Source organism: Drosophila albomicans, chromosome X (genome assembly GCF_009650485.2).
Source record: "Drosophila albomicans strain 15112-1751.03 chromosome X, ASM965048v2, whole genome shotgun sequence".
NCBI classification, from domain to species: Eukaryota; Metazoa; Arthropoda; class Insecta; order Diptera; family Drosophilidae; genus Drosophila; species Drosophila albomicans.
In genome coordinates this window covers 15,132,018-15,276,196 of record NC_047627.2, presented here as the reverse complement: position 1 = coordinate 15,276,196, position 144,179 = coordinate 15,132,018, and the positions used below count along the sequence as shown (strand labels likewise).

Sequence of the window (144,179 nt, the reverse complement as noted above, 5' to 3'; positions counted from 1 at the left end):
GCCCGCCCGCCATCATCGCTTCGCAATTATAATTAAGTTTAATTGAGTGATTGACGTTTTTAGAGAGTGCGCGGTCACCCACAAATCTACAACAACGAGCGGCCAGCAGCGAACAAACGAACGAACGAGCGAGCGAACGAACGAAACGAAGTAAATGGCAACGGAAGAGATTATGAAATCAACGAACGAGCGGACGACGTTGACGATGATGACGGCGGCCCGCCATAATCACAACAAGTCAAAAAAATGTTGAAAGACAACAGCAACAACAGCAACAACAACAACAGCAACAATGACTGTGCTTTTGTCCCCTTCTTGCAACGAAACCCGCTCGAAAATTGTTTTTCATACGCCCCGTTGTCGGCGTGGGTGGGCAACCGCCTCCATCAGCATCTCGAGTCTCGGCAAGCCAAAAACAAAGCAGAAAAGACAGCAAACAAAAAAAACACTACATTGCCGTTTTCCAGCTTCATCTCAATTGTCTTCGTCTTGGTCGCCACAGTTGAACAGTTTGGTAGTTTTGCTTGCCTCATGCCGCCACTGGACATTGCAACAACAACAGCAATAACAACAACAACATTCGTCGCTCGGGTCAACAACAGTTGCCAATGTTGACAATGTGTTGAGCGAGCTTCAGTTCGATTCATAATCTGAACAGCAGTTTTTTTCGGTTTTTCTTTTTTTTTTGGGTGGTCCTCATCATAGTTAATATATGCATACATTATCGTGTTTCTATTTCCATTCTCCTGGGCATTAGCGATGACTTTCTATCGCATAACGAAACTAATGGTAGCTTAACCTAAAGCATAGACTTTATATAAAAAAAAAGAAAAATAACACATACTTTAGCAATTGAAATTTAGAAAACAAACTTAACCGATAGTATTTATCAATATAAGAAGTACTATCGATAGTAAGAAGAGTATTTTATCCAAATGAATCAAGAAATCACTAATCAGTAATTAATAGCCTCGCCAATAAAAATTACTAAAGTCCCAAAGTTTCTTTTATAAACACCAATTATTAAAGATAAGCAAGTCGTTAAAGTTTGGTAATTAATCTACCAAGCAATCAGTACTATCGATATACTGGAGACAACAAATAATTCAAATTGATATCCTCGAAAGTAGCAAAGTTTTTTTTATAAACCTCAAGTAAGTAACCTTAAAGGAAAGACGCTAAAATTAAATTAATTTACTAAAGAAAAACTTTGCCTTAATGAACAGTAGAAATACAATCGATAGTAGATAGTAGACTACTTGAATCAAAGGAATCAACAAACCTCCAAAAAGATTCGCTTATAAAAACTTCTTATTAAGAGAAGGCAAGCCACTAAAGTTAGATTAATTCCCAAATAAACGATAGTATTTCAATACTATCGATATATTGTAGACTTCAATTAAATAATGTGTATTTCTCAATCTATTGATTTTCACCTCTGTTGATAGCACAAATACAAATAAACTGAGCACTATCGATAGTATTAGTAACACCTCATACAATCGCATTCAATCTATATGCAAATCTCAAAGTAATCCAACTCTCTACTTAAGACCACGACCCACAATTATGTATGGTAATTCTCCAAATTCTCTCTCTCTCTCTTTCTCTCGAAACCTGTGCCAAATTGTTGGTCCAATCAATGAATATCGATTAACAGAATCGAGACATGCAACAGCAGCAGCAGTTTATGTTAATTATAATGTTTCAAATAAAAGATTATACAAATCAACCGTTAGGTGTTACAAATGACCAAACACGCAACCGATTTCAAAGAGACAGAGACAGGCAGTGGGGAGGGGAAGCTACTAGAATGAGGGGAAAAACGACCTACACGACAGCGAAACAGACCGCGTAATGTTGCCCATTTTGGAGGGCTTTCAACGCGATGTCCGAATGTCCCGAATGATCGTTGATTTTGATTAGATGATGATGACCAAAAAAACAGAAACAAAAAAAGAAAAACGATGAACGGATGCTGCACCTTTAGCCTCAAGTCTCAATTTTCATTCATGCCCGTCTCCCTATGTATTTTGTGTGTGGTGTCGACGATGCGTGCGTGCATTTTATTACGCGCGGATGTGATGAGTCTATCGAGACGCAGAGCACCAGAGCACCAGAGCACCGGAGCGTTAGACAGCAACGAGAACTGGAACTTGACGAGCCAAAATGAATGAGATTTTTATGGCCCAAAGATTTTTTTTAAGTGCGACGTCGTCGTTGGCCAAAAAGAAAACAAGAGAAGAGATGATCGCTTTGATTATCGGACATGCCACACAGCCAGTTAGCTAGTTAAATACTCATGCTAGCCGTTTGATTTTTTGTGATTCCTTTTATGATACTGAAAGGAAACCATTAAATCGACATCAAGTTGGGGCAGTGTTAAATAAGTCGCCCAAGGCGAGAGTATTGATTGAAGACAGCTTGGAACATATATTGCTAAGGATCAGTAATTGATCGTTAAAAGACGTAAATGTCTAACATGGTAAATGACAAGCTACCGAAAGCATTACAAACTTTATATATTTTGCTAATCCAAGAGAGAGTTCTATCGACAACAGATTTGCATATTAAATAAAAAGGTGGATTGGATGCTTGTTGCAAATCTCACACTTGACTTGTCACTTTTAATAGCACAAGTGTGTGTGTGTGTGTGTTGTAATTGTAGTTGTAGTTGTGTTGTGTGAGGTGTGAGATTGTCGTTGCAATTACCCGGCGGGTCTTTCGATGATTTGCGTAGGCGTCAAAGTTGCAAATATTTGTTGACAGCCATATATCAGTTGCAGGTGCAATGTTTAATCAGTTATGCAACCCAGGCGATTAGCAAAATATACAAACATACATACGTATCGATTTGTATGTGTGCATTTCATATTTGCAATCTTAAACAGAGAAATATTCTACTATACACTAAAGCTAACACCACAGCCAGAGAGAGTATTCGATTTTTCAGTCAAATTATTTTATAATTTCAAAAATACTTATTCAAACATTTGAAGTGTTAAATGTAGAATAACATCGTTACCGTCTGTAATTCTATACTTTATGTTAACCAATGAAAACTTTATCGAAATAGCGATTAAATATTAAGCGTCACTGTAAAAGTGAAACACAAATTGACTCTCGCACTAAAAATATAAGAGAGGAGATTGTATTTTAATGGTCTTCACATAAAGTAACGATGTTTAATTATTGAACTTTAGTTTGTGATATATTGATTTAAGATTTGTTTCATAATTTTTGTAATGAAAATGTTGTTCTCTTTAATTCTAAATTCTCAAAGAACATTAATTTAGCAACAAAGCATCGTAAACTAAATGGCTTCATCTATATTTTAACTATTCATTCTTTCGCTTCTCTTCTACTTCCGATTTACTCCAACTTTTCACAAAATATATCTACCTAATTTTCACAGTCAGAGATTTACTTAACACTTCTTAATCTCAATTAATCGATATAGTTTCTTATTTACTTGAATTAACCATCTATTGCCCTCATGCTTTTTTATAGTATATTTTGAATGAAGTACTATATTAAATATACTAAATATAGACTTCGGTATGTTTTAGTATTTTTGCAGTACTTGTTTATCATATTCGTAACTAATTCTCTTACTCATTATTTATTTTTTTTTAACACTTCCTTAATCTTATGTGTTACTTCATTATCAACTCATTGACAACTGATTTTTCTTTACTTTATTTAACACACTTTTATTTTCATTTAATCACTCATTTAATATAAATATTTTCTATTTCCAAACTACAATATTCTAACTTGTTTTTAAAACCACTTTTTTAATCTCATGCCTTACATTTTATCATATTGATAACTAATTTTTTTTTAAGCTTCAATTAACACTCTTTATAGATATATTTTATAGTTATATTTTTTTTCAATTCTATAATTTTCTATTCTATTTAATAGATATATTTTCTTTTCCAATTCTATAATATTCTAACTTGTTCTTATTAGCTCTTAAACTGATGCCTTACTTTTTATTATATTGATGACTAATTCTTCTAAACTTTATTTATTTTATTATTTTTGTATTCTATAATTTCTTAATTTATTTTTGTTAACGCTTTTTTAATCTATATTTTTCTTGTTCCACATTTCTTGAACTCTCTTTTTAAAATCTATATTTCTCACCAGCTTCTTGCTCAGCTAAGGCTTGTTTTTCCATTTGACTTTTACTTCTGATCAGTGTGAGAAATGGAAAATTGTGCAAGCGACAAAAGCTGCGAGATCTCAATCGAGATCACGATGTTATCGATGCAGTGTGTCTATCGATCAGTTTAATTACGAGTTGCAGTTACAGTTGCACGATTTTGTGACTCATTCGCTGTTGTTTGGACTTTCTTTCGCAAGGGTTTTTTTTGCCGCTGTCGTCAGTTTACAGTTTGAGCAGCATTGTGTGCACTGTGGCCACCGCGTCGATTGCTCTGACCATATCATAATAAACCTGTTCGTTTAAGCTTGTTAAGGCGCGGCCTCAGTCCCATCTCCAGCTCCAGCTCCATCATCACCATCATTATGATGACGATGAGCCTCCTCTCGTCATAATCAAAGCAAAAAAAAAAAAAAAAACGATCCAAAGGGAAAAAAAAACACAAAAAAACGTACTTCAGTCATAAGCGGGCGGACGCAAAGCCTCAACTTTGTTTGACTGCCCCTTACCCCTCTCCCTCTTTCTTTCCCCCTTCCCCCTTCCCACCCTGCACTGTCCAGCAGCCAAAAACAGACCCTGCAGCATGTTGTGTGGCTCCAACTGTGCGCTGAGCAGAGGCGGTACACCAACAATATTTAGGAGCCAAGAGATGAAGATGGAGGAGGAGGAGGAGGAGGAGGTCTTGATCTTGTTGCTGTTGTTGTTGTGGTTATTATTGCTGTGTGTGCTTGTCGTTAAAGTCGTTATTATTATTTGTGGCTCTTTAAGTGGCTCATTCGCTAACTGCACGACGACGTTGGCGATATTCGTGTGCCTGCGCACAGTGGCGCAAAAGCAATTTTAATTGAGTGATCGCAAACTTAATTATTTCTTGAAAAGATTATATATTATTAAAACTTTATTTTTTTATTCTTAAAGTTTGTCTTCTAGCAAATTGACAAATAAAACAATGTGTTAACAAAGCAAAATATTACAAATTGAAACATAGCAAAATTAGCAGCACTTTTAACTGATCTTTAATGATGCATAAGTTCAAATGAATAAATAAAGTGAAAGATCATAAATATAGCAAAGTTCCTCTAAACTTTAGAACAATCCAAGTCATAAGAAATTAAGCGAATCGATTAGAATATGATATTAAAACTTATTAAACTAACTATTTAAAGCAAAGAGAACGCAAAGATTACAACTCTTGATTATAATCCATTTTTATATATATATAACATGCTTATGCGAATACTTGATTTTTTTAGAATAAGAAATCATTAATGTTGCTAGCAAGCAAATATTATATATTTTTATTACTACAAATAATTAATAATAATTTAACTATAAAAAATAATACCAAATATTAAAATTTAAATTAAAATTAATAAAATTTTCTAAAATAATTGAAGAGTAAAGTGATGACTAAAATCAGAATATATATTTATTAACAAACACTTTAATTTTGTTCAGTTATTTTAATTTCTTAAATTGTTTTTAAGTTTAACTTTTATTGTTGTTTCAAATTGAATTTTGAACTATTTTTCTTTGCCAACAATATTTGTTTATTCTTCATTAGCTGGTTAATATGATGAAAAATGAATTAAGGTACTTGCTTTGGTTTCCCCAAATACATTTTTAAAACACTTGAATCTTTTGCTTTTACTTTTTTTTCTAATATTTATATTTTTAACTAATTTTTTTTGCAAATATCTTTGTTTTAAATTGTATTGCTTTAGTTTTCTTAAATTTATTGTTGAAATATTTGTATTTTGCGCAGAGGATTGCGTAGTTTGGTGTCACTGTGCGCTTGGCCATATTCGTGTGCCTGCGCGCCTTCCGACACTGGCGTCGACGTTGACGCAGCTTCCAACGCTGGCAGCGACTGCGACGGTGGTCCACTTGGCGCTCTCGTGAATTGATTCATAAAATATTATATCATTTTTTTCTCCTCTCCTTTTGTTGTTGTTGTTGTGGAGCTGCTGCTGTTGTTCTTGTTGTATTTTTTTTTTTTTTTTTGGTGGATCGTTTGAGGCTTTGTAATTAGCGTGCATGTTTACCCGAATAATTTCACTTCATGGCGCTCGTTGAAGAAGTTATTATCAAGCCACTCGTTGTCTGTTGTCTCCTCTGGATACATTTTTTGGGGCACGAACCGAACGCGACGACGTCCGCCAATTAGCGGGCTCCACAAACATATATACGCTGAGTATTTATCTGCATTGTTTTTTTGGTTTTTTTTTGTTTTGGGCAACTGTAACAACGGAAGGAAGTGACCCCGTCACCCGCTTGAAAATCTCTTCAAAAAAAAAACACAAAAAAGAAAAAAACCATCGACGCCAAAAGTCTTCACTACGATTCCGATTTTTGGAGAGTCCGCTCTCGCTGTAGCCGCTGGCAAATTGCATAAATCAACGTGCCTGGGTCCCGGGTCTTGGGTCTTGGATCTCGGATCTCTTCGTGGTCTCCCTTAATTGACATACTCGTATATAGACCACCGTGCTGACATTTTCCGACGAACTGTCGCCAATTTATGGAGGGCAGCCAAAGGGTCACGTCATGCGTTCGCGCTTGACAGCAGCTCGTAACTTCTTCTTGAGTTGAGTTGATCAACTCAGAAGCTCAGCTCAGCTCAGCTCAACTCAGTTGACCAGCAGCATTAGAGTCGACAGTCTGAGAGCTCAATCAGTGCACTCGGTTAGAAAGAATCGCAGCCGAATGGCAGACAGCTAAAAACGCGGCTTTGTTCTCCATAATTGGGCATCAAGTTGAGCTCACAAACAACATTTACATTTTAATCAAAACTATTTGAAATTATATATTATGCACACTTTACTATAATCTGTGTCTTCTCGACACTCAAACACTCAAAATGTTTAGAACTTCCTCAATAGCAGATCGTCGAGAGAAGAAGATGAAAGGCAGAATTTAAAAGGCTTTACTTTGTACATTGCTATATTATCTCTCTTTTCATTAATTCTGCGTGTGGCGAAGTGAGGCGCATAAAAAATATTAATTCATCAAAATATAAATCATATGTCAAAGCTTTATGTGTAAAGTTTGGTCACATTATTATATTTTCTCTCATTTTTCTGCTTTCTGAGGGTGGAGAAGTTTTGCGGTTGAAAATAATAATATATCAAAATATAAATCATATTTCTAATCAAATGTCAAATTAATGAAGTTTACAATCGAATTTAACAACACTTTGTTTTTTAGCTTAGACAAAATTACATTTTTTCTTTCTAAAAATTGAGCTGATAATGAACATCACATCTACACATATACTAAATATTTAGTCTACCCAATTACACATTAAATTCTGCGATTCATGTCTAAATGTCTAACTAATAAACTTTTCAATTGAGGTTTACAAAAACCTTTTGGTTTTTACATATAATTTGATCTATAATAAAATAAATTTTTTCCTTTCTTAAAATTTACTTTATAATGAATATCTTATCTAAATATAATATATAATATAAATATTCTAAATATAATAATAAATAATAATATCTAAATATTTCGTTTGCCAAATTACCTATTAACATTCTCCCATTAACAACTACTCAATGCGCTTTCGAAGTTTGCTGCATACAAAGCTTAAATGCAAAGCTTTGTTCAAAGCAGCTTTTAACCTAGCTACCTAGCTTTAATCTAATATTGTTTATGAGCTGTTTAGCTTTATTCTTATAACGTATAATAAGCTTTAATAATAATAATGCGAAATACGTAATTATAAACTGTTTCATCAAGCTCAATCAACTTTTAATGAATGAGTTCATCGATTAATTAAGCTCTAAGCTTCACCTACTGATCATTAGCTAAAAAAAGCAAAACGACAAAAAAAACTAATCCAAAAAAAGAGCTGAAACGTCGGCGCTTTGACTCCGCTCCAGTTGAACGACCCGCAGCGACTTGAAGCTGGAGATGAAGCTGAAGCTGAAGACGATGTCTCTGTGTCTCTGTGTGTGTTTGTTATCGAGTTATCCTGCCGAATAAGCCTTGGCTGCTTCTTGTACTGTACAATATGTATATCCTTTCAGTTGGATCAAATTACAAATGCCGAGTTCGCTTCTTCTCGCTTCTCTCGGTCGCGTTTCTCTGATCTTTTCGTTCTGCTTCTTCTTGTTGATTGTTGTTTCTTAGGCTGTTGTTGTTGTTGTTGTTATTATTGTTGTTGTTGTTGTCGTTGTCAATGTTCTTAAGGCAGTTGCCATTGCCATCCACCCCGTCTAAAATGTGGATCAAAAGTGCCGCATATCCTGTGCTTGAATTTCATTCATTCACTAAGCAAGTCGCTCCCCCCTCTCTCTCACTCCCCCTCTCTCTCTCACTCTTTCACTTCTTGTGCTCAGCTCAAGCTTTAATGGGAGTTTAGTGGGCAGATCCTTTGCTTTCAGCTGATGCTAATAGATGCTTAATTAAATCATTGTTGCTGTTGTTCCTGTTGTTGTCGACAGCTGCTGTTGCGTGCCTAGATTTAAGGCACAAGGTGTGATGCCTCTTGCCTCTTGCCTTGGCTGCCAGCTGCCAAATCAATTCATTAAATAGCATTGCGCTACTCGAGCTACTTTTACTCTTTGAATACCCTGAACAATGAGCCACATAAATAATACAAATGATCTCTAAATGTAATAAAGGAGTTTAAAACACAATTAGTACACATTAAGTACTCAATTTAGTTAACCACTCATTTAGAACACAATTAGTACAACTTCAGTACTTTATTTAGTTCACCACTCATTTAGAGCACAATTAGTACACATATTGTACACATTTAGTACTCTATTTAGTTCAACACTCATTTAGAACATAATTAGCACATCTTTAGTACTCATTTAGAACACAATTAGTACACCTTAAGTACTCTATTTAGTTCACCACTCTTTTAGAACATAATTAGTACACCTTTAGTACTAAATTTAGTTCACCACTCAGAATTATTAAAATGCATTTTAAAGTCTTCAAAGCGCAAGCCATTATAAATACTAATACTACTACAAATTAATAGTAAAAATGTTGAGCAATTTAAAGAGAGTTACTCGCAGAAGTTGCTAGCAAACTATCCTAAAAAATATACTAATAATATATAAAAAATATAACCATCTAAAAATGCATAGCAAATAGTTGAAGACATTATTTAAGAACGGAATTTGAATATTTTACAATCTAAAATAACATATTATTTAGTTATGTATTAAACATTTAATGAACGTTCAATCAAAATTAGTCATACTTCTTATTTAGTGAAAAGCAAGCTTTTATATTCTCTATATTAAAAGTAAATGAAACTCTCATTTTGAATTCAAAAACATTACCTCGAACAAGTGAAGAAAAAACTTAAATATTGTGAGTATTAAATCAAATTTCTTAATAAATATCAATAAAGAAAGAGTCAATTAAATTCATTATTTGAATTGAAGTATGAACGAATAATAGTTGTTGAACAAAATTGAAAAAATCAAATACATTACGAGTTTAAGCTGATGTCAATGATTTAGAATTTGGGATTAAAAATCAAGAAAAATCTTAGATGTTAAATACAATTTCTGCCATCGTAAAGGTAAAATAAAGGAATATTTTGAATCAACACAAAGTCGATGACATTATAATTACAATTTATGCAGTGCTGATTAAAAGTTAAAAACAAGACCAAACTTTGAATTGAAATTTCAGCAAAAGTAAATAAAATGTATGGTATTATTATTATTATTATTATTCTACAGATATTTTAAAGTAAAACACCAACAAATTTTGAAATAAAATTTCAGTTAAAGAAATTCAATTCTTACGGGTCAACATAAAGACAAATTTGGAAATAAAAGTGTCGCAAAAGTAAATTCTTTTTTTTGCAGCAATTCAAATTCAAATAAAATATAAACTTTGAAATTAAATTTCTGTAAAAGTAAATTCGATTTTTGCTGTAATTAAAAGTGAAATAAAGGACAATTTTTGAAATGAAATTTTTGTAAGAGTAAATTCTATTTTTGGAGTAATTCAAATTCAAATTAAAGACAAATTTTGAATAGAAATTTCAGCTAAAGCATTTTCATTTTCTGCAGTAATTTAAAGACAAATAAAAAACAAATTTGGAAATAAAATTGTAGCAAAGTAGCTTCTTTTCCTGCAGCAATTAAAATTTAAATTAAAGATACATTTTGAAATGAAATTTACGCAAAAGTAAACTTCAGTTTTTTGTTAATTCAAATTCAAATAAAAGACAATTTTTGAATTAAAATTTATGAAAAGTAAATTCTATTTCTGCAGCAATTCAATTTCGAGTTAAAGACAATATTTAACATTAATGCCATACTTAATACCTGAAAGCATTAACAAGAATCTAACTATTGGAACTGCATGACAAACTGTGTCATAAAATATGCAGTAATTGTAATTACAGTCGTCGAAAGTGAAGCCAATGAACTGCGATGGCAAGAATGCAAAGTTTGCAAAATTGCAAAATTGTGGAAAATGTTGAAATTGGAAAATGTTGTGCATGCTGCAGAGCTTAAAGTTGGCAATAGACGCGACTTGGTTCTTCTCTTTGCTTCTTGCACTTTTGACACCCTCCAGCGGGTGAATGTTCAACGTGCAACGTGTGGGCAACAACGTCTTGTTTGCTGTCAAGTGTGGCGCAGCCAATGCATTGACCTCCTTCACACAGCTGCAAAGCACACACACACATGGCAAACAACACACACTTACATGGCACTAGGCAATAATGGTTGCTCGACTTCCCGATTGTGTTTTATTCGTAGACAATATACAAGTTTTCTTCCAGTCCCGTCATGTGTAGACACAAGATGCGAAAAGACTTGCTCACTTCGTTTTGCCGTATATGCGGAACTGATTATCTACAAGACTCGTCGAGTATAAATTCTTGCCAAAGGGAAATTTAAATTTCCCTCGGCTGCGCTGGCAGAATTTGTACTCGACGTTTCTTGTAGAAAATATGCGGTGCAGCTCTTGCCGAAAATCTGTGCTTAGATTCTAGTGCGTAGTTCGGAATATGCAAAATAAAAATACGCTCAAAAATATATGCAGTAAATAAAATGTTTATTATACTTGAAATTAAATTTATTAAAACTAATACAATGAGTACTTAAATTTATATATAATATTATCTAAACAGTTTTACTTATAACTAAATAATATAATAGCTAAAAGAAAAAATTAATTTATTTCGCCGTTTTCAATATTCTTCGCCCTGAACAATGCCTTGTAGTTTCTATTTTTGTCATCCAACGTAGCTCTTTCGTGGTCCTCAAAACTGTAAATATAAATACAAATACAAATATATTTTTTAATTTAAATCAGATTAGAATAGTAGTTTAATAATATTAACAACTTACCTCTTATTGTTTTATAAAAGACGCGCAGGAAAAAATCAACTTTCTTGTACAACACTCACAAAACAAATGACAAATGATACACAAAATTGCACATGTTCGAGAAAAGTAGGCGTTAGGGAAATTACGCGTTGCGCTAAGAGGGCGCGTACACCAGACTCAATGCAAGAAGCATTCTACAAGACGAGTCATCTAACGATCTACAGAAAATTCTTGCAGTCTCGGTCTTGGCATGACACGAAACACAATTGGGTTGCTGCACAAGGAGTGGGAGGGGGCAGGGGCAAGAGGAAAGTTTAACAACAACCCCCTTTTTCTCTGTTTTTTTTTTTTTTTTTTTTTTGTTGAGGCGCAGCCCTCAGTGAACGGAGGCCCGCCTTTTTTGCATTCTTGTGATTTCCTGTAAAAAGTGCTCACAACCGGAGACGATGTGGCGAGGGAGGAGGAGAAGGGGGAAGAGCGGCAGGCGAAGGCGAAGGCGGGTGGACGTACTCGGGCTCTAAGTGGCCTAATTAGCAACCGTGCGGCGATCAACACCACTCGGGGCACCACCGTCGACAACGTCGAGCGTCGAGCGTCGAGTATTTGCTTCTTTTTGGAGTGGCTAATGCAGCATTAGCAGTCTCTCTCTTTCGCTCTCTCTGAACGTTGCTGTTGCTCTCTGTCGTGTGCAAGTATTTTGCATATTATTTCACGCCATTGTAACGCTTTCAACGCGAGCAACGTTGCCACACAGAGGCAACAAAAAAAAAAAAAAAAAACTAGCAACAATGAGGCGGTTGAGTGGCATAAAAAGCTGTCGCCCAGACTGAGACGTCGACTACGACTACGACAACGACAACGACACCACCTCCAACTTGCCACACATGCCACATGCTGCATGCCACATGCCGCACTGCCGCACTGCGTCCACTCTCTTGGCTTTGGTCTTTGGCGTCGCTGCCAGCACTTTGGGCGGTAAAGTTCGCTCAACACACATCAGCAATGGCGTCGCCCATAGTTTACAGTTTTTTGATTGCCACACAGCGAGAAAAATGGCGAACTCTCAACTGCAACAAAAACACTTATAGGGAGAGAGAGAGAGAGAGAAGGAGTATTGCAAACATTTGCAAACAACTAAATTTTCGAGGGTAATCAAATACTCATTGAAATAATTCTTATTCTGCAATTCTTTAAACAATAGTTTTTTTATTTTTTAACTTAGCATTGAACCTGTTTACACTTCTTCATTTCATAGTTCAGCATTGAAATTGTATACAAAATACTTCTGCACTTGATAATTCAGAAATTAATAAATAATTATAATAAAATCGAAATATACAACTAAAAAGTAAGAAACCTACAGTCGAGTGTTCTCGATTGTGAGAGACCCGCTACCCATATATTAAAAATATACCGAAATTATACCACAAAAATACTGAAATGTACCGAATTCTCTATTTAGTATATTGATATTGTAATAACATTGTTGTTATATGTGGTATAATTTTGGTATAAACCGAAATCAATGTTCGGTATATTACAATATCGATATACCAAATATAGCATGCGGTATATTTTAGTATAATTTTGTTATATTTGTAACATTGGTATATACCGAAAGCTATGTTCGGTATATTACAATATCGATATACCAAATATAGCCTTCGGTATATTTTAGTATTTTTGAGGTATAATTTTGATATATTTGTAATATTGGTATATAGCGAAGGCTATGTTCGGTATATTACAATATCGACATACCAAATATAGCATTCAGTATACTGTACATTCTACATTCAAAATATACCAAAGAATTCAAAATATATCACTAGCACAAAATCTAACATAACGTACCAAATATGCCGTAGAGTACAAAATATACCTATTGAAATAAATAACTTGTACAATTTTGATCTGCTCGCAAACAAAACACTTAAGGTATTTTCAATTAATGCAAATATTTATAAAAACTAATGTTTACGATGAAAAAAATGTCTTTGGATTTCTTTAAACAACATTGAAGAGCTCTTTAAGAAATCATATTTTTTAGTTGGTTAAAATATTCTTTTAGAAATCAATACAAAATTAAGTAAAACAACCTAAAATATTCAAACGAATTAGCAATCCAAAATGAGTCGCTAATTATCGAGAATTCAACAAAATTAATTTTATTTATACTACAATATAATAAAATAATCTTAAAAACAAGGAACAAATCAGCAAGATAAACTTTCGACCATAGCAACATTTTAGTAAGAAAGCTACAGTTTGAGTAGGAGCAAGACAATGCGGTATTATTCTTAAAATATACCAAATTAATGTAGGCAGCAAAATACACTTAAGGCTATATTTGGTAGATCACATTTTGTATTATGAATATGTTTCCTAAGTTCATAGTTTGTTAGTGTTTTCTGCCTGTGGAAGCGTCTTCTTCTTGTTCACTCCCCATTCCACTTTCCCCGCTCTCTCTCTCTCTCTGTCCACCGCTTTTTCTCTTGGTCTTTCCCACTCCCTTTCACTGTTTGGCTTTGGCATGGCTTCCGATATGCTGACGTTGCCCGCGCCATGATTTGTTGCAGTTGCCTTTGCCTTTGCCCCCCAAAAGCCTCCCATCCCCACCTTCCCCTCCCCCCGCTTCACCCTTTTCACCTGCTTTGCTTTGCTTCGCTTTGGTTTGGTTTTTTTTGTATGCTGCCACAAGGTGCCAGGCCACACAGTGGATCATTTAGACGTCGTGCCACATTCGTATTCTATTTGCATGCACCTGTCACAGCCAATTCCTCACTTATTCCCCCCGTCTCCTTCTCCCTTCTCTCTGCTTCTTCAGCACAACAAAATAAAAAAGAAAGAAAAACAAACAGCCAATCCCAAAGCGCATAATTTACCGCCTGCCTCGCCAAAAAGCCACCTCAGGCACTTGCCACAATGTTGTTGCCGTTGTTGTTGTTGTTGTCTCGTTGTCAGTTGAGTCCGTTGCCGCCTCTCCTCAGCTGTCTGTCTGTCTATCTGTCTGTCTGATGTGCCACACACTCACTTGCAACTCAATCAAATGTTATCCATTGCTTTTCATGCTTTAATTGAGTGACGCTGCGTTTAAGTGCTACGCGCCTTTCCCTCGCGCCCCATTTCTAATCATTCTCAAATACAAAATATGCAAGTTGCAAACTTGCCTTGATTAAATTTAATCAATCTCAATAAAGCGCAACAACGTTGATTGCTTGTAATTTATAGTTAGGTTCTTTCTGCCTTTCCTTCAGTCGTTGTTCTATTCTTAAATATGTTCTACTTCTTTTTTGAAGAATATTTGTGAGATAGCGAAGCATTAGACTTACTTTAAATGTGTTGGAGAAGCTGCATTACATCTGCAAAACATAAAAAAATAAACACTTCTTTTAGTTATTGATGTTTATAATAATACTTGTAATATTTCTAAAATGTGTGAGGAGAAAAAAAGACCAATTTATAAAATCCAAGAACATGCGTAAATATTTCACAAATTGAGTGAAAAAAAAAGATAATAATGTAACATTTTTTTATCTTATTTTAAGATTATTGGTCTTAAAACCATACGATTTTTTCTTCTGGGAGCTTATTTCAAATTCTCTTAAAATCAAGATGTATTTTCTAACATACAAGAATTCATGTTTTGATTAAAACTTTTACAACTAAAACCAAAACTAGATTTTAGAACATTTTTTCAGTGTACTTATAAATAATATGTATTCAAATTTGTATTATTTTTAATTAGATATTAGTAAAGCTTGCAGTGAACTTAACGATTTCATAACTTTAATTTCTAATGTAAATAAATATTTCACCAGAAATATTATTGGAAAACTTATATAGTACTATATTCATAATATACCATAGAGTACAAAAAAAAATAAGTTAAAGACTATATTTGGTATATTACTGCATTTATTGGCATATTATAAATGTACAGTACCAAATATACTAGATTCTCAGCCAAAGTAAAAAGTTTTTTGCCATATTCCTTAAATATCTTTTTCAATTTCTATCGAATCGTCACCAAACATTCAGGAATCAGAGGAACTGTAGTTTTGATTGTTAGTGTCAAAAATAAAAATATTGACGAGTTTCTTCTAAATCTATATAAAGAAATGTATTTAAAAAAATAATGAAAAGACAAAAATATTGAATTTATCGCTTCATATGAAAATTGTACGAGTTTCTCTCTTCATATTATATTCTATTATTTTAGTTAGTTCAACAATAACTGGAGTACATCAACATAAACAAAGAAATCTAATATAATGTGAATAATCAATTCATTTCGAATCAATGGCTAGATGCATAAATATAGGTCGATATAGGTCTGGAGAGAGTTGGTTGAAGGCAGCAACCAGCTGCAAAGGATGTCATCTGGTGTGAGTGAGATGCGATTGCAGTTGTTGTTGCTGTTGTTGCTGCTGGTTGAAGTGCGCAATAGCTGTTGCAGTTGGTTGCCTCAATTAGTGGCACGCCTCTGTGTGGCACAGTGGCAGCGAGTAGACACAACGTTCTTGTCGCCCGCTGTCACTTGTCGTCCACGTTGTCGTCGTCGTTGTTGTTGTCGTTGTTGTTGTCGTTGTTGTTGTTGTCGAGAGCTGCAGCGAGGGCGAATCAAAGCAAAGTGTGCAAGTGTATGCCATTTTAGCTCAGAGCCACACACTTTGTGTGTGAATGACATGGCACAGCCAGCAGCAGCAGCAGCAACAGCAGCAGCAGCAGCAGCTAGCTGCAACATCAACTGCATCAGCAAAAGTCGCAGCTGGAAGACAACGTCGACATGTGCACAAAAGCAGCAACAACAACAACAACGACAACACGTTGCTGATGACAACAGCGATGAAGGCGGCTTTGTCAACTGTCTTGCTCACTCTCTCTTGCTCTCTCTTTCTGTGTGTTTGCCCCATCGTGCACTTACTCGAAGGTTCAAACGTGGAGTGAGCTTGAGCTTGGGTGCTGAGGAAGGGGGGCTAGAGTGCAACAGCAACTGTTGCAACTGCGACTGCAACTGGCATGCAAATTACTGTCGAGCATGCTCATCTAAATTAGCAGAACGACGAACAGCAGCGCGCTCGCAGTGTGGCATGCAACGGCGTGGCATATGCATAATTATTTTTATTATTATTTTCTATGTGCGCTTCGCCCTCGACATCGTCGTCTGAGGACTACGCCTTTAGCCCCCGCTCTTGAACGCTCCTGCGACGCAATGTGCCGTAAAAATAATTATGGCTGCAAACTGCACAATTTCTGTGCCCAAACCTCAAACCTCAGACCTCGAGGCAGCCACAGAAGGGGCATGGAGGGGCAGCTAGGGTTCCGTGTAATTCCACACCCGCTTGCAACGCTTTCTGCGCAACACACACACACACACACTCAGAGTAGGGAAGCCGCCTCCTACACAAACACACACACACACACAACTCTGCTTTGGTCACAAGAATCTAATGTGCAATTTTGTTGCCTGCCACGCCCCCTCCACCTGCCCCTACGCTAGACAGGGCCAGAATCTCTCTACTCTTGGCATGCTCATTGACTTTGTGCGGCAACTGTACCGAGTTGTCAAGGGTTAAGCACAACCCAAAAACTCAAAGCTCTGAGGCGACAACAACACAGACATCATTAGCATATCTGGCAGCAAGGTGAAGAGAAACACTCGATTCGATTATGAATATTTTGATGATGAGAGAGCAACTGAATTACTTACGAGTATAGCAAGCAGAAGAATATTTTTTTTATTTTATTTTATTATATTAAATCTAGAGAGTACTGGCTGCTGGGCCTTCGACTCAGAAGAATATTAACGTAGATACAAAATATTATATAAAGAAAAGCTGAAAACTTCAATTTGTAAGAGTAATACGAAAATATTAAATACAAATATAATATAAAGATAAATAAATTATATGAAGACTAAGAACTTAAATATTTTGAGAATAATACGAAAGTATTAAATACAAATATAATATGAAGATAAATAAATTATATAAGAACTAAAAAGTTAAATATTTTGAGAGTAATACGAAAATATTAAATACAAATATAATATGAAGATAAATAAATTATATAAGAACTTCAATTTTTTTAAAGAAAATTAGATACAAATGTTTTATATATATAAAATATACAAATTTAACCAAACTGTGCAATACTTACGAATTTTTATATCCGCTACCCATAGGGTAGAAGGATATTATAACTTTGTGCCGACAGGAAATGTATGTAACAGGTAGAGGCAGGAGGCATCTCCGACCCTATAAAGTATATATATTCTTGATCAGCATCAACAGCCGAGACGATGTAGCCATGCCCGTCTGTCCGTCTGTGTGTCTGTCCGTCTGTCCGTATGAACACCTAGATCTCAGAGACTATAAGAGCTCTTTCGACAGCATTTGTTATGTTTGCACGCAGATCAAGTTTGTTTCAAATATTTGCCACGCCCACCTCCGCCTCCGCAAATAAATTCGAATAACAAGCGTGTGCACAATAATATCTATAGTATTTATGATTTCTAAAAATTCGATTGCGAACAGATAAAAATTGTGGAAGTTATTAAAGAAATACTTTTGTATGGTCAAAAACGCTATGTTCCATTTTAGAAAAATAATATACCAGGTATCAACTAACAAATAGGAATATGCAAAAAAAATCCGTTATTTAGTTTTTCTTCTGATGCACTGCTATTTCAAAGTTCACAGCTGTATTTCATTCACAATATATTTGTTGAAAACTTAAGAAATATTTATACAAAGACACATATACAAACTGTATTTACTTTCAAGTTCCTTTTCCATATTTCATATTAGGAAAAATCTAATAATTTTGAAGCTAGACACAAATTTTGGTATAGACAAACATAACTATAACATTAATGAATCCTCAGAATTTGATTGCGATGGGAAATTGTAAAAGTTATTTAAGAAATACTTCGGTATGGCAAATTACGCCTAGTGTTCTAGGGTTTTAGGTTCTTTGGCTGACAATCTGGTTTATTTTGTAGTTAATGGTATATTAGGAATATAGAAATTAAAAAATATACCAAATATTTTATTCATAATGTTTTATTATATTTGCGTCATATTATTTTGTATATTTTAACAATAAGTGCGGTATTATTGTTAAAAAATAAAAGATTTTGTTTGGCTATTATTTTCATATTTCACAGTCTAACACACTTGACTGTAACTTTCATACTTATTTTTAGTTTGTCGATCTTCAAATAAGATAAGACAATAGTTTGATTTACTAACATTCGAATTTTGCAATACTTTTCAATATATTCTAAACAAATTTATTGCATAATTATATTGAATACCTCGACACAACTTTAAAGCTTAGTTTCTCGCAATCTGCAACTATTTTTTTATATTTGATAGCTTAATAAGCATAAAATATACAATAATCATATGTGGTTTAATATTTTGAAAGCAGACAAATTATTATAATCTTTTTTTATGTGAAACGAAGTTAATTTTAAAAGTTAAGTAAATAAATAAAGCAGAAAAGTTAATTCAAAAGTTGCAAAGTTGGCTTACTTTGATAACGAATTAAATAATATAACAAACCTTTGATTTTATTATTTATAAATTCACAATGATTATGAAAATTAAAGTTAGTTTACAGAGTGATTAAAAAATAACGAAACTGCCAATGCGAATGAAGTGATATAATATGTAAATTTATTGTAAACTTGTTCCTCAATTGCCGATCAAACTTTTGCACAACATGCTTAAGTCTTTCCATTTCATTCCTTACAAATCTGCAGCTGTTTTTAAACGGTTTTAAACTCTCCCCAATGACCAAAAGTATCTATCCATCTACCATAAATAGCTACTGACATCAATGGAGTTGTGCTGACTTTATGAGTCGCTGTTTTAAAGAAGGTTTCTGGCTAAGCAGCCAAACACCGTGTGTGTTTATTCCCAGTGCAGCACTTGGCTGACTCGACTGACTTTAGAGACCGATGCTTTTTTCTGGGTGGTTAAAAGGCTTTGCATTAACACCACCAGCAAAGCCTTGAGCTCAGTACAGAGCACAGAATAATCACAGCAGCAGCTCGAGGAGCCAGCAAACACCCTAAAACGAAGGCAACATCGGCAAACGAGAGAAACAACGTCGATGCAGCCAACCAAACGTCAAATGAGCTTGTTTTTTGCTTTTTTGTTGTAATGGGATTTACCTAAATGAGAGCTAATAATGCCAGGCACAAGGCCAAAAGTGAGCAAAGAGCGAAGAGTAGAGGAGGCTGGGCTCAGGGACTGGCAATGAGTGGAAAATATTTCCGGGTGACGCGACGCGACGTCGGTTTTCAGCTGAAATATGCAAAATTTAACATGCCATTTGATGTCGAGAGGGGGGTAGAGATAGAGAAAGGGAGTAGAGGAGGGTGGGTGTGGGGGGGGGGGGGGGCAGACTGCCATGATTATTATTAGCACATTAGACGACGGCTCACAGGAACCCAAGAGCAGGCAAACCGAAGAAGAAGCTGAAGAAGGAGGCGCAAAGTGCAGAAGGCCACTCAAGCAACACACTCGACACTCGACGCGACGCAAAGGGTCCCAAAAGGACCAGCAAGAGCAACAGCAACAGCAGCAGCAGCTGACCTGGTTGACATTTTTGTTTTTGGGGGTGTAGAGGTTGGGGGTGGGAGTTGAGAGTTGAGAGTATTCAAAAGGAAACGGAACTTGCATATGTAAGCAAGCAAAATACCCCAAACTGCGAAGCAACCCCAGAAAATCGTTCAGCCTCCCTTAACCCTACCAGGCGCCCAGAAACTCAGCCTCAGCCTTACATTTACACTCCACGCCCACGCAAATGTCCGACAAATTGTCGCTTCCAGTGGCACTTGGACTAAAATGCATTTCACTTGTGCCCTCTCATAAGATTGACATGGTTTATGGTTTGGTAAGGTCGAGAAGGTAGCACCCCAAAATTATGAAATTGAGCCTGGTAAGGTCGAGAAGTTAGCACCCCAAAATGTCGAAATTGATCACACGCTTAATAGAACAGAATCATAGCAAAGAAAGCGACAAAATGTCGCTTGCAGAGGCTTAATAATATTTCACTGGTCTGGTAAGGTCAAGAAGGCAGCACCCTAAAATGATGAAATTATACGACACGATCACACTGCCTAAATAACAGAATCATAGCAAAGAAAGCGACAAAATGTCGCTTGCAAAGGCTGAATAATATTTCACTGGTCTGGTAAGGGCAAGAAGGTAGCACCCCAAAATAATGAAATTATACGACAAGTCACACGCTCAGTAGCAGAATCATAACAAATTGGCATTTGGACTAAATTGCACACACACAAGATTAACATAAGATTGGGTCTGGTCTGGTAAGGTCGAGAAGGTAGCACCCCAAAATGATAAAATTGAGGCTTAACACTATCACACATTCAATATCATGATCATAGCATACAAAGCGACAAAGCTTTCTGTGGCACTTGGACTAAATTGCATTTGAAAATTAGGTAAGGTCGAGAAGGTAGCACCCCAAAATGATGAAATTGAGCCATGACATGATCACACGCTCAATAGCAGAATCATAGCAAAGAAAAGCAAAAGAAGGGGAGAGGTAGCGTTGGGTTTTTTTGTGCGACTGACGTGACCCAGGTCAAAACAGCTCAACGCGCATCTCATAATTATCTCCGCGCTTCGTTGCCGTTCTGAAGACCTCACGGAGACAGTTTAATAATCATAAAAATAGCCAAAACGCCAGACTGAGGCACTGTCCGCTTGTTGCATGTTGCATGTGCAGCGTGTGGTATGCAACACACACAAACACACACACGCTACACTCATTTTCGACTGCATGTGTCAGCTGTGTTCAACCATTCGGTCATTCAGCAGCAGCAGCTCAGCAAAAGATCTTAATTCCGAAATTGCTTGAGAAGCCTTAAAGAGAGAAGTTGAAAAGAAGTCAAGACAAGAACAAGACAGTTTAGAATGCTTAAAGTTGCAAATGAACTCCTAATTAATTGAATTTATTATTTTATAATAACCTTTTTAGTATATATCAATTTCATAAATTTATTTAATTTGTTGAAATTGAATAGTTTATTATTTTATTAAACTCTTAAGTTTTAACCAAATTTCATAAATTTATTATTTAAGAATTTATAATTTCATTTCAAAATTTATTCCAATTTTATCAAACTTTTTTATTAGACAATCATGAGACATGAATTTCAAAAAAAATTATTTAAACAAAGTTTCGAATTTATGATAGGTTTGTTTGTTGAATTAAAATAAATAAATCAATTACAATAAAAATATAGCTTAAGGATTCAATAAAATTAAAGAATCACTAATAACTTATGGAAATTTGTCATGTTAGTTTCCCATTTCGTTCTAGATAGTTTCATATTTTTTTGCTTCCTAATAATAAATTAAGTTCAAAGAGAAAACCTAAAATCTAGTTCATAAAGAGGCGCTAAAAACATAATTTTCTGAAGTTATTTATTTATTTCGTTCCAGTCAATTTGAAATTTAATTATTTTTAATAAATATAAAGTTCAAGAAATAAAAAAACAAAAACGAAATTTGTTGTTTTTATTTTCTTATTTTGTTCTAATTCTATTCAAATTGTTTTTCGTAAATATAAAGTTTATGGCTTAAATAAAATGCAAAATAATTTTATTAAGAAACTCTGAAATCTCTAATTAACCTTTTATGGTACATCTTTCATTGTTTTTCAAAATCAATTAAGCTCAAAGAAAATAAACAAAAAAATATTTCATAAAGAAGCGCTAAAAAAACTTATATTTGTGGTTATTGTTTTCCCATTTTGTTCTATTCAATCAACATTAAGTATTCTTAATAAATATAATGTTCATGCACTAAAAGAAAAGTCAAATTATTTAATTAAGAATCGCTAAAAACATGTATTACAATTTTTGATATTTATATTCATCTTTATTTCCTCTTCAATTGTTTTTCTAGAAGCTAGAAGACATAGCTGAAAGGTTTGATTCACATTTGTAGGGTGCTTAAAGGTGCGACTCGACTTTGTTAACTTTGAAGTTGCATTTGCTTTGGTTTTGGTTTTTGGTTTTCGACTGCGTCAATGGCAATTGCGAAAACAAAAGCACAACAAAATGATTTCAATTCATAACTGAAAATGAAACGTTGTGTTGTTGTTGCTAGTCGTCGATTATTGTTGTAATTGTTGTTGTTGTTGTTGTTGCTGGTTTGCTGTTGTTTCATGCAACTTTTACCATAATTGCAGGCCAGCAACAGCAACAGCAGCAGCAGACGATGATGAGGAGGACGACAAACACCGACATTATGACATCGGGAAGCGACAAGCGAAACGCAACCGTAGCCCATAATTACAACAATTTGTTGCCTAGTGTTTGGCCAACAGAAGCAGCAGCAGCAACTGGCAAACTGGCAACTGGCAACTGCCAGCAAATAGTCTTTATTGTCATGCATGAATGATGCAACTGGAAAAGACCAAAACGTCGACAGAGGGCGGCCAAAGAGAGAGAGATTGTCACGCACATTCACAATTGTCAAGGTGGGAAAAAACATTGCTCCTCCAACTCGGAGTGGAGTGCAGAGAGGAGAGGAGAGAGAGGATGAGAGTACAGTTGTGTGGAAAAACGCCGAGAAGGGGGAAATGAAAGAAACAGTTGCAAGATGGATGCTCGTCACACTTCATTTGGACGCTTCTCAACGCTTGTTGCGTCTCCAAAATTAATTGCCGCCGCCTGCTGCAAGCGCCCCAAAATTTAATGCAAAGTTTAGCAAATACAACAACGGCGCCCCAAAACTTCATTCTCTCTCCCTTTCTCTCTGTCTCCTCTCTGTTGATTTCCTGACTCCCCAAACTAATTAGCAGAGCTGAGAGCGCAGGCGCCAGAGTTGGTTTCGGTTTCGGTTTCGCTTGGCACTTTTTTTTTTGTTGAGTTTCGAGTTTTGAGTTTTGTTTTTGGTGGCACGTAGGATATGCGCGCCACATGCCTCATTATCAACAATTGCATATTGTGGCACATTTTACAGTTAATTTTCTGCTCGTTCTTTTCGTTTTTTTTTTGTTTGTTGTGCAGCATTTCTTCTCATTTTTTGTTATTTTAGGTCTGCAGCAGCTGCAAAACTTGCCGCCATTTTGTGGCATTGGCATGTTCAGCAGTTGTTGTTGTTGTTGTTGATGCTACGCACATTCAACCTCCCGGAGTGGCATGTCTTTAACTTCGTAGAAGTTGCACTCTTGCGTTGCAGCAACAACATTATTTTCATTCAAGTGAGAAGTCACATGTATTTTCAATTTCTACTTTTCTTCATGTTCTTCACTTTTTCAAACATTTAAATGTTCGTTAATCAACATTTCATTCGAGTCTCATTCATTCGTTTTCTAAAATAAATTACAAAACGTTTATTTTATTCATGTATCTTTACTGTCTATGACAATAAATCAGTGAGTAAACTTTTAAGCAAAGCAAACTAATGTAATCAATGACTAATTTTAAAAAAATTCTTACCCAAGAAATTGAGTTCAACTCAAAATACAAGTTGAAAAGTTTGTATTAATTCAACTTAATCCAAAGAAAGTCAATTCAATTCTTTAAGAAAAAAATAAAAATTTTAGTAAGATGAAAATTTACAAAAAATAATGTAATAAAAGTACTAGTTCAAAAGTATTTATTATCCCAATGTTAATAATATTATCGTAAACGTATTTTCTTTATTTGTTTGCCTAAAATATTGCTTTAGCTCATTAGAAACGAAAAATTTTGAATTTAGAAAAACATAAAGAAAAAAGTAAACATTTTAGTAAGAAGAAACTTTAATTGACTTGCAATAAATGCGTATTCCATTAAATTCAATAATATCAGCTTAACGACTCACTTTTGTGGCGTGAATAAGTTAAATACTGTCCATTTCATTTTTAAATTGAAAAAGTTGTAAGGAACAAGCAAAATAACATATTAATATATCACAAATTATACTAAACAAGTTCAAAAAATTGTAAGAAAAGGTCTTAAATGCAGAATTGAATCATAAATTTAAAAAAATTTATTTAATATTAATTGAGACAAAACAACGTATGCAAAAGTGTAAGCAAAATCAGAAAAATTCGTATTAGTTGCATAGAAATATTGTGATACCTTCACACAAAGAAAATTAATATTGATTAAACAATCTATGCCAAAGTATAACCAAAATCATATAAAGTGTAGTTTAAAAACTTAAAAATTCCTATCAAGTGTTCCATATAAATAAAACCACGAGCCGTAGATTATATCCTTAAGACTTGCCCAAAATTAAAGAGCATTAAGGTCTCTGAGTTTGGTTTCCATTAACCATTCTTTTACCTCAACCTCTTACAAACTGCTTCAAAGGAAAAGATAATGAAAATCTAGAATTTTATAATAAAAACTAAACTTAATTAATGATAATCAGAATTATTTTCGACCATCAGTCAGCACTTTATTTTCTGAAAATGAAATTTAGTATTTAATATATTATAAATAAATATACACAAAAGTGAACAAAATTATTAAAATATTTCTGACAAGAAACTAATTTAAATCACTGTCTAACAATAAATGGAAAATACAATTTCCTATTAAGTCAATCAAATCACTGCGAAAAAATAAATGGAAAATTAAATGTCTTATTGCGCTTTAACTTTTGCACAAACGCACAACTCGAAACGTTTGAAAAATTTGGCGCCAAAAATGAAGTCAGCATGCGTCGAAGGATATGTGGCGAAGGCGAAGTTGTTGTTTGGTCAGGATGCACAGCGCATTCGGAATTGAAATCGAAATCCGAATCCGAATACGATTCCGAAGCTGAAAGTTGAAGTTGCGCCACAGGACATTGCGCTGCTTGTGACAAAACGTCAGGATTGAGAAGGAGTCCAAGGCGTTTATTTATTTTACTTTTTTTTTTCTTTTTCTTTTGCAAGCGTCTCGCTCACACTCGCAGCAGCTGCGGCGCTAACGGTTAAACTCCGCCCACAAAGCGATCGTGCGCATTGTTTTTGTTGTGCAGTCAATACATGTGTGTGTGTGTGTGTGTGAGAGAGAGTGCTCCATGAGCAGTTGACAAAATCGCCAAGTTGCTGTGTGTGTGAAATTCACCACAGCAACGCAGCGACACACACAAACACAAAGTAAAGCGAAAAAAAACACAACACGAACCAAACAACAACAAAACAGAAGACAAATCGAAGCAAATGCTAAGCGCGTGTGTGTGAGCAGCACAGCATGCTGCCTGCCCGATGTCGTCGTCTTCGATGCTCTCTCACGACGTCGGCGCAGACGCAAGCGCTCTCTCGCTCTGCCCCATGCCAACGGCCGAGCCGCAATGTAAAATGGTCGTCGTGCTGTGGGCGTTGCTCAGCTGTCGTCTCGCTCGCACTCTCGGTGTTCGCTGTTCGCTGTGTTCGCTGCTCAGCGCTCGTTGCTCTCTCTTTAGATTCGTATTGCGAGACGATTGTTGTCGGCCGGCCGTTAACGAATTTGCATATTTTTCTTCTTTATGCTTATTGCATATTTTATTCATTACGTTCTGGCGCTTCTCAACGGGCAGCAGCAGCAACAGCAACGGGCAGCAAACGCGACACAGCGACAGAGACGACAAAGTGTGATAAGGCATTCACAAAAGCATTTCAGCTCAGTGGCAGCACACCTTCCCCTCCTCTTTACACCCCTTTCCCACTCTATCTATCTCTCTCTCTCTCTGTCTTTGCTGTGCTGCCATATTATTTGGTTTTGCTTTCGCCTCCGTCGTCGTCATCTGTGTTTATTTGTTTTTCTTGTTTTTATCATTAATGACACCATTTCTTTTATCTCCACCTTTCATTTTGTTGTTGTCGTTTTTATTGTTGTCAGTTTTGGGTATGATTTTTCCATCTTACAAATTACATTCAGCAGCTATTTCTGAGATTTTCCCTTAGTTTAGTTGGCATTTATTCAATGCACTATTCATTTAATGCTCCTTGTTCTTTACTTTCTAAACTTAGACACTTTTTTTATTAAGCTTTAACATAGAATATGGATAAAATATTTCACGTAATTTGTAACTTTAATTTTTAATGTAAAATATAAATAAAATATCTAGTGTAATTTCTCATTTTATTTATACTATTCCTATTATACTAAAGTTTTGAAATATAAATATTGAAAAAGTGTAATTTTGTTTAACAAAAACATATATAATACCTAACAATTTAATTAAAAATTGGAAACTTAAAAAAAAAAAAACAAAATTGTTATTATTATTATAAAAATTGAATTATTTTATGAAAAAATTAATATAAAATGTAAATCAACAGATATAAATATTATTATTTTAATTTTAAACAAAGTATTACTTACAACGAAACTTCACAATTTAAAAAACAAAAAAAAAAGGGAAACTTTATTAAAAGAAACAAGTTATTTATTATTATTATTATTACTAAAATTGAACAACTTTAATAAATATGAATTTAAAAATATATATATCATATATACATAAATACTATTATTTTAGACAAAGAATTGGGAAAACAGTTTTTTTAATTAAAAACAAAAAAAAACAAATGAATATAAATTTAAAATCAGCATATATAAATACTATTATTTTATTCACAATTAACAAAGAATTATTGATAAAGAAACAATAAAATATTATAAAAGTATTTAAATTATTAACCAAAACAACAAATATGACCATCATTACTTATCTAAGACAATAAATAAGCAAACAGTATAGAGAACTATATATTTCAAAAATTGTATTGAAGCATTTTCTTCCATTTATAAAGTTTCAAAATAGTAATTTGTTTAAATTTGCAATTATTTTTAGCTCATTACTTTTATCAGATTACATAAATGAAAATATTTCTCAACTTTAAAGCTTCAAAATAAATGTCAAAAATGTGCGAGAAGTAAATTTTATAAATTTTGATTGTAAGCAAGAAAAAATAGACAACGCTTACGCTTATTACAGTATTAGAGAGAGAGAGAGAGAGAGAGAGAGAGAGAGAGAGAAAGAGAGAGAGAGAGAGGGAATGGGAGCGAGATCTTTTACAATGTTTAGCAAACTCGGCTCAGAACACAAACAAATGCCAAGACATCTTTTGTTATCATCCCAAAGCAAACTTTTTGCCAACTCACGCATATGTGTGTGTGTGTGTATATGTGTGTATGTCCGTGTGTGTGTTTTAAGGCATTCCCTGAGATGTTTTGCTGATGATTGCTGCTCCAGTTTCAGTGGCCGACATAAAGCAAACATTATGGGCAAACAGACAAATCTGTTATGCCGTCTTTAAAGGACTCCAGCGAGACCTCAATACCCTTAAAATGGCCCCCACGCACACACACACACACAAACACATACACCCTTACACACACACACGCAATGAGTATGTCGCAATTTTTCGTTGGCGCTGCGCTTTTTGGGTTTTTTGGCTACCGCAAAAGGACACAACAGGAGAGCAATAAAACCCAGTGCACGACGACGACGACGAAGAAGAAGAAGCAGCAGCAGCTGCGCCAGCAGCAAGTAGTAGTAGAAGAAGAAGAAGCAGCAGCAGCAGAGAGTGAGAGAGGGAGACAGAGCGAGAGAGAGAGAGAGAGAGCGAAGCGCGCGAGGCTGCGTCGCATGTCTCGAAGCGTGTTGTTATCCTTGCCTTGCCTTCAGACGGCCTACAACTCACACACACACACACACACACACAGAAGAGAGAGCGAGCGAGTGAGAGAGAGAGAGAGAGAATGAGAGTGAGTGAGAAACCGGTTTGGAGTGAATTCCGCACACTCACTCAGTTTAGTTCACTTCCAATTTCAAAAATTCTGTTCGAGTTCGGCTCAACGTCGCTGTCGCTGTCGACGTCGCTGTCGCCGCTGGCGTTTCGCCCACCGCCTAATTAACTGAGCAAACAGCAGTTGCTGCCGCAGTCGCAGTCGACGCCGACGTCGTGGTGAGTTTGCTGCGCACAAAACAAAAAAAAAAAAAAAACAAATAAGAAAGAAAGAACGAAAAAGAAAAAGCAAATGCGCACAGCGACAATGACACTCAACGCGCGTCTGTCATTTGATGCCCTTCGACGGCAGACGACGGACGAAGAAGCGACGACGAAGCGACGACAGCAAAAATCTCGAGTGCAACAGTTTTTTTTTTTTTGTGCGTTTCGCTGCCGTCGGAGGATCAGTTTAGCACAGGGCGGCCATTTTGTTTCACAAGGTTTGGGGTGGGGGGGGTAGCAGAAAAGAAGAGAAGAGCAGAGCAGAGGAAAGAAACAACAAGCAAACGGTGTCAAAATGCTTGTCGCGACACAGCGCAAAAAAAAAAAAAAAGAAAATAAAACTAAGCTAAGCTAGGCTAAGCTTTTACTTAACGACGACGACGTCGATGGCGATGTCGATGCTGTGGTGAACTTTGCCGCTGTCCATCAACAATCGCAATTGGAATCGCAACTTTGTTGCCGGCGTTGTTCTCTGCTCTCTGCTTTTGTTGTTGTTGTTGCTGCGACGTCAACGTCGACTGCGAGTTTGTGACTTTGGAAGCGTTTTGCGACTTGTCTGCTGCGATTGTCTTAACCCGGCCCGGCTGTGTTGCCTGCCTGCTGCTTTGGCTTGGACACGTTTCGGCCTGCAGCCGTGTTTTGCCACGTTCACAAAAATCTATACGAAGAATACGCATTCGTCTTGGTTTTTTTTTCTTGGTTGGTTGTTTACGTCGTTCTCCAATAAGAAAACGTCTTGCGTTATTTGTCGCGTTTTTGCCGTCGCGTTTCCACAAGCAAATCAAATTTCTTTCGTTTGTTTTGGTTGTTTTTTTTTTGCTCCCTCTCGCGTCAAATATAATAAACAAAAATAATCAAACTTGATTTGTTAATTGTGTGTTTCACAGTGTTGCAAAGTGTTTTGTGTTACAACATAAACAACAACAACAAGTTGCAAATCAACAGCTTAAATATATACAAAAAATAAAAAAAGAGTAAAAAACGAAACGAAACGCTTAACAAAGGTTTGAAAATGAAGAATACAAAATGCTTTTTGCATTTTTGCTGGAATTTCACGTTGTTTAATGCTAATGTTCTTTTTGATGGCATCGTCGGCATCTCGCGTTCAACATCGGATTACGGAAAACAGCATAAAAATATTATATATACAAATAGCTATTAATAATTACATTTATTTTGTCACTAGCAAATTTATTACCAACATTACCATCAAATGTCTGTTAATGTCTTTCTTAAATGGGGTTTCAAGAGTTGCTGTCAACAAACTTTAAATGAATTTATGTTCTATAGTTGATCTTCTGGAATAGATATCTTCAATTGTCTGCTGTAAATATGTTGTTGTTCTTATTGAAAGTTGTTGCTTGGCATTTATAGTTGAAGCCTCGTCATATTTTACAATTTTATTTTATGAATCTTCTTTAAGGTGTAACTAAAACAATAAATGATTGAAATATCAATTATTGTTAAGTTTTCTCAAATAAATTTCAATTTCAAATATGTGAGGCATCTTATAGGATTACTTTTCTTCTATGTTTGTTCCTTTAAATTCTCAATTATTTTTATCTGCTGGAACAATAACAACAAATAATTAAAAACTCAGCTTTCAAGTATAAAACTTTATTTTGAATATTTATAGTTAAGTTCGCTTAACAAACATTCATTTGTTTATACATATTTGAGGCACTCAACTGGATTACTCTTATCTATAGTTGTATCTTCAAATCCTCAATAACTTGTATCTGCTTTATATCAACTTTGTAGTATAAAACTATATTTTGAATATTTATAGTTAAGTTCTATCCACAAATTTTGTTTGATTCATTTATAGAAATGTCATGAAAATGTTATGAGTTTCCAACTGGACTCCTTTTATGTATAGTTTGCCTTTTTATATGCATACATACTTTTCTTCTACAGTTCCCTTCTTAAATTCCTAATTTGTACTTAGTTTTCAACAGCCAACGGCTTACATTTCTTTCGATAGTTCTCTTTTTAAATTTCCGGTTTTTTACTTATTTTAAGTAGCTAACTGGATTACTTATATTCATTGGAAATAACAAAAATATCAACGGCTGCGTTTGTATAGAAATATAAACTTATTTCTCATTATGTCTCTATAGGCAAGCCTCTTACTTTGTATACCCATAGAATAGATGTGTATTACAGCTTTGTGCCTCCAGGAAATGTATGTAACAGGTCATGTAGGTAACAGATAGATCTTTGGCTCTATAAAGCATATATATTATTGGTCAACTAGGGGTTTGAGCTACTTTGACTGACAATCTGAATGTAGTTATATATCAATATACCAAAAATAGATTTTTGGTATATTTCTGACAATCTGGTATATTTTACATCTGTGGTATATTTTAAATTTAGCGTTATATCAATATACTAAATATAGTTTTTGGTATGTTTATCAGAAGCTGGCATATTTTACATTCAATGGTATATTTCGAATGAAGTCCTATATCAATATATCAAATACATATATCCGTTAGTATATTTTTCGTATCTTAGTGGTAAATTAATTTGGTAAATTTTACTAAAGTTTTAAGGAATATAAATTTGGTATATTTTAAATTTAATTTGTCACATTTTACTATAATATAAATAATAATATTTTTGTGGTATATTAACTCGGTATATTTTGATACTGCACTATTTCGCTTTTATTCAAAATGAATAACAAGTATCTCACAGTCGATCACACTTTACTGAGCTCTATTTTGTTAGCAGAGAGTAGAATTTCATATCCGTCTCTTGATTGTCTCATAAAGGTTGTAACAACAAGATTTGCAATAACGTGCTAATCTGTTGACATTATCAATAGATGTAAGTTCGTTGTTCGCTGTACAAACTAAACTCCATACGTGTGTGCGTTGTATGCAAATTGCCAACTCTGCATTATGCCAACTGTCATTAGCGCAGTACCGGGTTTTGTTGTCTCTATGTGTTGTGGATATTCTATAGCACAGACATGAGTCGAGTCTAAGCCCTGCTTGTGTTCTCTGTCTGCTGTCTGCTCTGTGCTGTGCTGTGCTGTGCTGTGCTGTGTATCATTTACATTTGTCAAATCAAATTTGACAGCTGTGGAAAACATAATATCGCCGCAAGTCAAAGCGCACAGTCGGTTTAGCCGGTTTTTTCAGTTGCAACTTGCAACTCGCAACGTGCCACACACAAAAGCGTGGCAAGAACTTGATTGGCTTTACACAGAGTTGCAACAACAACAACAATAACTAAGATGAAATGCAATGACATTCAGTTGCATTCATTTATTTATTTTTGAAAGTACTTTTTTTTGGGCGCCAAAACCCAACGCACGTTGGGCGCCAATTGCGCTTCCAACAAAAACAAAAAAACCAAAAAAAAGTACGCCGTGTTGGGGTATTAAAAATGCCATGACTTATTAAGCTTTAAGAGGCCTAGAGGGTTGAGAGAGCTCGAGCATTACTTTGGCATTGAAATTATTGTAAGCTGGGCACAGCAATAAACGAGGTCAAAGAGCGAGAAGAGAGAGAAAGAAGGGGAGAAAGAGAGAGAGAGAGGAAGACAATCATGTGAAACGTTTTTGGGACGCTGTGGAAATTCAAGTGGAGTCTCGTTTTGCTATAAAATGCAGAGTGTTGTGTTGTGTTGTTATTCTTCTTGTTATTACCGGCGGAAGAATGGAATTGTTCTCGATGTAGTTGTGGGGAGGGGTTGGAAAAATATATATAGAGAGATATCTATAGAATATTGAGACTGCTTAGAAGTGATATCCCAGTTGAGGAGGACAGCTGACGCCAGGACAACACACACACACACAACCACACACACATCCCTTAGGCTTCGAGAGTCGAACGAACTTCAGTTTCATTTACAGCGCACGCAATTTTGTATCTATAGAGCAAACACAACTACAACAACAAACAACACACTCATTGTTGTCCTGTTTCTTGTTGTTGTTGGTGGTTGCTGTTGCCTATGTGTGTGTGTGTGTGTGTTGGATGTGTATTTGTGTGAGTGGGTGGTTTTGCTGATTTTCCAACGTGTTGTAATCCCATTTGCAGGATTGCGGATTCAGGAATCAATTACGAATTTAATTTATAACAGCGCGCGCGTCGTGCACAGGAAACAAGAAATTTAGACCGAAAGAAAGAGAGAGATAGCGCACGCAAGAGCATGTGTGAGAGCGAGATAGCTAGCGTCCCAGCCCTTGGGGTTGTAGTGTGCTTACGAATGGAGCTAAAAGTGCTCAGGATTTTGAGTCCCAGAGTTGGGTGGAATGTGGCGTGTTACGAATCGGGGATCGGAGACGGAGACGGGGAGGGAACGGGAACGGGACGTGGCTGGGCGTAGGGCTTTTGGTCATATTGATTTTGCTCAAGTGCTTTTCCTCAAGCACTTCATTGAGCTCTTAAAAGCTGTCAAGTCAATGCAGCAGCATCCCCCATCTTTCTCCCTTTCCTCTCTGCACCAAACTTGACTCACTCTCTGGGAGATATAAAAAAAAAGAAATAAGAAGGAAAAAACGTAAAAACTTGGCAGTTGAAGGGAAACTACTTCAGTCAGCCAGAAGTCTGACAATGTCAGGTGCAGTAGATCTCCTCTTTTCTCTCTCTCTCTCTCTTTTGCTCTGAGAAACCAACTGAAAATTCTTTTTCATTTCTTGACATTGCTCAAATGATTTGGCTACAAAACTTGTGCATACGCTTACACCGCACACTTCCTTCTTCTCACTCGTTCACACTCCATCCTTGGCTTCTCCTTATCCTTCTCCTTCTCTCCTTTCATTCATCTCCGTTTTCGCTCCGCAAAATGTCTGCATAATGTATACAACAATTTTTGTCTAACAATTTGGCGCATTTTCACGCTATTTGTTTGTTTTCTTCAGCTCACACTCCAAGCTCCAAGCTTCAGCGGCAGCAGGAAAAACACTTGACAAGTTTTTGACTTTTTCCTTAATTGCTATGCAAATTGTGTGAGCTTTTGTTTTGCAGTCGCATTACTTGCATCCGTTTGTCGCCAAGCAGCTTTAATCTAAGCACTTTTTATGCAGTTTAGACAGTTTTAAATTGTTTTCAAATGCTGCCTTTGAAGCTTTTTATTAAGTTTGGCTGAATCTTTTAAGCTTTAAGGCGCTTTTCAATATTATTTTTGAGAATTTCTATAAGTTTCGTATTAAAATTGACTTTAATTTTCTTAGTTTCATTCTGATTTTTGATTTTTCTCTGTGAGTCTAAGCTTCAACTTAAGCTTAAACTCTGATAGTAAGCTTAACATTAAGCTTAAAGTAAGAAACGAATCTTAATCTTGAGCTTAAGCTCTGATCGAAAGCTAAAACTTGATGTAAAGCTCTGTACATAAGTTTAACTTAAGCTGAAATTAGAATCGTAAGCAAAGGTTAATGCTTTGATCTCAACAGAAAGCTTAAAATGTAATAAGTAGCTTTAAAGCTATATATATTAATGTTTGCGAGAGAAAATTTCTCAGAAACTAAGCTTAAACTTAAGCAAAAGCTCTGGACAATGGCCTAAACGTCAGCATAAGCTCTAAGTTAAAGCTCTGTACTTAAGCTTAAACTTAATATAAAGCTTTGAGCTCACTACAAATCTGACAATATTTAAGTAAGCACCTTTAAAGCAAGAGAAAATGTCCATGCAACTTTGTCTTGCAATTAAGGTGTTCAACATTAAATCTGTTAAGCTTTTTAAGCTGCTTAAAGCTCTCTGCTCTCTGCTCGCTGCTCATTTGCTCAATTGGCAATTGAAATAAGTTGTCACCCGCTGGGAGCCTCGAATGTTGGCCAAGTTAGGAGGAGTTCCACAGTAGCAGCGAAAACATTTTGCGCTGACTCATCGCTCGGTTGGAGAGCAAATAATGCTACATTTTCTTTTAATCTTGTGTTTTTTTTTTGTACATTTCGCCCGACAGCATCACTTGGCACTCTTAATACAATATCATAATGGCCAAGGAGCTGTTGTTGTTGCTTCTATCAAGAGAGGGGGGGAGTGGAGGCTGGTAAACTGTGTTGTCGTTCAGACAAAAGTGAATTCCAATTTCAATTCCAAGGAGCAGCCAAGGAGCGCTTTCCTCACATTGTCTGCTGAATTGAAGAGCGTCAGTCGCACCCCAGCTAGCAGCCCCTCTTCCCCTATCCGCCCACCTTTTGTATTGCTGTCTCCCTCCCACCATCAGCTGGCCATCTCTGTCTGTCGCAAGGGCTAAAGCGCTGTGCTTTGCCATTGCGTCTGACTTTTACATTAATGAGCATGTTTTTATTTATAAGTGTTTTTCTCCTCGTCTTCGTCTTCGTCTGCGTCTTCCACTTCTATTCCCTCTTTTGCTTCGTTCATCTTCAGTCAACCTTCCTCTCTTCTTATTGTCATTATTCTTCTTTCTCGTTTCTTATCTTTCTTATTTTTTTTGTTGTTGTCTTGTTGCTCTGTGTTGTACTTGTTTTCTATTCAGCGCTTTTCTTTTACTTTCATTTCATTTGATTCTATTCTTATGCTTTTGTTTGGGTCTCGGCACGCTCTCTCTCGCTCTTGTTGTTGCTCTTTGATACCCTGTAATCGGGACTGAGAGGACCGTAAAATGTTAACAATCTTCCGGTTCCAGTGACAGCAAGAGTAGAATATATTTATTTTACTTAGTTTCGTATCCAATTACAAGTCGCGCAGTTTACATTAACTTCAATTATGTTTTTGGAGTTAGGAATTATATTTTCTATATCGGAAATTTCGCAAAACCAAATCTTTTGGCTTCATAAATAAATATGAAATATCCCATTGACTTTTTATTCAGCAAATGTCCAAAAAATTATATATGTATATGTATATTCAATTATTGACTTTATAGCTTGTGATTTTCCTAATAATCTTTTTAAAATCTGCAATAATTTCTTATAACTCTTTCCACTCTGCAATATTTTTTTAAAATTATTTACTTCTAAAGTTATTCAAATTCAAAATATAACTTATTCTGCGATATTTTCAATTAATTCGTTATTTAAAAAAAAAAAAGGTCTTTCCGTTTTGCATTTTAAATTAATTTAATTTCCCCTTAACTTGATTATATGAAATCTTAAAGCTTATCTCTAAAATCGACTTAAAAATTATTAATCCAAATTTGATTTGATTCCAGAATGAAATAATTATTTCCATTCTGAAAATTTGTCCAATTATTCCCTTCGTATTCTGCAAATTTCCCCATTATTCGTTTATAGGAAACCTTACAGATATTCCCTTCAAAATACTTAAACTAAATTTGATTTAATGCAGAACTTTTAGGCAATTGCATCAAGTGAGATAAAAGTTTGTGTTGTAAATGTGCCTATATTATATATATATCATATATATCATAAATAGCATAAAAAACGTGATCGTATTAAGTTTTAAATACTCCTTACTTTGTTCTATGGTCACACTTGATCTCAACTCTATCTCTCTCTCTCTCTCTCTCTCGTTGTCTGTACATTCTGTGTGTTTATTATATATATTTAAAACTAAATCGAAACGGATATTCACAATCCCATAGTTTGTCATAAAAATGAAAGTAACTTAAAAAGGTATCCTTTAGTCGTGCATACTCGCTTTCTTCAGTTGTAGTTTAGTGCATTTCTATAACGCGACTTTGATATTTGTCGCTTGGCGCGTCTTGTGCGACGCTCGATTTCATTTGATGTGTCCGCTGACGCGTCCTTTGGTCAGTCATTTAGTTGATTGCCCCCCCTGCCTCATTCTCCTTTCTTCCTTGCACCCTCTTTGGCTGCGTTTAACCCCGCTCAACCCTCACTTCATATCGCTTTTAGAGTTGATCCATTGTTGCCGTGGCTCAAAAACACGCAATGTCCAATTCGCCCCCTCTCTCTCTCTCTCTCGGTGGATTTTTCCACCTTCTTCTGCTGCCACAATTTTTGGATTGTTTACAATCGCACCTCGGCATCGCTGGCGTCTATTGACCTGCAGAGGGCGCCACTGTGCTTCTGCTGCTGCTGCTGTTGAGCCTGTGGCTTAATTGCTGAGAGCGTCGACGGGCTGGCGCCTTTTTTTTTTTTGCTTTTTGCTTTTTCGTTAGTTTTGATGCCTTTTTGTGCTTTACACTCTATAAACTTACTAATCACACTTGCTTGTTTTTCAAATTTAAATTTATTCTGCTGCAGTTTTTCTATTCTATCAATTATTAGGTTTGCTTTTTATTGCCGCAACGGCATGTCAAAAGTTTGCCTCGTAAAAGTTGTGCTCAGGTGTCATGTTTTCATTTACACTCTTGCTATTTATTGTTATTTATTATTATGATTGTTGTTGTTTTTACTTAATGCCACTTTCTGACGCTTCTGCTGCTGCTGCAAGTTGCTTTCACTCAAAAGCCAAGTAAAAACCTTACGTAAATCCAACACAATTCAAGTTCACATCACAAAAACTCTCTGTTGAGCAGACATTTATGAAAACTATCTGCAAACTTCGAGACAATTATAATTATAACTGATGATTTTTTGTTGCCCTGGAAGTTAATCAAATTCAAAAAAGTATTTAATATCATTTGCCATCAACTTTTCAAGTTCTAAGCAATAATGCAATTAAATAACTTTTTTTTTATAGAAAACAATGCAGGTTTCATCGATGTGTGCTTATGTGTCTAGGCTTTTGTCAAAAGGTGACTAAAAAATATATAAAAAAAAACAACAATTTGTAAAGAGAAAATGTTTGATTTTGTAGCAAGATAAATTTTAAAAATTTCCGAAAAACAGCACAAAATTTAGATAAATTGTGGAATATTAAACTTAATTTTCCTCCACCTTAAAACTCAACTCAACTCAAATATTTAGAAGAAAATTGAGTTAAATTGTGCAACATTGAACTTCATTTTGTTGCTCTTTAGCTCCTTCTCAAACATTCAGAATCAATTACCAATGAAATAAGTTTTTAAAAGCAAGTTTTGAAATTTGAACCAAGCTCAGCAAATATGGCCTTTGGTATATTTCAGTATTTTTGCGGAATATTTTTGGCATATAGTTTATATTTTTGGAATATTTTGTATAAAGTGTATATTTTGAATCATAGTACTATAACGATATACCAAATATAGCTTTTGGTATATTTCAGTATTTTTGCGGAATATTTTTGGTATATTCTAAAAAAGTGTATAATTTGAATACAGTACTTTAACAATATACCAAATATAACTTTTGGTATATTTCAGTGTTTGCGGAATATTTTGGTATATTCTAAAAAAGTGTATATTTTGAATACAGTACTTTAACAATATACCAAATATAACTTTTGGTATATTTTTTGGTATTTTTGCGGTATTTTTGTATGTTTTAAATTTAATACCGCACTGTTTTGCTTTTATTAAAAATGTGTGTTAGTTACCTCACAGTCGATCACACTCAAATGATCCTTCTTTAATTCTTTTCTAATCTTTTTTTTGTTAAATTTGTAAATAAAACAAAAGATTTTTTAAGAAAGAGTGCAAAACAATTTCGAAATTATTCTACATAAATTGCCTTTGACACACAACAATTTAAAAAATATATATGAAAAAATTGATAATATTAAATTTTGATAAATAAAAAACGCTTACCATTGCAACTAGATCATTCTGAAAGACACAAAGGAAAATATTATAAGTAAATGTTAAAAAAATTAACAACAAAAAATTAAGAAAATATACATTCCTTTTTTTTTTTTAAAACGGATAGTTATTAATTTGAGCCAAAATTGTTTGTTGCCAAAATTTGCTTAAGATGTCGCAAGTCAGCGGCTGTCTTTTGATTTTGAAAGAAGAAGAAGCTTTCTGTGTGTGGGTTGCACTTGGGCCACAGTGACTGCTAAAAGTTAGACAACGCACACACAAAGAGAAATACGCAGCAGACAAACAAGGAGACAAGGAGAATGCGTTCGTTTTCGTAGTAGGCGACTTGGTGGCGTCCAAAAGCGACAGCGGGAGGCGGTTGACAGTGGGCGTACGTGTGTGTGGGTGTGGCAGGCGACAGGCGAAGGCGTCGGCAGCAGCAGCAGCATCGTTGAGCGAGAGAGCGAGCGAGCAAGCGAGTGAGCTGAGCTGAGCTGAGTCTTCTTGTTGTAGGGTGTTCATTTGTCGAGGGGTTGCTTAAATTGTCAAGTGTTGGTGTCGTTGTCGGTGTGAATCTTGTGTACTTTGGCCACTCCTTTGGCTGACGCCAGCGCCGTCGTCGTCGTCGTCGTCGTCGTCGCCGTCTTGGCCAATCGCTTGTGTAAACACAACCACCCAACCTACCTCCCTCCTCCTCTCCTCTTCTGCCTCCTCGTTGAGTGTGGCACCTCGACGACGAGTCGAGTTTTTCACACAAAAAGTGTTGGGGCAGCCCAGTCGCCTCTCACTCTCCCTCTTTCGCTCCCTCTCTCTCTCTTTCGCTCGCTTGGCTTCACATAATCTCGCTCTTTCTCGCACTCTCCCTCCCTTTCTCTTAGCCTCTTTCCCTTGCACGTCTGCGATTATTCATATTGCAGCTTGTGCTTTGCCATCCATTTATCTTGCCACATTGTTGGTGCCACACAGCTGCTATTTCTATTGCAACTCCAACTTCCTTTCCTCCGCTCCCCTCCCCTTCCCTCTCCCCACCCCCTCGTATCCAACGACTGCCCGTTGTCCGTTTCGCCTTGCGGCGCGACGCGGCGCGCAAAACGCTTTTGTGTGTTTAATTGCTTGTGAAGCGAGCTTTTCAATGGAAAATGCACACACACAAAAAAAAAACTCCAACACACACACACATAGAAAGCAGCAGCAGCAGAAGCGTAAAAGCAAACACAGAAGAACAGAGAGCAAGTAGAAGCATCAGATCATCAAAGATGGTAAAAAAAAAACTAAAAAAAAAACAGAAACGATGTGAAGAGCAAGTGGAAAGAAAATCCGAAATGCGCTCAAACTTTTCACGAAAACATATTTTCAACACTTTTCTTTTTCGAGTTGTTGTCTACGCTTTCGTATCTTGTAATTAACTTAAGCTCTTATCGCCTAATAAATCGCCTTCAACTAATCGCACACAAAAAAGTTTACACTAATTCCATTTGCAAAATGTTGCATACTTTACAGCATCAATTCGCTCTCTTTGTATGAGTGTGTGTGTGTGTGTGAGAGGATGTGTGTGGGTGTCTGTGTGTGTGCAGTTCGAATAACTGTCTGCAACTAGTCACAGCTTAAAGCAAAACTTGCAAACAAACAAAACACATTCTCTCATTAGCTTAAATGCAACGAATTTTTGTTTTCCCCCCCCAAAAATATTGCGCTACAACGAACACCAAATACTCTTTCTCTCCCTCTCTTGTTATGAAATCAATTAAAAATTCCTTTTAAGTAAATCTTTGCAAAAGAAAAGTCAATAGCTTTGGCCACAATTTATTGTGCAAATATGTAATTTTTACACTAAATTTACTTTGACTTCACAAAAAGCAACAGAAAAATATTTATGTTGACCGCAAATTTGCAACAGCAAACAGAAGATTTGAAAAATCACCTTTTAAATTGATAAAGCAGTTCAATAAAACACATATTGACTAAAATTTAGTTTTCTTTTGTTGAATTGATAAATAAAACAAATAAAAATGTAAATTGACTTAAAATTAAATTTTATTTATATTTTTATTGTGTAAAGCACATAATAGCAATGTCTGCACTTTAAATCAAACAAAGCATCTAAGAGAACGACTTTTAAATTGTCAAATACACAAAACTAAAATATATATTGAATTGTTCACTTTTATGTATTTTAGTTGATTTTAATTTAAAGAAAAGGCTTTTGAAATAAATAAAATAATATGTATTGAACTCTTCATATCTTATCTATTTTAGCTGACTTTAATTTAAAGCACAGTTAAAATATTAAAGTAGAATTCCATGAAAATATAAATACATACTGCTAATTTTGTTGATTTGAAGAAAGGAATATTTCATATAATAGATTAGTGCAAACATTTGCGAATGGCAACTTAATATGTTATTTTATTTGAAGTATACGGTAGTTAGCTCTGATTTCAATATAATATAATTTATTGTATTATATATTATTTATATAATTCGAACTTAGCAATGACTTCAATTGAATGATTAGTTAAATACAAATTGAAAACAAGTAAAACCGGATAAAAGCAAAACACTGTGGTATTATTCTATTAATATATCATATTAATATACCGTAAAAAATACTTTAAAATACTAAAGGATATATTTGGTATATTAATGTAGTAGCACATTCACAATATACCACAGTAAAAAATATACCATTGATTGCATAATATACCACAGAGTAAAAAATACCATTTCGTAAAGAATATACCAAAATATACAAGATATGTGGCCAGTAAAAGCACTTAGACCCGCAAAAAATACTAAATGGTATGGTATGTTAATATAATATTAGTAAAAAATATACCATAGAGTAAAAATATATAGAGTACAAAATATACCAAATATATGGTCAGTCAACGCAACTAAGACCCGATTGCAGTAGACGATTGAATAAAATCAAAACACTGCGATATTATTCTTCAAATATACCTAATTAATATAAAGAAAAAATATGCCAAAGGCTATATTTGGTATACTCATATAGCACTGCATTAAAAATATACCATTGGGTACAATATATACCAGATTGTCAGCTGAAACTTTCCATGCATTACTATTTCTTAAATAACTTCTATAATTGCTAATAATGAAATGCTAAATAGATTGCTAAACCAAATAAAAGTATCAAATGTAAACTCATTCCTTATTAATTATTGTTAGAGCATAGATTACAAATAAATTTGTAAGCTAGCTAAACTTCTGATTCGATTTTAGTTTAATGTAGATGTTAAGTGCTGAAAATTGCATAGCAAAAGCAACAATGATATGTGTTCGATATATAAATATCGATTAATGATATATAAGAACTCACATGGAATTGAAATTGTGAGCACAAATACACGCTTTTTTTGCAAGTGCTCACTTGATGATGAGGGTATTAAAACCATCAGGCAACAGCAACAGCAACAGCAAAAGCAACAGCTCGAAATGCACTTTGTTTTTCACACATTGCCCTAACTGATTAACTTTTGTGTGAGCTGCAAAAAACAACAATAGCAACAAGAGCTGTTTTGCAGCACACGATGCGTGGAAGTTATACACAAACACACAGACACACACATATATACATATATATACAGACACAGAGGGACACACACACACACACATGAGAGCGCAGACAGCAGACAGCGCACTGTGCAAACAATGCACAATGTTGGCGCTGCAGTCGCTCTGTCTGTGTGTGATAGACAGGCGTAAAGTTAATTAAACAATAAATACATACAAACACTCTCACACACATGCATACACACACACACACATACAGTGAAAGCGATGCGTTAAAAATGGCGAAAAACTACGGACTACACTTGGCAGCTTGGCGTGAAATTCAACACAACACCACATGCATACGTGTCTGTCTCTATCTGTCTGTGTGTGTGTGTATTTTAGTATTTATACATGTACACATATGTATATGTATCTCTGCGTGTGTGTGTGTGTGTGTGTGTTTCGCCCGGTTCGCTGTAATTGAGCAATTGCTTTGACTGGCGGCCATTTGCCAGCAGACGGCGCTTTACTTTGCCCTCAAAAGTAGGCAACACTCTTCAAGAGAAAGCGCTTTGCGTGTGTGTGCAAGTGTGTGTGTGTGTGAGTATCGCAAGTGAAGCTGTATTATTACAGTTTGTTCACAATTATTTGCTGCTTATTATCAGTGACTGTTGGCAAAAATTCGCTACTCGTTACTCGCCACTTGTGCGAGTAGCGAAAAAATTCCATTTTTCCTTGCCTGTTCCTAGCTCAAGTGGCCTAACTTATATTATAAGGTATGCTATTTCCGTATAAAAGACAGCGTTCGTTGAAAGCAATGAGTAACGAGTAGCGAATAAGTGACACCATCTCTTAACTCTCACATTCGATTAATCTTGTTTTAAGTATGTTGTTCTTTATCAAAATATAGCTTCATGCTGCATATATTATATTTGGCATAAGTTACTTCGTTTATTGCAAGCAACGAGTAACGAGTGGCATGTACATCAAACATACTCTCACTTTATCCAGTGAATGTGGTGTTAAGTATGTTGATCTCTAATACAACAGAGCTTTGTGCTGCATATACTATATTTGACTTTAGTTACTTCATTCGTTAAGAAGCAACGAGTAACGAGCAGCGAATAAATAACACCTTTTCTCACTCTGTACAATGAATGATGTGTGCAAAGTATGTTGTTCCTTAATAAAAAAGAGCTTTGTGCTGCATATACTATATTTGACTTTAGTTACTTTATTCGTCAAAAAGCAACGAGTGACGAGAAGCGAATAAATAAGACCTACACTCTGTGCAATGAATGATGTGTGCAAAGTATGTTGTTCCTTAATAAAATAGAGCTTTGTGCTGCATATACTGTATTAAGCATTGGTTACTCGCTCGTTTAAGTAGCGAGTATGATAAATTATCAGGAGTATTATCTCTTATTACAGCAGCGAGTAAGGTGTAATAGACTTTCTCTGTCTTCATCTGCATATTATCCAAACTTCAAACCAATCTTCCTGCTTTGTAATAAATTTGTTATTCGTTATTATACTCGCTCACCCAAAGCAACGAGTAGCAAAATTGTGTGTTAATGCATGTGACAACATGTAGTAACCTTATTAAACCAATTTGAATGCAGCACTTCGCTGGTGCCTTGTGCATTTGATGCAGAAATTGGAACTGCAGCTAAAACTGAAACTCAAATGTGGTCATCTCTATAGCATTTGATTGCTTCTATTTCCCTTTTTGCTGTAACACTCACACACACACACATATCTGTCTTGTCTCCCCTAGTTCTTGGCTCTCTGTTTTCTTCTTCTACTTTTCCTGCTGCTTCTTCTTCTTCTTCATATATTCCCCCCACCAGGAGGGCAATTTTGCTTTGACGTTTACGTTATTCGTTCTATGTAAATGCTGGGATTCTTATCCAATCGTGTGTTCGTGTCAGTGTGTGTGAGTGTAAGTGAGTGTGTTGGTATTCCATGTGGGGTGTCAAGCCAAACACACACACACACACACACAGTTATACATATATATGGACAGTTATTCAGTCTGTGTTTACATAAGGCTAGACATTTATTATGGCGCTTTTGTTGCTGATTTCCCTTCCTCTCTCCCCCACTCTCTCTTTCGCTCTGTCTCTTTCTGCAGTTATTGCTCTCACTGCTTGTGTTTACATAAGAAATACACACACACACACACACACCAATACACTGTCAGGCTTTCGTTGTGTGCGTGCATTGTTTTTGACAGCGTGAAATTCCAAGTTTATGCTAATTTTATTGATTGACTTCTCCCCAACCTCCACCAGCAATAAAAAGCAATTTCACAATTGCCGCACATAAACTGTAAAACTGGGCAAATGGGCGTGTCTCTCTCTCTGAGTTCTCTAGACGGCCAAGACATGTCTGAACATGATCTAAACATGTCATAGAAACACACATAAGGGTTAAGTAGCGAGATCTGTTGGAAGTTTAAACGTAAAAGTGCAGCTTATCGAACAAGTTGAGATATTACACACACACACACATACATATAAATAATGTTAACGACACACACACACACACACATATACACATAGACACACAAAGTGTTAACCCATTCGTCGTCACCTTTTTGCCCCCCGCGCCAAAAACATATTTGGATAATTTAACGCGCGCCGCTTGTAAATTTTCACACACACTCGCACACACACTCGCACACACACTCGCACACACACTCACACACTGGCAACTAAACCATGTTAAGCAAATAAACACTGCGCGACTGAGCGAGAGGCAACACAGCCTCGCAGTAGGCGAGAGCGAGAGGGCAATAGCGAGCCCCCATGGAGAAGCAGCCAGTCAAATAAATGCCGTCAAATAAAGTTGTTGTTTTTTTTTTGTTTTGCGCAGATAATTATGAAGCAGCTATGTGTCTGTCTAGTTGAGTCTATGTGTGTATGTGTGTGTGTGTGTAGGCGTAGGTGTAAGCATATGCATGTGTGTCAGTGTCTGTGTGTGCACACATAAACTTTTAATTAGCTACAAAGCGCCAACAAAAACGCAAAAAAAAAATCACACGAAATTTCGCGCTAACAGCCAAAGGCGAAGTGCGAGCGAGACAGAGCATTTAAGAGGCAGCGCCACGCTCTCTCTCTCTCTCTCTCTTTGGGATGCTGACTGTGTGGTGTAAGCTTTTTCAATACACCACGGCAGCGACGCCCGCACACACACACACTCACACACACACAACTAATCAATATACAAACAAGCGAGTGTGCGAAGAAGAAGAAGAAGTAGCAAACTCTCGAGCAGCAGATAAAAAAAAGTTTTGCTTGGCGGCATTTTGGTTGGTCGCTTTTTTCTGTTTGTGTGTGTGCGTGTGTGTGTGTGTGTGTGTGTTCAACACCTTGAAAGCAGCGAAAAAGCTTATTTCACCAAAAACACAGATCGCACTTCATCTTGGCTACAGTGAAGACTCTGAATTTTTACAAATTGTATTTTTAAAGCCATTTTTGTATTTTTTCCTTTTTTTTTAAAACCTTTACAAATATAATCAAAAAGGAAATTTCTAAATCTGTTGTTAATAAAATAGTTGAGAATAATAATAGTACATGAACTTTTCACATGAAAGCTCTCAATAATGTTGTTACTAGAATTCATCCTTTTTTTCAATGAATTTGTTGAAATGGAACAGAAATTTTCTTATGCCATTTTTAGTAGTTTTCAAATAGGAATTTCTAAAACTGTTGCTAATAAAATAGTACAAAATAATAATAGGAAAATAATTTTTCAAAATAATAAAAATATTGCAAAAAGAAAAACAGAATTCATAAATTTTTCATTGAAATTGTTATCTGTTTTAATTGGAATGAAATTTTAAAATTTTCTTTTTTTTCATAATAATGGAAATTTCGACAAATGTTGTTAATAAATTAGTTGCAAATAATATTAAGACAATGAAAATTAATTATTTGTAGCACAACTGCAGTAAATGAAAATAAATCTCACCAAAATTTCTCAGCATATTCCACAAAAGTCATATTAAAAACAAGTTCCAAGGAAACAAACATTGTTGTAACAATAATACAATTACAAGTAATATTTTAAATATGGAATCTTTGTCAAATAATTACTAAAAAGTAGAAATATTAATAACCTATGATAAAATCTCCACTAGAGAACTTTTCTCAACTTGTCCACTTAGCAAATATTCACTGTAAAAACTACAGTCGAAGGAGCCGCTGAATGAGCAAACAAAAATAAACACTAATTTTCACACAGAAGCATCAATTCGCATCAATCTTAAACACACACACATACACATACACACATACACACACACACACACACTACGCACATTTCTCTGAATTATCTAAGCGCAATAAATTCCAGCGTTTTATTGCAGTTAATGCGCCAGTTAATTGCAATTATTTAATGCAGTACAAACATAATTTCTTAGCGTTTACAATTCCTCATTTGGTTGCTGAGTTTGATTCTCATTTTTGATTCTAATTTCTAAAGTGAAAAAAAATTAGAAACAAAAAAAGAGAAGAAGTCAAAATATACCAAATTGATATAAAAATCTTTAAATAGTAAAAAATTTAGTTTCGCATACTGTGAAACAACATTTATTATTTTTAAGTTGACGTGAAATAATTTAATATTCATTATTTTGAGCTCTCAAAAAAAAAGAAAGAAAGAAAGGACCAAAATTTGAATAAAAATTAAATTATTAAACTTTGCTTGGAATTAAAAAAACGAAGATAAATATTGAAATAAATATAAAGCCTTAAAAAAAATAGAATATAATTACAAATTTAATTTTCGCCTTGAAATGAATTAATGAAGTACTAGAAGAAAGCCTTTTTTTAAAGTAATGAAATCTAAATAATTGAAATTTAATGGGAATAAAGAAAAAAATGGAAGAGAAAAAACCTTTTTAAATTCACAGTTTAAAAACGAACCGAATTACACAAATACGTTTCTTTTTAAGCATTAAATTTGTCGTTTTAACATAAAATCATTAAAAGTAAATATTCTAAATCTTTAACAATAATCATTATTATTAAGTATTTGAATTCCTTTCGAGTTTTTCAATTTGCTTAAAAATAAATTTCAGTGTCAATGATTTTTTGAAATAATGTAGACAATTATATTTGAATTCAAATGCAACAATAAATGACGCAATTGAAATGTTTATGATATAAGAATATTTAAAAACATTTATTATAAATAAATAAGTAAATACTAATAGTAAATAAAAAGGTTTGAAGTAATTTCATAAATTACTAAAGAAAATTGCAAAGTTTGTTTAGTTTTCATGGTCATAGTTAAATTTGAGAGTTGTAAAAATAATGAAGAGGTTCGCTTTAGCCAAGATCGATTGTAGTTGACAATGCAATGAAAATTGTCAACAATTGCATTTGAATTTCTAACAAAACGTGTGTGTGTGTGTGTGTGAATGGCATTTGTATTTGTGTTTATAGCCTTGCCCATTTGACCAACAGCTTATTTTACACTGGCTACCAAAACTAATCGCCTTTCACTTTACGCCACCCTTTGCGAGCAGCAGCAAAAGCAGCAACAACAGAAGCAGAGACAGTCGCAGAGATGTTTGCTGGCTGCTCTGTCGCTGTCCGCTGCTGATGTCGCAGCAGCAGAGCATCCTCATTGTCTTTTCTTCACCACAGCGACGCAGCTGCTGTAATTTTTCACACCACACACACACACACACACACACACACATAGAGAGAGAGACACAGGCAAAGAAATGTTGTCACCTCTTACAACTACAACTACAAACACGAATGCGCGCACGCCATTTCACTCGCACACACACACACACGCGTAAGTGCGAGCGAGCAAGCGATAATAAAACCGACCGGCCGGCTGCCTCGCTGGCTGGCTGAGAACTCTGACGCCGACGTCTCTATGTGTGTGTGTGTGTGAGTGTGTTGACGAAGAGGCGTGAGAGGAGGGGAGAGTTAACGTCGCCGCCATTGTGAGGTGTGGTGTTAACTAGCTGGCGCGTCGCTCACTGTCTGTGTGTGTGTATGCATGTGTGTGTGTGTTTGTTCTCTGCGTGTATTTGTGGTTAAACTTGTCACACAAGCTGAGCAGCAGCAGCAGCAGCAAAAGAGAGTCGCAGTCGTCGCTCGGTTAGCAAGTTCAACGACGCTGTCGTTGTTGTTGTTGTTGTTGTTGTTGTTGATGTCGTTGTCGTTGCGCTTGTCGTCTTTTTCTTGCGCACATGCAGCGCCCATGTTGTCAGCCAGCTCACACACACGCACACCACAGTTGTTTGTATATGTGTGAAAACGTGTGACAAAATACATTTGCGTTGCCGTTTTTGCTTTTTGGCGCCGTCGTCGTCGTCGTCGCTGCTGCTAAAGCTTCTTTGTCTCTGCCTCTGCTCTGTCTCTCTGTTTGCTCTATGTATGCGTGTGTGTGTGTGTGTTTGTGTTTGTGACTTCTTGCTTGAGCTTTGTGCCTTTCATTTGCACGCCCCATTCAGCGCGCCGTCTCGCTCACACCCACGCGCCCGTCCGTGTGTTTGCGCAAAACTTAGCGTCAAGTTTGTCACACGCGCGCGGCGCTTCTCACCAGCGGCACCTAGCGTCCAGTTTGTGTAGTTGCTCTTCTGCTTTACGTCTGCGTTATTTATTTTCGTTTCTTCTTCTTCTCTTATTTTTTTCGTACTTTGCTTTTTCGCACTTGGACACACTGCTGCGGCTGCCTAGGCGACGTCGGCGTCAATGTCGACGCCTCTGCTCGCGTTGCTTTTGCTGTTTGTTGCTGTTGCTGCTGCTGTGGCATAAATCTCCACATTTACATTTTCGGACGCATAAAAGCTGGCAAAGCGGCTAAAAGGCGTTAAACTTTTATGGAGCTGACACTGCGCGCCTCTTTCCCCTTCCCCATCCTGCAACTCCCTTGCTGCTCTTGCCATCTCCCTCACACTCTTGCTGCCCTTTCTCCTTTTTGTTTATTGCTCTCAGCTCGCGCATCATTTAGTTTGTCATGCGACTCTAAATTTAACACTAGAATCGCACTAACAAAATATGGCATTAAATTTCATTTCTAACAAATATAAATAAAAAATCATTAAATTGCCATTTCTCACCAATATAAATTAAAATTAATATTCCTATATTCAGTTCTCAATTCAAAGAAAATTATAGCTTAGCTTTCCTTAAAAGTTTCTAAATAAATAAAAAATACTTATACAATTTCAATTTACAAATTAAATTACATTTTTCACAACTTAAAAGCATTAAACGCTGCTTTTATAATTAATTTAAATCAAATTTATAATAACTTAAGATCAATAAACACAGTTTTCAGCGTTGACAGTTTATTAAAATTACTAATTTATAAAATATTTATAATTTTTAATTATTATATTACAAAAGTAGCAAATCTGATAATACTTTTGTATATATAACGTCAATAAACAAGACATTTTCTTCTTTTATTCTTTAAATAACTTCCCAAAATAACCTTGGCATTCATTTTACTTTATATACTTCAAATTCGTATACGTAATAATATTTATTCATTTAATTATTATCCTTGACATTCATTCTAGTATCTACAATACTTCAAATTCGTATACATATATAATTTTTACTATATTAAATTAAATTATAAAATTTATTCAATTAATAATAGCCAAAATTCTTCAACATTTATGATCTATTATTTGTGCTCAATTCATTTGTCAAAGTCACTTGAAAACAATCAACGCACTTCAAAAAGCTTTTAAAAGCTCTCTCATTAATCCTTGATTTATGATCGCAGCCATCAAAAGCTCTCTCATTCTCTCAATTCTCTCTTTCTGATCGACTCTCTCTTTATCCTGCCATCTCTCTCTCTCTTTTCGCTTGATCTGCACTCTCTGCCCTTATTTGATTCTGATCAGAAAATTTGCAGTGTACTTTGTCAAGTCAACCATATTTGCTTTGCGCCTCCCTCGCAATGGTGACAGAAGCGCAAAAAATGTTGCCTTTGGCTTTTATGCAGCCTCCAATGGATTTTGCTCTGCCTCCGTTCCCCTTCCCCTTTCGCACCCCCTCTTCAGTTTGTGGCGTCTATTTGCTTTATCTCAGTGCCTACGCGTTGCCTTTATCGCATTTACTGTGCTTTGCTCACCTACCCAACCCTCGTCGCACATTTATCACATCCCCCCACCCCCACTCCGCATACATCAAAACATTTGACCATTGAAGCGCATTTTTCGCTTGCGCGTCATTTGTCAACTTGCTCCCCAAAAACTCCCCACACAGACTCTTGTTTTTTTTTTTTTTTTGGCTATGATTTACTACACTCTCTTTTGTTGCTGGCTGCTGCTTTGGCTGCTGTTGCTGCTGCTGTCGCTCACATTTTGAGGCATTTTTCTGGCGCGCTGCACTTTTGGTGTCAGCTGCCTTGTTACTTCTAACACGCTTCACGCTGCTTGTCACACGCCTTGCGACGTTGGCTGCGCTGCCGCTGGTTGGTTTGCTGCTTGCTCTATTGTTGTTTGTCTGCACACACACACAAGCACACACACACACACTCAGCAAAGCGTCAACTCAACACTTTGGTTTTTGGTTTTCTTATTGGAACCGATTCGTTTCGCTCTCACTGCCCCCGAGTCGAGTCAGTCTCTCAGTCTGCCCTGCTCTCTCACACCCAAAAACACCAAACGACGGCGACGACGACGACGACAAAATCCACACACAATGCAGACCCAATCGCACTCACTCGCACTCGCCCAGCCAGCCAAAACTCAACACACTCACACACACAGACACACGTAGGCACGAACAAGTTGAGAACTCTCTCGTTCTCGCTCTCGCTCTAGCTTGTTCGCATTTGGCATTGCCTTCGCTTGCTTGCCTGCTTGCTTGCTTTGCTGCTGCTGCTGGTGCTCTTCGTTTCGTTTCGTTACGTTTCGTTCGTGTTGGCAGCGCAGTCGACGCTGTCGTCGTGTTGTGTTTCTCTTGTGCGTGTGTGTTCGTAGCTTTGTGTGTTTCTTCGGGGGTTGCGCTGCTTGCTTGCGTATGTGTATTTTCCAGTTTGAAAGCGACCGGCGTGTAGTTCGTATCATCGTCAGCGTCAGCGTCGTCGTCGTTGTCGTTGTCGTCTTTTTCTCTGTGTGTTGTCTCCTCATCCAGAGCCGTGTGTGTCGCGTTAGCTTCACTTTGTTCGCTATATTTTTTTTTGTCGTCTTCTGTCTTCTTGTTTTGTCTGCCACCAACAACAACAACTGGCAAACAGAACAACAACAACAACAAGAGCAGCAACAGCAACAACAACTTGCAACTAACCAAAGCAATATCAACGACAGCAATAAGTAAACAAAATAAATAAATAACAACAACAAAAACACAGTAAAAAACGGCGAGCAACAATTTGAGTGCAGTTCCAGACTCTAGAATATTTTTGATGTGCAACAAAACGCCGCGTCGCGTCGTCGCCGCCGCCGCCGCGTTCCAAACGTTTTGCCGCCGCCAAAACAACAAAACAGCAAAAACGCAAAAAGCATAAAACATAAAACAAAACCAAAAGCAAAAGAGAGAGCAAATTTCATATTGTTTTTTGATTCATTTTTTTTTGGCACGATCCTAGAAAGCAGCACAAAACGAAAACAAAAAAGAAAAACCAAGTTGGGAAAAAGAGAAAAAACAACATAAATTCTTGTGCTGCAAAAGTGTGTGACTGTGTGTGTGTGTGTAAAGCAAAAAACAACAACAAAACAACAACAACAACAAAAAGTACCTGGAGCAAACAAAAAAATAGCAGTGCAACTGCAACAAGTGCAACAAGAAAGCGAACAACAAACAAAACAAAACAAATCAACCAAAAAAACCAAAATAAACAAGAAAATTATTAAAAAAAAAAAAGTAAAGCGAGCAAAGCACGAGGTTTGTTTTGGCTCAAACACAGCAGACGAGAATTTAACGCGTGACGCACATGTTGATGAAATTGTAATGTAATGAGATACGACGTCCAGGAGCTGCTACTTCATCAGTCTGCTGAGGATCCATTCGCCAGGTTCGCAAATGGGATGGCATATCATCCATTTCTGCAGCTATCGCAAAGACCCACTGACTTCAGCGTCTCGTCGCTGTTGACGGCGGGTAGCAACAGCAACCAGAGCAATCAGAGCAACAGCAATCAGAACAACAACTCTACCAACAACAACAACAACAACAACAACTCTAGTAACAACAACAACAACAGTGCAGCGACGGCAGCAGCGGCAGCGAGTCAAGCTTTGAGCTCGCCAGGATCTGGAGCTGGTGGCAATTATCGCAGCTCGCCGTCGCAGCTATCGCCACAGAGTAATCACAGCAATCACAACAACAACAACAACAATAATAATAACAACAACAACATCAACAACAATAACAAGAACCACTTGAGCACCACCGAAACGTTGAGTCAAGGAGGCAACTCGCCAACGCCAACAACAGCAACAACAGCAACAACATCATCATCATCACCACCGCCATCGTCATCATCATCGTCACAACAGCCACAGCCACAGCCGTCGTTGCCACCTTCTTTACCCGCGCATCATTCGCCCAGCGTTGCACCACCGCCGCTGCCACCGCAACAACAACAGCAACAACAACTGCATCCACCTCCACCGCAGCAGCAGCAACAGCAGCATTTGGGGCCGCAACAACAACAACCGCCGCCGCCGCCGTATTTTCCGGCAGCCGCTTTAGCCGCCTTGGCTGGCAGTCCGGCGGGGCCGCATCATCCGGGTTTGTATAGCGCCGCCGGCGGTTTGCGTTTCCCCCCGCATCCGGCGCATCCGCACGCCCATCATCCGCTGGGCACCGCGTACACAACCGCCGAGGACGTCGTCTTGGCATCGGCTGTCGCCCATCAGCTGCATCCGGCGATGCGACCCCTGCGCGCCCTCCAGCCCGAGGACGATGGCGTCGTCGATGATCCCAAGGTCACGCTCGAGGGCAAGGATCTGTGGGAGAAGTTCCACAAGCTCGGCACCGAGATGGTCATCACCAAGAGCGGCAGGTAAGCTTCACAAACCAAAACCAAGTGCAAGTGCAATCGATGATCAAAATCAAACAAAATCACAGATTTTTGCGATATCAAATTGGAAACTTTTGAAATTTGAATTTCATTTTGAAAGTTATTCAAAAATTGAGTTATCAAAAAACTGTAATTTCAAAAAAATTCTCATTGTGTGTGAGGATTTCTCAAGTGAAAAACAAAGTCTAGATAAAATCAGGAATTTTTTAAACTTCTTTTTAGAAGTTCTTTAAAATTTAACTATCAAATGTAGTTTAAAAAAAACTTGTTTATGATGATCTTTTCGCTCAAGTGCCATAATCAAACATAATCTAAAAGTTTTCCCTATCGACTAAAGTGCGAGATCAAATTGGGAACTTTTGAGTTATCAAAAAACTGTAATTTCAAAAAACTTTCTCATTGTGTGAAGACTTCTCAAGTGAAAAACAAAGTCTAGATAAAATTAGGAATTTTTTAAACTGTAATTTCAAAAACACTTTTTTGTTACGTGAGGATTTCTCAAGTATCAAATCTCAAATATCAAAACCAAAGTCTAGACAAAATTGGAAAATTTTTTAACTTCTTTTTAGAAGTTCTTTAAAATTTAACTTTCAAAAGTAGTATCAAAAAAACTTGTTTGGGATTTTTTGAGAATCTTTTTAGAAGTTATTCAAAAATTGAGTTATCAAAAAACTTTTTCATTATGTGAGGATTTCTCAAGTGAAAAATCAAAACCAAAGTCTAGACAAAATTTAAATTTTTTTAACTTCTTTTTAGAAGTTCTTTAAAATTGAACTATCAAATGTAAATCAAACAAAATCACAGATTTCTCCCATCGACCAAATTGATCTAGCAAATTGGGATTTTTTGAGAATCTTTTTAGAAGTTCTTTAAAAATTGAGCTATCAAAAATATGTAATTTCAAAAAAACTTTCTTTTTGAGTAAGGATTTCTCTTCTCGCACAAGTGCAAAAATCAAAAACAAAATCCATATAAAATTGGCAATTTTGGAAATTCTTTTTAAAAGTTTTTTCGAGTTCAACTTTTAAAAAATTGTAGGATTTGCAAAAATCAAATAAAATCTAAAAGTTTCCCCAACGACCAAATTTAGGGAATTTTGGTAACTCCCTTTGAAAGTTCTTTAAAGTTGAACTATCAAAATATTTTCTTGTTGTGTAAGGATTTCTCTTTATAGAATTGAGGGGATAGTTCACAAAATAGTTATTGAAAACGCGTGTACTTTAATCATTTCATCAAGTCGTAAAGTGATTTGAAAAATACGCTCAGCTAATCTGTTTTTGGGGAATACAAAATGGAATTTTGTAAATTGATTTCAATTCCTTTGAAAACTTCTCTAAGAAAAATTTGCAAATTTGCAAATAAATAAATAAGTGAATATCAAAAACGAATTTGTAAATTTATTTAAAATCGAACTATTGAACACTGGGGTAAATAAATAAATGCAAAATAGAATTTATACATTTATTTAAATCCCTGTGAGAATTTCTTTATTCTATTAAATATTATCTGCCCTAGAGTCTCTTATCATTAGAATAGTTGAATCATATAGTGGAGTGTTTAAAATTAAAAACCAATTAATTTCAAGTGCAACTACAATACTATTTTTGTAAAGATTGGAAACAATTATTATTATTATTTCATTGAAATGACGAATACAATTTCTTATTGGAATGAGATAAACGAAAGCAATTTATATATAAAAAAAAAATAAATATACACTAAAAATTCGCAGCTTTATTTACTTCTAATTTGATGGCAAACTAGTTCCAAGCATATTTACTAAAAGTGCAGGATTAAAAAAGTTAAAAGCTCATTATTACACCAAGAATTCAATTTAATGTGCACATTAACAAAAATACAAATAATTTTCAAATTTCGAATTTTAGTAAATTGAAAATTTCGAATAAATTTCCATGAAGTTTAAATAATTGTTATTTTACGCATGTCGACTCAGTTTTTTTACTCTATGGAGATTATATTTTAGAAACGCAATGTTAGAAATAGAAACGGAATTTTATTTACAAGAATTAAATACTTTTACATTTTTTTTAAATTTTTGAACGTATAAATTATCAAATATTTGTTATAACGTATTTCACATAAAATTTACAATAAAAATAGAAAAAAAAAATTTCCTGAAGATTTTTCTTTAAAAATTCTATTCAAAATATTCGTAGTTTCTTAGCTAATTCTTAAAATAATATACCACAAAAAAAGCACAAGTTTTTGCTTTTCCTATGTATTATCAAATTTACGAATGAAAATTAGTAGCAAACAAAAAAAAAAAAAAAAAAAAATTTCATTTTATAAAAATCTTTCAGTAAGCTAAAAGTTTAAATTATTTTCCACATAATTTCAAAAATTGTTAGATTCTATAGAAATAAAAATCCGAAAGAAAAAAAATTAATAAAGATTTCCTATTAAAAAATCTTTTTGTGTTGATTCTTAGTTAAACTTAAAAATAATTTGTCACAACATTTTAAAAGTTGTTCAATACTTTGCTTTACAAATGGAAATCCTTAAGAACAAATAAATGACGATTTCCTTTCTTTTTATTTTTCTGCTTAACTTAAGTTTAAAATATTTAGCCACAAATTTGTAAACTCTTTGCTCAATTTGTAGAGCACTTTAAGCCAACTCTGTTGCATTTTACGCACGATTCTTCCACCGAGTTTCTGTCAATTTAACTTGCTAGATCAACCCTCCCAATCCCCCTCTTTCTCTTTCTTTATTTCCCCCCTTCATTCACCACTCGCCAAGATTCGCACGCAGATTCTTCACGAAGCGAAGGTCAAAGCAATGCTGCCACATAGAGTAGAGTAGAGCTTGAGTAGCAAGTGTCGTCATCGTTGTTGTTGTTGTTGCTGTGTTGCATCCCTGTGCCCAATTCAATGCCACACGGTGCCCAGTGGCAGCTACTTGAGCACGTGTGGCGTCTCAAGCAGTCGCATCAACGGCTAATGTGGCACAGACAGCAGCGATGGTGAAAGAGATAGCTGAATGAGTGAGCGAGCAAGAGAGAGAGAGAGAGATAGCGAATGTGCGCGAGGCAGGAGAATTGTCTTTGGGAAAAGTAGGTGAAAAACGCATTTTACAATCGTTATAACACACACACATACACTCAGCACTCGACACACACACACACACACTCGCACTTATTCGTAAGTAGTCAAGGCGTGTCATCATCATCATCATCATTGTCAACGTTGTAATCGTAATCAAGCTCTCCAGACGTCGGAGGTCGACGTTGACATTCAAGTTGCGTTCGCGCGTGAAAATGCGTTTTAAGCTTCACACCTAGTACTTGAAGTTGAGGCAGCATTCTCTGAATGAATCTCAATGACTGTGAGTCACTTCAGCTCCCAAACTCCCAAACTCTCCACATCTATGCAATCTTTCCAAAGCTCTTGACAGCCAAACACATGCAAGGCGACAAAAAAAAATACAAAGAAAACAAAACATTCCAACGAATCTATTCAGCAAATCAATCAAAACACAGTTTTCTATATTAATGTCGAGTTACACATTAAGTAGCTCAACTTCTTATTTTTCTATTTACAAAAATAGTTTAGTCTTAATTTTAAGATTTTATTACTTATGAGTGTCAGCCAAAAAAATTCTTTTCTATAAAAATTCAAAAATTTTTTCAATTGCAAAATTTCATCACTTAAATCTATAAATGAATTAAAAAAAAAAAAAAAAAAAAAAAAAAACATTACAACGAATTTATTCTCCAAATTTATTAATCTTCATTCTATAAAAATTCAAAAATTTTTTCAATTGCAAAATTTCATCACTTAAATCTATAAATGAATTAAAAAAAAAAAAAAAAAAAAAAAAAAAAACATTACAACGAATTTATTCTCCAAATTTATTAATCTTCATTGTACGAAAAAATTGTTCCATAAACTATTTCAATTGCAAGATTTCACCACTTAAATAAATTAAAAAAAAAAAAAAAAAAAATTACAACGAATTTATTCTCCAAATTTATTAATCTTCATTGTACAATTTAATCACTTATTGTGAATCTTAGTAAACAAGTGTCGAATCAATGAAAAAATAAATAAATAAGAAAAAAAATGACTCCCAAAATCAAAAAGTAAAATCAATAAATAAAAAAAACTCTGTTCTACATAAAATTGACAAATTGTTCTACACACAATCTTAATTAATCAGCTATCTTAATTTCTTGAGATTTCATCACTTATTATGAGTCTCAGCCAACAAGAAGAATCAATAATAAAACAAAATGTTTCCTAAATAATATCATAAATTATTGATCAAACAATCTAATTGTAAAATTTCATCACTTATTCTCTGAATTTCAGACAAGAGGAATTCATAAATAGAAAAATATACAAACATATAAAAAAAAAAATGTGTCCTACCTAAAATTCACAATTTGTTGTACAAATTATGTTCATCTCAGCCAACAAGTAGAAGAAATCAATAAAAATGGAATAAGATAAAACAATGTTTACCCAAAATCACAAATTTGAGAAACTACAAAAAAAAGTCTTTTATTGATAAGAGAATATATGCAGAAAAAAGCAGCACAAAAAGGCCAAGTGAAAAGTTGTTCAGTGTCTAGTCGCTGTCATTAGCTGAGTTATTTTATGCACTCGCATTCGCATTCGCTTATTCACTCAATGATTCATTCACAAATTCAATTAGTTCGACGCTTTTCACCTTGTTTTCTGTGCTTTTGCCACTTTGTTCTTCTTGTTGCTGTTGCATTTTAAAGCTACAAATTTGTTTGACGCCTCCGCCACTCGCCGCTTAAATCCCCTATCCCCCCTAAAGAGGGGGATGGGGGGACTTTGCATTTGACTTTGGCCAACACAACACAAAAATACTAAACAAATATTTGCGAAAATAGTTTTGCACAGCGTCGGAAAGTTTTTCGTCGAGTGGCGCGCGTTCGCCAAACGCTTTTGGCGTCTGCTGCAAGTCTGTTGCTGCCGCCCTACTGTTGCTGCCACGCCCCCACTATTGACGCGCCCAAACAAAAGGAGGAGGCGCGGCGCAGGCTTTTTAAATATGTAACTTGCTATTTTCTCTGTTGTTGTGCAAAAGTTTATTGCACAAATTTTTGCACCTCATATTGGGAGTTGGTCTCTCTCTCTCCCTCTCTCTCTATCTCTCTCTCTTTCGTGCTGGCATTCGCACTCGCTTAATCCTTAAGCTCATTAGCCAGCCAGCGCTCAAGTGTGAAACTAAACCAAGTGGCCATCCATAAACATAACCACTCGAATTTTTGCTGGCAAACTCTTCCTGTTGCAACAAACTCTTCTGCCTCTTGCCTTCTGCCTCTTCTGCCTCTCCTGCCTCTTGCCACAATGCAAAAATTGTGTATTTACTGGCGCGCAGTTCATTCCCCAGCAGCTAATGTGTAAAGCGCGCTAGCAAATGAGTTTAGCATAACACTTCAATTGCAGTCTGCAGACTGAAGTCGTCTCTCACTCACACTCACACTTGCTCTCTCTCTCTCTCTCTCTCTCTCTCTCTTTCTGGCTTCTGCTTGCAGAAGCTGAATGCTGCGAAAGTGTTTCTAGACTAACATGCAATTGTTGTAAGTCGACCTAGCGCACCATTCGACTTTTCCCTCCCTCTCTCTCTTTCTCTCTCTCACTCTGTGTGAGTGGCTTGTAAAAGTTTTAAGTACTCGTTCGTTCGTTTGTTTGTTCTGTGCTGTGCTGAGCTGTGCCTCAACTTGTGGCAAGTGCGCTGCCACATATGTAAGTTGCAACTTTTTTGCACGCCACATTCGACGTGGCATGCCCCAATACAAGTGCGAAAACTACAACAACTTTGTTGTGTGTTGCAACACCATCATCACCATCATCACCATCATCATCATCATCATCAACAACGTAATCATCATCGTCGTCGTCATCATCATCAATGTCAAAATTATTGTTTTGTTATTGCCGGCAACATTAATCCCCACCCACCCAATATGCAACTGCCACATGGCAGCGTGTGAATATGTATGAGTGTATGTGTGTGTGTGTGTGAGTATCTTGGCACTCACATTGCATGTTTTAATTGCTATTTCGCCTTCCAACATGCGTATTTTGCATTCACTTAGCCGCGCAACATTTCACTTACTTGAGGGCCACTTATTCACGCGCTCATGAATAGTTTGAATACACGATGTGAGTGGCACTCATCAATTGCTTTAACTATATATATTTCAAGCCAAGACTCAAATGAGTGAAGCAATTTTTTTTAGTTTTCATTGTTCAATGAATATTTGTGCTTTTAATTATTCACTTTTATCAGTGGTTTTTCAAATTTCAAATACTCATTTTAGTTGCATTCAGAGTAATCAAAGATGTAGAATATGAATAGAATTTCACAGAAAATGAATAACGATATTTGTACTTTTCATTATTCATTCAGAGTAATCGAAATTTCAATATAATAAAATTTAAATTTCATAGAAATAATTCAAGACATTTATACATTTAATTATTCAGTGTTATCAGTGGTTTCTACACATTTTAAATACTCATTTTATTCGCATTCAGAGTAATCAAAAGAATATGAACAGAATTTCACAGAAATGAATAAAGATATGATTTAATTATACTCATTTTAATCCCAAGTCATTCAGAGTGAATCATGTCAATTCACTTGAAGTCGATGTTTGGCTGACAATTTGGTATATTTTAGACTCTATGGTATATTTTGAACTTAATACTATAACAATATACCTTAGGAATATTTTAGTATTTGAATCTAGTAATATATCAATATACCACATTCTGTATATATTTAGTATTTTTGCAGTATATGAATTTGGTATATTAAAAAAAATAATTCTGCACTGTTTTGATCCTTTTCAAAATGGGCTTTCTTTCTTACTTATTTTCTATAAGAATTGAGTTTCACATAATCCCTAAAAAAATTCCAATGTAATCAGTAATCGAAAGAAAATATATTTATGCCCAAACTGAAATGTATGAAGCTCCTATTAGTCATAAACATTTATTTTAATCAGATGTTAGCATAAATAAACTACTCATTTGATTAATGTCAGTTGACGTGTGGCTTCTTCTTTAGAGCAACAATTTTTTCTCACAACTATCATGAGACAAATTTAGTTAGCATCTTTTGTTTAGATTCGCAGATTGAAACCGCATTCACGCTTTGGATTCATTACACACTTTGTATTCAAAACCACACTCTACACGCACTTTGTTGGCAATTAATAATGATTTACGCAGTGCTTTTTTTCCAATGACTCTTCTTCAGCCCCGAAAACTGTGGTGGAACCTTTTGATTTGATCTATGCGTAAATTCCCAAAAGTGCGACGCACTCTACTCTCCATCTCGCTCACTCTATTTCTATCTCAATTTATCTGTGTGTTGCAAGTCAAAACCAATCAGAAGTTGCAAGAGCAAGTAAAACTGATTCATGTATCCAGACTATTCACTTTGCTGATTCAATTAGCGCAACGCATTTGAATCTCGTTATTCATTCGCATTCGCATTCGGATTCGCATTCATTATTCACATTTCCCTTCATCCACAAAACTGCGCGACAAAATGTCGCTGGCAATTAAATCGCCAAAGCGAATTGCGTGAAATGTTGTCGCTTTCTTCTTCTACTCATTGCTGCTGCTGCTGATGTTGTTGTCGTCTCTGACTTATCAATTAATTGAAATTGCTGCCGAAGCGCAAATAAATAAAGCGACTTCTCGACTCGCGACTTTTCGACTCTTGGGTAGCCACTTGACGACACTTTGCCGCGTGAAAGTGCAAAACAAAAAAGAACTCAATAAAAATGAGAAGAGATTGCCAATCAGCCCAACTGTGTGATACCCTGGAAAAGCATGCCTAATTTTGTAGTGTTTTTAAATGAAATCGAAAAGAAGATTCAGTTTTTGATTGGAATTAATCTAGCAAACGTATTTCAAGTTTCACTTCAAAAAATGTACGCCACAATTTAATATGACATCAGAATTATACAAAAAAAAAAGAATATATTTTGTACGATTTATAGTAAAATATACTAAAAATAATGTAGTTTTGTAGAAGTTATACTATACAATATACAATTTATAGAAAAGTTTACTAAAATTGATATTTTTCTAGAAGTAATAATCAATCTTAATGAGAATAAAACATTATTTCCCAGAAAAACTATATAAAATAATAATACTAAAATTTATAATATTAATACATATTTATGTATATCTATTAAAAAATACTTTTTCATTTGAAAAGAATTTCTTGCAACAAAGCCTAACAAAAAAAATTTGCATTTACTTAAGCATACCTTTCTGTCACACTTAAAAACTTCGCAGCGTATTTTAGGACTATGAAATTTATAATGTCAAATCAGCGAAATGTTTCGACTGCGCTTTGCTTTGATTTGCTTGCGTCGTCGTCGTCGTCGTCTCTCTTTCTCTGGATGCCAATTGATAAGCGACAGCGACATTTTGCTTTCGTCTAAGGTTGTCACCTCCCATTCCCATTCCTCCCCCCTCCGCCCCCTTGAGGTTGTGACAGTGACTAGTCGGCGCCTTCTAATTGATGCCAGACCTTGTCTATCCCAGAGTGCTAGCTTGCTTGCTTTGCTTTGCTTTGCCGTGCCATGCCGTGCGCTAATGTGTTAAAGGGCCGTGCCAAGACACAGGTCGACAAATGTTTAATGATACGACCCCCCCCCCCTTGCCCACCCCGCTCCACAGCTCACGGTTGGGTCAACCCTCTCTGAGCAACCGCCTGTCAAAGTTCACTTGTTTAATTTTCATAAATAAAAATGACCTGCAAGGACTCTTTGGTCTCTTTTGGGTAAATACTCAGCTGACGGCATTTTTTTTCTTCCTTCTTTCTCTTTTTCGGTGGGGGCAATCAAAGTGCACTGGCACGCCCCTATTTTCTATAGCGTGCCTCAATTAAAGGGGCGTAACGCATTTTCTTCTTTACTTTGCGTTTGCCTCCTCGTTTCTATCAAGTTTTTCTTTATAATTTTTGTATTTTTTTTAACCAAAACTTTGTAGTTTTCAGCTTTGAGTTTTGCGCTTTTTTTTACTCTCTCTCTCTCCCCCTCTCTTTGTCGATAAGTCATTAGGGGTGGTGCTGAGGGTAGTTTAGGTTGAGAATTTTGTTATATTTAGCGTTAGAATGCAACCCTGTGTGCTCCAACTAACTAAATCGTGCCACAACTTTTGACTCGCAAAAACAAAAGCAACTACAACAAACAGAAAACAAAAAATTGTAGCTAAAGCGTTTTTCATAATTGTGTGTGGAAAATTGTCGTTGTTGGAGGAAGGGGGGAGGGGACACAGAAAGGGGGCATTATCGATGTGCTAAGTTGACAAATGCGTGGCAAAGTCCTAGTCGACGGTCTCCTTGGCACGCCTCCGCGGCTCGCTCGCTCATTTACCGCAAATTGTGAGTAATTGGAACGATGGCAACTGTTGGCATTTTGTCGTTCTTTTTATACCCGTTACCCATAGGGTAGAATGGTATTATAACTTTGTGGCGGCAGGAAATGTATGCAAAGGGCATAAGAAGGCATCTCCGACCCTATAAAATATATCTATTCTTGATCAGCGTCAACATCCGAGAGGATCTAAGCATGTCCGTCTGTCCGTCTGAGAATCTGGTATATTTTGCATTCTATAGTATATCTTCAATGTATTAACATATCAATATACCAAATATACCATTTGATATATTTTCTTAGTTTTTTTGTGGTATATTATTTTGGTATATTTTAAGAATAATACTGCAATGCTTTGCTTTTATTCAAAATGGGTATCTCACAGTCTGGTATATTTTGCACTCTATGGAATGTTGTAACATATCAATATACCAAATATACCATTTAGTATATTTTCATAGTATTTTTGAAATATATTATTTTGGTATATTTTAATACAGAATAATACCGCAATGCTTCGCTTTTATTCAAAATGGGTCTCTCACAGTCTGGTATATTTTGCACTCTATACCATTCAGTATATTTCCATAGTATTTTTGTGGTATATTATCTTGGTATATTTTAATACCGAATAATACCGCAATGCTTTGCTTTTATTCAAAATGGGTATCTCGCAGTCGAGCACACTTGACTGTAGCTTTCTCACTTGTTTTCTCTAGTTGTTGTTGTTGCTGTATTGTGGTTTCAGTTTAGAACGCGACTCGACAATTTCGATGCATGAAAAATGCATAATAATTGCATTGGCAGGTAACAATTGAAGGCGCACATCCTTTTTTTAGCATGCCATCGCAAGGATACATTTCCATAGCAAACTTTTGTGCGTCAGAGCAGAGCACACACAACTGAAAAATGCATGTGCCTCTCACTCGCCCCCTCTCTCTCTCTCTCTCTCTCTCTCGCACTTTCTGGCCTCGGTAATTTGTGCGTAATTTGTTGTGAAATTGATTCCAATCCCCTAATCGAAATCATTCATAGTTAAAACTAATTGCAATGCAGTCAGCACAAAACAGGCGCATTCCACGTATTTTGCAACAACAATTTGCAATGTCTTTAATTAAATGATTAACAAAAAAAATATGCCTGATAAAGCGTACAAATTCATTGCCCCCAAATGGCAAAAGAAAGAGAACTTAAAATCAAAGAGAACATATTTTAATAAAACTTACCAAATGCGAATGAGGAATTTTAAAGTGTTCATAGCTCTCACTTTTTAACACTTCACTTCACAACACTCTTTATAAAAAAAATTTAAAAAATAAGCACTGAAAATACAAAAATAATTACATTTGTGTAAGTTTCCAATAAATAACAAAAGTGAAGCTAAAGAAAATTGTCTTACCTGATATTCCTGGTATCTTCAAGCATATTGAACATTATTTACATTCCCACTCACTTAAAAAAAAATAGTATAAAAAATAAACACTGAAATTATAAAAACAATTAGCTAGCAATAAATAACAAAATTGAAACTGAACAAAATAGTTTTACCTGATATTCCTGGTATCTTCTATGGTATTGGATATTTCACACTTCAAAAAATAAATATAAAAATAATTGAAATTTGATAAAATAACTTTGATTGTAAATAAATTTTTGCAATCTTACCTGGTATTCCACATATAACTTTTGTTTCTTGCACTATTTTTCACATTATCACTTTTCACTCACATAAGAAAAAAATTGATTAACAAAAAAACACTGAAAATAAATAAAGAATTTGAATTCACAAAGTTAGTTTAAAGTGTATTATTAAAATAACCAATTGTTGAGTTCAAGTATAATGAGATTGAGTTAATAAAATTATGATGATATAAATAAAGAAATTATTTAAAACCGTCTGAAATGATATTTTTATAAATCTTATGGAATCTTACCTGGTATTCCTCAATTATTCGCTTATTTTATGCATTAATATATCACTTTTTACTGGTATTCCTTGACTTTTCACTTATTTTATACACTATTATTTCACTTTAAAAAAAATAGAGATAGAAAAAATAAACACTGAAAAGAAATAAAGTATTTCAAATCAATTGAAGACGTCTTATGATAAATATAAATAAAAGGAGATTCAATGTAAAAAATATGATGATAGAAATACAGAAAATATTTTATATATTTTAAATATTATGATATCTAACCTGGTATTCCCCGACTACTCAATGATCTTCACTTCACTTTAACAAAACACATTTTCAGCACTTAAAAAAAAAACACTGAAAATAAGTAGAGAAAATCATGTCATAATAAAGTTAACAACAAATACAAAATCTATACAACGCTTTATATAAATAATGCCAATGCACTTGATAAATCATATGAAAATTTTGTATTGCTTTCAAAACGCAAACGAAAAAGTCATGAAATGTAAAAAATATTTATAGACAGATAGAAAGAAGCATGATATATGGCATTATGCGTCGACATTTTGGATATTTAGCGTGGCTGAACTGTCAGTCAGACACACCACATACAGCAAATGTATGTGTGTGTGTGTGTGTGTGTGTTGCATCCACAAGTTGCACGTTGCCACAAGTTGGCAGTGGCCACATTTTATGTTTATAAGTTGCAGTCTAAGTTAGTGGCAGTGCAAATCAAAGGCACCGTCTCCGTGTTGAGGGTCTCAGTTTAGCTCAACTCAACTCAGCACAGCTCAGCTCAGCTCGTTTCGTATGCATAGAGGTGTCTTTCCGTGTGGCAGTTGCATGGCCATAAGTTTTTCAGTTGCATGCAACAGTGGCAGCTGTGTGGTTGGTCGACTCGACAATACGAGAAACCACCCAAAAACCAAACTAAGCAAGAGCATATTTGTTGTAGCTCAACTACAAGAAATTAGCATAATAATCATAAACATAAAACAACAAATGACAAAGAAGAAGAAGACGTCGACGTAGATGGATTAAAATACGGAATAAAACGGGGGGAAGTGTGCGCATTTGCTGTTAATTTAAATTGCATTTACGCCCACTTAAAATTAAATGAAAATTAATTTGAGAAAACAAAAAAAAAACGTTAACTTGGCCAGCTAATTAAGTAGCTGCTTCCGTTGTCGTCGCCTACGCTACGGCAGCGGAAGTCAAAAAAGCTTGGCTTTAATGGCCACCAAATTTGGTCATCAAGCGAAACCGAAACCGAGACCAACCAAAACCAAAAAAAAAAAATTGTTTAACTGTCTCTCAAATTGGTAACAAAACGCCGCTAAGTGGCTAACTAATCGAGAATTCCGCTGTTTACACGCTCCGCTTGGCTAATGAGTACGCGCTCCCCCGCCCCCCTCCCTACCACCACAGGCACGCCCAGCGAGCGTAAAGGCATCTCGAATGCTTATCGCTTGACCCTCGGACTGATAACAAAGCAGCTGAACACTTTAGAAGAAAAGCGCTTTGAAAACACCTGAGCAATAAAAAAAGGCGTTTTCGTTTGTCGGAATGTTTGAGGCGCCTGCGGCAACTGTACTCAGAAGTGTGTGCCTGTGTGCGTGTGTGTGTGTGTGTGTGTGTGTGTGTGTGTGTGTGTGTGTGTGTGTGTGTGTGTGAACTAGTCACAAAAATCGAATTCGAAACTTAAATCGAAATCGAAATCGAGACGAAGTTGAAGAGCGACAAGCGATTCTTCTAGTCGAAACTTTCGCTTTTTATTTTCCTTAAAAAAGAAAAAAACCAAAAAGTTTTAAAAAGGAAGAATAAAGAAGAAGAACAGACAACAAGGAACAAGAATTGAATATTAAACGCATATTGTATAAATTTTTTGAAGTATGCATGAAATGCATAAAGAGAAGAGCGCAAAAAAAAACACACACACACAGAACAGAAGAGAAGATGGTAGAGGAAGAAAATATGACAACGACATGATGATGATAATGATGTTAATGCATGCTCATCATCATGTTGATGACGACGGCCCAAAAGGCGCTGCTTTATAATGAAGAACATGAGTTCGATTCGCCAGAACCAGAACCCCAAAAACAACAACAACAACAACAGCAAGGGCACGGCTACACGAAAAAAAAACAAGCAGAAAAAAGCTACAGTCGAGTGTGCTCGACTAAAAGATACCCGCTAGCCAAAATAGTTGAAGCAATGCCAAGTTTTGGACCTATAAAATGCTGTAACTACCCATTGTATTTTAATATTTCACATTTGTTCTACAATTATTGTGTGTAAAAAGAACAATATGTTTGATTTTGGCGTCAAGTGTTCTATAAACCCCTTCAACCCTTTTGGTACAGTATTAAAATAGCAGCCAAAAAGGAAGAATGGAGCAGCAACAACAACAACAACGACGACGTCGTCGAAAAAAAAAGCTGCGACGTTGAAGACGGCGTCTTTTTGGCGCCAGAAAAATAACGACAATGCCTGATGAATGCGTGGAGCAGCAGCAACAGTAGAACGGTAGATGGGGGGGTGAAAGGGAGAGAGAGAGTCAGAACAATGCAAACTTTGTATGTGAGTGTGTATGTGTGTGTGCTTTGAGCTTTCAGTAAAAGCTCGCTGGCCAAGAGAAAGTGCACGCGAGAGCGAGCGAGAGAGGTGCGACGTCGCTGATCTGAGGCTGATGCTGCTGCTGCTGCTGCAGTCAGCGTTGCGAAGCTAAAAGAAATGTCAAAAACAATGAGAACGGTCCAATGAATTTGACAAACATTTCCTAGATGTGCGCTGGCAGATCAAAGAAGGCGACACAAACGACAACGACGACGAACCGAGAGAGCGAAACGAAGGCAATGAAGACGAGATGAGACGACAACGGCGAAAACGAAGCGCAAATCGCATTGATATCGCTGTCTCGCTCGCACGCCTCGCCTCGCCTCGGCAAATTAGTCAAATTAGCATAGCCACACAACGAAAGCTGTCGTCGTTGATCCTCCATCCTCCCTATCTTCCATCCTCTTCAGACCCCTCTAGCGGACTTCTTTGGCAACTTCGTGGCTCCCTCGTCACCATCTTCAATTCGATCTTTTATTTGTGTGTATTTTACTCTTTTTTTTTTTTTATATGTATGTTTTTTTGTCTCGTGGCATATTCACGCGTTGAGCGCAAACTCGACTTGGCTTTTAGCATTAGTTTACACTTGATTAGAACGCTAATTGACCCAACAACAACAACGACAAGCAGGAAGCATAAAAAAAAAGGATATAGGGCGAGGGGAGGGGTAAGGCAGGCAAACTCATTGAATTGTGCAATTTTCGCGGAAAAACTTACCTAACAACAACGCGACAGATGTGTGCCAACCACAATACACATTCATTAAACAATAAAACACTCGTTAAGCACTCGAAATTTGTAATTAAATCACTCACGCACTTCAATTTGCAAATTTTGACGACGCGCAAAAAACTTTTCTAATGCGCCAAAATGTTTTTCTACTCAACTAATGAGTTGTCATGAACGGCGTTTAGGCAACAGTTGCGCAACCGCTTAGTTCTAGTATTATCCTTTAATCTCATTGTGCATGTTCAATGCAACTCTGGGTATATTTTGCTGGGCTCCAATAGCGCCATCTCGCTTGCACGCTAGTATTTTTTTCCAACTGCTGCTGCGTTGTCGTCTTATGAAAACGTTTTATGAATTTCAAGTGGCAAAAATTGATGAGCTCTGCTTTGGTTTTATTTTCTTTTTATTATCGCGCTCGCGTGTGTGTGTGCGAGTGTGTGTATTTAATATTTTTGTGAAGCCTAAAAAAAGAAGGTAAATATTATATTATACAAATTGTATGAAACATTTTGGTGCGTTTTAAGTGCGCTGCGTGTTCTGTTTGCTTGATGCGAACACAATCCGTTGGCCACACTGGACAAAGATATTGGGCAGAGGGGGGTGAAGAAGGGGGTCCGTTACGTTTTAAGTTTTTTTTTTTTGTAGTATTTATGTGCAGAGCTCTCTGCTCACAATGAAATTTATGAATACAAGTGACGATGATTTCTGAGGAAAACAAAATCAAATTTATGTAGCACCTCAGAAAAACGTTGCATTGAAATTAACACGAACACACACATACACACTCACACATACATAGGAACAGGCCGATAAAAGCAATTACGCACGCACAGTAAACTGTAAAAGAAGAACAAGAACGAAGCAGACGAAAAAGTAGTCGAAGCAGCAACACTGTAAGAAGAAGCAGCAGCACTTGCGGTGTGAAGTGCAGTAAGAGAGTGAGAGAGAGAGAGCGTAACTCGCCTAAGCCTACACACATACTCATACTCTCATGCGCTTGCTCTCACTCCCAATGTGCATCCTTCACTCTCCCACTTCCCCACACACCCACAAGTTTGGCTTTCGTATGGCGCTCAAATGGTTCGTGCATTCGGCTGACGTTGCTGCCGCTGGCGTCGCTGCTGCTGCTGCTTCTGCTGGTGTTGTAGGTGTCAATGACGTGCGCTATCAGTTTTCATTCATGGCAGTGTTACCTTTTGGCTTTATAGCAGCAAACTACTAGGGCACAACAACATCGCACTCGTAACTTTGCTGCTGCATTTTAGTTGTTGTTACTTTGTATGTGTGTGTTGTGTTCTGTTCTGTGTTATACCTGTCAGTTATGAGCTAAAGAGGGTATATCAATCCAGTTATGTGGAGTAATTTTATTGATAATAAATCCATAAGTCTGAAATTATATTTCTTGTTGAATAAAGATTCGTTAAATCTAAAATTAAAGTATAATTCTATAACTTTGCTTCACATATGATTAGCGGGTATTTTGACGCTGAGGGCGCTTTGGTTTTTGTTACTCTTTTTTGCATGCGTCTGGCAAATTTGCTCTCATTGCGGCTCACTCTCTCGTCCGCTCTTTGCATGTGTGTGCGTGTGTTTGTGCAGTCAATTAAGAGCAAACAAAAGCTGCATGCATGCATACGTGTGTGCGTGTGTATGTGTGGGTGGCGAAAAAAAAGGACGAAATGCAGTAGAGCTAAAAGTTTTTGCGTTTTTATTTTGGCATATGCATATGCATATGTGTCCGTGTGTGTGTGTGTGTGTATGTGTGGTTCTGTTGTTTGTCTGCGTCGTGTTAATTGAGTGTGAAGTTGAGCTTTTGTTGTTGTTGATTTTAATTGTTAAGCAACAAAGGCGCGAAATATGTTTTAGCTGCTGCTGTTGCTGCTGCGGCCAATCTGGCTTTTAATTAAGCACCCAAAAGCTCGACGACAACAACAACAACAACAACAATAACAATAATAAAGCTTGCGTGCAAACGTCGCGTTGCTCAGCAAGTGTTGATTTCATTAATGCTGCAATTGCAGCAAAAAACAAAAAAAAAAAAACGCAAAAAGGCAAAAAGACAACGAGAGCGAAAGACCTGTTGTTGTTGTTGTTGTTGTTATCTCTGTTTGGCTCTTGCATTTGATGCGATCGTGTGTTGACTGCATTTAATTGTCGTCGTCGCTGTCGCCGTTGCTGTTGCTGTCGACGTCGACGTCGCTGCCGCCGTCGCCGCCTCGTTCGTTGTCACTTTGAGTTAACAACTCGATTACACGCTGCGACTGCGCTGCCGCCGGCCATGTGCAATTTTTTTTGTTGCTCTTTGCGTTGTTGTTGTTCGTGAATTATTAATGAATCTCAGGCAGCAACATCGAGTCCGTGTTAATAAAAAACAATTAATATAAAGTGTATGTTTAGTGTTGACAGCGCTGCACTTGCTGCGCTCGCTGATTATTTGTACTATTAACGCGTTGCGAACTCGTTATTTACAGTCTTATATCTCCCTCTCTCGCTCTGCCATTGTCTCTCGTTGTGTGTAATTACTTTTAGTTGGCCATAATTTGTCAATTGCTATTTTGTTGCACTGACTGTCAGTGGCAATGCCAACCAACTGCGAACTTCAGCAACAGAAAAACTGCAGCAGCGGAAGTGCAAGTGTGCAATCAACATAGAGCGAGACAGTGCGATACGGAGAGTGAGAGAGAGAGAGATACAGAGAAGGAGCTAGGAGGCAAATACCGATGACAGGTTTTTAAATATGCACCTTGATCTTGTGCCCAACCACTTACAAATTATCCAGTTACTCGTTGTGGCCTCAACTCGTTACGTGTCACTCGTTTGATTCATTTAGAGTAAGAAATGAACCATTCTCGTTAGTTCAATAAACTATTCGTCAATTAGTGAGCTTCTTAACAAGTCTTAAATACATTAACTAGTGACAACTTATTAGCCAGTTACTCGTTGTGGCCTCAACTCGTTACGTGCTACTCGTTTGATTCATTTAGAGTGAGAAATGAACCATTCTCGTTAGTTCTATAAAATATTGGTCAAATAGTGAGCTTCTTAACAAGTTTTAAATACTTTAACTAGTGACAACTTTTTACCCAGTTACTCGTTGATCTTTATTACTCTCACTCGCTACTCGTTAATCATGAATTACGTGCAACTATTTGGCACTTGATCAATTTTGAAATTTCCCTATGCCAATTACGCGTTCGTTTTATCTGCTAGGCAATAAACATTAACAAGTCAGCTTGTCATTCGTCATTCATCGCTCGTCACTCGTCACTTGTCACTCGTCAGTCAGCCACTTGCTAATTAAAATACAGGAAATTAGCTGAGTAGCATTCACACACACACACACAATGCCCATTCGTACAATAGGCTGCTTAGAGTACAATTAACTAATTGTCTAAGTTCAACTCGCTCTCGCTCTTGCTCTACCTGTCTTACTGGCTTAACTGTTGCGGCGCCTAACTACTGCAAAAGATTGTCTGCCCCAAAATCCATAACAACAAAGACAACGCATTCTGGTCTCAGCATTTCGTTCATGTCCTGCTCTCAGTTCTTTTTTTTTTTTGGTTTGCTTTTGTTTGCCAGTTCTTTTAAGCCGGTCAGCTGTCCCTGTCTCTGAGCCTGTCCTTCGCTGTCTTTGCTTCTCTTCCTTTGATGGCAACCCTCATCCTCATGCAACCCTGTATGTTGTTGTTTGCTCCTGCTCCTGCTCCTGTTCCCACTGTTCACTGATCGTTCAATAATGGGCCTGGAGCGCCAGGTAAGCCACAATTCGCATTCATATTCACATTTCACGTTGTCTTGTTTGTCTCATCTTCTGCTGCGTCTTCTGCTCCTACTTGTTTGTTTCTTGCGATCACTTTTGGCCTGAGGCATTTGCTGCACTCCCCCAAACAATGCAGTACAATGCGTACAGTTTCTGTGCACTTCGATATCTGCATTTTGTGATCAATTCGAGCAGTCTTAGCGCCTGCAGCATCAGCTGTTCGCTGAGCTTTACCTTCAGCCAGTAGTTTCCCCACTCTCTTTCAGTCTTTCAGAGCTTCTTCGGGTACCTCTGGGCGGCTGTCCAATTGTCCGGTACGTGCTGGTGGCTGATGAAAAGTAAACATACCACAAATTGGACAGTGGAACACATGTTTGGCGCGTTAAATGCTCGAGCGTGTTATTTATAACGTTTTTTGCTTTTTCTCGTCTTGTTGTTTTAACCAGGCCAACACACCAGCCGGCTACTACCAGACCTCTGAGAGAGTGTTTGGTCTCTCAGTCATCTTGTTGGCTTGTGTGTTCTTGTGTTCAGAGACGCATGTTGCCCCCGTGTGTTGTTGTGTCCCCGTTTTTGCCACCGCTTTGCACGTTCTTTTTCTTCTTGTTGCTGTTGCTGTTGCTGTTGCTGTTTTGACCAACACCTTTTGTAGACATTGGCTTTGGGCAACAAGAAACTCGCAGAGCAAAACGGCAGCAGTTGTAACGTGCTTGCTGCTGCTGTTACTGTTGCTGCCTTTTCCGTCAACTCCTCTGCGGCCTTCTTGCAACCGCAAAACAACAAAATATGCGTGTAGCTCCGTCTGTCTGTCTGTCTGTCTGTCGGTTGTTTTTGGCCTCTCTCTCCCTCTTTCTCTCTCACTCGTGTGCCCGCACCTTTGTCCTTTTGGGCCTTTTATGACAGACACAAGTCACAAGTCACAACAAGTCAACCTGCTAGCAGGACAAGTCCTTGAGCACAACTGACGCCACTGACAAACACGCAATATGCTCGCTTGGCATTCTCGGACCCCGATCTGTTCTGTTCTAAAATGGGTTTTATGATAAGACATTAAATAGGCTTGTGATCAGTAAAACATGTTAAAGGGTTGCCACCCTTTCGCTAGCTTGTGAAAACTTGTCAGCAATACCGGGAGGTTGTAGCACAAAAATTTGCTGGTACCTTTGCTTGAGGATTTAAGATAATTAATAAGACATTATATAGACTTGTGACCTGCAAAGCATGTTAAAGGGTTGCCACCCTTTCGCTAGCTTGTGAAAACTTGTCAGCAATACCGGGAGGTTGTAGCACAAAAATTTGCTGGTACCTTTGCTTACGAAATTAAGATAATATGACATTATATAGACTTGTGATCTGCAAAACATGTTAAAGGGTTGCCACCCTTTCGCTAGCTTGTGAAAACTTGTCAGCAATACCGGGAGGTTGTAGCACAAAAAGTTTGCTGGTACCTTTGCTTGAGGATTTAAGATAATTAATAAGACATTATATAGACTTGTGACCTGCAAAGCATGTTAAAGGGTTGCTACCCTTTTCTAGCTTTGAGATGATGTGAAAACTTGTCAGCACTACCGGGAGAGGTTGTACCAAAAACATTTGCTGGTACCTTTGCTTACGAAATTAAGATAATATGACATTATATAGACTTGTGATCTGCAAAACATGTAATAGGGTTGCCACCCTTTCGCTAGCTTGTGAAAACTTGTCAGCACTACCGGGAGGTTGTACCAAAAACATTTGCTGGTACCTTTGCTTGCGGAGTTATCGACATGCCGAGAAATATCCGCTGCCCACTGGCAAATGTGTTTTCTGTTGACTTTGGCAGATTGTGCGCAACAGGTGCCATTTTGCAGAGCCAGAGAGCAGCCTCCTGCAGCACTACCACTGGCAACAAAAATGTTGCGTTGTCGCGTTGCAAGCTTATCAGAAACGCGCATTTTCTGCGAATCGTGTTGATTTGATTTATTTAAACAACGTTCGAAAAGACAAAAACCCAAAAGGTTTCAAGTTGTAAAAGAGCAAAAGAATAAAGCAAAAAGTAAAAAAAAAAACGTTATCGCTATGCGATCATAAATAAGAATTATGCTTATAAACATGCGTTGGCCGAGAAAAAAAGAAGAGAGAGCCACCCATGAATGGATGACGACGATGCGAGTTTTGCAGACGATCGAACCAAGAGCAGATGAACAAGCTGCGCTGTGTGTGGGACATTAGAAAAATAATCTGTGTATCCCTGAACACAGCCAGTTTCCTTTATTTTATTTCGTTTTTTTTTTTTTGCGCGCGCACCAATGTTAACAACATTTAAACGCAGCTCGTTTAGAATCTGATTGTCGATTCCCTTCGTTTTTGGTGGCTCTCTCGTTATATTGGTTGCTGCTGCTTTGGCTGCCTGTTACCTTGTTGACTTTGAGGATTTATGAGTGTCTGACGTGTGTGATGACTGTTATTAGTCGCAGCCACGTACAAACTTCGCTCTCTTCTCTTCTCTTTGCTCTTCATGCTGTCTTCAACCTTCAACCGGTCTGCCTTGCTGTTGGCCATCTACCTTCTACCTTCTTCTTCTTCTTCTTCATCTTCTGTGTCTTCGTCGAGATCGTCTTCGCCTTCGCCTTCAACGGATGTTTGCTGATCTTCTGATCCTCGGAACAGTTTCAGTTTCAGTTTTGAGCCTCATCATTCATGGCGTTTTCTTGAGTGTTTAGTTCGTTAAAGCAAACAAAAGCAAACGCATTTATGTGTTGCATGCACCATAATTTAGACATTAAATGTGGGCGCCTTGCATTCAATTTGTGGGCGTGGCGAGGGCTTAGAAAATTTCTCGAACTAATTGAAATTTTCCGTGGTTTTACACTTGGATAAACGTCAAGGAATGTGCCAAGTGTCTAGCTGTTGCTCCTTCTGCTGCTTCCTCTTCCTTCTCTTCTTCTTCTTCTTCTCCTTGTTGTAGACTAGTGGGCCACGCCCACTGGTTTCTTAAGCGTTTTCTTCATCTTGTTGGCTTTGGTTTAAGCTCACTTAAGCGCTAAATGCGCATAAATTACTTACACTTTGCCAAGCAAACATTGACAGCGCGCCAACGACACGCAGTGGCCACGCCCTCTGCCGCCCCCACTCCCACTGCTAGCACCCTTAACAAACTACAACCCCCCAACCCCCAAGCCCTAGCGAAACGCGCAAATCAACGAGCTGAAAACATTTGACGCACAATTTAATTAAAAATAAGACGACGAGTCCTTACCCAAAAAAAAAAAAAAATAGAAAGAAGAAGAAAACATCCCCTTCTGGGGCAGCATCCCCCAAACAACCCTGCGCATTGCATAGAGAATATAAATGTATTTAAAGCTTGTCCATAAATAATTTAGCAGCTAGCCAAGGCCCCAAAAACTAGCTTTTGCTCACTTCCTTTTCATTGCGTCTTCTTCTTTGATACATTTTGTTTTTTGTTTTTGTTTTTTATCATATTTCTTTGCTTTTTCTTATTGAACTGCCTACGCTTTGTCGTCGGCGTTGTCACTCAATGTGGAGACCACCCACAGTTAATATCTGCGGAATATAAGGAAATTAAATCTTATAATTCGATAGCAAGGGATGAACGCATCTCGGATATTGAGCTGTTTGGGTAGCTAAAGAGATTGATTGAAGATTGTTGTTTAGGTAAGCAGATGAAGTGAAAGATTTAACCCAAAGAGAGCTGTGTCTAAAAATGGAGAGAATCAGAAAGAAAAAAAATAATAGAAAAATGAGAAACAGAAATAATAGGTAGATAAAAAGATTAGACAAATCACTGGATGTAAAAGAAAATAATATAAGAAGTATATTAAGTTATAATAATAATAATTTACGAATTTGGAAATAGATGAGATCACTGGATTTAAAGATCTATAATAAATCTTTATAGATGAAGAAAAAAGTAATATAAAGAATTATAATAATTATAGTTTATAAATTTTGGAGATAGATTAGATTAAACACTGGATATAAAGATCTATAATGAACCTTAAGAGAGAACATGAAAAAGAAATGAATAAAATAAGTATATTAAGTTGTATTAATAATAGTTTGCGAATTTGAAGATAGATTAGATCACTGGATATAAAGATCTAGAATGAACCTTAAGAGAGAACATGTAAAAGAAAAGAATAAAATAAGTTTTGAGTTATAATCAAACATTTTAAGTAAAATTAAAGGTTGAACTATTGACTTAATGTAGACTTTATTATCCTGGTAGAACACTTGGTATATACTAAATACTATATATACTATATATATATCCTGGTAGAACATAGTACATATAGTAGATAGATAGATACATAGTATACATATAGTAGATAGATAAATGAGAAAAAGACAGCCACAAAAAAGGGCGAAAAAGAGATGAAGATAGATCTTATGATAGGTTAGATTCGAGTGCAAAAAATTGTGTATAGGTGTGTGTGTGTGTGTGTGTGTGTGTGTGTGTGTGTGTGTGTGTGTGTGTGTGTGTGTGTGTGTGTGGATTGCAATTCGTCAGCGATTTGCTTGCACAGTGGTACGAGATACTGGCGAAAATCCTTAACAAGCTGCGCTTCAGTGCGCCGCACAAAACAATTTGACAGATTATTATTTATTGTTGTTGTTTCTGTCTATTTTGTCAATTCCAATTAAATTTTTGCGTGTGCAACAAATTGAAAATGACAAAAAAAAACGAAATAAAAACCAACAACAATAACGAAAGCACTTAAAAAACGTTGCAATTGAAAGACAAAAAAAAAACATAAAAAACAAAAACAACGCTGCTAAATTGTTTCAATCAACATTATTGTTGCTGCGGCTTTTGATTATTGTGCGAAAAATCACACAAGCCAAACAGCCAACGGCATGAATATTAAGTGAGTGTGTGTGTGGGAGGGGCAAAAAAAACAAAAAAAAAAAATGAAAAAAACAGAGCAACGAACAATAAGTATAAAAATATTAATAAATTGCTGTAAATACGCGACAAGTAAGTAGCATAAAAAGCAGCGACAAGCAAAACGAAAATAATAGTAATAATAATAATAGTAATAAAAACAAAACAAAGCTGGCAAATCAAAATCAAAATTAAGCAGCAGCAACAACAAGAATAAGAATAACAGACGTGAGCGAACGCTGCCTTGCATGTAAATGAGGCAGCGCAGTCGCAGTCGCTGTCGCAGTCGACGGCGTGACAAGTGTAGTGAAATGAGCAAACACAAATGGTGGAGATTGAAAGAGAGCGAGAGCCAGAAAGAGAGGGGAGCAAGGGGAGCTGGCAGGACAACAACAACGACTGACCAGCAAACGACAAAAAAATTAAGCAAAGCACTACAAAGCAAATAACAAAGCAAAATGCCAACAAACACACACACACACACACACACACACACATGAGGAGAAGACAAAAGCACACACAAATAAAAACTTATATGCGGGGGCGCGTCTGCTGTCCCGCTTGCACGCATGCAACGCAAATGAGCTGCGTGCGACTTGCGAACCAAATGCCAAACAACCAGCAGTCAGAGCGAGACGGAACAAAGAAATGTGTGCAGAACTTTTGTGTATTGCGATGACGGGTGGGTTATGCTCTGTATGAGTGTATGTTCGTGTGTGTAGGGGAGGGGAGGGGTCAGTCAGTCAGTCAGTGCGAGGCCAGGGTGTGCAATCTGCGTATGTATGTGTGTGTGTGTTTGTCTGTGTCAATTGACCGAAAATGATGGCGACGGCAACCGAAAATGTTCAGCAAAAATGGCGCACATATGTATGTGTGCGTGTGTGTGTGTGCTTGACAGCAGCCGCAATTATGAGCAATTATGACAAAAACAAAAACCCAAATAAAAAACAAAAAAAAAAAATACAAATAAAAACAAAACAAAAACAATCAAATAAAAGCGACGGCCATTTGAGCTGCGTACTAAGCAGGCAAAAATTTTGTATTTGTATTTGTATATGTGAATATATGTAATTTGGATACGATTTGGCATCGGGGTTTTTGTTTTCAAGCAAATTTAATCGTGTATGAGTGTGTGTGTGTGTGTGTGTGTCGGTGTTTTGCGGGTTGAAGGTAGCGCCCACTTAAATACCAAACATTATAATTACATTAATGAAAAATGTGTTGTAATTAATATGATAAATAATTATGAAATGGAAAGTGAATTTTGGGAATGTGTTATGTTTTTGGATTAAGTTGAATGTAGATAGATAGCGAGAAAGAGATAGCGTTAGTTAAAGTTGAACAGCCAAATGAATGATGATTGATGAAGAGGAGGGAAACCGTTGAAAGCGTAGTTAGATAATAGTTGTGACTACTAAATGTATGGGAAACAAGTAATTGCAATACACTTTTCCAAGTTTAGTAAGAAAATAATATTAACAACTTTTAAGTTTGAAATTGAAATATATATTTGTGTTTTGTGTCGAATGTCAGTAGTATTAAATACTAGATTTAATATAATAAAATAAAATAAAAAAAAAATATATATGTTTTTTTTTGTTCGTCACATATCTGGCATAGTAGTTATCTATAGCGTCATAATTCACACAATGCCAGACATAGATCTTTTTGTCATTTTCGAATGTCACATAAATCAACACCCAAAACAGTCGAAGAGAGTCCCCAATGACCCCTTAAAATTCCTGCTGTCGAAATTTAGACATAACTCTCGCTGCTTATCTCCGCAACAACTGCATTTCAATTCATAACAATTAAATGAAACAACAACAGCAACAATGTGTAGAAAACAAAACAAGTTCAAGTGGCGATTGGAAACTGGTACAGATCGGTAAACATCGCGCTCAAGATAGAGAGCTGGAGACAAAAGTCTCCTCTAATCGCTCCACCGAAAAAACACACACAGCAAACGGGGCCAACGGGTTCAGCACGTTTTTTTTCGGGCAGTACCGAGAGGGTTGCTGGAGAGGCTGAGAGTCTGTGTTTAGTAGCCACTTATCAAGTAGTTGCGTTGACGACTCGCTGAGTTATGTGTTTGCATGTGTGTGTGTTGCTTGACAACGTTGACAGCTTCCCTATTCTCTGCTCTCTCTTATCAGCATTAGACTCAGATAAGAGTAAACTAAGTTTTTGATATTTGTTTTTGGGATGCAACTATTATAAATACTCTATTTTTAAGACATTGGGTGTAGTTAGTTCGTTAATTCATTTTGTAGCAGAATTTTTTGTAAGCTTTTCAGTAATTGTTTTTTTTTTATTATTAATTTGAAATACAAGAAATTTACATTAAAGTTAACAGTTTGTGGCGCATTTTGTAAGGAATTTTCGTTAAGCTTTTCAGTAGTTATTTTTTTTATTAAGTTCAAATACCATTTAAGAGCTCTTTTGGTATGGATTTTCTATATATTATTTTTTTTGTATATGTATCAGTATTTTCAATTTAAGTTTTTTAAGCTGAAATAAAAGAAATTAAAATGCAAGCTTAGAGTATCGTTTTTTTTTTATATATATCATTTTTTAAATGATCTGTTTTTTTTTTTGTATATATTATTTTTTGTAGAGAATTGTAGAGCATTTGTTATTCGGCTTTGTTGCGTTGCATTTTTTCCAGCGCTCGTTTCACGCATTTTCCATAATTAAGCGGCCAAATTGTAATTACATGCGATTTGATTTATATATTGGAAAATATTTACGAGTTTTTTGTTTAGTTTTTTTTGTGAGTTAAAGTTGGAATTAGGCGGCGCCTCGTAGCTGAGTTTTCTACAGTTTGTGTGGAATTCCCACAGTGCCTGGCGACAGCTGAGCACTCAATCCTCCAGTCGCCATCGCAAGGTAGCGCCACACAAGCGCCCTTAAAAGAGTGCAGGACGTCAAAAAAAAAAAAAAAAGCAGCGGGTTGCTGCCTGTCTCATTGTACTGTCCATCCGTCCGTCCGTCCGTCTGTCTGTTTGTTTGTTTGTTCGTCCGTCTGGGGCACGTCTTAATGACATGGCCATTCATTTTGAGCCACAACGAGAAACGCTTGTGGGCGTTGCCGCTAACTGACAGCCAGCGATCGACCAAAGCGATGAAGATGATGGGGAGATGGGTGATGGTGATGGGCAGGGAAGGGAGGGAGTAAGAGGCCGAGTTTCAGTTGTTATGCCTTCATAAATTGTTTTATTATTATATAGAGTTGAAATATGGCAGATAAGCTGAGCGCGAGAAAGATAGAGAGAGAGAGAGTAAGCGGTCGCTGTCAGTTTATTGGTTTAACTAATTTGCTCAACAAACGAAGCCCCTATAAACCATATACATACATACATATAAAGTATAGTAGATCCCTTGAATAAACAAAACAAACAGAACGCACGAATGATGATAATGATGATGATGATCCTCCTTGTGTCCTGTCGTATCCGCTGGGTAATTAGCGTGTTTATGATGCAGCTGCTACGTTGACTCTTCTCTGACTCGACTCGTTGTGTCTTCTCGTTGTTTTCGTTCTCGAGAATTTGTCAAATAAATTGTTTTGCAATTGTCGATCGAGTGGGAAGTTGTTTTGCATGCAATTGTAATTCAATAAAATTCAAATTAAACTTGCGACAGACAGCTGAACATTGAACATGTAAGATGTAAATAAGATGCACCCCTTTTCACGATTGAGTTATCGATAGTTATCGAAATGCGATGCCCGCTCAAAATGTGTTGACAAAATTGCCCAAAAAAAAAAAAAAAAAAACAGATTATGCGAGGCAGCAGCAGTAAAAGTAAAATAAAACTAAAACAACAGGGGAAAAAACAGTTGAACAACAATTTTGTTGTCACAAAGGAGAACTGTCAACAGCAGCCAGCAGCAGTCGATGTTCGCGTTGTTCACGTTGTTGTCGTTGTTGTCGGTACCTTTGGCCAGCTGCAGGTGCTACTTTAATCCCCGCGCTTGTTGACAAAACCCAAGCGAAGACGCCGCCGTCGCCGTCGCCATCTGTAAGTAGCCAGGGAACAAGGCAGTCGAGTCAGTCAGTCAGTCAGTTTGTCAGTCGGTTGTTTTGCAAGCCTACTTGAATTTTTGGGCCTTTTGTTTGCTCTCACACCACACACAACCAAATCATCATCAGCTGTTGACGTCTGCGGCTGTCGTCTGCATTTTTTTCTCTTCTTTCTTTTCTTTTCTTTTTGGACCCGCGTCTGATTGACTCACAGATAATGCATTGACAATTGACGCTTCCTTTGGCAGTCACATCTCACCACGACCTTCTAAAAGCAACGCGCACAGGTGCCTTAATAGACACCGTTTAGTCCCGAAAACAAAAAAGACTACTGATAGCAGACGGTGCAAATGGTTGGTTTGCAAAGCCGGCAGCAAACATCTTTTCAACGCTTGTCTCGATTGGAGATTTCCAATGTGGATTAGCAGCTCATTTGTAGTGGCAGCCTTCTCAGTCTTACCGGCAGGGTTGAGGCAACCATATCGCATAAAAGGGTAGCTACTGAAAATAGATATCGGTAAAGTTGAGTGACAATTGAGTTTGGGGAGAGTTTATAGTTCATTTGTAGTTGTCCGCCTTGTGGGCTTTACCGGCAGAATTGTGTCTAAAGGGTTGCTCTATTACTTAAGATGCTGCTGAAGCTGAGCAGTGATTGATTTTAGGCAACTATATAGCTATTACAAGGTTTAAGTTGAACTAAAAGAGCAGCTTTTGGATTATCTATATATATATAATGCGGTAACAGCAGCTTCTTACGATTTTTGCATTCATTTTATACCTTTCTATACTCTTGCTGTTCATTTACTTTAAAGTAATAATTGAGTTGGGTGACAATTGAGCTCGGCTTAACTTATAGCTCTTTTGTTGTAGAAGCCTTGTCTGCTTTACCGAAAAGAGTATCTTTGTTACTTACGATGCTACTGAATTTGAGCAGCGATTGAGTTTAGGGAACTGTGCGACTATTACAAGCTGAGTTTAGGAATCTATTATCTGGATTGAGTATTAAAAAAGAGCAGCTTCTTTAAAGCGGTACCAGCAGGAGGTCCTTTTATACATTTGCTTATAATTTACTTGAGAGTAATAATTGAGCTAGTGATTGCTCTAGTTGTATTTATTCGAGAAACAGCAGCTCAACCTTGCAGCTGGTACCAGCAGCCTTCCTTAAACTAGGTCAGTTACACACGTTGCCATTTAATTTTGCAGTACAACCTTCCAGCTGTGTTTGCTACCAGCAACGTAGCTGTTTTTTTTTTTTTTTTTGTTTGTTTTCGCCAGACTTTATGCTTGCACTTTCACTTAATACGCAACCTTCCAGGCGGTAAAGCCAGCTGTTAACGCGGCGACAAAACTTCTAATGATATCAATTTTAGGGGCGAGGTTTGCATTCACGTAATACGGGAAGCATTTAGCTTATCGTTTTTGGTGCTCGCTTATCTGTGGCGGCAATGTGCCTCGAAATACCAATTACAACTCAATCGTTGAACATTTATGTATTTCATTGCCTGACAAAGAGAGAGAGAGAGAAGAAGAAGAGGAAGAAGTAGAAGAAGCGGCTTTTGGCCGAACCCAAGGGCTAATTGATTAGCCATTAACCTCAATAGGGACGCAAGAGGGCAGCAGCAGCAGCAAACGTTAAGGATGAGGTTGAGTGCCGAGCAAGACAGCAACGAGCGACACCTCAACACACACACACACACAGGCACACACGCAGTCGCAGTTGAGAGAGTCGGCTTAATTAGGCTTAATTATGGGCTGAGGGTTTTTGTGAAGTGGCCAGGCGAGGCCTGGTTAGGTCAACAGCAAGTAGCCTGGTCTGAAACACTTTCAAGCCACATTAACAGCTCGTTGTTTTGTTTGTTATTGCTGGGCAATAAAACCCAAAAGAGAACGAGAGCAGCAGCGAGCATATATGAGGAAAATTGAATTAGCTGCAGAAAAGTGTGTGGAGGCCCTCAACCAACTCGCAAAACAAACAAACAAACAAAACAAACAGCTTTTTGGTCAAAAGGTGCAAGTTTTACACGTAACGATTTGCACGGGGGCAAGAGAAGAAGAAGAAGTGGCTTCCAAGTTGCAACACAAACGAGAGCAAATCGTTTTGTTGTCCACTGAACAACGTGAAGTGGGAGAGGGAAAGAAAGAGAGCAAGAGAGATAGAGACAAAGTCTTAGCCCGCCTTCGGAAGACGTTGCGCGTGTGGTGGCCCGATTTGTATTTTTTTCCTGTATTTTGGATGCTGCAACTCGACTTCGACTTCGACTGCGACTGTGGCTCCATTTGCTTTGGGGCGCTATGGCGCGACTTGGTTGCGTCTCTCTTGGCCATGGCTATAACAAGCTGCCAACAACTGGCGCCAAGTGCTCAATAATGTTAACGAGCTATTCAGTTAAGACAACCAAAAAAAAAAACGAAAAGAAAAAACCAACACACACACACAACGAAAATATAAAGAAACTCAGGCTCAGGCAGAAGGAGCCCAGGCAAAAGCAGCACCAACTAACCAGCCAGACGTGCCACAAACGGTCGCTGTGTCTACTCCTCCCTCCTCCCCTTATGCCCCGCTCCAACGCCCAATTCTTACTCTCGTGTCTTGCAGTCTTCTTCGGCGAGTCGCCTCAACTCCTGGGCCCGCAAATAAAAAATAATTTGCAGTCGAAAAAGGCAGTCGCCAACCGTGGGCTGAGGCTGAGGCTCAGACTGAGGCTCAGGCTGAGGCTGAGACTGAAGCTGGAACTCAGTTTGTGTGAGGCTGCAGTCAGCCAAATGCCTACACTGCAAAAAATTGCCAAAATATTTGAAATAATATTTATTTTGTAATTACTAAGAATAGCTGCATAACTTATTATTATTTGAGTATTAGAAATATTTAGACATTAAAAATTTTTATTGTTTATATTTACCAATATTTTTGGAAAATATTTGGCTTAGCTTCTTATTATAGTTTAATCTTTTTTTTTTGCTATGCAATTTTTAAATCGTTATTTAAACAATTATATATATTAAATATATTTTTTAAATAGAAGATTATAATAGTTGGGAATAGTTTCATTCATATATATTTAAGATAATTTGTGCGACAGTGAAAAAAACATAAACTGCAACAATTTGAAAAATATGTAAAAGGTTTTTTATAATTTAGGTCTATATTAGCACTATATTTAGAGAGTCGATTGATTTTACGACCGATTACTACCGATCTATAAATAAATCAAGCAGTTATAAAAATAAAAGCAATATTTTTTGTAAATAACTTTATTTATTTGTGTTGCTTTGGCTGCAATTTTGAATTCGTTGTCATACAAATTTGATAATTTGCATTTTGCATTCGAGTCTCAGTTTCTCTCAGTGTATTTGGCATTCGTTGCGGGCAGCTCTGTCCACTCCGAGTGTTGGCTTGTTCTGCAGCTCTCTAAATAGAAACATCGCAACGTCAGTCAGTTCGTCAGTGAGTCAGTCTCTCTCTCTCTCTCTGTGTTGTCTCTGTCTCTGTCTGTCTGTTTGTCAGTTAGTCATTTAGGCAGTCAGACATCAGTCAGGCTTGTTAGCCCGAGCTCCAGCTTCAGCTCGAGCCTGTTGCTGCTGGCCCCTGTTGGACGTGAACGTTGTTTGGGGGCCTTCCTTCCTTTGTTGGTTTTATCAAAATGCAGGCGCAGCTGATGATGATCTGTGAACATGAACAAGACGTTCGTTAAATTTGATTCATGAGGCGCAGGCGCTGAGACCGAAGACAGAAGACCTCAAGACTGAAGACTGCAGAAGACTGAAGACCTGAAGACCCGAAGACTGGCGCTCTAAAGTTTTCAAGTTTGAGGCGCAGTCGCAGCGATTGAGTGATTGCTACTTAAACTTATAATTTTCATATTTGTGAGTGTGCGTGTGTGTGTGTTTGTGTATTTGTATTTGCTTGTATGTATGTATGTGAGGGTGCAGCCCTTTTTTGTGGTGCCTGGGTGGGTTAAGAGCAGAGCAAAGATCGCTTGTGTGTGGTTTCCCTCTCGCATGTAATTTTCGAGTTTGCACATTGCCACCAACATGGCCAGAACATGGACTGAGGCTAATCAACGAGCCTCGACTTCAACATCGAGTTTGGCCAATTTGAATTCGAAGCTGGAAACAATTTGCGGCTTGGCGCCACTTGATAACTTGGCCAACTTGGCGCGACGTTCGTCCCGACACACACAACACTGTGTGTGTGTGTTTGTTTGTGCTTTGTTTGCTTTTCCCTCGCACTGATAATGATGATGATGATGATTGTGTGGCCCCCGCTTGCTCTCGCTCTCTCTCTCGCTCTCACTCTTTTCCCTCTGAGAAATTTCTTGGGCAAGCAGCGTACAGCGTTTAGGCTTTATGCTGTGCTGATTAATGTTTTATTTGATTACCCCCACAACAACAACAATAACAAAAAATGACTCGCTCACTCTTACGTTTTTTTTTCATCTACAGACAAATGTTTCCGCAAATGAAATTTCGTGTTTCGGGTCTGGATGCCAAGGCTAAATACATCTTGCTACTGGATATCGTTGCGGCGGATGATTATCGTTATAAATTTCATAATAGGTAAGTCGATCTCATCCTTATCCTCCTCTCGTTGTAGAGTTAATTTTTTCCAATCTTCCATTCCCTTGCAGTCGCTGGATGGTCGCTGGTAAAGCGGATCCTGAAATGCCAAAACGCATGTACATTCATCCAGATTCACCCACAACGGGTGAGCAATGGATGCAAAAAGTTGTTTCATTTCACAAATTAAAATTGACCAACAATATTAGTGATAAACATGGATTTGTAAGTACTGTACGTCTTCTTTGTTTACCGCATTAGTTATTTAAGCCATATAGACGTCCCATTCACCAACAACCCTTTCAATACGTATCTAACACACAATTCATTCAATTATTTATTTCTTATAATTATTAATGGTAACATTGTTATCCGACGACAACAAAAAACGAAGTGTGTAACAGAAAAACTTTACTTTGGGAGACAACTTTTGGAATCGATTTGGAAATCTAATTTTTTAGTTTAGGTGTCTTTTAAGAGACAAGGCATTAACTTTGAAATGTTCAGTTAGAGCTAGTTTCGGATTAATAATATATGTATTGACTTTACTATATTGAGTGAGAGCTAGTTTCGAATTTACTGTTATATACAAAGTTGGAGCTAGTTCTGGAGTAATAATATTTATATTTGTTTTGATACATAGAGTTGGAGGTGGTTTCGGAGTAATTATATTTTCGGAGTAAGTTTGTGAGTGTATATTCTTTTTTGTTCAGCTAACTTTTAAGAGCATGACGATAAATTTATTTTGATAAATATAGTTAGAGTTAGGTTCGGAGTAATCATATGTTCGGAGTAATTACGTTTCGAATTACTAGATCAACAGTTTTCGTTGAATTGAATTGTATTAATTTTGATATATGCAGTTTGATCAAGTTTCGGAATAATATACTTTTCGGTGTATAGTTTCGGAGTAATCATATTGTCGGAGTAAGTTCGTTTCGGAGTACAGTTTTCGTTGAATTACCTTGTCACCCAAAATGATGCATAGACAATCTAAGCACACACACTCTCTATAACTGCGGTACCAGCTGTAAATTGATGAGAGGTTGCCGCTACCGCTGCCAACTCGTGCTGTTCGGCGGTGGCGCTGGCAAACTTCAAAGGCAAATATACAACAACAACAACAGCATCTACAACACTATCAGACTGCGTATCAAAGAGGAAGCTGCTGTCGTGCTAAAGAGGGGCCACAACAACTAAAACACAACACCATCGACGACAGCCTTCTAGCTAGTACCGAGTACCAAAGTACCGGACACTGCTGCTGCGGTGGGCCTTATCAATGCAAATGCGCGATGCGTTTGAAGTTTTTTTTTTTTTGAAGTATGGCAGCCATGCAGAGCGAATGTGCGACCTTATCTAAAACTTCTCACACGCAGGCGAGCAGCAGCCGAAGAGCAGAAGAGTCGAAGAGCGACAAACAACTTTCGTTTGCTCAAAGTGGGCGAACAAATTGTCGGACTCTTTACTCACTTTTTTCCCCCGCCGGTGGTCTGTCTCTCTCTCTCTAAGCTATCCTTCTATCCTCCTCTGGCTGGCCAAGGCCGGGCGGCTTTTTGAACTTTTGCCGACGACGATCGCGTAAATTTCATCAACTGCTGAGCAAAAATGAAAATTTTGTGCTGTTCCTACTTTTATATTTTATTGATCAGCGACGGAGCAAAAGTTGTTGTTGTTGTTGTTGTTGTTGCCCACCCGTTGCGCCCTCAGACTGAGCAAATGGCGACAGCAACGCTGGCGGGCGCCATGCAATTCTCTCTCTCTTGCTCTATTGCTGTCTTTGTCTCACTCTCTCAATGCGATCGACTGCGATGCCTCTTTGCATGCCAAGTCATAAATCGCACACTGAACAAGCTCTGGCGCAGACTTTGTCGACTGCCATAAGGGCTACAACATCGTCGTCGTCGTCGTCGTCGATGTCGTTCTCGGTTGTCGATGTGTTTTGTGTATTGTGTGTGCGTGGGCCTCTCGGCCTTCGCTAAGTAGCCTGTGTTGGCCATTAATTTCGCTTAGTTCAAACGCCGCCGACGCGCCGACACAAAGCGCTGCGTGTGTTCTCTTCAATTTCGGCTCGGTACTAGCCAAGTACTTCATGATAATACTTGTACTGTTTTTTTTTTTGGTTTTTTGTTTTTTGCGTAACCACAGCCACAGCTGTTGTCGCTCTCAGGTATTTGTTGAGAGTTCCGCCCCCTTTGGCGTCTGTCATGCGATAGAACCGCTCGAAAATCTATAATTTAACACTTTTTTGCGGTCGAGAGAGACAGAGAAAGAGAGAGTGAGAGACGAACCCTGAGGTCAGCTCAGTGGTCAGGTCAGGTGACGATGTCTGTTTGCCTGCCTTGGTGTGTCCTTCATTCATTCATGCCCGTTGGCTGCGTGTCAAAACAACAGTAAGTCGTTGTCACACACTCTGCCCTGCACCCTCGAACTTTTCTCTCACTCCTCACTCAGCTTATAATTGTAGCGTATCTGACCACGATTGCATGTCTTACTTTTGTAGTCCGCCTTGCTGTGAAGTGGTAGATGGGGCGCAGCTAATACATTGAAATGCACTTAGCACAAATTTTAAAATATATACAAAATTACTAGATCAATGCAAAGCAGCTGATGAATTGGCAGTTATGCTATAGAGCATATATTAATAATACATTTTCATTGAAAATACACTAAAATGCAGCTTTTATCTATAGCAGTTTGTATGCCAAATTTAAAGACGTTGGCTGTGTTAGAAACTGAGTTGCACACACTTTAGGGAGCTGACAGACAGACAGACAAAAGGATGGACGGATGCAAAAACAGTTCTCGATCAAGCGAAAATAAAAAATTTAATAGACAAAGAAATGGCATAGGAGGAAAATAGAATACTTTAAAAATAAGTAGAGATTGCTTTTGCCTTTAACAAATTTAATTGATTTAAATCTATAAAAGGTTAGATGTAATTCAAATTTTCATTAACCTTTACCTAAAGCAAGGCCTTCTTTAATCTAAGAAACCCAATTTAATATACATTTATATAATGTATCTTTCATATAGAAGAGTTTGTATGCCAAATTTAAAGACGTTGGCTGTGTTATACGCTGAGCTGCACGCACTTCAGCGAGCGGACAGACAGCCAGACGGACAGATGCTGATCAAGCGTAAAGCGAAAAAACGCGCGCGTTTTTAAACGCCCCTAGCTGCAGTTGTGTGCGTGTGTGTGAGTGTGTTAGAGTGTCGGCCATGTTGCAACCCTAAAATGGATGGCAATGCTGCCTTTTTCATTTCTTTTGCGGTGTTTTTCTGCATTCTGGGGTGGTTCGGATGTGCTTTGCATTCGAGTGTGCAAGAGTCTCCTCTGTGGCACATTGTGTCTGAGGTGTTGCCTAATGCGTTTAATTGCTGAAGCTGGCAAAAAACAAAAAAAAATGAGTAGAACGAAAAAAAAAGCAGTGAGAGGAAAATCAGAAGCGAAAGCTTTGCCAATTAGCCGCACTTCAATATGGACTGAAGATGTTGTCAAGTGTGTGTGTGCCAGGAGCAGAGTTGCCAGGACCAAACGACCCAAAAGCAGCTTCGCTTTAAGGGGACAACATGAGGACAACAGCAGCAACAACAACAACAAAGTCTGTCTGCTGCCATTAGTTTCATCGTAGTTCAAAGCACATAGTTGGCCATCATCGTTGTGTGACCATTGAGCCATGCCAAGTGGTCGTCCGTCTGTCCGTCCGTCCGTCGATTGCCTCCCTGCTGCTGCTCTGTGTCGCATCTTCTGTGCAGCAGACGAAGCGCAAAAAATTTATCACAGCCAAGTTGACAAATAAAGTGAAGTGGAGTTCCATTTCCGGACATCAGCGAACGTCGTTGCGCCATCGAAATCAAATTAATTGAAGCTCACATGTCCTGGGCAGCAAAGGCTTATCCCATCCCTTCCTTTTTACCCCGCTTTAACTTAGAAGCTGCGTCCTTTGCTGTGGCCTGTGTCTTGAAACAATTCGTTTAGAAAATCAAAGGCGGCTCCGGCAAATAGAAGTGCGACCCTGAATGCCTTGCATACAGTTCCTGCGGGTGTGTGTGAGTGTGTGTGTGCAAGTGTGTGTGTTGTGTATTCCTATATGGCCAATTTGTCTGTCATAGTCAGGTAGTCGCGCCGTTCTGACGACTGTCTCTGCTAGGTGTTGCCCCAATATCCAACATAAAAGGTCGCTTTGATGTTGACAGCTCTTTCGCTGAAGTGACGCCTCTCCATACTCCCCTCTAACCCTATCACCAACTACAAAAAAAAAGGAATATAGTGGCTCGTGGTCAGAAAAGTATGCTCAACTCTCAACTCGAACTAATTTCAACGCAGTCGAGCAAAACGTCTTCACAGCTTAACCAACTGGCAAGCAAATGTCCCTTTAAATAAACGAATAGTTAAATGTTTTATATAAGAGACTTTAGTATTTATATATACTATAATTCATTGCCAAACAAATGCCAATTGAACTTTAGTATTTAATTATACAATAATTCATTGATTCAATACAAAGGGTGTAGCAAAACAAATGCCACTAAATAAATTCCAACAATATATTGATAGATGTATTATTTTTTATAGAGCATTTTTTTAATATCAATTATTTTAAACAGCAATGTTCATTTTTCTCATTTTTATTATTCTGTTAAAATCATTTTTAAGCTAGCTACCATTTGTATTAATTTAACTCTTACAGTTTCATTCTCATTTTGAAGTCTTCTCAAATGTGAAGGATTTAGTAGTATCTGTATGCAAATGCAAAGAATAAAGAATATTATATATTCACTTGTGAAGGATTTAAAATATTATATATTCTATAATTTAATATATGGATAATAATTGCGAAGAAAAGTGTTTTGATATCTTTAACTTTGCTACTCTTAAAGCCATTTGCTGGCATATCTATACTTAAACAATCGAAAATACTATTTCATATGTTGATATCTTTATGATAAGTTCTATTAAAATGAGCAAATTTCACTAGAACTTCCTCTTTTTTCAAATTTTCATATTGATCTCAATGCGAATGCGATTGGAAAAATAATGAAATATTAAAAACAATTAAATATTACAAGTGAAATATGTATCTTCTTATTTGGGAATACATAGTTAAAACACTATTAATGAAGCAAGGGTGCAATTTTTTACATCTCAAGCTTGGTTTGATATAAAGGAACATTTGAAAATACATATTTTATGTTTTAATCTAAAAATTGTCATTTTATTATTTATTGAATTGGTTTAAAGCCTCTTCCCATTTATTCTTATTCTCTTCAATCTCCAATTTATCAAATGCAGTCTTCTTCTACCTCTCCCAACTGCCAAATTTCTGTCCATTCAAAACTCTTTGTGATTAGCAGTATCTTTGCAGCGCTCTTAACTATCCATTAATTCAGCTCCTCGAATTAAAATGTTTCACTGCAAATGGCTGTTTTTCCTTCCTTTTTTGGGAAGGTTCAATTCGCAACCCTGCTCGAGGGGTAGCAAACCCCCTAAAGGCTATCGAAGCTATTTAATGATGATGCTCGCTACCACAGCAAATGTTCAACTAGTCCGTCTGTCTTTCCTGCTGTCCATGTCTGTGTGTGTGTGTGTGCGCCTATAAATGTCTGATTTCTTATCTAATGCCTAATGCCATCAATTGCGGCGTTGCGGCTCACTATCTCAGCGTATATCATGACGCACCCAGACAGCGGCAGGGGCAGGGGCAGAGAGCAGGGGCACGTTCCAGCCGCAGACATACATCATACCATCAACAGCAGCCGCTGTCGCTGTCGTTGCTGTTGCTGTTGAGTGCAAAGGGTATCTTCGTATCTGCAGCTTGACTACAATAAATAACCAAAAACCGGGGAGAACTAATACAACTACAACTACAACTACGACTAATAATAATGAGAATCAAGCGAAAGGGCAAGAGGAACCCTAAAAACCCATTGGCTATCAGTTTTGCGATCAATGAGATTAGGCTGCAACTGTTGTTGCGTGTCCTGCTGCTGGCTGCTGCATCCTTGAGCGAAAGAAAGAATGAAAAAAATACAAAAAATAAAACCGCAGACATGAAACATGCGAGTTTAGATTTTTCGTGTAACTCATTCGCTCAATTTTTGCCTCAGCAGCTGTTCTCGTTGCCTTAATTGGCTGCATATTTTTTGTTGGACTCGCCTCGCAATCAACTATTTTGGAGCACACATTGCTCCTCATCCAACCAACTCATTAACTGCACCTCACTTGATTCTGATTGATGCTATATTTAGTTGTTGTTGCTCAGTTGCCCCCTTCAGAGTCTAGGGCAGACTGTCTGCGACTTTCTATGCGCTTCACCAATCGCAACTGTCAGCACAATCTTTTGCCTAACAAGCTGTGAAACTGTTGACTATATAATATTTTTTGCTAGGGAATTAATATGTTTTCTAAAACTCTACAACATTTGATTTTATTCGGAGTAGTGAAAAGAACAATTTTAGTTCTTGTTTTATTGACCACTATTTGCATTGATATTTGCATTGCAGATTAATCGCTTGTTTTTAAAGTCCATTTGCTACAACCTCGCATAGTTCAGCAAAGTTTTTATACGTAGTCTAGATGTAAGTTTTAGACGAATCGGTTGACTATTTCATAAAGAAATCACCGAGTGAAAGGTGCAACCCGAGAGGCTCTAGTTTTTGTAGCAAAAGCTTGAAACTTTGAGCTGTTTGATTTTTTCCTTTTTTGCTGATTTTGCACATTCAATAGAGCACATCTCAGTGAAAGGTACGACCTGAGAGGCTCTTCTTCTTCAGAGCTAAAACTACAACTCTTTGTCTCTCTCTCTTGATGTTCCTATATATTCCGTTAGTTATTTGAACAGTTACATTTCTTATTGCATTCATATTTAGGTACGACCTGAGTGGCTTTTTTATACAGCTTGAGTAAGAGGTACGACCTGAGAGGCTTTTCTTTTCACAGCTAAAACTATAACTTACAATACCTTTCATCTATTTCTCTTGATGTTCCTATATTTCATTAACTATATAGCATCTATATATCATGTAGCTTTTAAAAAACTGATGTCGTGTAAAAGGTACAGCCTGAGAGGCTTTTACTTTCCTTTGTTTTTGGCAGCAATTAAGAAGTATTCCCTTACTCCCTTTCGCCTTCGCTGACCTTGCTATTTAGTATATTTTTTGTGTGTGTGTTTTGTATGTAGAACCCACTCGCAGTCATTTAATTTGCAACCACACCATAAGTGCCTTCATTCCGGGCTTATCGTGCTGCCCACTCAATGGGCAAGTGTTAACCTCAATTGCGTACAGCTTGCTACACGCAGATAAAGCTAAAAACGCCATCAGATGCCAGTGAATGCGAATGAGAATGAGAATGCGACTGCGCCCCGACATCTGTCATATTGTGTGTCGAGGCATTAGCATACACAATACATATACACATATATATAGAATATATATTTATATATATTTTGTTGGAGTTCTTTTAAAAATGTTTGTGAAGCGAGTTTGGAAGGCTGACGTGACCAGCCGTACTTAAGACTTGCTTTGCTTTCTAGCACCACTCGCTAGTTTTTCATGGCAAATATGTCAACCAAATGAAAGAGAACGAGAGAGCAAGAGAGAGAGAGAGAGAGAGAGAGAGAGAGAGAGAGAGAGAGAGAGAGAGAGAGAGAGAGAGGAACTTCAGTCGTTTGAATAAAACGCAAAAATTTTGTTGGTGCTAAAACTTGAACATTTAGTTTTTGCGCTTGATTTTTGTTTTTTCGTTTTTTGGTGGACATTTTCGGGTGGGGGCTGAAATTGGGTGGGGCGTTGAAACTAATTAACATATTTAATGTTTTTAGCACGTTGCACGTTGTGGCGTTGCGGTGATGTGGCGGCCCAACCCTGTGGACACAACACACAACCCTTGGCGCCAGTCCTATATATTAGGCTAGTTAAAATCTAATAAAAACCTGAGCATGCCTCATAAATTTCAATGCGCACTGCCCATAAAAGGGATGGAGGGAGGAGGGTGTTTTTTTTTGGAGGGTTAGACAAGTTAACCGCCTAATGGCAAACGCGCTTTTATGTTAAATTAAACCGGGACGACGATTGTGATCCAAGTTGCAGTAAAACACACACACACACAGAGAGAAAACTCAAGAGCTCAGAGCCAGGGTGCTAGCACATTTTTGACTTAATTTCGTCGTCGTCATTGTTCTTGGCTGTTGACGTTGACGAGGTGGCAAGTACGTTGTCGCTGAGGTGCGACAAAATATCACAAATAAAAATACCTTTTATGTTTTGGAATTTTTTAATATTCAAATGAAGTTGACGCTGCTGAACGTTCTAACGTTCAGAATGTCGAGACGCCATGCAAAAAACACAAAACAAAAACCTAGAGGAGGAAAAAAAATGTTTGTATATAAGAAAAACTGAAAACTGGAATTGCACGACCAAGAGTTACTCTCTTTGTCACTTACATTTTAACAAAAAATAAGCAGCTGCAACTCTTTAACTTTTGTCGACTGCTGGCTGCTGGGTATTTTTGGCCAAACAATTGCGTGGCGAGTCGAAAAGTTTCATAAAACACAACCAAAAAAAAAATCTACAAATTTGCTTTGGTATTTGGCACAGTGCGATATGCGTTGCAGGTTTTGAGCCAGAGATGTGAGTTGATTCTTAAAGAGGACTTAAAACGAACTTCACGAAGAAAACCGAGAAAGATTTCTTATAATGCTGATTATTTACTTATTCATTTAAAGCGAACTTTAATATAAAACTAAAAATATTATAGATTTACTGCCAAAGTTCGATTAGTTTTAAAATGTTAATTCTTTATTTATTGAGAAGCGAAAAACTCAAAATGTTTATTAAGCAAAAAACCTTTTAAATTGAGAGTAGTACTTAATTTAAAGTCTTTCATTTCACTTATTAGGAATAATGAACTAAAATCTGGTTGGCTGCTAGAACATTTGTAAAATAAGCATGTTTTGTTTAATATACTTTAAGAAGCAAGAGCTATTTCCCTTAACTGAAGCTATAAAGGAGCTTTAAGCTGCTTCTAAATATTGTGCATAGCTTGAGCTTTTACGTTTATGAGCTTTAATCATAGCTTAACTTAGTGAATGTTTTGATTGATTAAAAAAAAGCAACTTCAGAAAAATGTTATTAATTGCAATATGATAAAATCTATACTAAACTTTGTCCCTAGGGTTAGACTTTTTATATTTACCAACTTGAAACTGATTTTAAATGAACTCTACTTGAAATCGCATGTTAATAGAGTAAATCGATTGATCACCAAAGACAACCGAATGACGGCAGATGTCAAGTGAACTTCGAGCATGATCTGAAATGGAAAATCAATGAAATTAGTTTGCCACAAAAGAGTGAACAAAGCAAAAAAGTCAGAAGTGGGCACAAATCCAAGCTAAATGCCAGGCGGCTAATGATGAGCCGATGATTGTTAATCCCTAGTGTAAGAGAGAGAGGGAGATGGAAAGTATGAAGTAAAAGAAAGCAAGAGAAAGATTCTGAACCATTGACAAACTCGAGACTGAAACTAAGACGCCGGACTGACCTCAAATAAATCCACAGAAGGCGGGCAACGCAATTTCTTTTGGCTCTCTTCTTTCTTTCTTTGTGTTCTTCCCGTTTTTGCTGTTCCTTTCTTTTTTTTTTGGGTTCTTGGCTGAGCTGATCAAAGTGGCGATTAGTTGGCCGCACAAACAAGATTAAACGCCCCTTTTGCTGGTTGCGCCCCTCCCTTTACTTTTCGTTTTTTTTTGATGCTGTCTGTGCTCGTTTTCTTTTTGGAGGAAAATCCTTAGAGCGAGGATCCTGGGGAACAACATAATTAACAACAAAAGGCCAGTTGCCTGCGCTATGCTTGCATATTACGTATACGCCACCGTTGACAGACAGTTTTCGAGTTATGCGCCCCGCAGCGCAGCAGCCGCAGGGATCCGACCGCAATCTCCGCTCTCCTCTCTCTCCCTCTCTCTCTCTGTGTGTTTCGCTCTCTTTAGTCGCTATTGTGTGCATGTCTAAACAAATGCTTAGAAATTGAGGCCGACGACAGCTGAAGACAAATTTATTATAGCGCCGCATTTCCGTTTGAGCTGACTGCCTGCCCGCCTGCCGTCGGCTTTGCAGTCAGGACAATGGCAACAAGCGTCTTCAGCACATGCTGTGAGTGTGTCTTTCTCTGTGTGCGTGTGTGTTTGCCCCGCTTTTCCCCCCCCCTTCGTCTTTGCACACAAAAAAAGCAGCGCAAATCTAACGATTAAGTCGTATTACAAAGCGTCTTATTCCCCCCTTCCCCTTTCCCCCTTCACCCATCACAACCGCCAAATGAGCAGCAGCTGTGCGTGGGCACACACACTCACACACACACCCGCCCCCTAAATGCCACGCCTACGCCCCAAAAAAAAGAAGAAAAATCATCTTCTAGCAGCGCTTTTGTTGCCTTTTGTTGTTTGCCACATTGTTGCCAAAAAGCATGTGAAAGGCAGCGCAACAGGGAAGGAAATAGAGAGAGATAGCAACAGAGTGTGAGAGAGAGAGAGAGGGAGAAGGGACTGCAGGCAGCTGCGTTAGCGTTGTCAGCGCTTCCATTAGCCCAAAGCAAATAGACAAGCTTGACTTGGATTTCGGATTTCAGTTTTCGGCATCGTTGTCAACCTCATCCTCTGTTGAGTGGGCAGAATGAAAGAGAGAGAGAGAGACAGAGAGATCGAGAGAGAGAAGGGGAGACATTGCATTGAAACGGAAGTGCAATATTTGCTGCCAGCGCCATGCAAATAGATTTCTAAACGCGTGTTTATGCCACGACAAAATACACTCACTATATCAGCAGCGTCGATCGATGAGAGCGCTCACTATGCGACAGCTGAAAGAATAGACTAAGAGAGATATGATTCAATAAAAAAATAATGGGAAACATATTATAAAACTTTGCAATTCAGCAAAAATATACATTAAAGAAATCGATTTTCAATAATGTTCAAATTAAACAAAAATATACCAAATATTTACCACAAAAATACCGGAGCTCATATTTGGTATATCACTGAAGTATATTCGAAATATTCGTACAATTTATTAGCTTTGGTTCAAAGAAAACTAAATGAATAAAATGCTTTAGAAATGTGCAAGCAAACTAGGGCGGCATTATTTTAAAAGATATTCCAAATATTATACCACAAAAATACTACAACAAATACCAAGGATCATATTTGGTATATCGCTGAACTAGATTCGAAATATTCGTACAATTTATTAGCTTTGGTTCAAAGAAAACTAAATTAATAAAATGCTTTCGAAATGTGCAAGCAAACTAGGTCGGTATTATTTTAAAATATATACCAAATATTATACCACAAAAATACTACAAAAAATACCAAGGGTCATATTTGGTATATCGCTGAAGTAGATTCGAAATATTTGTTCAATTTTAGCTTTGGTTCAAAGAAAACTAAATTAATAAAATGCTTTAGAAATGTGACCAAACAAACTGAAGGACGACGAAATAGTATTAAATAATGCAGTAAGCCGGCAGCGAGAGAAACAACAACATAATTGATAACTATTAAATAACAAACAAGCTAATCAAAAATGCAAGTATCTATTTCAGTTAACATAAAACTCTGACTTAGGGCATGCGGCAATTCGTTGTAATCCGATTATACACATCTTTTTTTTCGGTTTTTTTTTTTTGGGGTAATAGGCTTTCGTTTTTGTTTGGCCGCATGCGTCGTTTATTTGCCTACAACATTTCGGTTGGCAGTTGTTGTTGTTGTTGTTGTTGTTGCTGTTGAATGGGCAAATATGCCAAGCGCCACTTGTCTGGGGCATTATCGCTGACTACTTAAGTCTTAGGTGACAGTTAAACACCTTAAATAAGCTACCACATTTTGGGTTCATTCCACGTTCATTCGCTTTTGATTGCATTTACATTTGTTCGCCTTCTCTCTCTATCGCTCTACTCTCAGAGTTCACTCTCGGTGTTCGTTTGTCTTGTGTGTTGTTTGTCTGTTTGCCTTTGTTTCTATTTGAATTTGAGATATTTGTCCATTCGTCGCTTGTGTTTAACTTGTCTCGCGCTCGCTCTCTCTCTCTCTCTCTCTCTCTCTCTCTCTGTCTTTCTTGTTGTCTCCTTCTCGCTCTGCCTTTCGACAGCTGCTCTTATCGTGAGACGATAAGCAACCCGGCGCTTGGGGCGTACACAAACTTCCGTCTGGCATCTTTCACAATGATCTTTTCCCAACTGGCGCCTAAAAGCTAATCAGTAGCAGCTTCCCCAGCTGTCTGTCTGTCTTTCCTCTCTTTCTCACTATCTCGCTCTCTCTCTCTTGCTCTTGTTTTCTTTAACTATCTTTCGCTGTGCATATCTCTCTTTTGCTTTCCCACTTTTAATATTGGCATTCTCCCGTCTTCTCTCTTCTCAGCTTATCTGATTTCTACCAGTATTTAGGTTAAAACAAGAACTTTCAGTCAAACAACTCTTTCGTTGATGGAATTTCAGTTTTTTTTTTGTCTTTTCTTCCCCTTGTTGAGTGTGATTGGAATTCTTCAGTTTATCGCTTACGTATATTAAAATCGTTTTTTTTGCTCACACTTTTCCCACAACTAATCGCTAGTTAAGTGCATTTCAAATGCATTTCATTTGTTTTTCCTTTCTCAATCGAAAAGAAGGCGTTAATTGTTATGTGTTGTGCTTTCTAAACAAGTTGTTGCAAGCTTTTAATGATTACTTGATTTCATTGCAGGTTTTTATAAAGCTTTTTTGATTTAATTGTCAATGGCAATAATTGTTATGAAGCGATGATTCTTCTGTTGATCGTCAATTCTGAGCGAATTCTTCAATATTTGGCTTTACACAAAATTCGGCTGACAATTTGGTATATTTTACACTCGATGGTATATTTTGAATATCAATATACCAAAAATATCATTTGCTATATTTTGCTTAGTATTTTTGCGGTCTATTAAATCGGTATATTTTAAAATGAATATCGCACTATTTTTATTTGTGGTATATTTTGAATTTAATACTATAATAATATACCAAATACAGTCTTCGGTATATTATTGGTATTTTTCGGTATATTTTGATATGGTTATCCATTTTACAATGGGTACCGGGTATCTTACAGTCGATCACATTCAACTGTAGCTTTTTTGTTTGAATATACAAAATATACAATATAAATTTCATTAAATAAAGTCTATTCCAAGGTAGAAAACCTTTATTTTGAATACACACAATTCAGTTGCTTCATTAATTTGAAATGTAATTGTTTGAAGTACATCCTTCCATATATTTTTTTAAATACACTAATTGAAGTTAACTTTAGCAATAATTTGTAGCAATTCTTCTACATTTATATTAATGTACAAATATAAAGCTAAATCAATTTGAAATTCCAGTGTAAAAGCTTTTTAATGTACTTTGTTTTGTTTTGCAACGAGATTAATCCAATTTTCGAGTGCACTTGGCAAATCAAGACATGCAAGTGAAAGTCCCATATGTAATACCTTTCCTCCTCCCCCCGCAGCTCCTTCCCCCTTGCTTCTCCCCTTCTTTCAGTCAGCAGTTGCACTCCCCTAAGTATTTGTATTTGTGCTGCACCCACAAAACAAAAAAACGTTGCAACTAATGCTGGCTGACACTTTTATTGACTGACAAATGTCAAATGCGTTTGCTGTTTGCTGTTTGATTATTGGCAGGCAGGTGGGGCAACAACAACAACAACAACGACTACAACAACAACAACAACAACAATGTTGTCTGCTGTTGCCGCGTTGCAAGCGTCACGCAAATTTGGTGTTGCCTCATTAAGAAAAGCTTTTTTGCGGCGTTGCCATAGATGATAATTGTTACAGTTGTTTCTGCTATATATATAAAGATAAATATATGTATATATATAAAGATATATATGTATGTATTTATTTGTACAATGTGACATGATTTTTGCGTGTCACATGGCAAATGGGCAACAATGTATCAAACAATGAATGCGTCAATCATTTTTCATTTCATTCCATTTCCAATTCCTTTCATTTCAATTCAGTTTTGAGTTGCGTTGATTCTTGTTCATGTCTCTCCCTTGTTATAGTTGCCATTGTTGTAGTTGTGGCTTTTGTTCTACTCGAAAGTTGTTAATAAATATGTTTATGCATAAACAATAGCAGGCAATAATAATAATAATAATAATAATAGCAACAACGCCAGCTACAACTTCATATAGTATTCTCTGTAATTAGGTTTGTCTGCTGCGCTTGTTACAACAACAACAGCAATGCCAACAACAATGAAACCTGATTACAAGTGCATATGGAGAAAACGAAACTATTAGCGATAATTAATTAAATTAATTTGCGCCGTCAGCGTCGACGGCGCTGCCAACAAGTCCATCAAAACATACCCTGTAGTTAGAATTAATTATGGCAAACTGTCTGAACGACTTTTTGTTGATTTTATAATAGTTAATAATGTTCTTAACATATTCTGAAAATTTCATAACGATTGCTTGCATAAATTCTGAGTTACCTTAGATATGTCAAAGAGTCAAACTCAGTTTCGGAATTAACAATGTTGGCTACATCTTTTGAAAGTTTCATAACAATTACTTGCTTAACTTCTGAGTTACTTTAGGCATAATAAATATATTTTATTATCGTATTTCTATAATGTGACAAATTTCTAAATTTCAAAATCAAAATTTGCAGTTAATTCCCACTACATATTTTGATAATTTCATAGCGTTTGCTTGCTTAACTTCTGAGTTACTTTGGGCATAATAAATATATTTTATTATCGTATTTCTATATTGTGATAAATTTCAAAATTTAAAAAAAAAACTTGCAGCTAATAATTTCCACTACATATTCTGAAAATTTCATAGCGATTGCTTGCTTAACTTCTGAGTTACTATGGTAAAATTTATACTTTTTTGTAATTGTAATATATTATGACAAATTTTCTAAATTTTAAAATCAAAACTTGCAGCTAATAATTTCCACTACATATTCTGAAAATTTCATAGCGATTGCTTGCTTAACTTCTGAGTTACTATGGTAAAATTTATACTTTTTTGTAATTGTAATATATTATGACAAATTTTCTAAATTTTAAAATCAAAACTTGCAGCTAATAATTTCCACTACATATTCTGAAAATTTCATAGCGATTGCTTACTTAACTTCTGAGTTACTATGGCTATAATTCATACTTTTTTGTGATTGGAATATATTATGACAAATTTCAAAATTTTAAAATCAAAACTTGTAGCTAATAATTTCCACTACATATTTTGAAAATTTCATAGCGATTTCTTGGCTAACTTCTGAGTTACGCAAGAGAGGGTAACTTGTAGTTCATCAGTAAAGTCTGAAAGAGTCTCAAAGGCAAACCTTCTGGCTTGTTACATGCAGCTATCAATAACGGTACAACAACAAAGCGAACAATTATTGTCTAAACTCGCGCCTTAGACACACGTCTCTCTCTTGATGAGATGGTTTTAAACGAGGGTCGTGGGATCATCGCAGGGGAGAAGTATGTTAGTTGAAGTAGAAGAAGAAGAAGACAACGTTAGCAGCTACCTAACGTTGAATGAAAATGTAGCAGCAAAACGCTACCTGCTGCTGCCCTCCTTTTGTTGTGCACTGCACTGGAAAAACGACGAAAAAAAAAACAGATAGAAAAAAACTAACAATAAGTAATTCATTTATCTATTTTTCACATTTCTCATTTTGCCGTTTCGTTTTGTTTTTTTTTTCGGGTTGTTGGCATTGTTAGAGAGAGAAATAATGCAGCGTAATCATTAAGAGGCGCTACATTTGCATACATCAAGTTGCTGCTGCTGCTGCATCTGGCTGTTGCTATTAATTCCTCAACACTTTTGCACGTCAAACAAGTCTCAATTTATTTTATTTTTATTATGCACGCCCCAACTATTGTAATTGCCTTCGCTAACTAAGTGCGGACTCATTAAAATCAAACTGAAATTTATTAGACACCAATAACAGAGACAGACAGCATTAATAGTTAATTGCGAATTGATGGCAAGCAAAATCGCATGCGATTATATTTAAAGAAAACAAAAAAAATTAAAGTATTAAGGTAATAAAATATGGCAAAATGTATTTATCGCACGCTAGTCAAAATTCGCATGCGATTTTTTGCTAGCTGACATTTGTAGCACCTCAAGTTGTGTGAGTTTTTTGTTTTGTTTTTTTCTGATGGGCATGGCACATTGCACATGCAACGCAGCTCTCGCTCATAATTACGAGAACGCTTGAGTAAAAGAAATGAAAACGAAAAATATTAATGAATTATTTGGAAAAACAAACGCAACGGGAGCGGGAAGAGTCGGGGAGTCGAAGAGTCGGGGGCACGGGGCATACAAAATTAGGCATTTAATTGTCTCGGCCATGGCCGTGGCAAACTGCTGGCTGGCTGCCTTTCTTTGGCAGCTGACAGGCGACGACGACGAAAAAATTTAACTACCAGAAAGAGGAGAAGGCACAAGAGGCATGCAACATTCGAAAAAAAAAACCGGGCAACTGGCGCTACAGTTGCACACGCCTGGCGCCAGTTGCCCCTGCCACTGCCCCTCACACACACACTCACACACTCACACGCAGCAGCAACTAACAGCCACAAAATGGGCGCAACGTGGCCAACCACCAAAAAAAAAAATAAAGTAAAATAAAATTAGTATGCGTCTGCGTCGGCAACTTCATTTTTTCGATGATTTATGAAATGAAAAATTTCAACAACAACAACAACAACGACAGCAAATAAAATTATCAACATGTATATGTATTTAAAAGTTTTCAAGTTGTTTGTGCACACAGGATCTCATCCCCGTTCCCCGTTCTCCCCCCTCCAACTCCTGTGCATTTCAACACGCGTCTCATTATAAAATTGAAATTATACTTTTTATTATAGATTATTAATAATTTGTGACACGTACTACACGGCCATTGATTTCCAATGAAATCAGTCGAGGTTCCCAAAAAATATAAACACACACACACACACACTATAAAAGTCATATAAACACTCAAGTTCAAGCAGCTCAAGGCGTTGCCAGTGTTTTTTTTTTTTTTTTTTTTCTTTTTGTGCTTTGGGATTGGTCGTCTATAGCTTTAAGTATAGTACTTGAGATATTATGGGAGGCATCTCTACTTTGGCACTTTGCTGAGCCATAAAATCAAAGTGTCATAAGTATGAAAATTGGGAACATTTCACATATTATGAGAATAGTTTTTGTTTTTTGAGGGGAACGTGACAATATACTCAAATGCATCGAAATTACTCGTATCTTCGTAACTTCGTAACGTCATTTCGACTTCGAGTAGCTGGTGGAAATCATACAAGTTTTCAAGTGCCTATATATATGTTATATAGTATGTAAGCCGTAAGCCGATTAGCATCAGTCGCGAGCACACAAAAAAAGCCAAAGGTTATACTTAGATTGTAAGCAGTTCAATTTCAGTCATTGTGAGTCGACATATTGTATAATTGCAAATATTATAGTTAGCAAAACTGTGTTTTAGACTGTACGATAAGCAATTAAAATGATGAACAAAACATATATAAATATAAATACAAATGATAATATAATCTAAGCTAAGATTGCATATTTTAATAAAATCTATAAATAGCAGAGAACTTTGGGAAATATTGTTATAGTTTTATTTATATTTTTGGTAGCCATTTTATGGGGTTTTTTTTTAATTAATTGGGATGAATATACAATTTAGAATAATCTTTTCCATTTTGCATTTCATTGTACGAAATTTGACAGTTTATTGTGCTTTTAACTTATTAAGTGAAGGGAAAATATAATATATATTATATATCTTCGAAAATTCTCGAAACACGAATAATATTTATGTTAGAACTTAAACAGGATTTATTTATTCCAGTAAATATTCTAAAATATTTTTGTACTTTTCATGAAATGTTGTTCTAGCTTTTTATGAACATTTTCCAACTTATGTTTTGCTAGTTTTGAAGTCTGAACCTCTATTAACCGTGGGTTGCATTTTTGAATACCGTTTTGTTTTTTGGGGGGTGCTGTTTGAGCAACAGTTCTTTGTTTACGCATTTCCCTTGCGGGGTCAGCGGAGTGCCAACAAAACACGCTGATAACTCAATTTGTTTAGCAATTGTTTTTCGGGGAGGTGAACTAAGTGTGTGTCTGTGTGTGTGTGTTATAATGTATGGAATATAGCGCTAAAAAACCAAAAAAAAGAAAACAAAAGTGTACTACGTGTATCGATAATAAAACGGACTAAAAGTAAATGGCCTAATGACCCAACGGCTTTATTTATTGATGACGATTATAAAGCAATTTGTGAGTGGAGTGAGTGATGGAGGGGGGGAAGTGGAAAGGGGAGGGGGGACTGGGGACTGGGGTGCAAGGTGGTGCTTTACAAGCTTGCTGCAATTAAGCGAACGATCGAAGAACTCGCTGCATAAAGTGGGTTAGCAATTAACCCTTGGCTGGCCCCCCCTCAGGCCACATGTTGTTGTTGTTGTCTGAGCGATTAAAATGCACTCAAGATTGCCCGGCAATTGTTGCAAATATCCATATTCTACGTATGTTATGCATTGTGTGAGTGCCCTGCCATATAATAATAATTGCAGAGGCGCGTTTTAAAACGCGCGCGTTTTTCTCGTACTGCATAAGCGCGCTCTCTCTCTCACTCGCTCTCTTCTTCGAACGCTCTCTCGCAGTGTAGTGCTAATTATACACTCACATACACACACACACACGTGTGTGTGCAGCTAGGGCGAGTTGACGCCTTTTCTGCCCTCATTCACACATTTCCGCCATTGTGCCCAGCCATGACTTTGCACTCGAGGCGCCCGCTCTCTCTTTCTCTCTCTCGCTCTCCCGCACTTCTTCACTCCTTTTTTTTTGTGCTTGCTTTGCACACCTTGCATGCGTTCTCGTTCTCGCTCTCGCCTGATTAGCACTCTGCGTGTGCAATGTGCTGCTGTCTCTGTTTGGCAAGCTTCGTCATCTTTATTTATGTTGAAACTTTTTCTTTGCGGTTTGCTTCCTTCATTCTTCGGAGTGTCTTTTGTCAAGCGGCCATCGCCTGCTGCTGCCACTCCCTCTTCTTCTTCTTCTTCTTCTTCTTGTCTCTGTGCTTCTTCTACTTCTGATCTGCTGCTGCTGCAGCTTCTTCTTCATCTTCTTCTTTTGTGTTCATTTTATGCAACTCATTTGCGCATGCAAATTGTCCAAGCATTCAGCTCTCTCTCTCTGTCTCTGTCTCTATCTCGCTTGCGCTCTTGATGGACACAAAACTTGGCCACTTGACAAACACCCGAAAGCTCTTCTTTTTTTTTTTGTGTTGGCCAGTCAATCAATAGACTCAGTTCTCGACTTCTCTTTCACTCTTTGCTCATTAGCTGTCTCGCATTTGGGTGAAAATAAAACACTTCCGTTCAATAAGTGGCAGCCGCATTTCCGCTTATCCTGAGCGGATTTAAGCCAGCTACTCGAACCTGAACCCGGAGATTATATGCGCTGCATATTTGTGTGTGTGTGAAGTGCGCTAATGTCTTTGGAGTGTTTCGCGCTCTTCAGTCGCGTCAGCGTCACCCAGCATTCATTCATTCGACAGCATTCGACATTCATTCATTCAGTCAGAGTCGAGTCACTCCTCACACACACACACTTTCATTCATTCATTCATTCATTCAGTGAGTCAGTCATTATTAACGTATTATTATGCTGAGAGATTCAGCTACTGAATCTCAAGTGTCCCATCATGCCAGCCATTATGCTCATTGTCACGGCTCTGACTCCAACATCAACTCCAACTTCAACTTCAACATCAACTGCTGCATCAACTCCCATCTCCGGAGCCTGAGCCACTCGTTGTTGTTTGCTTTTTAATTGGATTTCTTAAAGCTGCACCTTGACTTAATAGGATTGCCATTTGCCCGAATGCGATTGCCATTACCATTTTAACCATTCAGGCATTATTTTCATTTTTTTTGCGAGCGACTGAGAGAGAGAGAGATAGAGAGTGAGAACGCTACGTCAACGGCTTGTCAAGTGTTTTGGCAGGTGTTTGCCACCAGCTGACACTGGGCGCGGGATTAGCACAGCTCAGCCTCAGCCTCAGCTAACTAATCAGCAAATTTTCCCCGATTTAATCGCATTAAACGCAACGCTTAGACGACGCTTACTGTCAGTCTCTCAAGTCGACAATTCGCAGATTCTACAAATTATACAAAAGTTCGAGGAATAATTGTTAGCAAAAGCTTTTTCAATCACAACAGCTTACAGCTCCAAAGTACAAATTATACAAAAGCTCGAGGAATAACAGCTAGCAAAAGCTTCTTTAAAATAATATAAAATTTAAAAATGTTCTTAAATGATAAATACCTTAAATAATAGACAGAAATAATCTCAAAGTTCATCAGCAAGCTTTTAGATAAAAGTTCATTCTATTAAACAAATTTTCAATCAACAAAGCTTTAGTAGATTAAATACAAATATCTTAAACATTAAATAAAAACAATTATTATCTTAAATGATAAATACGACTACTAAAAATAATAGAAAGAAATAAACACAAAGCTCCTTGCTAAAACTTTGAAACCAAAACTTATTTTATTTGACAACATTTTGATGAACAAATATTTAAAATTGTTAATACAAATATCATAAATAATAAATAAAAATAACAAATAGCTAATCAGTTTTGATTTTATTTATAGTATTTAAATTTGCTTCATAATTTGTGCCCGCATTAAACAATAGACTCTTAATGATTCGTTGGTGTTTAACGGGAGCTTTGCTCGACAAACTTAGCGATTAATTTTCAGTCAGCTTGATCAGCATGCGCTCTTTCTCTCTCCCGCTCTCTTCTCGCTGTGGTCTATCTCCCACTCAGCCCGGTTACCCCAATTACCAAAACTGACAACTGACAACCGCCGGCGGCCGAAGTGCGTGTGTTCCAGTTTTGTCTGCCAGCCATTTACAAACAATTTGTCAACTTTGCTAGCGATGCCCAAGAGATGAGACCAACAAAAAAAAAACAAAAAATACAAGACATACATTGCCAGCAGACTATATAGACTGAAGACTGTAGACTTGTTAGCTTGGCCTGTCGTGTGGCCCTGCAGCTAAGAACTACTCAAAAACATATTAATCATGGCATCTGCTCAACTGTAGACAGACACAAAACCAAATCGTTTAATTGCCCAAAAAGCAGGCCCATCGCTCGTCTGCAGTCAGCAGAAGAGGCTCCTCAATCATTGCCGTGACTCAGATTAGACTCCAATTATTGCACAAAGATATAGTATATACATATATTGTATACAGTTGAGAATTTTAATATATGTGCTTCTCTGAGCGTGCACAGCGTAATTATCATGCAATATCAATAGCTCTCTCTCTCTCTCTTTCTTTCTATTGCTCTTTCATTTTACTCTGCTTGTTTGCTGATCTCGCTTGCGTCTTCTAGATAATCAACAATGCTAATATCTGTAGGCCGCCCGCAGGCCAATCTCTGCTTCTTCAGCTCTTGCGAGTCTCGAAAAGCTACACACAAATTGAATTGCTTTATTTATGCGATCATGAGCTTAACCTAACGATACCCTGTAATGGCAAATGCAGTTTTATAAAGATTTATTATAGCCAAGTACACAGAAAGTAAAACCTTTTCTAACTTGCTGAAATTCAGGGCTGGAATAAAGGGCTATACAATTTATTTATTTGTATAAACTGTTTAAAGAATATTATATATAGTTAATTATTGTAGCTGGAATTTAGAATTTGAAAAAAAAAAACGCATTTAAACGCAATTAAACACAAATGAAGTACACATTTTAAATAAAAGCCAATCGGTGTAGTATTATTCCTAAAATATACCAAATTCATATACAGCAAAAATACTGAGACATACCAAAGGCTTTGTTTTCGGTATATACCATAGAGTGTGAAATATACCAGATTGTCTTTTAAGCCAACTAAGGCCCGATGTAGTATTTTGTTATTCTTTATAACATTTAATTTAAAGAATTCAAAACAATTTTAACATTTACATAGAGTATAAAGTAGTATAAATTACATGAAATTTCGGTATTACAAAATATTTGTATAATATTTATTTAAAAACAATGCAAAAATTTTGTAAGCAATCATGTGAAATATAAATTTCATTCCTGATTATCAATGAGATTTTTTTGGTTTGGCAAATTTCAATTAATAAAATATTATAAATAAATGGAATAAATATTGGTATTTATTCAGAAGTTAAAATATCGAAAATGGAATATGTCACAAATTGAAACTACACTTTACAATTGACTTGTCTGCAGGGTATAACGAATATACACAGCAAGCCAAGTCCTACGCATCAGCGAGTGTACGTGTGTGTGTGTGTGTGTGTGTGTGTGTGTGTTTCTGTGTTAACTACTAATTTCAATTCCCACGAAGATTTGAAAATTAACATTTTGCTTTTGGTTTTTGATTTTGTATTTTGTTGTTGGGGATTTTTAGTCGTTGTCTTAGGTCTTGTTACAGTTCCTGCGGCTATGCGTGGACATTTGTACATTTATACCACATACACCTGTGTGTGCCTCTGTGTGTGTGTGCAGCAAAAAAAAACCCAATAATTTTATAATTAATGATGTGAGAATGAGCTACGGACAGGCTCAGAGCCTCCACTTGACCTTTTTTTTATATACCATCTTCGTTCGTTTTTTTCGACGTTTTTTTTTTTTTCGTTTTTTTTTTGGTTGTTGATTTGAACAAATCTACATGAGAGCGACCTGTCGACAGTAGGGTGCCCGCAGACCTCCAGGCAGCTGTTTGCTTTTATTGTTTGGCATTTTGTCATCATCATCATCAGCCAGAGCAGCCAGAGCAGCAGAAGCAACCACAGCAGCATCAGCATCATTGTCATTAGAGGGGATTAGACTCTTCGATATATGTTATATGGAAAAGACGCGCAGTAGTTGGATGTCGCCAGGAGCCAGAGATTTCTATTGTTATTGATTAATTGACAAAAGTCGTGAGCTACTTGAAGCAACAATGAGTCTTCTCATCAGTATTTCTTTTTTTTTTTGATAATATGCTTAGCCCACACACACACATAAGACTGTGAAAGATGGCCTAAAGAAGAGGGAAAGAGGGCACAACCAATCACATGATTGGGGCTGATTCGATGGGGGACACAACTGAGGCATCACATTAGCAATTGATTGCCGTTTACAGGACTCAATTGTTGGGCATTAATTATGAATTATATTTCATAATGTTGAGAGAATTGTGTTGGAAAAATGTTTACTTTGCTTTGGCTGACAATCTGGCATATTTAGCACTTTATGGTATATGATAATACTATATCGATATACGAAATATAGCATGTGGTATATTTTTAATATTTTTGCGGTATATTAATGTGGTATATTTTAGAACTAAGACTGCACTGGATGCAAAGGCTTTATGATAAAAAATGAATGTGCTTTACTCAAGCAAATTTTGATTTCAAATTCAATTTTCGGCAAGCTGACAAGAAATCATATAATACTTTTAATTTGAAATGAACATTCTTGCAATATACTTCTTTTTAATGATTTATGCTTGCATTCAAAAGAGTCTTAAAGCTCGAGTTTAAGCAGCTTTTGTGGCATATTCAAAACTCTCGTTAAACTTACAACATTCAAAATTTTGTATTTCCAAATTCGAATTGCAAATGGAAGCTGTTTCCATTGAATGGAGCTTAAAGCTGTTAATTAATCAGCTTTTGTGCTTTATTCAAAGCTACAGTGGCGAGCAAAATTGAGTGTATGTTCAGAACTCAGACTTTCGTCACCCACAAAATCATAACCACACAAGATAATCCAAAAAATTTTTTTGTTTTATTTTGATTATTTAATTCTTAATAAATTTTAAGCAAAAACAATCATGAAAGAGATAAATTCGAGGAGAATTACAGTAAAAACGAAAAAAACCCGCATAAACTCAATTTTGCACGTAGGCACTTTTTCGCCTATTTTCGCTTCTTACTCTTCTTATCAGCACAAATCGGAAAGATTCACCGTTATTTTTGATTTTCTATTATTCTTGATGTTCGTAGCACAGATTAAATGTGCTTCAGACTAGCTTGCAATTATAAATAAATTGTTGAAAATTTGCTAGCATAAAAATGCGAAAATTATCTGAAGATATCGAAAATAATGTAGTTAGCCTGACCGAGAATGGTTGTACATCGCGTGTAATTTCGAAGAGGCTCGGTATAAGCCAATCGGCGGTAATCGCTGTTCAAAAGAGGCGGAATGTGACTCCCAAAGCGCAAGTCGCAGGTCGCAAAAAATTATTGAAGGAGTCAGATGCTCGACTGATGATGTCGGAAATGAGGAAGAACAAGCTTCTAACACCAAAGGGGGCTTCCTTGGCTATCAACAAGAGTGTTAGCGAATGGACAGCTAGAAGAGCGCTGCGAGACATTGGGTATATTGCAAGTGTGAAAAAAAAAAACAACCTGCATTATCCGTTAAAAATGTTAAAGCGCGATTGAAATTTGCAAGGGCACACAAAAATTGGACTGTGGATGATTGGAAACGTGTTATCTGGTCTGACGAGTCCAAATTTAACCGTTTTCAGTCCGACGGAAAGCAATATTGCGTAGACCCGGAGATCGTATCCAAAGACACCATGTAAAACAAACTGTAAAACATGGTGGTGGAAGTATTATGGTTTGGGGATGCTTCACGTGGTGGCATGTTGGCCCTCTACAGTTAATAGAAGGTATTATGCGGAAGGAGGACTACCTACAAGTCTTACAGACCAATCTTCCCAATTTTATTGAGAAATGTGCTTATCCCGAAAGGAAATTGTTTTTCAACAAGATGGGGATCCGAAGCACACGGCCAAAATTGTTAAGGGATGGATTGAAAAGCAACCTTTTAAATTAATGGAATGGCCAGCACAAAGTCCCGACCTCAATCCGATTGAAAATCTTTGGTCAATCGTGAAAAGACGGCTCGGGCAATACGAAGCAGCTCCATCAAATATGGGCAACCTCTGGGAGCGTGTTGAAGCTGAATGGAGACGTATTCCCAAAGATATTATTGAAAATTTGGTAGAGAGCATGCCTGACCGTGTACAGGAAGTTATCACAAACAAAGGTCTTTGGACAAAATATTAATATTATATTAATAATTAAAACTTCTAGAAACGTGCAAAATTGAGTTTATGCGGGTTTTTTTCGTTTTTACTGTAAATCTCCTCGAATTTATCTCTTTCATGATTGTTTTTGCTTAAAATTTATTAAGAATTAAATAATCAAAATAAAACAAAAAAAATTTTTGGATTATCTTGTGTGGTTATGATTTTGTGGGTGACGAAAGTCTGAGTTCTGAACATGCACTCAATTTTGCTCGCCACTGTATGTTCAATGCAATTGAAATCTGCGAATAGTTTTTTGATTTGTTTTCGGATAACGTTGACAATTTGCTTAGTTCAACAGCTTTGTTTGTCTGTTCTTACACAAAAAGCTCACAACTTGCTTAGCTGCAATTGCCTGAAATGTTGTCAACAAAAAACAAAAAGTAAAACAAATCTACTTCTTGGGCTACCAACTGGCGGCCATTGTTGGGCCACCCGCTGCTCACGACAACAAACAACAAACAGCAAGCAATGAGCTGCAGGCAAGGATGTCAATGTGGCCAATGCTGATAGGTGGCTTCTACCATGCCAAAGTGTTGCATTGCTTGTAATTTTGAGCCATTTTGCTGCTGCTGCTGTTGCTGTTGCTGCCGTTGCGCTGCGACGAAGGCCAAAAGGTCAGAGCATTGGCTGCCATTGGCTTTTGGGCTTAAAGTCTGTGCTGTGCTGTGGTCGGGTGTTGTTGGTCATGTTGTCGTGCCAGGCAAGAAGTGCACGGCAACATGTGTACTCCATCACATGAAGTTGTTGTTGCCACAGCAACAGCAACAACAACAACACACACACACAGAGACAGAGAAAGAACTCAAAGAACTCTCTGTTACCCCTTTTTTTTGATGTGGTTCGTTTGGTTGGTTAAGTTTTGCCGATTTCGATTTCTATCGATGAATTTCATTTGTGTTCTATTTACTGATAGCCATCTAAAATGCGCTGCTACCGACGCCAATTTGTATGCGTCTCTCTCTCTCTCTCTCTGTCTCTCTCTCTCTCTTTCTGCCTTTCAGCGCCTGCTGTTTCTCATGCTTCTTTGGCAAACAAATTTTATGCAGGCAGGCGGTCGCCAAAAAATACAAAAATACACAAAAAAAATAAAAAGAATCATCGTCGTCGTCATCAATATATATGAAACCGGTCGCCGTCGCCAATTTCTTCGTTTTTTAGCAAGTTCAAACCTTTTGCTTGTTGTCGCTTCCTTTTTGCGCGCGCACGAGTTTTCAGCAAAAATTTCTTATCTCGTAGCCCTCGCTCTTGCTCTCGCTCTTCCTTCCTGCTGCTCTTCCTTCTGCTGCTGCTCCTTCTGGGGCTTGTTTCAAAAATTTTATGGCAGGCAAACAGCGACCACCGAGAAAAAGTAAAGCGCAAAGCAAAAAATAAAAGTAAGGTAAAGCCAAAGAGGCCCCAAAAGAGCTTGGCCTGGCCTGGCGTTAGCCGGGCGACCTTCACAACCGACAACGACGCATTTGTCTCTTTTGCTACCCACTCTGGAGGGTCTCTTGCAGTTAGCCACAGCCTCAGCCTCTGCCTTGGCCACTGTGCGATGCAGTCGATCGGTAAGGTCGGTAGAGTCCGGAGGGCTGCCTGCTTATTATTTTGGCAGCTCGAATTTGTTTGGCGCTGGCGTTCAAGCCGTTGATTTCAAGTTAAGATTTGAATGTCGCTCGACCAAGACAATGCCCAGCCAATGTCTGTCTGTCTGTCCGTCTGTCCACTAGTTTGCTGCCTTCTGCTGCCTGTGTTTTGCTGTGGCGCTCTCGCAGCTCGTGCGTCGTCGTTTTCTGTGAATGCAAAAAAAAAAAAAAAAAAAGAAACGAAAACCCAAAAGCCAGAGATTCTTCTTCCTCACGTTGCTCCCCTTTTTGGGCGCGCTCTTTCGTTTTTTTTTTTTTTTTGTTTTGTTGAGCTCGTTTTGCGAGAGTTGGAGGCCGCTGGCCGTTGGTCGTTTGGCCGGTGGCCACGTCGCCGTCGTCGTTGTCTGGCCTCTCGCTGTTGTTTTGTGTATTTGGGCCTGGCGCCTGCGGTATGCCTTTGTCGTCTTCGGTCTTCGGACTGAGTCGGAGTCGGAGTCGGGAGTCTGGGGGCTCTTCTTGGGGTCTTGTCGTCGCCTGCTCGCCTATATGAGAAATGATCGGACATGAGAAACAAAAGATTTGCAAATGTCTTTGGCTTTTTGGATGCCGATGCCGCAGTCGATGGCGCAGTCAACAGTTGCAAGCATTGCTGGTTGCTGGTTGCTAGTTGTTGTTACTACGATCTTGGCTCCACACAGTAGGCGACAGGTGACGCCGTTTGCCGATGCTTGCCACATCTATTAAGAGCCAGCTCAGAGCCAATTACATACAAAATACAAGAGCTGACAAGCTGCTGCTGCTTTGGCTGCTGCTATGGCTTTAGCTGTGGCTGTGACTGTGGCTGCTGCAACGACAAGCGACAAGCGACACACATTCATCTTCAAGCAGCGCCGACATGCGAGAGGACAACAGGCAACAGGCGCCGGCTCAGCCACCGTCGTCGTCGCCAGCTGTCCTGTGTTTTTTACTCGCATTTTTTTGTTTTTTGTTGTTACTTGTTTTGTTTATTTCGGACAGTCCTGTAACAAGCTGAAGCTGAAGCTCTGACTCTGGCTACTTTGCATGAAGTGCGTGCCGCCGCCTTCGCTTGCAACGCCCAAATCGACGCCAATTGTGTGGCAACAACTTTGCTGCTGTTGCTGTTGCTGTTGCGCGTGCGCATTTGATGCATTTTGTTTTGGCTGCTATGCGAGACTTGTTAATTAGGCTTAAAGAGCTCAACAGCCGCATTACTTGAGCGTCTGCAAGGTCGCCGCGGCCTAATTGTGTGTGTACACAACTTCAACTTGTAGTTCACAACCGAAGTTGCTCTGCAACAATTGCCAGAGAATTGCCTTTGGGGCAACTAACATTTTTATCTTTGAAAACTTTGACTAAATCCATTGCTAATATAATAATGAACTTCTCTGCATGATAATCATTCATAAAAGTTAATTTTTTCAAAGATTATGTCATTGTACTTCAATTAATTTAACAAAAATGAATAGAGCACTTAAAAAAATTAACTCGCTCTTCCATTCATAAAAAATTGCGATTGAGTTGAAATGCATTTCTTTTAATTACATATGTTAAGCTTCTCTCTCTCTAGGTATGAACTTATCTTCTTTTTTCATAAATTGGCAAGCCTCGTTTCTAATTTAAACTAAACTGAAAAATATGGAAAAATACTAATTCCATTTTACTAGGATCAAAAGACCAAATGCAAGCTGGTCACACTAAAAGTGCTTTTTGAATTTTTGAAGTACACGTCGAAGATTTTAATACTTAAAATAGATACATGGGTTATTAATACTTATATAATTGTGGTACCTTTGTGGCCTTTTTTTAGAACACAGCATTCTTTATTCATCAAAAGAATTGATATGCTTGATTTCTATTGCATTTTTATTCAAAATAAGAAAACGATGTATAGTATCATAATTTTTGTTGATGTATAATTTAGACACAAATACTTTTTCAACAATCTCCCATACAAAGTGTTTAAGGCAAACACCAGGATTGTATTGCTTTGGCAATGAAATTGGGGCTACAACAATTTATGGCATTTAATAGTCTTGGGCCACGTTGGGCGCCAAGTTGTTGGCTGCAATGTCGCTCTTTAGCGATTTTTATCGATCTGCTATGCGATTCATTTATTGTCGAGACCACCAACCAACCAACCAACCAACCAACCACTGTGAAGCTGGTGCGCCTGTGTGGCCAAAGCTTGGTTGGGGTAGCACCCCAAAAAAGAAAAAGAAATCGAAAGAGATCCACAAAGCACAAGAAGAAAGAAATGCAATGCGACGGCACTTAAGCTGACCACTTGGCTGTCGGCTACCGCTGGCAACACGCTACGCAATGTGGGGGGAGAGAGAGAGAGAGAGAGCGAGAGAGAGATAGAGAGAGACGTTCGCGTTCTTTTTTTTATCATTAAACGCATAAATGCGAATCTACAAAAGCCGCTGCAGCAGCAGCAGCCTTGTGTGGAAATTTATGGCACGTAAATTTTAATGCGTTGCAAGTTGCACGGACAAGTCAACGTTGCCGTCATCGTTGTAGTTATACTTATAGCCAGGGTCGTATTTCCCACCAAACGCGTCGGTAGCAGCGCCGTCGCTGTCGCCATCGTCGCCGCGTCGTCATCGTCACATGAATCTGCCATTTTATTGCCAACTTTACTTTGGCGGCAATGTTATTAACGCACATTTTTATGGCTTTGATGAGCAACTGATGCTCAAGCTGCGAGACAGACAGACTCAGAGAGACTGAGACAAAGAGAGAGAGAGAGAGAGAGAGAGAGAACTGGAAGCTGTTGCTGTTCGTTGTTTTTGCTGGTAGTCACGTTATAAATTAATGCTTATAGCTTCTTTGATTTTTTGGGGACTTTCTTTTGTGGTCTGGCCACCTAAATCGTCACACACACTCCATCGAGAGACAGACAATCGACAATCTAAACTTGAGTATTGAAATATACATTAGCATAGCGCACGGGAAATTGTGGGCTGGGGGCTCGACTCTCTCCTATATATGGTCGACACATTTGGGTATTTCCGTTGCATTTAGCTCACTGATTAGCTGCCAATTTGGAACAGCAGCAGCAGCAAACAGCGACAATTTCCTCAATCAACCAAAAGAAACAGAAGACAGACACACAAAACAAAAAAAAAAAAAAGCCAATCAAGAAAACAGGTAACAAAACGACAAACTATTTCGGGGGCGGCGGAAGGGAAAAGCGTTAGCCGAGGGCAATGAAAATTTACATAAATTTACACTTAATTATAAGTGCGGCATGTAAATTGTGAATTGAATGAGCTCCAAAATTGACCTCACGTTGGGCGCCAAAGATTGCCTCTGATTGTTGCTGCTGTGGCTGTGCAACGCACGTTGGGCGCCCATTGATAATAAGATGAGACACGCCCACCCAACTCGCATGCGCCTGTCATACACACCGTTATAATCCCGATTTGATTTTTCTCGTTGTTGTCGTTTTTTGTTTTCTGTTTTCTGTTTTTTTTTTTGTCTGCTAATTAATTTTTATGTCCCATTCTTCGCTACGCTTTGCCTTTTCCTTTCGTTAATTAAGCAAAGAACTTAAATAGATGCTCGCTGCCTGTTGCTGCTGCTGCTGCTGGTTGCTGGTTGCTGGTTGCTGCTGTTATCCGGCCTAGTGCAGCCATAAAAACAAGATCAAGACCCTAGCCACAGCGTGTGGTGGTCACGTCTTGGAGCCACACACCAAAAAGAAACACAGCCAAAAAAAAAATTCATTCATTCATTAACCAAAACAAGAAAGAGAGGAAGAGGAAGAGCGAGAGAGCGATAATCCAAAATTTAAATTTAAATTTAAATTTACATTTAAATATTAAACAAGTGTCGATTTGTTTGCTGCTGCTGCGACCAACAAAATTAAGTTATAAAACAAAGTTAATGGTGTGACGGGGAAGCGAGCGACCCACTCTCTCAGGCCAAACAGGCAACAGCAGACTACTTACGCCCCGATAAGATAGCGGCTACCTTCAAACCCCAAATGTTGCTGAAGGGAAGCTGTAACACGCACTTGGTTTGCCCCTGTTTTCGATTTGGATTTGGATTTCGATTTGACGACTTCTGGCTGCACTAAAATCGTGATCGTGCCAAGCGTTGCATGCGATAACTCACTAAAATGCCTCCACAACCCAACGCGGTGGAAGGAGGCGTGAAAAGTGCTCAAACTATTTGATGCCTGAATACGCGATAGAAATCAATAGAGATGCCGCAACAGCAGCAGCAGCAGTTGAAGTGATTGCAGTGAAACAAATGGTTATAAACTTAAAGCTGTTGAAAGCTTGCAAAGCGCTTGGAAGCATAAAGACTGCAAAGCATTTCAGCAACTGCGAGTTTAGTGCATATCTATAAAACTTTTAATTAACACTAGTAACGAAAAACATTATTAAAACATAATTTTAGTTCAGCTTTCAAATAATAGAAAAGCATTGCAGCGAATTGTATTAAAGTTCTTTAAAGCAATGCAAAGTTTAGTGCAAGCTTATCAAATGTTGGACTAACATTATTAAAGCAGAACATTATTAAAGCACACTTTTAATCCAATAGCAAAGCATTTCAGCTGTTCAAAGCTTTGAAAGCTCTTGGAAATAATAATAGTGCAATGCTTTGCAGCAAATGAGTAAAACTATGAAATGTTTTTATTAAAACATAATGTCAGATCATTTTTCAAATGATAATAAAGTATTTAAGCCACAGCCAGTTGCACACAAATCTATAAAATATATTTTGTACAAAAAGTGTGACCAACGTTAGCAAAGTGATAACGTTTAGAATTGTTAGGTGCACTTTCCAATATTGAAAATTTGTGATTAAAACATTTCATTAGAATGTATGTCAGCAACTGCAAAGTTATAACCCAAAATCTTGAAAAAGTTTCTAAGTAATTCTGAATCAGTAGAAAATATTTGATCAGCATTTCAGCTGGATTGGTTTATGTTTGAGTTGTACTTTAAAGGAACTTACTCAAATATATTTCAAGTTGTAAGTTGTTAATATTTCTAAGGAATTTACAAGATTTTTTTGTGTGAATCGTTTTAAAATCAAATATATTCAGCTGACTTTAAATTGTTTATCGTGAGCATCTCAATTGTGCGGGTCAACAACATTCCCCCAAAATAAAGTCAGAGGAGAAAAATTACTCTCGTGCTCTCTCTGGTTCTCGGTCTCCCGGTCTATGCTGCTGTTGACTGCAGTATAAATTGCGCTCATTAGTTGCTTGGCGTTGATCATTAATTGTCCGAGGGTATCTGTGCGACTGCTTTGAGCTGAATCTGTGAGCCTGTGCGGCCCAGAGAGCTACTGTTTCAACAGAGGATGTTGTGTTGTTGTCTACCCGCGAGAGCTGATGATGATGATCACAATGATCATGCTGATGATGTTGATGTGAATGCTGCTGCTGATAATAATTTCGGTTGTCGTCGATGCTGGTGGTGGTGGGGCTTTCACCTGAGAAGAGAGCTCGACGAAGCTCTACTTTTATTTTCATTAACATAAAATGTTTTGTGTTGATTTTTATATGCTGTAAATTATCAGCAATTTATGCGCACTCTAGAGTAGGAGGGGAGGAGAGAAGAAGAAGAAGATGCCTTTCACATTTGCGTTGCCTCGAGTGTCATTCATAAAATGAATGAAAAGAAAAGGAAAGACAAGAAGGAAAACGGGGCAAAAAAAGAAAAAAAAAACAAATATCAGAAGCTAGCGCATAACCCGGTAGCTGATTTAACAGATGAACAGATTATCCAGATATATATGCATATGCATAAGTGGAGTAGCTACTGCTCTATGTTGTGTTCGAGCGGCGGCGCACATTGCGTATGCTTAATTTATCGACACTTAACGCCAATGAGGCGACGCGACCGCACTTCAATTAAGCTTCCCCCTCCTTCACTCCTCTTTATGCTGTCTGCTAAGTGTGTCTGTATTATGCTTAACACTTGTCCATGTCGCCGACGAACAACACACAGACACACAGACACATCGACACAGCTACTGAAAACACAAGAAGAAGACGCACAAAAATCCGAACCCGCCGCATCTCATATGCATGCGTGCAAATAAATTTGTCTTTTAGTAATTGCCGAGTGTTGACTATAAACAGGCGCAGTCCCGACATCGCGGACACCGCAGACATTGCGATTTGGCAAGAACTGGGCCCAAAATAAAAGAAAAGAAAAAAGCGACTGATGCCGTTTGCTACTATCGTCATTAACGCTTTAAGCTGAATTTCATTAAGCTGGGAGAGCTGGGAAACAGGATTTGGGAGCTCAGCAAAACTGTGCGAAAAAAAGGGAAAGAAAGTTGGGAACATACAAAAATGTGACAGTCAGGTGAACAGGCGAATGCGCTACGTGGAAAATGATAAATTATTATTATTATTAATACTAAGCTGAACACAATAATTTGTGGCAACTAAATTAAATCACACTTCAAAACAAATTTTCTATGAATATTTAACTAAAATTGCATTTAAGTGTCATAATTTGTTGCATACTATTTAATCCATTATGAAGTATGTGAATTCATTGAAATATTGTTTTGCTAGCTTCACAAATATTACTTAGCAGAATAATGCATTACATTTTGAAAATAATATTTAATTTAACTTCAATTTCATTTAAGTTCCATAATGTGTTGCATAATTTGGCATTTAAATGACATTTTAGTTAAATGAAAATTTTTTTTGCTAGACATTACAAATATTACAACTTAAACAATAGAAAAATTAATGAGTTACTTCCTTAGACAGTTTAACACCTCGCTTAACAGCCTCGCTGCCTTACATAAGCTTCACTTAACGGCCAACCATTGTGCACTTACCTGCATATTTTAATTACTTAAGAGTCACACTAAATTGTGACAACATTGCATAGAAAATATAAACAAAATTCTGTTGCCGCACTTAACTATGAGTTACTCTTTTAATTTATTGAGCGGTCTATTGTATGCTCTTAAGTTATAGCTTCCCAAATACAGCAAAGAACTGAACAGAATGGAAAACAATTATTCTTGATATACAATTTATACACTCTTAATTAGTCGACATCAAATTGACAACTTTTGGGCAACTATTTAGTTCAACTTAATGACATATTGATTGATCATTTGCCGAGGTTATTCAACTCGTGTTCAGCAGCTGCAGTGTTAAAGAACTAGATCATGTATTATATATCTACTTAGTTGGCGTAGCGCACACATTTATGCCTAAATATACAACAAGAGCAACAACAACAACAACGATTGGTGGACAATCGCTTAATGGCTCGCCTGCAAAACATGAAAAAATACTCAAGTGTTATCGATTAATGTCCAAGTCTAGCAGCTACCGAACGAGCTGCTGAACTGAACCTCACCAAAGAAACCCAAAGACAAAGTCACTCGAAATACAAAATACAAACAAAAAAACCAAAAAAAAACAAGAGAAGACGACGAAGAATAAAAACCCGAACCCCAACGCAGTTTGCCGGCAATAACAAAACTCGGCGCTGGCGGGTTTGGAGCCGGCTGCTCATCCAAAACTCAGTGGCTAAATGGACGACAACGACAACGTTGTTGGTTCTTTATTATGATTATTCGCCTTTTTAATAAAGAAGAACAAAAGGTGCCGACAAATATGGCAAAACGACGACGACGACGACGGCAACAGCAAACTGAGGCAACTTGCGGCAACTGCCAGTTGATTGCGGCATGCGGCATTTGGATGGTGCTAATGTCATCGAGCGTTGAACACCTTTATCAGTGTTGCATTGAAATGCACACACGCATGCGCGTCGTCGCATTGCATGTGGCATGCAACACACACAGCTCAGCTCAGCTCAGCACAAAACTTAAAGTCGAAGCAGAAGCAGAAGCAGAAGGCAACTTAAGACCAGCTTATCGCAACAAATAGTCAATGCGAAAATAGTTGACTCCGGCAACTCAGACAACGCGGTGGGTCGCCAATTCAATTTATTAGCTGCAATAAAACGCAAATCATTCGCAATTCGCAATTCGCCCGCCCCGAATCGCAAAAGTCGGCAAAGTGTTGAAATCATTTGAAATATTTGTCATTTCTGCCGATAGTCAAGTACAAGAAAGAGACAGACAGACAGACAGACAGAGAGTGAGAGAGAGAGATGAGGCAGTAGCTGCTGCCTCACCATTAGCCATGCTGATCGTTTATCTATGACAGGATGGCCATAACTAACTTGGCTCATTTGTAAGTGAATTCTTCGTCTTCGTCGTCGTCTTGCAACGGCGGGGGGCTGCATTATTTATGACGCCGCATCGCTGTGGCGGCGATAAATGTGTATCGATATTTATGGAGTTATGAGTGCCAGGTTGTCAGCCAGCCAACAAATAATGCAAATTGTATGCATTACTTGCTATCGATCACGCTATCGATTAACATAGAAACGCACACCGAATGACTAAGCTGTTATTTCGACATTTTCTACGATTCGCCGGTTACTATCGATTAATTAGCCAGCTTTAGCATTTAGCATATAAAAGCAAAGAGTAATCTTTTTGTTAATTAATTAATTGATATTTCCAATCGAAAGCATAGAAATTGCTATGGAAGAAACAAAGAGGTTAAGACTTCTGTTCTTTCGATATTTTGTATGAATACTATCGATTAATTAACTTTTAGTGGATACCATGTATCTCTATCTCTGATAGTCGCGTTCGCTTTCAATTATTTATCATGTGGTTATTGATAACACATCGATTAGATCTGTGGCTATTATCGATTAATTACCGATTAGTTAAAAGTTGGCCATAGTTATCGATAATATATTAAAGCTACGCTTAGCAATCTAATTTAGTTCAAATCAACAACTCGTTCGCCACAGTTTGCTGATCTCAATTGCCATGGTCATCGTTATCGACTGCGCATTTGTTCATTCGGCTCATTGGCCGCTCGCTTCAGCGAACCGCAACGCAACGCAAAATACAAAATACAGCAAAAAAAAAACACAAATTGCTAAAGTCAAGAAATGAAGAAAAGCAAAGCAAATCGATGTGTATCGAGTGCTCCAGCATTTTGTTTTACCCAATCGACTGTGACTCAAAAGAGAGTCTCTCGGCGCCACAGAAACTATAGCTTAAGGTTGAGCACGAAGGGAGGCAAAGGCAAAGGCAATGGCAACAGCAACGAATGCGTCTGCGTCTGCGATTTGCATACAGCAAAACAAAACGGCGCGGTCGCAAGCAGCCTCAGAGGTTTTCTTTTTTTTTTCTTTTCGTTTTTCGTTTTCTTGTGCCCAGGCATCATTAGTCTGTGTGGCTGAGTTGTTGTTGTGGCCAAAACGCCGCCCATTTTGTTTAGCAAATTTGCAATTGGCTGTCGCCGTTTTGACCGGCGCACAGACGCCAACAACAACAACAACAACAGTAACAAAACAGGCCAGGCCAGGACGAAAGAGCGACCAGCACAGCACAGACATTTCACATAGCTGGACACAACTTCTCGTGTGTTTGTGTGGCAACAGCAACAACTCTGTTTGGGGGCTTTGTGTGCACGCCTGTATCTCAATCTGTTGCTTGGCTCTTTTGCTTCGTTGCTTCATTGCTTCGTGTTGTCATTAAAATGTAAATCCATTTAATTAACATTTTCCGTTCAATCGATGACGACGACCACCAAAAGATAGCAGCAACAACAGCAACAGCAACAGCCACTGCCCACCAAAAAAGAATTGTTATAAATTGTAAATAAATTTTGACATTATTTAAATGAAATGTTCATCAACTTGCCTTGTCTTTCCCTTGAGCTTCAGCTACTGCTTACAATCTCCAGCGTGAGAGTTTAGCTTCGCTTGAACAGCTAGAGATGAGCGCGTGAGCACGACACGACAAAAAATGAGATGAAAAGAAAATAAAAAAAAAAATACAAAAATATATAACTTGGTTAATAATTTAGTTTATTTGACTGAATAAAAACCTTTTTCTAATAGTATTTCGTTTAATAGAACTTTATATATAATATATCAATTAAAGAAATCAAAATGAATAGGTTTTATTGGTCTTGCAAAATCATTTCGTTTAATAAAACTTTAGATCTATATTTTAATTCCTTACTTAAAGTTCTAGTTTTTTGCATTGTTGAAGTAACAATTTGTTTCAAACTTATAGCTAAAGGTCAAAGCTAACATTTTTAGGCTTTATACGAGTATTTGATTAACAATTTAGATAAACTTGGCAGGCAAATTGTTAGTAAAAGTAGAAGTAAGTTTTTATACCCGCTGTATGGGCATCTGACAATCTGTTATCTTTACACTCTACGGTATATTTTGAATACAGTACTATATCAATATACCAAATATAGTGTTAGCGATATATTTAGTATTTAGTATTTTGTGGTATATTAACTTGGTATGTTTTAAAATGGTAGAAAGTATCTGACATTTTTCATTGATATTTTTTGTTGTGCAGAGTTTTCAAAGCAATTTCCTTTTTCCCTTTTTAAGAGTTTATATTTTAATGATGATTTATTTTCTTTTATAAAAAGTCAGCTAACATAACACAGACTTTTTTAATAATAAACTTCATTCAATGTCTTGCTTCATTCGAATATATTATGCGTATATTTGAAACATCGGTTGACTTGTCAACAGAAATACATCGACTCACGCACTCAACTCTAGCGTTCCGCAAATCAGAGATCTCCAAGACAGAGATCAATGAAATTCGACTAGAGCAACAGCATCAGCATCAACATCGTTTGTTGAATCAACGCTTGGGTGGCTATAACACACAGAGAACCGGGCCAACATCCTCCAGCTACTGCTCGTATTTTGTGTCTTTTGTCTTTCTTTACGTTTTTTTTTTTTTTTTTTTGCTTTTGCTTCGGCTATAAAATTATGCATAATTTACCGATTTATCGCATACATATACGCATCGATATATATATATCTACTGTCTACTCACATACACATGTAAAAAGCCGGCTGACTGCATGGTGGGTCTTCTTCGGTTCCCCCTCTTCATCACTCTCTCTCTCTTTAGACTAGCTCCCTCCTCTTTCACGTCTGCTAGTTTTTGACCTGCTGGCTTAATTAAGACATGTTTCGAGCCGCGTTTTCGTGTTGATATTTATGGTATAGATCGCTCAATATGCATATCGATTTAGCTTTCAGAAAGCAGCTTAAGACAATACAGCGACAGCTTCATAAAACGACAACAACAACAAAAATAACACAAAATTAAGAAAATATAAGCCTCGAGACGCTTAGTCAGTGAGTGTTCGTTGTGTGTCCCATCTTCATCTGCAGCAGCAACAGCAGCAGCAACAGCAACAGCAAACAGGCGACATCGTCATCGTCATCGACAACATCGTTGTTGTTGTTGTTGTTGTCGTTGTCGGCGCCTTCAATTATGTCCATAATTGGTCAACAGGTAGCCGAAAATGGTTTTGGTAGCTGCCTCACTCTGCCCCCTGCCCCCTGTTCATGCCTCTCTGTCCCGATCGCCAAGTCTCTCAGTAGCCAGTGTTGCCTAATTGAGCGACCAATAACTGGCAATAACAGACAATCCACAATCGGAGGAGAGCGAGCCAAAGATTAGGCTGCAAGCGTCGGCGTGCTTAGAACTTTAGCTAAAGTCTTTTTTTTGCCAGTTGTCACAGAAATTAGCTCAAAGCGTGCGACAAACGTCTATCGATAAATATTGTCAAGCTGCGAGCTTAATAAGATGTGGCTGCTCTGCTTTAAACTGTAATTGTGTTGGCAATATATTGATCATAATCGATATCGATAACGCTTACTATCGATATTGTCGATTACCGATAACATTTTCATAAATTATGCAGCTATTTAAACTCACATTGTTTGCTCTACATAAAATTGTAGTTGTGTTAGTAATATATTGATCATCTTCAATCGATAACACTTACTATCGTTAGCGATGGATATCGATAACATTTTCATAAATTACGCAACTATTTAAACTGATATTGATTGCAACGAAGTACAGAGTAGCGACTACTATTTATCGATTGAGTGCAATCGATATGTTATCGACTGCACTAAATCCACATATCAATATACCGTAATCGATATATTAATGTACGTGCTTAACTCTCAGAAATGCACTCAGTCTCCACTCGCTTGATGAGCTGCAAACATGCGCAATTACAAGCTTGTTAGCAATCGATAGTAATCGATAACGCCACAATATTAGTTTATCATGCGATTTACATGTGCTGTGTAATCACACACAAACCAGCTGTGCACTAGCTGTGTAACTAGCTGTAATTTGAGCATGTTGTTGGTGGTGCTGCTGCTGCTGGAATTCACTCACGATCGAGCAAAATGATATCGGGAGTGTAAGTTAATAGTTCAGTCGATGCAAACTGTCGATAACCGTTAGCGATCGTCGCTGTTGCTGTTGATGTGCTGTTGTGTGTTGTGTTATTGCCGCTTGCATGTGAACAAAACATGCCAAATCAAAGTGTGAGTGATCATTCAATTAAGCAGCACGCCAACCGACAACAACAGCGGACAATGGACAGCAGCAACAACTACAGCAACAGCAACAACAACAACAAGTTGACAACAACGACAGCAATCACACAGCGTTAAGCAAACAACAACAAGAAGAGTAACTGCGGTGCCATCATCAGTTAAATTATGTGATAATATGCCAACAATGAGTGTGCAACAGCAACACGACGACAGCAATCACAACAGCAGCAGCACCAGCACCAGCAGCAACTCCGCCTTTAGCAATCAACACGCAAAAGCCCAAAACAAACGTGTCACTGCAGCCAGAGGGTGATTGGTGGCGGCGTGGGGAGGGGGGAGGCATGTGGCAGGCAGGCGGGCATATCGGGGCACATGACTAGCGTGAAAGATGCGGCCCCAAGGCAACTGCACGTAGCACCAACAGCAACAGCAACATCAACAGCCAGAGCAACAAAACGGCAACTGGCAGCGTTCAACGGCAACTTGCAACTTGGCAACTCGGCAGCACCAAAATTGCTGCTACCTTTTTTGGTCGTGGCTGCCGGCGGCTCAATCAGTTTGTCACTTGGTCAATATATATAGAGTGATTAAGTGGCCCACGGATTGGATTGGAGTGCCACTTGCTAGCAGCAACTATAGCAACAGCAGCAGCCACAACAGACTAGCTGCAACGTGCTGCAATGTTGCTGAATTTTGCATTAGTTTTGCAGCAATCATAATGCGAAAAATCTAGACAATATTTGACGCATAATTGCATTAGAGTCTGGCTGCCAATCATCAATTCAATCAACAACAAGACTTTGCTGCGGAGTTGTTGAGTCTCAATCGCAGTCTCTTTGTCTCAGCAACAATTGCTGTGTGTTGCTGATTTGTTGTGTTGCTTGTTGTCGAGTGACGACAACGACAACGACTGCGTGGCGTCCGTGTAATCGCACTTCATGTCTAATTAGACTTGTTTATGCCCATTTGAAAAGCAGCAATGCAGCCAGCAACAACGGCAACATGATTGTGCATGCACATATTATAGTGTTTTTTTTTTTTTTTTTTTTGCTTCGCTTTTTTTATGGCTATCTTCACGGTTATTTTCATTTAAATCGCAATTCAAACTCGGCAAAACGACAGCGACGACAACTCGTCGACGAATCACATTTTAAATGACAATTTTGCGCCTCTTCGCAATTTGAAGCCACGCCCATAGCAGCGACAGCGACAACAAATTGAATACAATTGTACGTAATAATGCAAATTGTTTTATCAATAAATTCTAGACACATGCAAAACGCATGCAAAACCAACGAGTAATTTCACTTAATGATCATGATTATCGTTGTTGTTGTTGTTGCTGCGGCGGCCTAAATGAATTTATGTGTCAATAAATTTAAAGCAAATTAGCAAACGACATTTTCCAAAGGCAGCACAGCATTTTGCTCAAACGATTTATGAACTAAGCGCTAAGGCTCTCCTTCTTCTTCTTCTCTCTCTCTATCTCCCTCTCACACTCAGAGTTTGATTGATGATCCACAGCTTTTAGCCGCATGCCAATAAAGTGTTTGCCTTTTAAAGTCGCCCCAAATCGCCGACTGTCACAAGCAATAATATTCGTTTCGTTGGTTGCACTGGCAACTGCAGCCAGAGCAACAGCAACTACAACAACAGCAAAATGGCGACGCATTGCCAATTAATCATTATTATTATTATTATTATTTTATATTATTTTGCGAGATTTTCGTTTTTGGCATCTGGCAATAAAAAGCTGTTAAAGCTTTTAAGCCATTGATCACAGCAACGTCATGTCCAATGATTCCTACAAGCACAGCATTCATATTAATGTGAATGCTGTTCGAATGCATTCAGAGTAGTAGCTTATTTAGTTTTGTGTTGAGGCATTTTTCAATTGCATAAAATTGCCAAGTGTAAAACTTTGACTCACTTGTTATTTGCCGCATTTTGTTACGCTGATATCAATCAGTTGTGTCGCTACTCGTTGGCACTTGTTTAATCGGCTTGTTAGCAGCAATTTTATTTGATTCAGATCTTTTTCTTATGCATTCGTTATGTATTAATTGTTCTATGTCATTGTTGTAATTGTTGTCTTTTAGACAAATACATTTATTTACTTGATACTCATTAGGTTTTCATACAACTCATTAGAAGATTGCAGTATTTGTGAATTTTTGACTAGTTCCAACTTTACTCGTTACGTATTTCACTCGCTAGTGTCAATTATTTATTATCTACTTTTACATTGTTCACTGATAAGCTTTTTGAAGTTTATTACTTCGTCACCCATCTGCGTTTTAACACGTTTAAATATTACTCGTTGCTTTTTAACACGTTTGAATATTACTCGTTGCTTTTTAACTGTTATCAATACTACTCGTTAGTATTACGCATATTTTTTATTGCTCCATCATAACATCAACCTACTTGGTGTTTAATTAGTCGCTTTATTAACAACTCGTTACTCGTTGCTCAACTCGCTCACTATTACTCGCTCTTTACTCGTTTCGTATTTCACTCGCTAGTGTCAATTATTTATTCTCTACTCTTACATTGTTCACTGATAAGCTTTTTGAAGTTTATTACATCTGCGATCTGCGTTTTAACACGTTTGAATATTACTCGTTGCTTTTTAACTGTTATCAATACTACTCGTTAGTATTACGCATATTTCTTATTGCTTCGTCATAACATCAACTTACTTGGTGTTTAATTAGCCGCTTTATTAACAACTCGTTACTCGTTGCTCAACTCGCTCACTATTACTCGCTCTTAAATATCATAAATCAATTCGTTACAATTATTACTTATTAACTACTTCAACTTCAGCAATAAATCACTAAATATTGTTACTCGTTCTTAGTCGCTCGCTGGCTTTCAACTCGTTATTAGCAACTTCAAGGCAAAAGTATGCAGTTTGCTTGTCTATCAAATAACTCGTTTCCTGCTCTACTTGTTGTTGCCGCCATGATCGTTGGCTAATTACAAATGCAAGTGTGTTTAACTAATCATTGCGATGTAATCGTATTTGTTGTTGGTTGTTTTGTTGGTAACAAGAGGAAAACAATCCGCAATTGCACAACAGCAAGAGCAAGAGCAACAAGCATCTTATTAGTCACACCTTTGAGCATGACACCACAGACGCCATTGGTGGTCTACGCCGAGGGCGTGCGAATCAAGCTCTCTAACACACAAGATACAAGATACTATGCATACATTGTATATGTTCGTATTTTGAAAAAGATGCAGACTACAATGCGAATACAATCGGCTAGAGACTCCGCCATGAAGTTCTTGTCTAGTTCAATGCTGCTGCTGCTGTTGTTGTTGTTGGTTGTTGGTAGTTGGTTGTTGTCTGCCCGTTGTCGCCGCCATCAACGGCAACCACAGGCAGTCGCTGGAACAGACAAAAGTCGCGGCTTGTTTTCAAAATTACACGAACAAAATGGCAACGTCAGCGTCTCTTGTGAGGTCCACACGCAGCCCAAAAAAACAAAAAAAAGCAGCCTAGAGAAAACGGTCTAGACGCTGTGCGCAGTTCGTTGTCGTTTAATCGAAGTCGATTCGACGAGTTATGGTAATTAAAAAGGTGTTCCTTTTGCTGCAACAACCGCAGCAAGTTGCAAATGTTGTTGCCTTGCGAGCTTGCTAGCTTGGGAGGTCTTCGGGGTTTGTTTCTTGCCTTCTTTTTGCTGCCGACAAATTCATATTTTATGAGACAAAACTCGACGCGCTCTCGCTCATGCTCGTTGTCGTTGTCGTGCACTTTGGTGGGTGGTCAGAACAGACAGAACAGGACAGCAAAGGACCGGATAGGATAGGATAGGATAGGATAGGATAGGACAGGAATGTCGCCGCGTTTTGGCCATTTGCAATATGTATTTTGTGCTGTGCTGTGTGTGTCAAGTTTTGTCAAGTTACTCTAGAGGGGAAATCATACTTTGTGTGTCGCTTATTCTCCGACTTGCTTTCGTTTCGTATTTTTCCGTTTTTCTCGTTTCTCGTTTTTGTTCTTGTTTTGTGTTGTGTTGTTGATTGATCCCCCCATTGTACTTAACACGCCAAGCTAACTAATCTTTTTCTCTCCTTCCTTTCGCTTATCCCCACAGACAATACTGAACTCAATGCATAAGTATCAGCCGCGCTTTCATTTGGTGCGAGCCAACGATATCTTGAAGCTACCATATTCCACGTTTCGCACGTACGTGTTCAAGGAGACGGAGTTTATAGCCGTGACTGCATATCAAAATGAGAAGGTAAGCCAAAATCCATCGCACATACATACATACTATATGTAGTAAATAATAAATCATTTCGAGCAACGTTTACTTACATATTTCTCTCCCCCCAATGTGCAGATAACTCAATTGAAAATTGACAACAATCCGTTTGCTAAGGGCTTTCGTGATACTGGTGCTGGCAAGCGGGAAAAGAAGTGAGTATCACTAGAGTTAAGTCCGATCCATTAGCAAAGGTTAAGCTCAAGGGGGAAGTGAAGACAAGTGTTCTCTCAGAACTTGGAAATGAAACCCAATTGTTTCTAATAACTATCCATTAAACATATACTGTAGATTGAGTGTTTAAGGTGACCACCTGAAATAAGCTTCTAACCACACTTAAAAACTAAAAAAAAGTAAAGATCAAGTGTGACCATACAACAAAGTCAAGGATACCAAAAACTTAATACGGTCACGTTGATTATGATATATAATACGGGCACATTTAAAACCTATTGTTAAATTCTTATACAAATTGGTATATTCCTTGACTTGAAATTTAGTTTACTAAATGTTGACAGCATAATTTTTAATTCTTAACTCAAAGACTCAACGAACATTGATAGAGATGCCATTGATTGTGCTTGCTATATAGAGTAGAGGTGGGCGCGGGCCTGTATTTTGAGGCCCGGGCCCGCACGAAAACAAACTCTTTTTTGAGAGGCCCGGCCCGGCCGAACACGAAACTTTTTCACTAAGGCCCGGCCCGGCCCGGCCCGGCACGAAACTTATTTACACATATAATGAAATTCAAAAGACATGTAATTTATATCTATAACACAAAATGTGTTATAATTGCCATTATAATTAATGCAATAGAAAAGCTTCCACACTTCACTCCTGCCCTTTTCATTTTGAATAAGCTTTACACATTCACTTTTTTTATTTACAGCGTCCTGAATTGTTTGTCGCGACATATTTTAATTTTCACAGATTTTGTAATTTCACCACAATTGTAATTTCACCGCCAATTTTTAATTAGTGGTGTGCAAACAAGTAAAATATTGTATTAGCAAATCGATAGTAGCATCGATAAGCAATTAAAATGCGTTAAATGACGGTTCTAATTCGATCAAATCAAAATTTTTTTCGGGCCTATTTCGGGCTTTTACGGGCCTATTTCGGGTTTTTACGGGCCGGGCCTTTTTTCTAAAGCCCGGGCCCGCACGAAGCCCGTACGAATCTTAATTTTAAGGCCCGGGCCCGCCCGAACCCGCTCCGGGCCTGTGTAAGCCCGCGGGCCACGAAAAAAAGCCCGGCCCGTGCCCACCTCTAATATAGAGTACTTATATCCGTCTTCCTCATATCTTGCATGATTTGGCGCATCTAATTTGTGCTGCAAGACGTGTGTGTTTTAAGTTAAAGTAAGCTCTTAAGCAACTTACGTCCAACTCATTGTTGAAGTGGAAGCAACATTTGTGAAATTGGTAGCCAAGGCAGCTATGAGAAGCTCTCTATTTGTTGTCAGGACAGTTGCCCAAATCCAATTGAATGGCATTTCAATAGGATGGACTCTCTACTCTCCCCCATTCCAAGTTGATAAGCAAACTAATCAGCACTTTGTAGTGCACTTCACATTCAGCTACGAATTCGAATTCGATTCGATTTGATGCGAAAGCGAATGCGAATGCGAGTCATTTGTCTAACTGTGTGGTATCTCAATCTATAGCTGAGCCTCACATTTTGTATCTGTAGAGCATGATTAGCACAGACATTAATTTTTGTCAAATCTGTGCGGAACTAATTAGCCTGCTGCTTGTCAAATTGCAAGTCACAGAGACCAAGCGAGAGAGAGAGAGAAGCGAGTGACCACAAAAGTCGCTTCCAATGTGGATGATGATGACTGGCACCTTGGTTGCTGTTGCTGTCGATGTTGTTGCTGCTGTCGATGTCGATGTTGTTGCTGCTGCTGCCCCCGCAGTGCGTTTGTAATCCATATTGATGGATTGATTTCAATTTCCTGTTTGACCAACAACATTCGAGGCATGCTTTTGACTTTTTGCAATTGTTTTTGAAGGATAACCATAAAGTCAACAAACTGTATGTCGAACCGGGGACGAGGAAGCTGAGCTTGGAGTGGTTCCGGTTTCCGGCGAGCAGCTCTACCTCTCTCTATCTTTTTCTCTCTCTCTCTTTCGTTGTGTTTCTCTTTCGGTCTCGCTGACTTAGCATAATGATGAATGACATTTAATAGTTGCTTCTGTTAAACGTTACAAATCAATTTTCACTCTGACAATGACAGCAGCGAGGGGGCGAGTAGAAGAGTGTCCCGCAGGGGGGAGGGGAAAGCGGGGGGAGCAGACAGCAAGTCGATGATGGAACAACTTCATCAGTCTTTTGCATTGACACAAACAATTTACTTGCCAACCGACTTCCCGTTGAGTTGTTGTAAAACTGATTACAGCCGCCTTCTGATTGGCATTAGCTGACACACCCCCGTCGCCTCCCCTCCTGACTGTTGATGTCTGTCTTGCCAAAAAGTTGCTGGTCATTGCTGTGACAGCCGTGTGTCAGTCAACTCAAACTCAAACTCGAAAGTCAAAGTCACAAAGTTTGTCTTTTACTAGCGGCGCTGTAAAGTATGCTATACTTTTTTCATTTTTCTTTTCATTGGCAGCAGCCACTTTCAATTAGTGTGCTTAAAATGCGCTGAGCAATTAGCGGGACTTAGTCACATTAAATGCTTAAGCTGTGTCTGTGACTGCGGTTAACCCTTTTGCTTTTGCTTTAGCTTCTGGTGCTTCATTAGCAGCAGCAACAACAATGCCATGACGATATTTGCCACCACATTGGGTGTCTCGCTAATTGGTGGCAACTTTGCAGGAGCCTCTCTCTCTCTCTCTCAGCTTCCGCTCTCAATGATATTCATCTCTATAGCTATTAGCCTTTAACCCCCTCTCCTTCTCTTTGGCGTTCAACCCCTTTTTGTGCGGTGTTTTGTGTGTGTGTGTGGCGCGCTTTTGTTGTCCGGCCAGTTTTTTTTTTTTGGGCCCCGCGGGCCACAGCGGAAATCTAAAGTGAAAACGTTTTAACAGCAGCTCGAGAAGCGGTTGCGCAATTGAAATTCCTTTTGCGCCAGCTTCCTTCTTTATACTCTTCTCTACTTCTGCCCTTCCTCCCCTTTTGCACTTTTCTATACTCGTCTCTCCCAGACAAATAACCGCAGGCGTCAGTTGACAATTGCGGCACAATTTTTCGTCGGTATTCACTTGAAATATATATATATAAATTCTGTTTTTTGCTTGGGCGCGGTCTTTACATCAACTCTAGACAGGCGTGTGTGTGTTTCTGTGTGTGTGTGTGACTAGCTTAAGCTGGGCACATTTAAACGTAATTCAAAAATTACAGAGCAGAGCACGCAGACAAACGCGCAATTTCTTCAACTTTTAGCACGGCCTTCGACGCCCTTTTCGCAAATGCTCGACCAACAGCAAAAACAACAACAACAAATTGTGTTATAGAGCAGCCGCGCCTTCTCCACGCCCCCCGACCGGTCTGTGGTGGGGTGGGGTAGCATTACAAAAGCTAAAGATAAACGTCTTAGTTGCTTTTTGTGCGAGTGTTGAAATTTATGGTCGAGTTGCATGTGAGACACAGGAGCGATTCAACGCTATACACGACACTTGGGCCCGATTAGAAACAAAGAAACAAAGATTACATTTTTGACATTTAATTCCTTATCGTTCGATTTAGCTACAGACTCGCTAGAAGATTCCTATCTGCCAAGCCACTGAGGTGATTAAAGCATCAAAGTTTCGCCAAAACGTTTAAAAACGCTGATTTTCCTAAAATGTGATGATATGGTACTTTCTTACTGTACAGATTCAACAACTTAATAAATCAAAGCAAAACATCCTGCTCGAATCCTCAAAATGCTTAATAATGAATTTACCCGCTTTATTAATGGACCTTATTCAATGGCAAATTAGCTACGAATACACAAATAAATAAAGGAAGCAATTTGAGATTCGCATAAATCGTCATATACCATATATAGTTATTATGGAAATCTATTAGCATTTTCTAATATACCATTACATCGTGTGTTCTATAAATTTTACCGGAGTTTAACAGATAATCAAATGTAGAACTACTCCAAGTTTCTATAAAGTTTATCAGAGTTTAACAGTTAATCTAATTTAGAACTACTTCAACAATTTAATCCGCCCCATTTTGGGCGCCTTAGACGCTGCTTTTCTAGCCTCCATTAGCTTCTTTCTTCGCTCGTTTCAAATGCTGTTAAGTGGGTGGGTTAGCAGCGTTGCCTGGGATTAGCACAAATTGATTTGCTATTAAATTAGTAATACACACACACACACACACACACAGACACAGGTGCTGGGGGAAATACGTGGAAAAACAGTTAAGTGTAAAAGAAGACGCCTGTGGCAAACGGTGAACTGCGAATTGCGAATTGTGAATTGCGAGCTGGAAGCTATTGCGAGCCACTGTTTATATGGATGGTTCCGGGGCTGTGATAATGATACACACATGTCTGCCACGGTGTGTGTGTATGTGTGTGTGTGTGTGTGTTGGTAAATTGCCCAATTTGGCGAACACGAGCTGACGCTGCCAGCAGCGTTGCTTTGATGTGTGAACAACAAAAAAGCAAAATGCACGGACGTAGAAGAGTGGGCGGAGAATACATATGAAGGGTGTGGAGAGGGGAGGGGAGGCATGCCTCTTTCTCCGTCTGTATATTACGGACAGTGTGGAGCACTAAATTACACTAACGTGTTTTGAATTATTTTTCAATTTCATTGTCGGCCCAGACACAAACTGCAAGCTGTTTCCGCCTGCCATTGTTACATTTCAATTAAGGTTCCGGCCGTAAACCTCCCTCCCTTCTCTTCTCTCCCTCTGTCATCCCATCCGACACACACACACACAGACACATTTGCAATGGGCCGCAAGCGTCGTTTTATCATTTAACAGATATTGCCAGCTAGCAAAAATATTATGCAAGTGCCCGCTAGATCCAAAAAGCCTCATAAAACCAACACAAACATCGCGCTGTAAAATATTATAGTAGCCCGGATCAAATACGTTGTTAGCGCACACACTCTGCACATTTTTACCAAACGTAACTAAACGAAGGATAAAAATAAAACAATTTTTGAATTGGTTAAAGCAAATTGGATGTGTGAAAAGAGTGCTATCGAAAGATGCAACTACTTTTTTAAAATCTCTGAGATTTGTAGAACTAAATAGAAGAATATCTTTAAAGAGATAATTTGCAATCATAATAAAAATAAGTAAAACATAAAGGCATATTTTGTAAGAAAGAAATAAAGAGGGTTGAAGAAATTTGAAATAGAAAAAGAATTTTAAGAATTTAAAAAATAAAAATAAAGAGAATTGGATGAATTAAAAATATAATATAATGTAAAAGAAACGTAATTTGAAGTAATACCAAAAAGCGAAAGATTAATGTAAAGATGATTTTCAAAGATTTTGATAAGAAAAATTTTGATAAAATATAATTCTCGCATTTATAATCTCTAAGATCTTTAAAACTAGGTTAAATAATATCTTGCAAAACAAATGAAAGATAACTCTACATTAAAGTCAGTTTGCAATAAGGACAACTCTTAAAATATATTTTGTTAATTTTAAATCTCTGTGAATTGAATGTCTCCAGAGACATACAAATACTCTCGCACTATCATAGTTATTTTGAACAATGTGAACAATTGGATGTTCTAATTGGTTTTATTGTGTTTCGCCCAACTGTTGTTACAGGCAGGCGCTGATGTCGAACCGAGGGTCCGATTCGGACAAATTGAATCCCACGCACGTGAGCAGCTCACGGGCGCCCTTGCATTTGGGCCATGCCGGACGGCCGCCGCATTTGCATCCCGCGCACGCTGCGGCGCTGCTTGACAATCAGCAGGACGACGATGATAAGCTATTGGATGTGGTGGGGCCGCCGCAAAGTCCGCTGCTGCCATTGAGCCACTCGCTGCAACAGATGCAAGCACATCAGCATTCGGGTAAGTTTTTTGAACAACATCTCCATCTTTCTGCCTTTTGGTAGCTAGTTGGTGACTCTCACCATTAAACAATATCTAACTAATCAATTTTCTTTCGTTCTTCTGCTCTTCTCGTTACATGTCATTCGCTACTCGATACTTGATACGCTACTACTCGTTACTTGCGATACATTTGCAACTTGCCACTTGGTGCTCATCAATCGACGCTTGCTTCCTGACTCTTTACATTTTTAATCGCTACTCGTTACTCATCGCTCGCTGAATTTTATTGAAATTACTCGCCACGCTTTACTCACTATTTTTAACTTGTCTTACGCTACTTTTCGTATACTTCTCGTTTTGCATCACTCGTTACTCGGTACTTTATACTATGCTATTTGCATACTATTCGTGTCTCGTTACTCGCTATGTTATACTATGCTTCATGCATACTATTCGTGTCTCGTTACTCGCTAATTTTCATACTACTCGTTATTCAACATTCGTTACTCGCTACTCTTTGCTTACTAATCGTGTCTCGTTACTCGCTACTTTGCATACTATTCGTTATTCAACACTCGTTACTCGCTGTTCTTCCCTTACTCTTCGTTATTCATAACTCGTTACTCGCCACTCTTCGATTACTACTCGCTATTAATTACTCGCTACTCGGTACTCCTCACCTACTACGTGCTATTCATCACTCGGTCGATTTAGCAGCCCTAGCCGCCTGGTTCAATCACATTGCCGGCGCTGGCGCCGGCGAACACGCAGCCGCAGCGAATGCCGAGGACGCGCTGCGCCGTCGCCTGCAAGCGGACGACATGGAGCGCGACGGCAGCGACTCGAGCTGCTCGGAAAGCGTCGGCGGCAGCACCGGCGGTGCCTTTCGCCCCACCTCCACTGGCAGTCCCAAGGAGGGCGTTGGCGGCGGCGGCGGTGGTGGCGGCGGTGCAGCCGCAGCGGCTGCAGCAGCGGCAGCTGGCCTGAATGCCGCCGGCAGTTATCCATCGCCGAATATATCAGTGGGACCACCGATACACCCGTCGCCGCATCTGTTGCCTTACCTCTATCCGCATGGTCTCTATCCGCCACCGCATCTGGGTCTGTTGCACAATCCGGCCGCTGCGGCGGCCATGAATCCCGCCGGCCTCAATCCGGGACTCCTCTTCAATGCCCAACTCGCATTGGCCGCCCAACATCCGGCGCTCTTCGGCCATGCCTATGCGGCGGCGGGACACACGCCGGTGTCGCCGCTGCAGGGACTGAAGAGTCATCGCTTCTCGCCGTACAGTCTGCCCGGCAGCTTGGGCTCCGCTTTCGATGCCGTCACCCCGGGCTCGAATGCCAATCGCGGTGGCAATGGCAGCGCCGATGCTTCAGCGCCGCCCAATGTGCTGCCCCTGGGCGGTGGAGGAGGTGGAGGTGGCCCCATCGATAGTGGACCGCGTAGCTTGAGCTCGAGTCCGCGACCGCATCGGGCGACATCGCATTCGCCACCGACGCGTCCCATATCAATGTCACCGACAACGCCGCCATCGCTGCTCAGCGGCAACAGCAACAACAACAGCAGCAGCAGCAAGCAGCAACAACGTCAGGCACAACATTCGCCGTCGGAGTTGAAGAGCATGGAGAAGATGGTCAACGGGTTGGAGGTGCAACACAATGGCAGCGTTGCCGCTGCCGCAGCAGCAGCAGCCGCAGCAGCAGCGGCGGCGGCAGCAGCAGCGCTGCTCTCCGAGGATGCAACACAGCTGCATCACACGCAACAGCATCACACATCACATCCGCCGCACGGACATCCGCATTCGCATGCGCATCCATTGGCAGGGCATCCGCAGCAACAGCATGTGGCACATGGACAGCAGCAGCAGCAGCATCATCATGGGGCAGCGGCAACGGCGGCGGATCAGTGACAATTACTGGATGGCCGCACCATCGATGGTGACGGCCCCAACAACAATGATGATGTTGTGACGGCTGCGATGATGATGAGCATGGAGCATGAGCACGATGACCAGGATGATGATGAGGATGATGAGCACGATCGCAGCTCGGTCATTGATTTGGATGTCGATGTCTGACCGCAAACGCAGCAGCTGCAGCAGCTTTAGCGTGCAACAAACGGCTGGAGCTGGGACTGGGGCTGGGGCAATCACTTGCTGGCGGCCAGCGGTGGCAGTTGATGGCGTTAACCAACACTGGCCAGCATTTGCGACTGTAAATACGCGCTATGACGACGATGACACACACACCCATACACACACACACACACAATAGCAATAGCGATCTATGTAGGCATTGTAGCATATAGCATATAGCACACACAAACACACACACACACACACAGCTCCCCCTCCCCACAGCAAGACAAAGAGAGCGAGAGAGAGAGAAAGAGAGAGAAGTGTAATACCCTATAGAGCCTAGAGACGTTGCGGGTCGCTTTGCGCATAGTGTTAATAACAATACTATTTTTTTTTTTTTTTTTTTCTTTGCGTTTAAGTGACAAATATATAAAAGTTTAGCCTGTAAATTGTTTGTGATGCGCAGGACCCGCCAGCTTTTAAAACCTAGTTTAAAGCACAGATGAGCGAAAGAGACACACATACAGACACAGACTAAGACAGAGAGAAAGAGAGAGAGATAGCGATAGTGAGTTGGAGTTATGTTCGTTTCCTTAAAGAAAAACACGTTGCCCAGTGCTCTTGCAATTAGTTGGAATCCCCTTTTTGAGCAACTCCCCATTTTTAGCACTTAAGCATAACAACTTTATATGTATGTAACAAATCCCACACACACACACACCCCTATATATATATATATATATGAAACTGCAGATGTATAGAAAGAGAAAGATCGAAAGAAAGAGAGAGAGAGCGAGAGAGATCTTTGCAAAGTAAAACGCGCCCAGGGGCTGAACAAATTTATATAAATAAAAAAAAAAAACAAAAAAAAAAACAAAAATTGAAATACGTATCTACATATATAGTTATATATATTGATATTTGCAACATCTAAGATGATGCCCACACTCATACACACACACTCTCAGACATCCCTAGACACACCCACACACGCATATATGTAAATCTCAAAAACAACAAAAAACAAGAAAAAAAAAATATAAAAAAAAATTATAAATATATATATATATATATACACAATTGTAACCTTTAACAAGAAGAACAACAGCAAGCAAGCATAAACAACAAGAACAGAAAAAAAAAACAAAAAAAAAAATAAAAAATAAAAACGTACATTTTTTTTCTTAGTCATAGGATGAATTTTTTTTTTAGTAATCGTAAATTGAATGAATTAAGCAAACCGAAAAAAGAAAAAAAAACAACACACAACAACACGATGAAGAAAAAACAATTATAAATAAAAGAAAAGCAAAGAAAAAAGAATAAAAAAATGATATAAACAAAATAACTATAATTAAACTAATTTATGTAGTTCTTAAGTACCGTGTACCGTTTACCGTTAAACAGCAACAACAACAACAAGAACAACAGCAATGCATAATTTATACACACACCTTTTCCCCCCACCCTCCGCATTCCCCTGCACCAATGAGGAAGTTAGAAGGAAGCATTATTTGCCTCCCTCCACTTCGATCCTTCACAGCATAGAAAGATTTCATACAAAGTATATCATCACAAAACTAAGCCAAGCGCAGCTCTTTATGTAATTTTTTACATTTTATTTTTATTCGACTTTGTTTTGTACTCTATTTTCTTTTTTTTTTTGTTAATTTTTAAGTTCTAAAACCAAAGAACAAGACACGATTTTTTTTTTTTTTTTTTAATGCAGACAAGATTAGAGAAGAGACTCGGAATAGCTACTTAGAAGAGTATTATGATTGTGTGTGTGTTTTGATTTAAACATAAATAGAGCCTATACATATATACATATATATAGATACTACATACATATACACATGCAAATATATATATATATATATATATATGTATCTATAGATATACAATATATAGAAATAAATATATATATACAGATATTAGTTTTTTTTTTTTATTGGTATCTAAGTGAAGAGAATATTGAAATGGCATTCAACGCATGTTCCTCGCATAAGTTTAGAAGCAAAACAAATAAAGAGCGACTGCTTTAAGTTGATCCCTCCCCCTCCACACACCTGTGCACCTCTACCAGCCCCCCCCCCCCACACACACACACACACCTTACACACACACACAGACACCGAAAGCAGCAAAGAAATAAAAAATAAAAAGAAAACTGAATAATTCAAAAAAGAGCAAAATTGTAGCGCAGTTTGTTTTCTTTATAATCGACAGAGAGATATATATATACATATATATGTATATATACAGCTGTGAACAATGAAATAGCAGTGCTTTAAAAATTTACAAATACTATTACAAATACAATTTCGAACGAAACAAAGTTTAGTTACAAAAACAAAGAAATAAAAAAACAGTTTCTGTCGCACTGCTATTTCAATGTTCACAGTTATACATATATACTATATATATATATAGATGTGTATATTTATATACTTACTTCAACAACAAATTATATATATATATCGATATGCGTAATTAATGATTTTTTTTGTTTGTTTGTTTGTTTAGCTGTTTTTTGAATGAATTATACGCAAAAGCAATATTAATTATAGTTAATTAAATTTAAACGAAATGCAAGCAAAAACCGTATAGACAACACACACAGCTGCACACAGATGTATGTATATATATTTGATATATATGTATATAGAGATATATGTATGTATGTGTGTGCGTGTGTATGTATAAATGAATAACATAAAATTAACGATGGAAAAAAGCAAGCAACAACACCTCATGTCACTGCAATTATATTAAAATTAATTAAACAAAAACAAAGCAAATTAAATAAAAATTATTACTAAAAATGAAAACAACAACAACTATAACGAGACTACAACAACAACAACAAGGAAGATGAGCAAAAAAAAAATGAAATGAAATGCAACAAGATATTAGCCGTGTTTTATTATTGTATTATTTTTGGTTTATTTATTTCGCTCTCGCTTTTATTTCACTTTGTGTTATTTGTTTATTTGGCCTCCGGTGTCGGATCGTTTCTCCTCCTCATCCCCATCCTCCTCCCCCCTCGTTCATCATCCACTTTCCACTTTGCATTGCCGCTTGACCGTCAAATGGAACGCAGCCTGGCAAACAAAATTGACAAAGGACATTGAATTTATAATAAATAAAAAGAAAAAACAGAAAACGATACACATTTGTATGTATGTTTTTGTGTATACAAAGCAGCGAGCGACAGCAGAAAATAAAACAGAATACAAAATATTTACACAAATGAGCAGCGAAATTGCTGCTGCGAAATCCACAGGAGGCGACTTTTGTATCAATGCAATAAAAATTCGTAAATAAAGCCGTGCAAATAACCAGTGTCATAATTAAGTTGCCCTTTCCCCACACAACCACACACACACACATAAACAGTATGGAATGAGTGTGTGTGTATCGGCCACAGATACAAATACTATGCTATAAAGTGATGCTGCAGTTTCAGATACATTTTCAGATACACATACATTCGATAGTTGTGGCGACAACAGCAAAATTTGCCATCGAAATCAAAGTTACACATCGTTGGAAGACCTCGATAAGCAGCTTTATCAATATGATATCATCGAAGAGGCTGCAGATATGCTGGAAATACTTGTGAAGCTCCATTCTTTAGCTAAATCTAATATCTTTTAAATTAAATATTTTTTAGTCTTCAGATTTACTAAATAAAATGAACCAGAGAAGCTCACTACTCAATTAAATAACTAAGTGAATTAAATAAAATATAGAAGACTTTCGGCAGGAATTGAAACAAGAAAGAAAGCTGCAGTTGGAAGCTAGACATGTTCTACAAATATACCGAAAATATACCGCATAACTACTTACATACGTATATCAAAGGTTATATTTGGTATATGGATATAGTACAACTTTCTAAACATATTATACCAGATTCTCAGCCAAAGCAACTAAGAACTGATTGCAGTAATTTATGTATTATATAAATTATACAATTTTCATCTGATTACTATCAAGTATTTCAACTCTTGGTTTATAAATATACTTTATAGGGTCGAAGATGACTCCTTCTGCCTTATGGATAGCGGGTATAAAAAGAAGTGATTTCAAAACTCAAAATAAATATTACATCATGTGAATAGCAAATCTGCGTTAACAGTTTGCTGATTACGTGAAATAATACTTGGACAGTATTGTATCTATAATTTCTTATTAAATTTCAGTTTTACGGCAAAATTTATTAACGAGGAAGTAAGTCAAAATGGAATTCTAAGTGTGAGTAAGTATGAGGAGGTGCTTAATCCTTGTCTGTTTGGTGCTTGAGAAGGTGTTGCGCTTAATTCAATGTAAGCATAGTTTGCAATCGCCCAAATAAAAGGCTAAAACAAAGGGTGCTCGCTGGCAGGATTACGATTAACGACTAACGATTAGCGATTAGCGATTAACGATTAACTTGGCTTAAAGTCGCGTCTAACCCTCGACTAAGCCAAGCGTTAAACTCGCTCCCTTTTGTGGATATCAATTACTAATTGAAAGTGGCACGAAACTTATGGTATTTTGTTGGGGATTAGCGAGTTTTGAGATAAAACGCGATAAAGCTAATTTTGGCTATTATTGTTAATTGAAAGTCTTGAACCATTTGCTGCTGCACTTTTCGTTTGTTTTGTTATGGCCATTGGCAGTTGGTTACACTCGAGTGGAGACGCCTTCGCCTTTGCGTTTGCGTTTTGTAACCGATTGTAACGCTTCAATGCGATGTTGAAGTGCAGCAATAAATGCACCCATTACCCTTAACTCTTAAACTGTAACCCTTTTCTCATTTTTGGTCGTAGTCAATATATTTCACCGACTGTCTGTCAATAAGTTGTGAGTGTCCCAAAAGTCAAATGGCAGTTGAATGCGTAGCATAAATTAAGCATTATTAATTGCTGCTGCTGCTGCCGATGTCGCCACCAACAAAAATAAAAAAAAAAACAGTTATCGAACGCGAGCTGCTCGATGAAGGGTTATGGCGATGTTGACAACACTTGGTTAACCCAACGTTCAACTCTATATTCTGGTTCCCCCTTCTGGAGGCAATTTATGCTGGCATGAGTTATGGCATTGTTTACTAGGCGGCAGGAAGTCGAACAAACCGAACAAAAGACTCTTCGAGGAATGGCAAACAAAAAACAAAAAAAACACACGCACACAAAAATTAACTAAATAAAATGCAGCTAGAGCTTAGCGCTCAAGTAGCTGTGATAAGAGTTGAGAAACTAGTTCAGCAAAAAATAAAATGAAATACAAATAAAAACAAGTGTGCTTTGGCATAATTGTTTAACGATTTAATGCAACGAGTTGCCAACTCGTTACTAACAGCTTTCAACGAGAGAAAGAGCATCCTCTAAAATTTGTCGTCAAAAACAAATTGCACTTAAAAAAAGTGCTAAATACAATATTACAATCTTGTTATACGAAAATTTTACATAATATGTTAAACTTTAAAATTTGTTGCCTACTTCTGGATCAATAAAAAATTTAAATTTGAAATTACTTAAAAAACATACAAATCTTACTTGTTTGACATTAAAATGTAACTTAAGGATATTTAATGTAAGAATGATAAGAAATCTGTTCAACAAAAAATTGCCCAAATAAAATCTGCTAATTTTTTTAATTTTTTAAATACCGTCACAATTCAATTGTTAAACAATCTGCAACTTTTTAAGAACTAAAATAAAAAGCTTTAGCTCAAAGAATACTAAAATGTAAAATTTGTCTTTTTACAGTTTGCTCTCATATTATTTTTCTCATATTATCAAATGACTTAAAATTTTCTACAAATATAGTGTATGATCTATCAATTAAACAATTCTAAGATTATTTAGAACAGAAGATACAGATTTCGTGTTAAAGTTTTGCTCATCAGTGAATATGTAAATGCCCTTAAATATTATAATAAGAATTCTGCAAACTTGCTTCAAATCAAAGTTTAAAGCATAAATTTCATAATATAAATTTAATTTTCAAAAATTCTCATATTCACATAATCCGCTGCGATTACTTGTGACTTATTATAAATATATATACATATGTAATATTATTATAAATATTACTCTATATACTCTATGTATTTTAAGAACTTTTTCACTGCTGCTAATTAAGGTGACACAGATTTCTATTTTATTCTTTGCTTTCGGAACCATATTTAAAACACTAAAACAAAATTAAATTAAGCAAGACAAAAAGAATTTGCTTCTTTATTGAGACTTGTCAACGAAGTGTGACTCGTCACTAGTTGATCGACGCTTGCACTCGTTGCTCGTCACTTTTTACTCGTTATGTAGCGTATTATACTAGGCAAGTCAAAATGTGGGAGTATTTGATAGTGACATGAAGAAATCGTTCGTCACTCGTTGCTTGTCACTCATTACTCGTTGCTTGTCACTCTTTACTCGCTATATAGCGTTTTGTACTAGGTAAGTCAAAATGTGGGAGTATTTGATAGTCAAATGAAGAAATTGTTCGTCACTCGTTGCTTGTCACTCGTTACTCATCACTCGTTACTCGTCACTCGTTGCTCGTCACTCTTTACTCGTTATATAGCGTTTTATACTAGGCAAGTCAAAATGTAGGAGTATTTGATAGTCAAATGAAGAAATCGTTCGTCACTCGTTGCTCGTTACTCGTTATATAACGTTTTATACTACGTAAGTCAAAATGAAGGAAGGAATATGATAGTAGACAACTACAGTGACATGAAGAAATCGCCCATTATAATCGCAGCTAGTCATCAATTGAAATTTTGTGCCATGTCATGACATGGCTGTGACAAGTTTGCTGCCTGTCAATGTGCATTATCATAACTTGCGTTTTATTGCCAAAACATTTATGAGACAATATACACGAGTATACAACGACGACGACGACTGCACACAAAAGTGCGTGCTGAAAGTTCAACTCCCTTTTCTCCACCGTTTTCCTCATGTATACATCTGGCTATTTGGTTCTTGAGGGGGGGCGGAGTGCCGCCCCCCAAGTTGCGGTGTCAGGCAGGCAACTGCCATAATGATCATAATAATAGTTTTACGGGTTAGAGAAGTCACAGCAGTCACAGCGCCAGCGACAACGACCAACAATTTAACACAGCAACGAGCTGCGAGCAGCGAACAGCGAGCATCGAGTAAAATTGTTTTCATACTTTCGATTTTTAACCCTTTTTCTTCACAATACGAGTAGTGCGTAGCGAGCGTTGCGTTGCGTTGCGTGCTGTCGCACTTCACTAGTTGAGTTGAGGGGGTGTGGGTGGAGAGGTGGTGAGGTGGTGAGGTGGGGTAGCGGGGGTTGCTTGTGGGGTAGTCAGCGTGTTGCTCAAGTTTTGTTATGCATATTTTATTAGCGCATTCTGTGGATACGCACAGGAAGTTGACTCTTTGCGTGCAATACGCGTTTCACAACCCCCTCCCCCCTGCCCAACCCGAGGTAAAAGGGTTGCACTCACTACCCAACAAACAGACACTCCGCTCCCCTCTCCCCCTCTCCCCATCTCTCTCTCTTGGTGTTGTTGCCAGTGCAACTGGCCTTTGTTGCTGTTGACATTTGACTTAAGCGGCCGCACGGCAGCAATTAAAATGCTCAACTTGTCAACGACGTCGAGGTTGCCCTTAACACTCAACCCCCGCCCCCCTCTGAGAACTCCCCCGACTTCACCCTTGTGTGTATGTTTGGATTTTGTAATTTGATTTGTGAACAACAAAGAGCCAAATTGCTGACAGCCAAAACTCGCAAATGATCTGCACATTTGCATACAAAGATTTATTTGCATTCTTACGCAACTTTAGCTACAAAGACAACCGCAGCTCGTGTCCTGCAAGGACTTTTCGTACTACACACAAACACACACAAAATATACGTGAAACAATGTTGGCAATAAATAAGAGTTAATTGCAAAATTGTACTGTTAATAAACTGACAATTATACGCTTAATGTAATTTGGTTTTAAGTCTTGTTAAATAGCTGAGCTTCTTTATTAATTTTATTTATTTATTATAGTAAATCTAGTATTAAGTGCTAAAGAGTCTTCGACTCAATTTTATTTATTCATTTACTAAAAATTATTTTAAAAATTATGGGATTTCGATATTTTAGTTGTGGTAGAAGCCAAGAAAGAAGCCTTCTCAGTTTTAAACCTTTAAAATATAT

The 144,179-nt window shown here is 37.6% G+C and overlaps 1 protein-coding gene across 5 annotated transcripts; it reads left to right on the top strand.

Moving 5' to 3' along the window:
• Positions 1 to 29,304: 29,304 nt before the first annotated feature.
• On the top strand, positions 29,305 to 137,271 carry LOC117565164 (optomotor-blind protein). 5 transcript variants are annotated; one of them, XM_034244184.2, is made up of 8 exons: positions 29,305 to 29,465; positions 51,124 to 52,542; positions 84,347 to 84,460; positions 84,532 to 84,694; positions 127,786 to 127,932; positions 128,035 to 128,111; positions 133,696 to 133,946; positions 134,643 to 137,271. In XM_034244184.2, exons 2-8 carry the CDS (start codon positions 51,491 to 51,493, stop codon positions 135,839 to 135,841), a joined length of 3,003 nt encoding a protein of 1,000 aa, XP_034100075.1. In that variant the 5' UTR covers positions 29,305 to 29,465; positions 51,124 to 51,490; the 3' UTR covers positions 135,842 to 137,271. The 5 variants fall into 5 exon arrangements, with proteins under 5 accessions (XP_034100075.1, XP_034100084.1, XP_034100068.1 ...); XM_034244193.2 differs by having other exon boundaries at positions 29,306 to 29,465; positions 84,532 to 84,685; positions 133,687 to 133,946; positions 134,646 to 137,271; XM_034244177.2 differs by having other exon boundaries at positions 29,306 to 29,465; positions 84,532 to 84,685; positions 133,687 to 133,946.
• Positions 137,272 to 144,179: the final 6,908 nt, after the last annotated feature.

Coding starts and splice junctions, on each gene's coding strand:
- LOC117565164 (XM_034244151.2), top strand. CDS start 51,491: ATGAGATACGACGTCCAGGAGCTGCTACTTCATCAGTCTGCTGAGGAT. Junction 52,543..84,346: donor GTCATCACCAAGAGCGGCAG/GTAAGCTTCACA, acceptor TTTCATCTACAG/ACAAATGTTTCCGCAAATGA. Junction 128,112..133,686: donor GCTGGCAAGCGGGAAAAGAA/GTGAGTATCACT, acceptor TTCGCCCAACTG/TTGTTACAGGCAGGCGCTGA.